General features: G+C 39.1%; 3 protein-coding genes across 4 annotated transcripts; 2 read left to right on the forward strand and 1 right to left on the reverse strand.

Moving 5' to 3' along the window:
• Positions 1–3,563: 3,563 nt before the first annotated feature.
• Positions 3,564–8,455, forward strand: LOC104066509 (tubulin polymerization-promoting protein family member 2-like). Its single transcript, XM_054055493.1, is given in 5 exon segments — positions 3,564–3,654; positions 6,453–7,573; positions 7,575–7,787; positions 7,932–8,085; positions 8,244–8,455. Coding segments are annotated over 4 exon segments (630 nt in total). The 5' UTR covers positions 3,564–3,654; positions 6,453–7,493; the 3' UTR covers positions 8,427–8,455.
• Positions 8,456–8,732: 277 nt separating this feature from the next.
• On the reverse strand, positions 8,733–64,371 carry SYK (spleen associated tyrosine kinase). Of its 2 annotated transcripts, XM_054055488.1 has the most exons (14): positions 64,233–64,371; positions 42,541–42,993; positions 40,973–41,133; positions 32,493–32,631; positions 30,964–31,045; positions 29,943–29,992; positions 23,503–23,571; positions 16,965–17,055; positions 16,111–16,288; positions 14,627–14,836; positions 14,038–14,227; positions 12,929–13,069; positions 12,579–12,691; positions 8,733–11,005 (listed from the first exon to the last, which is right to left on the reverse strand). In XM_054055488.1, the coding sequence occupies exons 2-14, from the start codon at positions 42,952–42,954 to the stop codon at positions 10,933–10,935; spliced, it is 1,911 nt and encodes a 636-aa protein (XP_053911463.1). In that variant the 5' UTR covers positions 42,955–42,993; positions 64,233–64,371; the 3' UTR covers positions 8,733–10,932. The 2 variants fall into 2 exon arrangements, with proteins under 2 accessions (XP_053911463.1, XP_053911464.1); XM_054055489.1 differs by lacking the exon at positions 23,503–23,571.
• Positions 64,372–111,705: 47,334 nt separating this feature from the next.
• On the forward strand, positions 111,706–124,283 carry DIRAS2 (DIRAS family GTPase 2). Its single transcript, XM_009566358.2, has 2 exons — positions 111,706–112,039; positions 119,920–124,283. The coding sequence occupies exon 2, from the start codon at positions 119,959–119,961 to the stop codon at positions 120,556–120,558; it is 600 nt and encodes a 199-aa protein (XP_009564653.1). The 5' UTR covers positions 111,706–112,039; positions 119,920–119,958; the 3' UTR covers positions 120,559–124,283.
• Positions 124,284–144,179: the final 19,896 nt, after the last annotated feature.

Below are 144,179 nucleotides of genomic sequence, written 5' to 3' on the forward strand. Positions count from 1 at the left end.
AAAATAGCTTCAAAAGACAGATATAGTGTCTCTATAATTTAGTTCTGTGTTCTGGTCAGATTAAGTTGAGGCTTAGTGTTTCATTTCTTTCTGTGACTGATTTTTTTAAAGGCCTTTCTCTTTTTTTTTTTTTGTTTATTTTTTGTGATTGAGATGACTCTTGAAATAAACTGTACCAATAGTGTGGAAAAAAAAATGCTTACAAATTTTGATGAAAATTAGTGACTACTGTGTAAAACTGCTCAATCTAAAGCAATGTATTTCTTCTGAGGTCAAGACCATGAGGTGCATCTAAACCATCAGAAGATTTCACACTGATTTTGTTATCTGAAGAGAAAAATAGTAGTATGAAGTGTATGAAGGCCAATAGCCAAGACAGAGGGCTACGCCAGAGCCCTCATGTGGGAATGGTATTTGAGACCAAAGCATCTTTAACTCTCTGGCTAAAATTAGTTCCAGTCCTCACTGTGACCAAAAGGCACCCACGGTGAGAAGAAAGTGGTTGATGGAACTTGCTAAGGGAACTGGCCTAACCATTAGTTTATGTGTTTATGTACCTTTTTCAGTTCACGTCCTCCCACACACGGCTTGAGGGGGACATTGAAGTTAAGCTATAGGATAATAGTTGTATAATATCAAGAACTGTACAAAGCTCTGAAGAGCAGTGGCGACATAGGTTATATTTACGATAAGCCTGTACCAAGACCTGAGAACGGTCTTGCTTAGTGCCTTCATGAGGTGTCAGACCCTGCAGTATGACTACTAGGCAGACCAATCGCAGCACTGAGAAAGAAAAAGAAAGTTAAGTACTCAGAATTTGGAAGGAGGGTAGTGAAAACTGATTATTGTTACATTTCTGCCTCATGCCCCTCAAAACACATAAATGTGACAGTGTGTGTGGGGGGTTTCTTAATAGAAAATAATGGAGATAATAATGGATGTAAAGTGTAGAAGAAATGCAGTCTGATGCTGCTTTGCCCTCACTGTAATCACCCTCCCTACCTGCATGGCTGCTTCATGCAGCCGAACCTGTGGGCTCAGTTTACCTCCTCTTCAGCCTTGCCATGGTCAAAGTGGCCACAGGAGCTGTGGAGTGGCACACCTGGGGCATCCAAGGGAGGCACAGTCAGCTGCCACATCAACATGTGGTTCTCTGTACAGGACAGTCACAGCAACCTGTGGTTCCTGGGCACTGATGCTGAGCTTCAGTGCCTGTCCTTTATCATCCACCCCATCACTGCTGGGGGACATCTCAACTCCTCTCGCAGCAGTAAAGCCAACCATGCAGACAGCCTGGCTCAGACAGAACCAGGCATATCCCATTGCAAAGACCACACAATGTCAGCCACTGTAGGCAAATTATCATAAGAAAGACCATCCCATTTCACAGACAGAGAGGGAATCTGGTTTGTGGTTTTGTTTCTTTTTTTTAGTTATCTCTTTTTACTAGGGGGATATGCTTAGTAAGGTCAGTAGTTCAGCACAGAGATAAAGACGGATAATTTCTTGATTTATTTTTGTGAGTCACTGTGGTGTTTGTGGCTCAGCAGAGACTCCAAGGCAATGCAGAAGCACAGTTTTTCACATGTTGGTTTTCAAGTAAATGACAAGACCCTTGAGTTCCTTTGGGCTAGATGGAGGCATACGGAATCAAATAATCATAGAGTTGTTTGGTTGGAAAAGACTTTTGAGATCACCAAGTCCAAATGTATCTGTCCACTGTTAAACTGTATCCCTGAGTACCGCATCTACCTGTCTTTTAAGTATCTCCAGGGATGATGACTCAATCACTTCCCTGGGCAGCCTGTTCCAGTGCCTGATAACACTTTCGGTGAAAAAATTTTTCCTGATCTCTAACCTGAATCTCCCTCGGTGCAATTTGAGGCCACTGCCTTTCATCCTATTGCTTATCATGTGGGAGAAGAGACCAAGACCCACTTCCAGGTAGTTGTAGACAGTAATAAGGTCTCCCCTCAGCCTTGTTTTCTCCAGGCTAAATAATCCCAGTTCCCTCAGCCACACCTCATAAAGCTTATTTTCCACCCCCTTCACCAGCTTTGTTGCCCTTCTCTGGATGCGCTTCAGCCCCTCAATGTCTTTCTTGTAGTGAGGGGCCCAAAACTGAACACAGTATTCGAAGTGCAGGCTCACCAGTGCTGAGTACAGGGGTGCAAACTGTTCCCTGGTCCTGCTGACCACACTGTTTCTGATACAGGCCAAGATGCCATTGACCTTCCTGGCTACTTTGGGCACATGGCTGACTCATATTCAGGTGGCCATTGACCACCACTCCCAGGTCCTTCTCTGCCAGGCAGCTTTCCAGCCAATCTTCCCCAGGCCTGTAGTGCTGCACAGGGTTGTTGTGTCCCAAGTGCAGGACTCAGCACTTGGCCTTGTTGAACAGCATACCGTTGGTCTCAGCCCATGGATCCAGACTGTTCAGATCCCTTTGCAGAGCCTTCCCACCCTCAAGCAGATCGACACTTCCTCCCAGCTTTGTGCTGTCCACAAACTTGCTAAGGGCGCATTCAATCCCCACATCCAGATCATTGATAAAAATATTGAACAGAACAGGACCCAGCACCGAGCCCTGGGGATCACCACTTGTGACCACCACTCTTATAGTGAAGAAATTCCCCCTTACAGCTAGTCTAAATCTGCCACTCTCCAGTTTATACCCATTGTCCCTAATTCTATCACTCCACACCTTTGTAAAGTCCCTCCCCAGCTTTCTTGTACTTCAAGTACTGGAAGATCGCTATAAGGTCTCCTCGGAGCCTTCTCTTCTCCATGCTGAACAGCCCCAACTCTCTCAGCCTGTCCTTGTAGCAGAGGTGCTCCATCCTTCTGATCATCCTTGAAGCATTCCTCTGGACTCAACAGATGTTTCAACAGCTCCATATCCTTCTTATGTTAGGATTCCAGAACTGGAACAATACTCCAGGTGGCATTTCACAGCAAGACAGCTTAAGTCACTGCCTTTCAAACTTGTGCTACCTATTATGTTCTCCTACCTGAGTCTCATTTTCAGTAAAACTTTGTTCTTTGTCTACTTTCTGCCCAGGAAAGGGACAATTTGGCTTGCAAAAGGACATGCTCTGGGATCAAACAGGGGAGCTTGGAGAATAGGCAGAGCTCCACATCTGAGTTTTGATTGACCTTCATCCTCCATTGTTTGGGGTCTTCTGGGTCTAGCAGTAATCCAAGCAGTTCATTTTGACCCATTTAGAGTGTTTCACACAATAATTGGAATCTCACTGCTTCAATGTCTTCATACAAACAGTTTCTCTGATCATGACTCTGAAAGGCAAGTCCTGAGCTATACATATCTTTATGTGAAAAAACGGCATTTATGTGATTATGGTAATAGTTCATAAAATCTAGCAGACAAAGAATAATTTAGAATTCATTTATTCATAGCAGCAGAAGTTAATATTCTTCTTGCCTACAAAGGAGTTTAAGACATTAATCTTTTCTCCTGGATTTCTGCTGTTCTACAGAGCTAGTTTGGATTGCTTCACTATTAGAGATGCCTTAACTTCCTTTTTTTTTGTCCTTTTTAGTCTCTTGAAAATCCTGTTTTTCCTTAAATAAATAATGCTGGTTCCATGAAGATTGTATCAAAGTTGTCTTCCAGCTTTCCTGCAGATTTATGTAAGTATTTGAAAAGAACACTGAATTCCGGTCTCTGTTTTGCAGCTAAGCATTTTACTGACACAGAATAAATCACTTCTCTACAACTGAAGATTTAAGATTTAAGCAACCTAGCATATCCTTTCATATTCTGCAAGTTTCTTGTTAATGGTGTGTTTGCTTTGGGAACAGAGGAATAGTGTGTGTGCATGTCTGTTTATGTAAGTTATTTATATTATTTCAGTAGGATATTGCTTTTCTCCTTTCTCCCTTTTTTTGGATTCTCTTTATTTTGCTGATGATCCTCCTCTGTTTCTTCAGTGTCCGTCTTATCTAAGATCCTTCAAACCTCCCTAAATATAATTTTAAACTGAGCTCATAAAAGGCTGGCAACAGCTTCAAATACTTCAGTAGTTACTTGGGACTAAATTGTATACTCCCTTGGCCTGACTTTGTTGAAAGTCTTGCAGTTGAAAGCAGGAAAAATTTGGCGTGCAGCCATAAGAGAATCGAAAACCAAAGACCATGATTCAGATTAATCTCTGTATTAACTTCAGTGAAGCAATACATCTGGAACATATTAAAACAATTTTGCTGTGTGATTTGTCACTTATATGTTATTATTCTAGACAGCAGCTCTTTAAAGCTCTGTCCTCCAGGTTAAATGAATTTAGGGAAGGCGAACTGACAGATCACAGAAGATGTTTTTTCCTAACAGTGTCTGTCAGGGGAATCTGCAACTTTTGTTTTTATGTCCAATGCCTTTTCATGTTTTTATCATGGAGTTGAAAATTCAGGAAAAAATGCTGTTAATAAAATTTGCAGATAACAATAGGGATGCAGATATACTAGGGAAAAACTAACATAGAGAAGTTAGGAAATTTCAGAGGAACAGCAATCTGGCCATTTGCCTATTTCTTAATAAGGCATTTTGGGTTATAAGAATCCCTGCCTATATGTGCTTCCCTGTGTGTGTATGGCATTTTTCAGTTTTTTCCCTTCAAGGATGGAAATAACATAGTTCTCTTTTTTTTTTTTGTTAAACGTTGGTGTCATCTGTTGAGCTTCTTGCATGCTCACTCTCCCTGAGAGGTACATAGCTGTCAAGGGGGCATTCTCCTTTAGGTCAGGTGGGGGTTGGATGACACCACCTGTTGCTGCCATCCAGATCCACTAGTGTGCGCCCCACCTTCCCTGGCAATCTTTGAAATTTTGGAAACTTCCTTGGTTTGAACTGGTTTTGTTTACAGCTTAGTTGAGTTTATGTCTGGGGAGCATTGCTCCAGAGCTTTAAGGGAAGTGACCTCTTGGTTTATTCATTGTCATGTATAGACTTTGAGGAGCGGGAACAGGCTGTTGGCATCACAGAACAGGTATGAAGTGGTTTTGAGTTACAGACCAAAGAAACCCAGATGAACTCCTGACCTTGAAGTTTATGGGTACTGAACTACTCACTCTAGGAGAGTATTGCCTTCTTTTAGGGTCCTCAGATACACTTAATCACCTAAAGCCAGATATAGGTTTTCAGTTAAAGGAAAAAAAAAGTCATACATTTTGACCAAAAAGGGGGGAAAAAAGTTCAGTTCCAAAACCACACTCTGCCATAGAAAAGAGACACAATAAAAGACATGTCCAGAATATAAGAAAAATCCTCACAACCAACATGCACATCTGCCCCACACTTCATCATTCCTGTGATGACATCTAGTGCCTCATTTCCTCCCTGCTTTCCTTGCACACATAGGGAGACTGGAATCCCCGTTGGAGCAGCCCCAAAAGAGGCTGCATGCAACAAGGAAAGTGGAAATAATTCATTGGGGTGATCAGCATTTGTCCAAGAGTCAGAAGCAGCACCGTTACCAACCATTTGTCTGAGGTGTACACTGGCATCCTTAGTTTCTGCCCCTGATTCAGGCACAAAAAGAGGTACTGCAGAACCAGTATTCGTGCATGACTGTGCCAGGGCTGTGTCTTTGTTGTCACCACAGCAGGGCAGGATGCCAGGCTGTTTTCCCCAGCAGCAGAGGGAGGTTGTAGTAGGTGCTTTCTGGCCATTTCACCCATCCCTGAACCATCCTCCCTCCAGATTTTCAAGGCTGACAGCTGTCCACTGCCCTTCCTGTGACCCACCTAGGAGCAAAGGAGTCTCTCTCTCCGAGTGGCAGTGTAATCGGTGAAGAATTACATGTACTCAGGGTGGCTGTGCTCAGCAGTGCACCTTTGGTGCATCATATCCTGTTGATCTTGAGATGGTCCTGCAATAGTGTGGCTGAGAGGCTGCAGGGCTGTATGATGAAGCCTGAAACCTAGACAGAGCTCCTTAACTGTTTTCTGTGCTATAGTGTGTAAGTCATAATCCCTTGGTCTTCCTAGAATGAAGGACTGATTGATTTCTTCCCCACAACAATGCACTCTCACAGCGCCCCTACAAACAGTGTGACTGTCAGCATGCGAGCTGACCCGGTTACCAGCTGCTTCAACTTTGTTAGTTTATGAGTGGAAAAGTCTGTGGCTTTGTTTTTTTTCACAAGTGATAACTGTTTTGTCTCTCCCCCTTCCCGCCTCACCCTACCTTCTGGAGTTATGGTTGTCCTGATGAACCCCAAAAGCACGTGGGCACATCCCCTGCCAGGGCACAAGCACACTGGCAGCAGGTCAGCTTCTCGAGGATGGAGGAAGAAGCACTGGCTGCATTTACTGGTTATAGGGATAAATGTACTATCCATTGAGAACACATGTCCCACTGCGGATGACATATCCGATGTCTAGTGTCTATGATAGCTGACAAGTGTGTTGTTATTTGGTTTTTTGTTCCACAGCGGGCTGAAGGTCCCATAGCCCTTCCCTGCCTGCCCCGGGCCAAGGCTGTTGGACCACACCATCTCTCTGGTGGCAAAGGGTTATCCTCCACCTCTTCTCCTACACTCCCCCCCCCACCTGCTCTGTGGTGGGCCATCGTAACTTTGTGACACGTGTGGTTGCTGAGGTAACCAAGAGCCAGTAAGGAGTCGCTCCAAGTGGCCACTGCCTCCAGAGCAGTGGGAAGGTGCCAGTGCCATCGCTGTCAGCATCTCCATCGCCTCCCACAGGTGAGCTGGGTCCACTCCTCACCCAGAGGGAGTGAAGGGTCCTGGGAAGCCCCGGTGAGGCCAACCAGAGCCCCTACCACCTCCTTCATGCTGGCAGCACACAGCCTCCCCCGTACAAGCTTGCCTGACTCTTGCCCTGGAGACGTGCAGACCCACACAAGATTTGGGTTGACAGCCTGCAAACAACCTTGAAACCCAGAGCCCCTGGGGGAAGCACGAGGCTGTAGGAGAGGCTGGTATTGCAAAAGAGCTCAAGGGTGTCTCACAAGCAGCATGAATTGGCCACTCAAGACGTGGTAGAGTGACCTGCAATCCAAGCAGTGGCTTTTTTTTGCACTCAGAGATCTGTGGTACCTGATCGCAGTGGTCTAAGTTGATCAGTAGATGAAAATGTACTGGTGTCCAGAGGAGGACACCCTAATTGAGGGAGGAGTTCAGGGGATGAAGTGAGATGGGGCCCCCTCTTTGGACACTACTTGCAAGAAGATAGGTGAGATTTGAACACCTCTGTAAGGTCTGGATGAAAAACTCACCCAGTTCATCCTCAAAGAACAGGCAAAGTGTAAATCAGCTTACAAATTTGTTACTGAGAGAGTCTAAGTGAAACCTGAATTTCAAAAAAGCTCAGAAGCTTTGACTACCTCATTCCTTCCCACGCAGCAGTCATTGATTCTCTTGAGAGTCCCCCCCCCCCACTTCCTTTGCCTTGCCTAGGGTCCCATCCTCTCCCTGCCTCAATCCCGCCAGGATCCCAGTTGTCATAGTTGCCACATGGTGGAGAGATACCTGTGGGTGGCACCCCTTGCAGTGCTGGAGGTGAGGCGCGTGGGCCACGAGTGTCTCCAGACGGCCCTCGGCTCCTTCCCTGCCAACCTCTTTGCTCCACAGCAGCATTATGGAGGGAGTAGAAAACGCTTTCCGTAAGTTTGCGGTATACGGTGACCCATCTGGCAGTGGCAATGACATGACTGGGAAGAACTTCTCCAAGATGTGCAAAGAGTGTGGCGTGATGGATGGGAAAGCCGTGACCAGCACCGATGTCGACATTGTCTTCAGCAAAGTCAAGTGAGTGTGGCGGGACGGCACGGTGGGCAGCACGGGAACGGCAGAAGACTGAGGGGCTGTCATGCGAGGGGCAGCCTGGGGATTCCCCATCCTGCCACTTCTCAGCGGTAAGGTAACTTTCCTGTTGGTTCCCTCTCGCCCTAGGGCCAAGGGTGCCCGGACCATCACCTTTGCTGAGTTCCAGCAGGCCATGAAGGAGATCTGCGGCAAGCGCTTCAAGGGCAAATCACCGGAGGAAGCGCTGCAGGCTGTGTATAGCCTCATTGAGGGGAAGGAGCCTGGCAGTGTGGGCACCACTGTGAGTATGAGTTGCCTCACCCGCTCTGCACCTTGAGCTGCTGTGGGATGATTTATGCCTGCTGCAGGGATGCGTGCTGTCTTTAGATGTAGGGAAGAAGCTGTCTGTGAGCCATCTCCTAATGCTGGCTGCCTCTTGCTGGCCTTCATCTCTTACAGAAAGCCACCAAGGCTGGTGGGGTCGAGAGGCTGACGGACACTAGCAAATACACAGGCAGCCACAAGGAGCGCTTTGATGAAAGTGGCAAAGGGAAGGGTCTCGCTGGTCGCCAGGAACTGACGGACAACAGCGGCTATGTTGGAGGCTACAAGGGAGCTGGCACATACGACCAGACGCACTAGGACTGAAGCTGCTTAAGGAAACAAGGACTTTCCCCCTGTACCATAGAAGAGGAGGCAAATAAACATCTCATGCAAACAGCCATCTGTGTCTGTGTGTCTCAACTCCAGCAGGGTGGGAATACACGGGGTGGACCCTGAGGGGTGGTGAAGGATACTGCAGGTTCCCCATCTGATCATGCCTTGATTGCTGTGCAGTGGGGTTAAATCCAAGCACAATTCAGCAAACACACATAGTCCGCACACCATCAGCTTTTAGTTAGAAAGCACTTAAATATCAAAGGGTTCATGTGAAAACAACTTGTTTTGTAAAAGTGTCTTTAATTTCAATTTTAAAACCTAATCCACTTATTTCACAATACATTACATTCTCATTGTAAACTTTACGTAATAGTGAATTTAAAAATAATCAAGTAAGACCAGAAACTGTCATTCATTAAGAATGAAGTGGAAGAAATATTCCTCCATTTTTTTTGTATCAGATAACATTTGAAATAAAGAGATAGGCAAATATATGTCTCAGGAACATTGAGTACTGTCAGTAGCTGGCTAGTAGAGATTTGTGCAATTTGTTTATAACTAATATCCCCATGAATATACTAAATTCACATACAGAGTGAATGATTTCTCTGCAACAGGATTAAAGCGACAAAACACCCACATATAAATACTTCTAATTTCTAGACAAGCTGTTATTGTAGAAAAATGTTTATTAAAACAACAAAAAAAAAAGTTCAATAATTTTCAATAAAAGTAATGTTTGGTCACATTTGAAACATGGTCTATTGCACTCAATATCCTTCAGTAGCACGTACTTTCTGAAGGGTCTCGAACTGGACATCCAAGATTAAACTACCAAAAATCACCAGGTATTTTTTTAAAAAAATAGACCACAAACTTAGGAAAAAGAAAAAAAATACAGTAACTCCTACATTTGTTTATAGTCACGTATTCTATGAAAATTATTTCACACTTTCTCACTGTAATTGACCACAGTTTCCTGGCTAGAGAAAAAAATATCACTGCATCTCTAAGAATAGCCTATTCACAAAAACACGAAACATGTATGTTCTAACCAGCCATATGCAATAAATATATCCAACTCTAAATCTTATTCTTCATAGTCTTCTACAATCTCTGTATCTAGTGGATGCAATGCTGGAAGACTCCTGAGATATATGTAAATACCAGTAAAGTAGCTGCTTGTGAGGAATAAGTGATAAAAATGTTGATACCTATAATATTTAAAATGAGATTAAACAAACAAAGCATAAGGGTAAAAACAGAATAAGAATTTGATTACCTTATTTGCTATTACCATTGCTATACTTGCACATTAATGGAGATGCATGGTACATTGCAAAAGAGTGATAAGACCAACAGCTTTTCCTGAGATGCTCACAGGGATTAAAAACAGGACAAATGCCAACACTTCGGGGTGGACAAAAGTAAACTCAATGTCCGTAAGCCTGTTTTAAAATATTTGAGCTAGTGGTGAAATTTAGCTTTAGAGGTGGTAATGAAGTCTTGGTAATGAGAGGTGTGCTGAAGTCTTGCAAATACTTCTCAATAAAGATTGGAAAAAAGGTAGAAATGATTGCTGCTCCAAACACAACACGAGGAGCCTTGCTATACCCAAATAGATACATATCACTGGAGAAGACTCAAAGCACACAGAGAAAGGAAGGTGCTGCTCCATTACCTTTCACTGTGCAGCTGTCTTTTAAGGAATACAGTGATGAGTCCCAGAATCATTGTCTTAGGTGATGATATATTTTATTGCAAAACGAGACCAAGCCCCTGAGTTCCCAGGCTTTACCAGGAAAAAAATAACTCCCTGAGGGACAGCTGGGCTTCCACGTGATGTAAGGAACAAGAGAAGTTGGTCACATTTAAAGATGATGATGTTAGAAATTAATACCTGTCGGTACCCCTCTGCTTACATTACTAATGAGAAGAATCCAGTTTGGTTTTAAAGGGGCTTGGGGACAAAATCAAACATCCTGTCAGTCAAAGCAACTGACACAATTTGACAGTGAATCTCCTTCACAGTGAGAAATATTTATACTATTCTTGAGGAGGGTAAAGGCTGGACAACTCTAAATGCACTTGAGAGCTAGAAATATTAATAACAGGAATGTAAATCCCAATCTGCATTCAAAAACAAGAGAGGAAAACAGCAGAAAGACATTAAATAGATTTTACATGACCACAAAAAGTAATGCAAATAAAACCGTAAATAAAATCAAATGGAATGTAGCAACAGTATAAGCATCTGCTCTGACATCTTTGCTACTCATTTTGGGACCACTCCACTTTCAACACTCTATTTTGGAGCTGTTTTTTGTACAAAAGGCAAGAATAAGCAACCCTATAGACACAGGGCTTAGCTCTGAGCTTTGCAGTGTGAAAGCGGCAGTACAAAAATCCAAGTTGCTTGGTTTTGGAAACGAAACTGCTTCTCAGAGAGTGCTGGCTGGAGACAAGGAAGGTGGTGTTCTTCATGCTGTTAATGGGAAATGTCGTAATAGTAGTTACGTAATCTCATTTCGACCGCGACAAATCCTGGTCGGTCATCAACACTGTGGAAAAACAACAAGTATCACTGTGTAGGAAGGAGAAGGCTGCAAAGGTTTGTGAGCCTTGTAATGCTTAGGACTTTAAGTCACTGATAGCTCATTTAAAGCCGCTTGTGATTTTTTATGGTTACCAAAATTATGCTGTAAAACCGAATACCAAGTGGCAAACATCAGTACAGAATATCCAGTCAGTGGATTTTCTACTATGACTGTTACTTTGTGGTTGGTGAAGGTACTACAAGAAATAAATCATAAATCAGCTCCATTTCATTTTCTACTTCATTTACTTTAGTAATAATCTAGAGAAAAGAATATTTACAGAGCAATGTCTGCCTTATAATGGTTACTACAGTCATACAGAGTGGCTTAGCACCACTGAGAGAAGCCTATGCATAGATTATATGGCTCTTACTGTATTTTTTTCCTCTATATCTCTACATCTTTGTTGATTTGGGAGAACACAAAATGACAAGACCATTACACACTGAGACAGTCAGGCTGCCTGATGAGCCTTTTTATGTATCCCCAATATTAAAGATATTTGAGTACGAACAAATAAAAAGCAGCATGCTTTATGATATGCTTATTAATCACAACAAAAAAATGATCCCTTTCACTCTAATACTATTAATAGCATTTTTTGCATCAAATCAAAGGGCAAAAGTTATTTTATGGTTCCACATGCTTTCTAGAGTACTAGGTGTAATAAAAATAACAAAGAAGCATGGCACACAGAAGTGAAGTACCACAGCTTCTTAAATGGAATCCAGAGACCTTTGTGGGAGACATAAATTCTCCAGACGATGAATTGGAAGAATAAGTGACATTACAGTAAAATTTGGGTGCTTATGGAGACCTTCCTACAGCTAAAAGTTAACTTTAACAAAATAGTTTAAAATGATAAATCTTAAAACATTTTTACTAAAAATTCACAGTATAGCAATTAAAAATAATATCAGGTAGACTTTCTTATTTTTCTTCTATTTATTTCATAACTCTAGCTTCTGAATTGTTATCCATTATGAAAAATGTTTCTGACATATTAGTTGTGACGTGAAAAGAAATTTTGCCTCTAAAAGGAAGTCAAAGTAAGATCCAACCTGAATATTTTCAGAAATGAGACAAGATAAAAATAGTTCAAAACTATTAATTATTAAGAAATGGAATGAATAATTTGGCGACAGGACTTTGAAATGTCAGTAGAGAAAGAGTCATGGAAGTTAAAGTAAAATATAATCCAAGATTAAACAAATATTTGCTTAACCTCAAACTTTCTCTTCAAAATAAATCAGACTGACCTTTTTGTGGAAATACTTGGTTTTTATAACAGCCTGTCTTTTCTGTAAATAATTGTTCCACCAAAATCAGCTGTGCAAGGTCAGCTTCTTGTAGTGCACTCAATAGCGCAAAATAATTTTCACTTCAAAATCCAACTGACTTCTTAGTTTGGAGGTGGGTTGTAAGCTAAACACCAGCTGAAGACATGCACTTTGGAATACCTCCTCCCCACCCCATTTCTAGCTATTAAGCAGATTAAAATACTCTGTGAAAAGAAAGAGCATCACTTCACACTCACTCATACGTCCAACACAATTTCATTAGCTCATAGATTTCTGTTGGACAGACTTCAGGACGTTCCATTCGTTCTCCTCTTTCGATCATCTGCGCAACTTCACCACCTTTCATTCCCTGGAACAGAATAACCAGAAGTCATCTGAGTTGCAAATGATTACAGAACACATTTGAATATAAAATAAACAGGCCCAGAGTTCATTTTTGGGCTATCCTTTGACTCATTAGTTACAACAGACAGGGTGCTAAGGCCTGCTTTGGCCTCCAATAACCCTTCTGAGGCAAAAAAAGGCATTCGTTCAAATTTGCTTTGAATTTTTACAGAAAAAAAAATTGCCAGGTAGAAGTACTCACCTTATACGGTTTTTGCCCGTAAGAGAAAGCTTCCCACATTAAAACTCCAAAACTCCAGACATCACTTTTGCTAGAAAATTTGTAGAAATTCATGCATTCTGGAGCATACCACTTGACTGGCCATTTTCCATGACTTTGTGCCTAAAATAAGTTACAGATAGGAAAAAAATCAGGCTAGAGACAGCGGTAAGTAGACAACATCAGAATCCCTATAAGCCCAGTTAACTTAAGATCTGCATACATTTGCTCTAAGTACCATAACATTTCTGATGCAGCTGGCACTAGAAAGAATGGGTAGCAGCTTCTTCAAAAGTGCTCCAGCTAGGCTAGTGGCAGTGATTAAAGATGTTACTGCCTTTTCTGGCAGCAGTTATTTTTCCCATAGGAAGGTCATCAGAATGGAGTATGCACTTGCTCCTCCTCTGCAAAATTTCATAGTCTGTCTTATTAAACAGCTGATGAAAGGAAATAGCCAGAAGAAATAAATAATTTGAACTGTAAGAGCAACATATCAGAAAAAAAATGTAGACAAGACTGAAGCCTTTTTCTTTTGTGAATGTTTTTACCTTATTAAATGTGACAGTTATTTCAGTCCCTGTTGCTGTACAGAGAACCAGTGAATTTAAAACCAAGCTAAATATATTCTGCTTATATCAAATGATTATTTATCAATGATATTCTTTCAAAAAACCTTGCCAAAATAAGTTCTACGAGTCAATAATACAGTGTGCCAGCCTAAATTTTCCTTGGATGTAGTGAAAACTTAAGTGCCCCAAAGTTCTTTTCTGCAGCAAAGATATTTTCCCCATTTTACATAAGGAGGTAACTGTTTCCATCATAAAGTTCAACCTTCCAATAACAAGTTTAACAAAAGTAAATTAAAGAAGTAATCAATTAAAAGAAGGGACTGGCTTTTTCTTCCTTAAACATCTCTTAATGTTGATGATGCATTTTGAAAATCAGTGACTTAACTTACTATCGTGCTATAAAATAATGGATGATACATATTATTTCTAATTTTCAACTCTTAACAACCACTGCACTTCAACTGAAAGTAACCTTATCAAGCTATGCTATTATACAGCTTTCATGTCTTGAGCAAAGCTTACCTTATAATAATTTTCATCAGCACTGAGAGCTTTAGACAGTCCGAAGTCACTAATTTTGGCATAATGTTGGGTGACTAATAGCACGTTCCTTGCAGCCAGATCCCTATGAACAAAATTATTCTCCTCCAAGTATTTCATCCCCATGGAAACCTGATGTACCAGCTCTGTTATATTCTTCTCCGTGACATGTCTGAAAATCATAACTCAATTTTTAAGAGGTCAGCAGCTCATTTTCATGACTTTTCAAGGAGTTCAAATATAAATCTTTACTAAGAACTTCCCCACACCATACTAGGAACCATACTGATCCACTTATGTTTAGGAAACATAATGCCCTGAGCAAGATGATGTGTGATCATATCAACAAAAGAATGATTGAAGGACATATGAAAATTCTTTAATTTATTCAAAATGCACTACTTTACCAGAAATATTTGACAATTAGGAGACATCTACAAGATAATCATGTCACAGTGAAAACTAACTACAATCATTAATTATTACATTAACAACATATCGATTAAAAGGACTTAAATCCTTTTTTTCCTCTCTGGGAAAATCCTATGAAATGAAATCAAAGTTTACATACCTATTTTTTTGCAAAAATTTGTTCAATGGCCCAAGTTCAGCCATTTCCATTACTAACATCCAGGCCTCAGCTTCACATATGCCTATCATTCGGACAATATATGGGTTATCCAGTTGCTGCATTACATTTGCTTCTCTCAGCAATTCATCCTTTATGGCTGGATCATTACTCTCATTCTTAAGAATTTTTACAGCCACTGGCTTGGCACCCCTACAAAAAAAGGAAAACAGTTTAAATTAGTTGCTGAATAATCTGTGTGCAAATGGACACATTCTTCATCTGATGTTTCGGTGCACGAAGCACAAACTGTGACAAAAGACAGCACTGACATTCGGCGACAAAAAAACCTGACTGCAACAGGAATATCTCATTATCAAATGCTCAGAAGACAGCTAAGCAAGAGACAGAGAATGGAAGGAACCTGAGAAAACTAAGAATAGCCACAAAAAGTCTTAACAAAGCTGAAAACAAATGTACGGGACAAAATTTTCTTGCCTATTCTGACCAGAATTTCCATAACATTTTCCAGTTTGAAAAGCTTTAAAGGCCTTTTTAAATACTGAGGTATTTTTGGGGTGACACTAGAACATGCAGCATTGCAAGGGCCCAAGGCAGTGCTCTGAAATCCTGAGAAACTTAGCTTACTCCTGCAACCTTCAGCTCATACAACTAAGTGAAAGAGTGACTGATTGGATCTGCAGAACTCAAATGTGAAACAAGATTAGCAAATACACAGCCTGGGACCAGAGCCCTCCAAATTCCCTCTGACTGTACTGGAAAAAGAAAAAGCCTTCCTGGCTCTGAAAACCTTGGTTAAAGAAATGCCTTCTGCTTCAAGTGGTGAAAGACTATTTATAATCAATCAATGCACTTAAAGAACATACTGATAACATTTTACTATGAAAACACATGAATAGTCAGGTGCTCCCACTTCTGCCAGTATAAACACGGTCTGCTCTTACTGCAATTACAGGACAAAAGAGGTCACAGCATGTTCTGCCTTCTTGAAAATCAACATTCCAGCTTCATGAAACAGGTACTTATTACTCTTATTTTAGGTGAAAATCTCTTTGCTACAGGAAAGCTGTCCACTCTACACTGTTTCTCAAAGAGAGGCTGTGGAGATGGGAAATACTGAGTAGCACGACTGCCCATTTCAACTATGGAGGAAGGCAGCAGGCTTCCCACTTTACTATGCCTGACAGGAGAGAAAATAGTCATAAAGGACACTTCTTCACTTTACAGACATAACTGATGGCTGAGATGTGACTATGCTGCAGACAGAGAGGTGTCTGCAAACAGAGGAAAAGAAAATGAATGTATAGAAAATGAGTGTATATCTACACAGAGAAACCAATGACTGTTAGCTGAAATTAGTTAGGCACAGACCGTCACCCCAGAAGACAAAGATTACTATCGTTGTGAAAAAAAAAGGCTAGAGCTTTTACATATTAGAATCCATGAAAATAGAAGGAAACAATTACTTTTTCATCTTGTAGAACCCTTTCTTTACAGTACCAAAGTTGCCAGAGCCAAGTTCTCCTTCCTCCAAGGTTAACAATTTCCTGTCAAGAGTGACATTTTTTGGTTTCATTTCATCTGGATCAGCATATGGACTTTCATAAACCTCAGTATCCATGGGTAAGGCCTCTCTCTGATCACCTGCAGTTCAATCAATGAAAAAATCAGATTTTATGTGAGACATTTTTGCTGCCGCAGCTACTATATTCACCATTTCTGTGGTCAGGATTGTCACTGTGTTTGACTTCAGGACATTAGGAAAAAAACACACAAGCACTCCAGCTACAGGCAGATTAGAACACTCCAAAAGAAAGTGACATGTGCCTGGTGACACGCTCTAACTACTGATTATCTGTGTAACATGAAATTAGGAGATTCCTTGGCAGAAGGAGGGTTAAAGACTGGCCCTTCTCTTTAGTACCACCTATTAGATACCTCAACAATTCTTCATTCAGAATGCTGCCTCACATACAGTTTATTCCTAGGCACTCATATTTAACTGCATTTTACAGAAAGCCTGGGCACTAGCTTGGCACTGCGTATGCAATAAAGCACAATTCTTTTTTTAAGTGCAAGGATGCGGCTTTTACAGACAAGGAAGTAATAATCTTTCACTTCAACACAGTAAAAGGGATTCATGACTTTTATTACAGATGGTGACAACTGGCAGTTTCAGCTCCCAGACTTGAGCTATGATAGTGGCTATAACAATACACCACATTCTGTGAAATATATGCATGAAAAAAGAATTATGCATTGAGGGGAGATCTCTGGCATAAAGAAAGAAATTGTATTATTGACAAATGACTCTGCCTACCTTTTTCTGCTCCTGCAAGACCTCTTTTCCTTTGCAGCACGTAAGGATTAAAAGTTGCTTCATCAGTGGGGTGGCCAATAGTTGGCTGAAACTGTAGCACACAAATAGAGTTTTTATGTTTAATGAAAAGGTAAGCTAAAAGCATCTCCTTCCCTGAGGATTATGGCATAATGTTTGCAACAGACGCATAGGTGAGAATCGGAAAGCAAGAAAAGGATCCAACAAAGTGTATTTCTTGAGGTTATTGCTTGAGTAAATATGCAGGCCAAATGAAACATATATTGCTAAAGCAGAAAAAAGTATTAAAAACATTTCAGAGCATTTGATCTGGGAGAAGTAACTGGAATGGTTCATGCACAAATCTTATTCTGCAAAATTTTGGAACTTGCCTTTTAACACAAGTAGTTATAAGGATTTCTCTTCAATCTGTCCTCCCACCATCTCCAAGTTATCCCTCTCCATCTCTAAGCCACAGAGAAATTCCTATCACAGTGAAAACAGAAAACACTTCCCTCTTTCTCTTGTGGATGCTAAAGAACTCCACTTGGAAGAAAATGGGGCAAAATGTAATTATTTTAGTAAGCTTGTGCAAAATCATGGACAAACATCACAGACCAGATACTAGGCCAGTCTGTCTGCTCTAAGGAGGGAGAAAATGACCAAATTCTTACTGTACTTGAACCTCTGGTTCAAATACAACCCCTCTGCCTCTACTCGCTGTCAGAGGAATAGTATGGAGCACACAAACCACCTCAAAATAAACCGAATGTCTTCTGGAGCTCCTTGTCTGAAAGGTGAGTCTGGCACAATAAAGTACAGATGAAAGAAATTTATAATGTGATCTGTCTGTGAACTCTTGAGAAAAGAGAATTACAGAACTTATTCCTGTAGTTTGGTCCCTTGTCTTTCTTAAAGAAGAAGTTTTATTTTACCCATGAGTGACCTTATACTCCTAAGAGAGTGTTCTAAAATCAAAAATTTAAATATCAACACAAGTTTTCTCAGCTGAACTAGGAAACAAAGGTATGTTGTAGTTGCAAAACATTGGATAGAGCTGCTTTGTAAATATTTGTGCATGTAACTCTTCTTTTTAGTAACTGAAGCTTTCAGTGGTCTAAGTTCCTGCCTGAAACAGTTGTGGTTTTCAAATAAAGACAAACAGAACTTAAGAGATACCCACAAGTGAGTACATCAGAAGTTTTATCCCTTGAAAACCATGCTTCGTACAGAAAATGCCTGACCCTGGTGGTAGGTAAAATGAAGCAGCCTGCCCAGTTGAGTGAAGCAGAAAAAGCTTCACTACATAAATTTTACAGCAATTTTGAATAGGTGGCCAACACTTGTCAAGATTCCGGCCCAGTAAGACGAACCTAGTGGCATCAGGGATGATACGGGTAAAGTTCCTGACTTGAATCACTCAATCTTGTGTAATAGTATTGAAAGGCCATTTGCTATCAGGGCAAGCCACAAGAGCCCTGAGACAATCCTGAGATGGGTCAGGGACCAAACTGACCAGACAATTCCAAGGAAGCAAATCAATGCTATAAACCAAGATGACCAGCTCTAGTTTCGTTTTTCTAGACGTGTACATCTTGCCAGCTCTGCATTTCCTAGACTTATTTTCACACGCTGGCCATTCACTAACCTAATAAATACCATCAAGACTGGAACTCAATCCTAAACCTCTCAAGTAATGGGCTTGCAGCTTCACTGTGGACACTTAAGACTGTCTTTCCCTACTCTAAGTCAAGATGTATAGAAAAATACCTGTGTTCAGTCAAAAGTATTAATCATCTTTTGCAAAGCAAAACCAAGTCAGATGGAATTACACTTACTGAGATCACAGTGATTTTGTTTATTTCATATATCCTCTATTGCTTAAAAACACACCAAAACTTGTTAGGCTTTTTATCTTATTGCTAATTACTATAACCCATTCAGTATTACTACTATGAAGTGATTATATTTCCAGTGGACAGCTTTCTAGATGTATTCTTGCTTCCCATGTTAACTATGCTTATACTTAAAAAAAAAAGACATAATTTGACATTCCAAATAGTTAATCAATTAATTCAATCAATTAATTCAGTGCGTACCAAGCAATACAGACTGACATTAATACCTGTTGCTAGACAGACACCAGTACAATGGAAGCAGGTGCAAACTGCCACATTGCATGGATTTTATGGAAGCCTCTGGTTAAGACTTCTTGGCCATGGGGAACAAAAGTAGAGTAGAACAAAAAAGGATAAAAATATGGTGACTACCTAAGAAAAGAACTGAGATGCCAAGTGTTCAGTCACAGTTTCCAGGATACTAGAAGGAAAGTTCTCGGACACTTACAAGTGATAGAATCACAGTCTCAGAGGATACTTTTTGCATACTTTACCCTTAAAATAATCTTTCTGATAGAAATGCATAGCGTTCAGAAAACGACATCTAGAAGAAACTGCAACAGCTTAAGACTCCTCTACTTTTTGAAAGCTTTGATATCAATTGTCTATCAATTGTCCTCTCTTTACTGTGGGGAGTACCTCAACTGTGTATCAAAAAGTATGATGGGAATATCTGAATCCAAGCCTTGAAAAGCCCCACAGCACACTCATTTAAAACACTGAAACCTTTTCTGTAGTCACAATTAGGTAAAATCACACAGGTGTAGCTGTAGCTCTGAGCTAACCAATGACACGCAGTAGCTCTGTTTTCTTTCTTTCCCTAGTCAAGTACAGGATAGGGTTGCTGTTACATAATGAGGAATATAAATTCAGTCCACAGAAGTATACAACTTCAGTAAAAAGACTATACCATCTTGCTTCATCGTAACCCAAACTTAAGAGATATGAGATACAAGGACTTTGAAAAAGGCCTTTGGAAATGATAAGCTCAAGATTTCAAACGGACTTGAGCTTATTGTTTGAAGAAGTAATGCATTCCTGGTGGCAATATAACCCTAAAAGCTGAATCATAATGATGGAAATTATCAATTCCACTGCAACACCTTGTACAGGTCTGATAAGTAATCTTCATCTGATTACTGCTGAACAACAGGGCAGACACACTTAAGGAGTACTCAGCCAGTACTGGATAACCCCACAAATTTTAAAAAAAAATAAAAATGGAGAGCACAGTATCTTATGTAAATAGTATTAGCTGCATACTAGAGAGGTAGTTAAATATCCCTGACCCTAGGTCTCAGTATATTGCTGTACTTTGGACCGGCCAGAAAGAATTCACGTACTCCAAACCCAGATATCCCAAGAACCCATTCACCAGTGCAGAACAGCTGTTCAAAATACAGTTCTGGCCATGATCCTGCTATATCCTCAAATGGGACATTCAGAGGTGTTCCTGCTTTTTGTGAATCAAAACCAAAATGAAAAGATTGGAAAGGACTGGATGCTTTTGTTTGGAAACTGCTTTTTAAAAAAGAGCATATCCTGTGCTTGTGAATAAAACTCTGCAGCTATCACTTGGAAATGACAGTGACCCCAAATCTAACAATGCAGGTTTTCTTTCTCATTTTTAAGATGAGTGATAATGTCATCCATGTAATTAGTTTTAGCTTAGTTAACTAATACGTATGTATGTGTGGAATGATATTCCTCATTGTTGCAGATTGATTAAGCAGCTTAACATTGCATTCTTCATTAATATTTCTGGCTGAACTACAAATTAATGCTTCACAGACACCTTTTCACCTCCTATTAGTAACTTGGGAATATTGTGCAGCACTCAGAAAACCTTAAACATTTTTCTTTAGTTCTGCCAGTTACGTATTCACAGCACACAGCATCCTGCACAACTTTGAATAGAATTTTCTAGAAGAGAGGTTGGAATTTTGCTCTTGGAGTCAAGTGAGGCTTACTAGAAATGGTGCAAGAAGTATGCATCACTGCATGCACAGGGGTCTGGGTCATAGTGCAATAAAATTTCCTTTTTATTTAACTACTATTTAAATGTAAAGTCCTTTCTGCCCTACACTTAAAAACCAGCAAGTTTAATTCCACAGACCTTTTTCTGACAAAGGGAGCTTTGTCTTAGAACAACCATGGTAGGAGGTAGGAGATTGCTCCTTGTATTCTTTCAAGAGCAGAGAATGGGCAAAATGACCACGGATTTGCTCATCCAGTAAAAATGAATACAGGAAATGAGTTGACTACAGGATCCTGTTAAAAATGGCACATACTATGTAACATCTTGTGGTATGCACACTTGTAAAATATGTGACAGGCTGTTATTTTGTGCTCTTATACTAAAAAGCTATTGTAGGCCTGTCCTGCTTTCACATAAACAATATTTTTTCTCTTACTCTATGGTTTAATTTTTGTTGGTTAAATTTCTCAGGTACCCATAGTTAAGCTAATCTAAATGTGCTCTTCTTCTCTTACTAGAGACTGGCTATACTAGTGTGGCACTATTATACTAATATAGCCACATAGAAAATGAGAGGAAAAGAGAGTTTGCATTGACTCAAATATATTTTTCTAGCAAAGAAATACTGCTTTCTGTGCACGGGTAACACCTTAGTAGGATCACCCCTATGCAGGTTTGATAGCATCTATCTCATAAAACAAGAACAAGATCACTTATTGTTTGCTTTAAAGTTTGAATGAAATTCAACTATTCTAAGTCTGATTTTTGTAGTAAAGATTACCATTTTATAGCAAATAATATTCTTGTTAAGGCAATCTGTACAGCAAATGCCATTTCTGTTCAAGTTAACAATTCTGATTTGCAAAATCCGAACATATATGTAGATCTAGAAAGTTGACTTATTCCGCTAAACCAAACTGAGTAGCAAAATACTGCATGGCAGACCTTAAACTCCATGAACTTTGGCTAAGATGTCATCGTCACCACTAGGTGGCACAAATTCATTTAAATTGTGTCTAAATTGCCAGCCTTACAGCAGTGAGTAAAACAGCTTGAAAAATTTTGATCTGAGTGCTAAAATTAGATCTGAAAAACGGCCTGTGAAATTAAAAAAACCAAACCCATGACTTCCAAGGCTAAACAAACACAGCAGCATACATTTTTAATATTACTGTTTCAAAGTTTTTGACATAAGACAGGTGGCTGCCTAATTAACAAAGTCTGAAGTAAATTCTGCATGTTGGGAACTTTGGAAATGTTCAGAACAGGAATTTTGTTTTGATACACTCCAAATTTCAGAACACTTGGCAGTATGATGAAATTTGTGGTTGAGTATTCAGGGGCAAATACATGTAAATAGTGTCAAATTTCTGAAATTATTTTCTTAAAATCCCAGTCGTTCATTGCCAGCGTGCTTCTGTCTGTACTTCTATATGTTTCCAAGAAGGCAAGAAATACAGATTTGACTGCAGAAAACAACCATAAGGAAGAATAGGTTTTACCAGGCTAAGTGAAAGTAGAGTGACCAAAAACACATCTAGAGAATTCAGATCCCATGCTCACCTTTCTCAAAAAACCCAAAATAATTCTGTCTAATGAGTGATGGCATAGCATTTTTTTTTTCTGATGGGATTAGACCATGACCTGACACTATATATGCATTTGTACAAGATGACAGCATTTAAAAACGACACATGGATCCTGTAAGGGTATACAGATGACAACAGCTATTAGTACTTGTGTATAAAAGTGAACCGAAGTTATGAAAAATAATTATTATTGTTTACCAGAATTATCAAATATAGTATATGTCAAATAGGGTTTTCCATTCTGAACAGGAGTGTACCTCTAGGGCTTTTTGTGCTTGTTCATATTTGTTGAAGAGCAATTGGAAATAAATAAATACATAAATAAATAAATAAATAAAAGAGACTCATGGGTGGAACAAGTACACACACGTTATTCTCAGCATGCAAACAAAGCTCGTAACTACATGCTTCAGAACTACATCAACTACTGGACAGCATAATTTTCTGGCCATGCAGCAGCATCTTCATAAGTACAAAGCTGGGTTTCCCGTGACTCCCTGATATCTTCTCACCTTTCCCATCCTGCCTGGTCTTGTGGCATCTTGCACTTGGCTAAATCTAATTAATGTCAATGCATAACAAGATTTGTGCACATAGGTTATGAGAGAATATATTTTGTGGTTGTTATTAACAAATTGTCCCTAAGTGTGCTCAGTAATAGCACTGTGTAGGCAAGCCAATTTTCTCATTAGGAAGGATAGTTCAGAGAAGAAATATAGTTTTTTCTCCTCTAAGTGACTGTCGTTTGGAAAACATTCTGTCACTTACATTTTATTTGCAGATATATTGAGATCTGCACTAATATTTTGGGATGTTAGAAATGACTTGAAACAGTCCCTCGATCTTTCAAACTTCTTTAAAACCATTGGTTTAGTTATAAAATAAAGACCACAGTTATGCAGATCATTAGGAAAGAAGCAGAAAGCTTACAAGATCTCCACAATCTAATTGTTAGTAGCCGATGCACACTTTTAGTAACAGCAAGCCAAACAGAGGGTGTGGCAGGGGAAGAGTGAAATTAGTGAAGTGTAAGTCCTTTTAACTCAGTCAAAAACCTAGAAGACTATATGAGGCACCTTTTTGCTGCCAGCCTTTGGAAAGGTGTACGATTTGAGTCTTGAGATAATTCCACCTCCTGCCCAACTCTAGAAACCATAATGTCAAAGAGGAACAGTAAACGTGTCAGGAAAATAGCTAAAGGTATTTTACAAAACAGACATAGTATATGAGAAAAAAACATTCCCAACCTTTCTCTTGTGTGTGCCTGCAAGTACACACATAATGCACCAAACAAATATAGAACAGAAAATCTTAGTAATAAATTTTCTTTCAATAGCATTACTCTCAAACCACCGTTAATCTGTATATACATGAGGTCCAACAGAAAAAAAACAGAGACTGTGCCTCTAACACATTTTATTTAACAAATTAGGAGAATAACTACAATCCCCTTCATAATAGTTCCCTTCTGAGCTGACACACAGCTGCATACGATGCTGCCAATGCTCAATGCAACTCCACAGATCATTTTCTGAAAGGCTGTTGAGAATCCCCGTCGTTTTTGCCTTCACATCTTCTGCAGACAAAAAATGGGTTCCTTTGAGTACTGACTTAATCTTTGGGAAGAGGGAACCAGGTATGGAAAAAAGAGTGGGGACTCATGCACAGTAATACTGTTATTAGTTAAAATTTGCTTCACAGACACAGAGTTGTGGGCTGGTACATTGTCTTCGTGCAAAATCCACTTGTTTCTCCACAATTCCGATTGTTTCCTTTTCATCTGTTTTTGCAATTTTGTGAAGACTTCAATGTCATACTGTTGATTTACTGTCTAGCTGCTGGGGATGTGCTCTGCATCACAATAGCCTGGATATCAAAGAAAACAATCACCATGGCCTTTCAATGACTCATGTTTGGATTTTTTTTTGTCTTGGGAGATGTTGCTGACTTTCACTACACTGACTGTCTCTTGATTTCTGGACCATATGTAAATATCCAAGTTTTGTCACAAATAATTACCAAATTCAACAAATCAGGTTCATCCTCAATGCACTGCTAAAGGTACAAACACAATTCCTTCCAATGTTCTTTTCATCCATCTCACAGCATTTTTTGAAATGTTTTTGCACAAACCTTTTTAATCTTTAGTTCTTCCATTAGAATGCATCAAATGAACTTGCTCAGCTACTACTCCAACACTCCATCTTCTGTCTTTTCAAGTCAAATCTTGCACTTTCTCAATGTTGTCATCAGCAACTGCTGTGTATGGGCAGCCTGGGTGATCACCATCCTTCATGTTTTCTCTGCCTTCCAAAAGCCATTTGTGCCATTCAAAAACTCATGCATGACACAGGAACTCTTCACTGTAAGCCTCAGTCAATAACTGAAAAGTTTCCATTGCAGATTTCTTCAGTTTCACCAGAAAATTGATGCTAACTCAGTGCTCACTCTTGCAAACTGACATTTTCCAACCAAGGGTAAGAAAACATCTATATAAGAACACGTGTCCACTTGTACTGAGTGAAGCGATGAAGTTGAGCCTTGTCTCACTGTGACACATTAGACCATGTTCTGTAACCATTTCTTTACCTCTCCCCTTCCACTCTTGGTTCCCAAGATATAGGGATAATCTCAGACTTTTTTCTGTTGGACCTTGTACCTTAAGGCAGTTTTAAAATTCAAGCATATTGCCCTTTTCCCAGATTTTTTACAAGTATGTTTCTCCTGTCTCTGTTACAGAACTTCAGCCATCTCACATCATACTGAACAATGTAAATCACTTGAAAACTTTTTGAAGTGAACACGTTTTGAAGTGTGACTAATAAATCAAGCAAGATTTGAAGCACACCTTGATCTTATATCAAACAATATAGTTGTTGAAGCAAAAAGCACAGAAACCCATATTAATTCCAAACAAAAATGAATACGTTCTAGATTTTACAGGTGCATTTACATTCTCTATAATGATACTTTCAAGAAATACAAATATGTTTTATAATACATTATTTAAATTAAATTAATTAAATTAATTAAATGTGACTAATCATCATTTCTAGAGCTCACTGAGAATTCATACCTGCCTAATTAAGATTGTAATGCAGTACTTATTGAGCACTTCTTATCTGTAGTTTCACAACAGATAAATTCTCTTAGGAGTTTAAGTGCTCTTTTGTACATGGTGACCATGGTTCATGACATTTTTCTGACAAGCATAGCTCCCAGCACTTGATGAAGAAGCCACCTGTTTGTATTGATGGTAGTAACTGCTTAACTCAAACGCATGCTAAGAGGAATACTTAATCACGGAGAGCAACAGTACTAGTCTAAAGTTAGGCTGTATTCATAAGGTTTAGGTCAATTGTTACTGTCCGATAAACTGTGGCTAAACAAATAAAATACTAAAAAAAGTGGAGAATTCGGGAGGTGGCCAGAAGTTTGCAGCTTCACTGTAATATTAACAATTGATTTCAGGCTCATATCAAAAGTACCGCTGTACGTACATACTGGGATGATGTCCAGGGAGAAAAAAAAGTAATTTGCAAAGTGAAAGGGCATAAAAATAATTTTAAATCTAGTTATGGAGCCTCTGGAGAAAGGCAGGAAAAGTCCTAGTCCATATATGTGCTGAGATGTAAGGTGTAATCCTCCATATTCTGCATGGAGAAATCTTCAATACAGACTTTTGCCAGACAAAGCACATCAGTCTTACTAAGAAGGAGGTTTCCAGATAATAGAAAAGGGGACAAGAAACAGTGACGCTTTGTCACTAAGTGTGTTCTTGGAGTATTAGTACATACTACACAAATAACTTCCCTGATGCTGCAAATTTTACTCCAAGCCCTTATGCACCTACAATCTGCAATTAAATTAGTTGGAGTTTGCATATCATCAGTCATCTTGCAGAGGTCATATACTCTCTTAGCTTCAAAGCAAATTCAGATTTGAGCATGCTCCCCGACAAGGCTCTGTAATCTCACCAATGTATTTCTGGCACTAATATATTAAAAAAAAAAACCAACCGAAAAATTGGTCTGGATAGGACCACCAGTATTATATTGTTCCTCAGAACAGCCATTCCATTTCTTTCTTCAGCTAGTAATCATGTTCTATTCCTCTACTCTCTCTCTATTAGCTTCTTTATTCTAATCTGTCTTTTCTTACAAGTTACAATAATTTGTGTTGCCTTGCTCTGGATTATCTTGTTCCACAACATCCTTCAGTGCAGTGTCAAAAGCTGGTGAAAGTATTCCAGCTGAGACTTAAATAGTTCTGAACAAGCTGGAAACACTCTAGATGTTTCTCTTTCTTCTACGTGTATGATAGTCGCTAGTCCTTGTTCTGATCCATTAGAGGCATCACATCCTCTAAAAAACTCTTGTTGCTGCCCATCTTGTGTCTACAGCTGACAATTAGAGATACAGTATCTTGCACTAGTTGCTACTGAACTACACTCTGTTTTTTCCAGGACGTTTCTCAAATTCATCACAATCACTTTGAGTCCCAACTCAAACGTTCACAGTCACAAATCACATATTTTGGCAATACATGTTGTAAAACTAAATAAAAGAAAAAAAAAGATGCAGTACTTCAGAAATGTCAGAAACTCTTAAACTTAAATATTAATTATGACAGTGTAAAGGTAAAGATAGATTGCACATCCTCTACATAAGACTTAGCATTTGTATTCTTTGCAAGATGCAGATTTGATTTTGCAATTTGAATTCATTGCATTTCAGGCTCTTGATATAAAACAGCTACGTAAGTGGCTTTTAGTGAATTCCTCCTTTGCACAAAGATATTAATGCATGAGAACCTGTCAATTTCAACTGAAGCCTTTGAACTCCACAAATAGTAATATTAATCTTATATTTCAGACTTTCTATTTTTATGTTTATACTACAGGAATGTAATTTAGCAGGTTTGTTTTATAAAACTCCTAAAGAAAATACGGAATTCAGATTTCAGATTTAAGAAATGACAAAATTTCAAACATACTGCAGCTTTAAAGACTATCTTAGAGAATATTTGCAAAATATGCACTCAACACATCTCATATCTTCGTTGCTTTTCTGTCTATCCATCATGATGAGTCTTTCATGTAAACACTACTGATCAATCCTAAGAACATTAACGGTTGTATGCAAAATGTGCAAGTTACCAAGCATACTTAAGCCAGCTACTTGCTAAAGAAGTACGTGCTGAAGGGTGGAATTAATCTCACCTAACTATGGTTATGTAAAACCAAGGCATATAGTCTTGACTAATCAGCTAGGCCCCTTCTGAGGTGAAAGACATAGGCACGTATCAGTGGAAATTCACTCCACCACTTTTAGGCTGAAGTGACATGTGGACAGGTATGTGTCTCTCTTGCTGCAAAATCCCTCAAATGTGAGCCTGTGTGATTTGCTGAATGACAGGCTCTTTATTTGAGTTCACTGGTGTTAGGCAAGATTAATCATACCCTGTTTGCATGACCAAGTCTTTCACCTGTAAAGCACCGTGGACAACTGGGGCAGTACTACTGCAATGTATTTATGGAAACAGAAGAGCTTGACCCATTTACCTTCATTCCACAATCCTAACCACCAGACAATGTAGTCAGATACACATTTTTTTTTAATACTTGAAGTAAGATTTCTTGAAAGTTACATACACGTGCACTTAAACTGCAAAATTTTCTACAGATAATCTAAAACCTGCATAGTACTCCCCCACTGAATGTCCTTGTTCCATCACTGTAGCTGTGTGAACCCTAGTTCTAGTGTCATAGAATGGTTTGGGTTGGAAGGGACCTTAAAGACTACTGAGCTCCAACCCTGCTGCCTTGGGCTGGGACAACATCCACCAGACCAGGCTGCTCTAAGGCCCACCAAATCTGGCTTTGAACCACCAAATCTGGATGCTCCAAGGATGGAGCATCCACAACTTCTCTAGGCAACCTGTTTCTGTGCCTCACAACCCCTAGGGTTAAGAAGTTCTTCCTTCTATCTGACCTATATCTACATTCTTTCCGTTTAAAGCCATTGCACCTTGTCTTGTAACTATATGCCCCTGTAGAGAGTCTCTCTCTAGCTTTAAGTTCTCCTTTAGGTACTGGAAGGCTGCTACAAGGTCTCCTTGGAGTCCTTTCTTCTCTAGGCTGAACAACCCCAACTCTCTCAGCCCGTCTTCATAGGAGAGGTGCTCCAACCTTCTGACTATCTTTGTGGCCTTTCTCTGGACTCCCTCCAACAGATTCATGCCCTTCTTATGTTAGCAGCCCCAGAGCCAGATGCAATATTCCAGATGGGGTCTCATGAAAGCAGAGTAGAGGGGCAAAATTGACCTCCTTGTCATTCTTCTCGAGACAACTCAGGATACAGTTGGCTTTCTGGGCTGCAAGTGCATACTGATGTGCAATATTGAATTTCTGTGTTATCAGCACTCCCATGTCCTTTTCCTCATGGCTCCTCTCAATTTGTTCTCCACACAGCCTGTATTTGTGATTGGGATTGCCCAATCATGATTGCATGCACAGAACCTTGCTCTTGGCCTTGTTGAACTTCATGAGATACACATGGCCCCACCTCACAAGTCTGTCAGGGTCTTTCTGGATGGCTACTAGATGATATATACATGGTCTTATCTGCTTAAACTTCACAGTCATCTTTGTAAATGCCATAGATTCAAATCTGAGGACAACATTTAAAAAAAATGGCACCAATTTTGGTTGTATAATTTCCAATGGTTTAAAAGGGTATTTGATATTCAGAAAGTGTGGGCATGAGAATGGTTGTTCACGGATCCACGGGGACTCAAAAGTACTAAAATAAATGTAATTGCCTATTTGAATAAAAATATTTTTTCTATAATGTGGGACTGCATCAAGGTAATGACCTAGATGATTAGGGTCTCCAGGGAGTGGTGAAACAATTAAATTAAACTCCATATTTCAGATGAGATCAATTAAAGGTGAATGAGTTGCTGTTATGTATCACACTTCAGGTGGCTTCTCTAATCAATAGAATCTACAAACTTAGGCAATTATAATCACAGATGGGCTTGCTCACTTTCCATGGAGCTGATGAAAGAACTTCCCCTGCACAAGGAATGCAAAGTCTGATGTTAATTGCATATACCAAATACGAAAATAAATCAAACCCCCACTTCAGCTCCAGCCAGCAGATTCACAAAATGGACAATGTAAACAAAGCAGTATCTCTCCTGCTAGTGTTGATGCAATCATTATAGAACATGACCATCAATGAGGCATTCTGCATACAAAAAATACTGATTTTCACATAATTATATGTACAAAGATCACAAAATTAAATGATTAATAGCTCATGCAAAACATTGATGAAAGCAATAACCATCCCAGAATAGGTTAAGCTTACTTTTTTCAACTTACTGCTTATATCCCTAGAAAAACAACCTCAGTGCTGCAATAATAACCAAGCATTAGGATTCCTAGAGCATTATATGACTGTAAGCCTTCTCAAATAAATGCCAGTATTATATTGCCACCTATTTTTACCTTAGGAGGGGTCCCAGGAAGAGGAGGACGAGTGTTAAAAATTACATTATCTGTAAAAGAATCAAATAAAGAAGGAAACTGAGCAAGGCGAGAAATGTACTGTAAGAACACAACATTTTACAGAAGGGATTAACTTCCTAGTTTTTAAATTGTACTACAGTCTTTCTCTTGGACAATCTTCTTTGTTTTTGTCTCTAATGCACAGCAGGCTCTGGTAAGTGCTGTGCCTGAATGATTCAAAGGAGTGTAAAAACCACAGGTACATCCTCTCAACATGGCACTACTATCCAGTCAGAATAACAGAAGACGTCCTTAGAGAGAGAAAGTCACTTCTGGAATAGCATCTTTTTTTCCCCAGCAGTCAGGGCAAGAGGAAGGACAAGTTCTCACTGGTATTTAACATGACATTAAAGAAGAAACAGGCCAAGTTATACTGACAACAAGACACCCCCTCAACACCTTTCCCTGTCTTTTCCTGAGTTATCAAAGAATGCCTTTCTGACCCCCATTTACAGCATCAGGTGCAGGCAATCCCTTGTTCTGCCCTGCCCTCTCCAACATGGGAAGTATCTCCTAATCTATCAGCAAATAACCTGTTCGGTGCACCTCTCACTGCACCCAGCCCAAATGCCTACAGTAGTGCCACTGATGTGCTGGCTTTGGCTTGGAATAAGGACCGTTGGAGGACTGCTGGGATGACCACCTTGTTAGTGTGGGTGGGCCAAGTAACACAAACTGCCACTTCGAACAGCAAAGCACATTTTGGATCTGACGTTAATTTAGAGCAAGCCATAATAGGAGTTGATAGCCTCCCTTAACAGAGGATCTGTCCCCATCCTCCATGATCTGTCAGATCTTAACTAATTGAAAAGTTGGAAATCTGATATTTAACTATTTTTTTAATACTATTTTAATCTACCATAATCTCCAACCACCTAGATCGCAAGTGGAAAAAATGCACACATCTTTATCATCATTAGCAAGGCCATTCACATATATCAAAATAATAGGAATAACTCACCATTTTCTGAGCCAAGTTGTGGACAGGGAATGGTGAGAACCCTTAACAATCCATCTGGTTTGTATGAGTAATGCTCAACTAACTACCAGAATGAGACAGGGAAAAAAAGAAAGAGAAAAAAAAGATTAAAAAAAGATATTAAAAGTAAGGCAAGCAAAATTAAGTATCTCGTGTCTTTAAAGTTGTGCATATGTACAATAATTGGTATATATTACAGCAAATGAACTGGGCATTCAGCAGACCTTTACTACACATATTCTTACCTCATCTTTACCTCTCTTTACCAGGTATGTATGTTTCTGAAGAAACTTCATGGACAAATCTGGAACCTGATCCAGGAGCTGGATGTGTATGCTTCAGCATTCCACACCTGGTTCTGCTACTAACCACTCTGTAAGTCTGAGCAAATCACTTCTTTCTGCCCTCTTTTTAAAAAAAACCCACAATTTTAAAATTTTTTTTAATTTTTTTCCTCCTCAAGATAGGTATAACTGCAGTGCAGGAGCTGTCCTCATATGCAATGCTATTTTTTGGACCTCGAAGTTGCAATGGGATGTAAGCAGTTAATAAATGTATAGCAACAGTAGTTGTGGCCATCTGTGTTTCTGGATTGTCCTCTCCATGCTATTTTATTACAGGCTCATTACTGTTATTTTGGTACATTTGGGTAGAATGGAAGGGGGTCTGTAAGTAAAAGAGTTGCAGACTTATTCAAAGAATTTGTAAAATAGTATAGCTGCTTTATAATTTCAAGTGACTCCAGGAGAGAAATATGCAGAACATTTACTGGAAAGACTAAGAATTAATATATGCAGGTAAAGACTAATATTTTAGATTTGTGACTCACATTACTTTTTTTAACAGAATTTTAAACAAGAAGACCTAAGACTTTTCTGCAGGGGTTTCAACTCCCTTAGCATTTTCATAGCTCCCGTATTCAGTTTTATTACCAACTATGCATTACTTAATTGCTTAATTTTTACCAGGGTTTAAAACATATTGTGGTGGTGACTCTCAGCGCTTTTTCAGCCTTGAAGGTAGAACATTTCAAAGCTAAAGAATACAGTCTGTATACATCCTAAACAATCCCCTTTGTGCTTCTTAGAATTCTGTTTATTGCCGTTGTAGAGGACATTAGCAGAAGACTTTACCTAACATATTTGTTAGGTAAATAACCTATTATTGTCATAACCTATTATTGAACACGATCACTTGCAAATGCTAACAGTCTTCCATTCTAGAGAGAGTTCAGCTGACTGCATAATACTTACAGTGATTTTGAACTTCGCCAAGCTGCAACATCATATTTAAAAATTACTAAACTCTCTACAGTTACATAGCTTTCTACATTAACATGTATTTCCGTCATGTACCGATACCACATAAAGTTGGAAACGTCACGAATAACCTGCAAAACATGTTGCTGTTTAGCTAGAAACTGTTGTTGCACAGCAAAGTGAAACAAGATGCCTTAGTCAGTTATATGGAAATATAATGACAGATATCCAAGAAATTAAAATTTAAGAGACCTGCCAGAGGGTGTCAAATCTTTTTCCATCCGGTATGGAGAGCTTTCCTGTCTTATCTCTGTCAATACGGTAATGCAGTACTTTTCCATCGTTCAGCAGACACAGGGCATAGGAACCATTGCTGTCCCTTTCTCGGATACTGTAGGAATACAAGAGACTTTGAGGGTTATTTTTTACTAGAAATGAGCATCCGGGTTGAAATTATTTCTTAAAATCACCCTTTCCTTTAAGCTTTTGAATTAATAACAAAGCAAAATGAGCACTGCAACTTCTGAAGACTTTTGATAAGACTGTAATTTATTTCTTAGTGTCATTTGTTTTATGATAGAAATCTCTCAAGTTTCTTTTTATTTTCCCCTCTCAAAAGGCAACAGATGACAACAGAAAATTCACAATGTGGAGCTCTTCACTAGGCAGCTACAGGACACTGTGCAGTGCAAAAATGCTCTCTAAGTGAGAAAGCATTTGAAGGCTTGAGCACTGCAGGCACTCAAAGCCCATGGAAGCCTGAGGCCAGGATCCAGCAGCTACACTTCAATGTTCTCTACAGCTGACCTAAAATTAACAACAACAGATAAGTGCCTTCATTAAAGCAATATTTCTCTCTTGTATGTTTTGTTTTGAAATAAAGAGACAACTGTAAAGGCAGAATATAAAATACTAAGACAACATAATGTGAAATACAAATGAAGGGTTAATCTTTGTGCACTGAAACAGCTTGTTCTTTCACTGGGAATATAAAGTAAATCCCACATTTCTGTAATCATCAATTCTTATAATTTCTTTAAAGACAATACTGTTTTGTTGTAGATTTCACATGAAATTTCACATGATACTGAGTTATACATCTAGTTGAAACTTCACCAGTGTGAGATCACAGTATGTAATAGGAAAACATTGTCTAAAATTCCTATGTTGCTGGGATGACGTCCTTGCTCCAGGAGATCTGCAAACAACATCTGAGATGCCTACAAAGTGTTGCAGAGTTGTTTTACATATACTCAAGCCCAGCTCACATGGAGATCAGTGTCTTCTGGTGACTGGACCCAGAGCAGACAAGAACTTGCTATGAGCTCCATCATAGTTTGCATAGCATTTTCTGAGTTCAGAAAGTAGGTTTCTTCTTTTAGTTTAGGTTGCCCACGTTCATTTGCTGGGAACAGTGAGCCAGAAATAGTGTTGGATTAAAATTTTCTGGAATAAAGGGGTTTTCTTATTTAAAAACACAGGCTCAGCAGCATCAAAACATTTCTTGTTCCAGTGTCCACAGAAACCTTCTCACTCTACTTGAATTTTTCAAAGGCCCTGAAAAGAAATATAGCAGGATATACTCATGAAGGTGTTAGGAAGTTCTGCTGGTGCAACACTACTACTTGCTATCACATCTCAGAAGATTGCATGGGCAAGCATTAAATTCTGCTTTTCAGCTAACTCACTCAAGGCTGAACTAAACCAGTTTTGTCTGGACAACACACAACTATTTTTTCAAGTAGAGTGATTCCTGCTGCCTAAGATATGAACAGGACACTGGCTAAAGGAAAAGGTAAATGAGGCCATTTTTTTTTCTGAAACCAAAGTGATTGGCCTAGCGCCTCTAGAGCAATTTGAAACATTGTGGTTTTTCATCACATGTAAGTATTTTCTCAGCATGCTGATTTCCTGTGCTAACTGACCAGTGGAGAATAACAAGTTCTGATAAAATGAAGAACTAGTTTTATTTTGTCTTCCTCCGACTTGCTCTTAGCAAATAAGGCTTGGAAAAAATTTTCAGAATAGAGGCCATTGTTTCTATAACACAAAAGAATGGCATTTCATTGCATTCAGACTTCTGTTCAGAATACAGCACAAGCAAGATTACAGAAATGCAACAGATTTTTTCCCAGAAACAAATGCTTTTCATATGTCACATAAGGAAATGGTGGCTCCAATACAATCAGCTTTACTCAAACCTATCCTCATTTGCAAGTGTTGCTAATATCACAAGAGGCATCATAAACATGCACAGGAATCAACAAGAGAAGAGAGGTCTGATTTCTAAGGACCATGGCACAGATCCAAACAGTCCGTATCAGTATCCAGTTCAGGATTTAGTAGAGTTCAGATTTATAAGGTTGGAGTTGTGTTTCTGAGCTCTTCCTTCTCCAACCCAACAGCTACCTAATCGTGAAGACATCTGCAGTTCACAGTCATGACAACTTCTGTCAGACGGCTCTATCACTGCACATGCAAAAAAAATCCATTCTAACACTTAGGATTGACTAGAATCCAGAGGCAGCTTCATTCTCTTGGGACTATGGTCCAGGTTTTTCAAACTGTAGGCAGCCATCTCCAGCACAATCTGGATCCCTACAGAACACAACATAGGAGGTACTACTGTCTTCAAGAACATGTGTGAAGAGTATCAAAAGCAATGAAGCAACAGCCAAATGATGGCCTAAGTCTTAATTTTGGCAACCAGATCCCTCACTGGTCCAACAAGCACTATCATTTTGGTGAATGTAACCCAAATAGCAACGAATAACTACCCAAAGTATCACTATAAACCCTGTAAAGAGCTATCCATGCTCTCCTTTAAGTCTGTATTTTTGATTGTTAGCAAAAAGAACAATGTCCAAATTTTTTTCTGCTTCCAAGTGAAAAGCCAAATGATCCCTTTCTAAAGGAAAAAAATCCCTGAGGATGAAAAAAATAAACTGCAATTACCACATGCTTCATTGACACAGCATTCTACAGTGGAGGACAGTGAAGGAAACAAACTAGCAGAATGCTTGCTATAAGAATGGTGTGAAATTATTGTTGCTCCTGAATCCAAGGGCATGTCAAAGTTTATTCTCAGTCTTGCTTTGCTTTCTCAGTGATAACACCTTCCTTGATGTCACAGATACTGACAATTCCCAACGCTCATCAAGCTCCAGCCATTCCTGACTTGTCTGCCCTTACAGCCATCTTTCTTGTAATGTTATTAACAACATGGCTATTCATTATCACTTCAAATATTTGCAGTACATTGCACATGTTCCAGGTTTGAGGTAATAGGAATGAACTTGCTGTCATCTGTAAAAGGATCATACAAAGCAAAAAGTGGATTTACTGCAGTCTTCATTTACATGATTTCTTCTCCTCTGTTTAGTAACACATTCACAGCTGTTTCAGAAATGTCAGCACACTACAGAATTTAGGAACTAGCTCAGCCACACACTATTGCTGTCTCCAATGGAACCTAAAGCTTCATCTCCTGATAAGGCTATTGTGGTGTGCTGCACAGTGACGAAACAACTTTGCAAGAAGGATTGCATCACTGTAGTCTATTTTGCTGGCGTTGCCCTGCCAGCAAAATACAGTATGCTCCATGAAAACCCTAACAAATAGCTTTGCTGTCTAACCACACCCGCAGCAGGGGATCTTCTCAGTGCAGCTGTCTGAGCCAGGAATCACACATTTTCTTCACACCTCTGACCCTCTCTGCTGCTGAAGCAAACAGCCACGATGAGTACAGCTGAGTCATTCTAATAGTCTAAACTAGTTTTGCCTCCTTTAGTATATCTTGTTGCATATTAAAGACATTCTTAGCAACATTACTTTTTACTTTCCTTGTACACAACTGTTTGCATTTTACATAAACTGCATATGGCTATGAACCCATACAAAAGGGTTATCGAGGAAACTGCTAATCATGCTATGCCTTCACTCAGACTTTCCTTAACGTTGATTTTTTAAGATTAACAGTATTTCTGAATACTGTTTGTCTCCCTTCAGCTTCAGAATTCCTGATTGTTATGCAAGATCACATAATCATATAACTGAAGTGGTCGATTACGAAGAAAGATGTGCCAAGAGCCACCACACAGTTACCAGAGTTCTTTCCTATGTGAAATTGCAGAGAAAACTAATGACTTTTATACTGCTAGTCTGCAAATGTTAGCAAATTTTTCATTTATTTTTTCAGCTGGCAACGCATGCATTTACACAAACAACATAAAAAAATATTATAAATAACATCATTATTTGTTAGGGATGGATGCCCTATCCCATATAAGGACAGGCTGAGAGAGTTGGACTTGTTCAGCCTAGACAAGAGAAGGCTCTAAGGACATCTTACAGCGACCTTCCAAAACCTGAAGGGGCTACAGGAAAGCCAGGGAGGGGCTGTTCACAAGGGCTTGTAGTGATAGGATGAGGGGCAATGGGTATAAAGTGGAGAGGGGCAGTTTTAGACTGGACATTAGGAAGAATTTCTTCACAGTGAGAGTGGTGAGGCACTGCAAAAGGTGGAAGCTGTGGATGCCCCATCCCTGGAGGTGTTCAAGGCCAGGCTGGGTGGGGCCTTGGGCAGCCTGATCTAGGGGAGCCATCCCTGCCCATGGCAGAGTGATTTGTAACCAGATCACCTTTAAGGTCCCTTGCAACCCAAACTATTCTATGATTCTATTATTCTATTATTATCACAATATTAATAACAGTATTAATAATATAAATAGTATTATCTATGATCACCTAGACATTTTTGATTATCATATTCTACAATCATGCCCCCTACGAGGCGAAGTATAATGAAAAATCAGAAGTCTGGTTAGAACCAGCATCTAATACAGTATATAAAGCAGTGTAAATTAAACTAACAGGGGTGTAAGACTTAAATCAAGTTCTCTATTTTCAGTTGCTCTTCAGATAATTTTTGAGATATATTTTCCTTCTATTCCACTGCTATAGTTTTTCTTCAAATTTTGTAGTTAGATTGGCAACCTTTCATGAGCATTCTTCCCAGAAGTGTGTACTGCTTCCTATTTTGCATGATTTCATGACATTATTTCTGTACTTAGCTTTGTCAACAAACTCTATAGCACCCACATACTTATTTCACTGACTTTTCAGTCATGACAAAAGTTGTAAAAAACGCTTTGAAAAAAGCCTAGCAAAAGACCCACATTTAGCTCAGAACTTTTCCAGCAGCTTGGATGAGTCGTTGTGTTAGATTTCTGATGCTATGTGTGACGTTTTGAACTGTAGTTAGGAAGCTTTTCAACTATTTCCATATTTATTAAATACATAGAAAAAAATCAGATTGGGTAATCTTGTAGTGCTGCAGAGCAGCACTAAAGAAATCTAGGCATTAGATCTGTTGTCACAGAAAGCACTGTACTGGATTCTGTTCCAAGGCAAGTAGGTCAGAAAGTTAACAGATTTCTTGTGTAAGGAATTGACCCTTGTAAAAGAATATGCAGAAATGTTCTAGCCTTATAACATTTTTTTCCTTAATAAACAATATTATTTTTATCATATACCAGCACCTGCTTGTAGACCTGTTGAATAACCTCAGAATACCTCATCTCATTGAAAATCTAGCTTCCCTCTAATGTTCCCAGGCTCCAATTCCTACCTCAACAAATGAACTTCTTAGACATTGAATGTTCTAAATTCTATCTTTCAGTCAGCTACCAGGCTTACATGTCTTGACCAGAGTGAGAAAAGTAGTCCCTAGCGGCTACATTCACAAACACAAATTCACAGTCCTCAGTTCACAGACATACAGAAGATTCTGATGTGCTGCTTCTGGGCAAGGAAAAAACATGTGATGCCTGCACCTGAAATGTAAAACAAGGCACCTCTCTAGCACTCAACAATTTTGCTGCTGCTGCTTCAGTCAGCTATCAAATGAATAGTTTATTCCTCCACATCTGCCAAGCAAGCCCATGTTCGGCAAACCACTGCACAAACCAGAAAACCTCTCTGAATTATACAGTTCTTTTGCTACTTGTCATGAACCTCTAGTCCTCTGATCTCAGAGCTGCAAGAGCTCTACATTATTGATACAAATGCACAACACATTATTTCTCACGCTGCTCTGGCTGCTGAATTATGGGGCAGATGAAGTTCTCACCTTGTTTCTTTCTTGGGAGCACAAGGGTAAATGGCAGCTAAGTGGTTACTGAGCACTAAGCCTGCCAGATAGGCAGTCCATGCAAGAACAATAACAGCATCGGAAAGCACGTTAAAGATGCAGAAGTAAATTGTGTTGTCTTTAATAAGAGGGACACAAGCTCAACATACTATATGCTATATTTTTATATTATTTAAGCTCCAGTGGCACTTCTAATGGTTTAAACAGAGCCTCAAAGTTATCATTTTCCCCTCTATGCGTTTATCAGTTGCCTGTATATAAGATACGTACCCACCGATAAAACCAGTCCGCAGGAGAAGGTCTGACTGCTCCCTACACAGCTCATTGAGCATATCACTGCAAACAGCACCAGAAATGCCTCCTAGTCTATCTCTAAGGGAACCAGAAAAATGCTGGGGAAGTATTTCTATTTAAAGCTCTAGGAATGCTTACAGAAGATTAAAAAGAGACCAGAGTATGTAATGAAGAATGAAGATGTTTTGCTAAAACATGACACACCTTACTCCAAGGTGGGCATCAATTTTTATTACAAATATAAAAATAAAATAGTAACCTTTTTTTTGTTATGAGTGACAACAAAAGCAACCTGGTAAAATGACCTTCTAGATGTGATTCCAAGAAACAGGGGGTATGAGGCCAAAAATGTGAAGGCTCATAGCAACTTGGGTGAGAGTGACTGTGAAACAGGAAAAAATCCAAGGACTGAGGGAAGGAATGAGATTTCAAACAATGAGATGACAGTACACTCAAAATATTCATAGGTAAGACCTCAGAGATACTAACTCTACTGGAAATAAACAGAGGAGTGACCAGTTCCTGAAAATAAAGATTGAAACATAGAAAGATATGAAGGTTCCACCTACATAAGGAATTAGTGTGGCACAGTTACAGCAAATCAGTAAAGTGTAAGAGTTGGTACTGAAGACACATATTAATCCCAGACTCACTCCTGCGCGTTTACTTGGGACTAGCTTTAAAGAGATAGTTGAGGGCTGAATGAGACTACATAGGTAGTCAATGGAATTTCTCTCAGGAATTATACAGCTCTAAGTGATCCTTTTTTGGCTATCACCTTTAAGCTCCATTCTCAATCATTACATAAATACCTCTGCTTTGGAGAGGGGAACGAAAAATGGCTCAGTGAAAATATGAATTTTTTTGAAATGAGGATTTTCCAAAAGAAAAACTTTTTTGTTAGAAGATTTTGATTGGCTCTAATTCTCACGAGATGTTGAATATTAGTCACTATCCTAAACAACACATATGCACTTGGAAAACAAAAGATTGTGAGGTCGATAAACACAAACATCAGCAGACACAAAATAGTGTTACCACAGTAAAAGCAATTCCTTCTGTTACTTAACTGCAAAGAAAAGCACCACCACAGCCAACCCCCAAAGAAAACTGACAGTTATGAATCAAAACAAGCAGTTTGTTTGTATTTTTATCACTTTGGTAAGTCAGTGTATTGGGTGCAGGTGACCAGGCCTTGGCTGGAGGTGTTCTGTGAGGACTGTAGGTTCCAGCTGGCTCAAATGGACACACCTGCAGGACACCTTCAAGCCCCTCAGCTGCACATGTGGTGCCTCCACCTTTGTGAAGAAAACATCCTTTTAAAAGGGCAGAAAAATGCCTGGTAGGTGGTGGTCGGAAGGAAAAAAAACAAACATAAAACTCAATCAGCAAGACAGACACCAGGGACAGAGAAAGAGGTGGGGAGGAGGCACTTCAAGTGCTGAAGCAGGGTACTCTGGAGCCCATGGGAGAGGCCACAGCAGAGCAGGTGTCCATACTGCAGCCCTCCATGCTGGTGGGTATTTCCATTGGAGATACCTCCTTTGAAGAGTCCACACTGCAGCAGGGAACAGAGTGAAGGATGCAGCAAAGCAGCAGAGAGAAACATACCACAGCCCCTGTCCCTCACTTGCTGTCCCCTGAGATGCTTGGTGGGGAGAAGAGTTGGGTGTGGAGGAGTGTAGTTCATTCTATGAAAACCAGGTGTGTGGGATGTGAGAGGAAGGTGGTTTTTTAATACTTTCATCTCTGTTTCTTACTGTCCAATTCAATTTGAACTAAACTGTTTTTCCCTAAGTGGAGTCTGTTTTGCCTGTAAGAGTTAGCAGTACATGATCTCCCTGTCTTCATCTCCCATGAGCTTTTCCATCTGTTTTCTCGCTCTGTTCTGTTGAGGAGGGAGAATCAGACAGTGGCTGGGTGGACCAAGGTTAACCTACCACGGTGTCTCACTACTGCTTAACAGTTATGAAACATTGAGTTTCTCTGATGTTCCCTTTAGAATTAAACCTAGTAAATTAAATTAATCAAAAAAATTAATTTTTCAAAATTTTTCAAAAACATGACCCATGTTTTTGCTAGTTTCCCATCTTTAGCTAAGTGGAAACCTAATCTTGGAGATACTTGCTTAGTACAGGAATGGTTATGTCATGTATACCATGCTGGACTTGGCTCTCTCACTGTGAATAATCCACCTTTTAGACCATGTTCTTGTTTGAGATTCATTCAAGGGAACTGTGTAGTAACACTGGTGGCAAACAGCAATATCCCAGAAAAAAGCACTCACAGAAATTTTCCATTGTTTCTTGACCCTATGAGGATACGGTGTTCTGACTCTTCCCGAGATATCCTCCCGTGGAACCATGGCATCTTCTCATGGGCTGTAGTGGCAATCAGCTTCTCCAGCTGAGGCTTTTGACTAATGATAGCTTGTTCAAGAGCATAGCCCTAGAGAGTGGCAAAAACAGAGCACAACAGTCAAACTGTCTTCTGCAATAAAAACATGACAGGCAGACTCCCAGTACTGGACTGCTTTTGGAGCACCCAAAATCTGCACGTTTGTTTTATGTGAAGAAAAGATCTGGTTGGTATAAAGACATTAAACCAGAGACTAATGTACAGTAAGCTAAACATCACAAAGCTGGGATTTTTACTTTACCTCTGAAAAAGAGAAGGAAAAATAAGAAGTAAATTAAGCCCTTCATATATCAGTATTTGAACTGAAAATTATGTCATTTTTCTTTTGCTAATGAGACATAGCTACATATACTTTGTGTCACTCTGTAATCACATATCTCATGACAGTTACCGAAATAAATTGAACATACCTTGCCTTGCAGCACGTCTATGTTGAAGACATCAATGTAAATTTCCCAAAACCAGACGGGACAGTCACAACTTTAGAGTGAACTGTGTCAATATTTTAGCGATAACCCAGACACTTCTGAACTCATCTAAAACCTATCACTTCTAAATGTGGCCCAAATTCTGAAGGCAAAACCCCTGAGTTTCATTAGTTTTCAACTTGAGTTCATCAACTTCCTTCTACGCTGGGCTCAGTTCAATAGAAACAACTGTAAGCTTCAGAACTTGTAGGAAATATAGAGTAAGTTTCAGACATTTCCATTTAGGATATTGCTCCACATATTTTACAGAGCAGAACACATAGGGTTACTTGTTGATACCAAAAGAGATGAAAAACCTAGTGTAACTCCATGAGTTCACAATGGTAACTCACAGCATCCAAGGTGAAATAATATTCCTGTTGCAGCCTCTCCTACACTAGTGTTTCCATGATAAGACCGGCTTCTTCACAGTCATTCTAAGGGAAAATCCAGCCTGTCTTCCTCAGCACAAAAGATTCCTGCTTGCTTGCAGTTAAGAAACCAAGTCCCACTGTGTACATAATCCAAACAAGCCAGACAGAAACAAGGCCAGCTAAGAGTGGAGGATTAAAACAAGTTACCATGTCACCAAGCAAGTCTGCGCATCAGCCAATAAAAATTCAAATGAAAAGCAATCAAACCAACCATTTCTGTATCTTGTTCATTACATCTATTAATTTTTGATGCGTATAGAAATCTGATGACACAGCTTAGTGCAAAGGCAGATGAAGCTATACTAGCCCAAGACACCATAAAATCTGTAAGTCTTGGAAAACTTCAGGGAAACTACATTTATGGCTAAGTTACTTCATGTATCGGGGAGAACCAACACCCCACCCTGTTCAAAACCCAAAAAGCTATGATTCCATTACAAAATAATACTACATAGCAGCAGCAACAGCTGGAAACCAACAATCTGTTTTTCTCCTAACTCAATGACCACTTTATGGCAAAATCAGCTTTGATTTACCTGCAAATTCCAAGTTTGTTTGACATACTCTCTGATGAGGTTCTCTTTTAAATCTTCAAAGGGTCCTGTTTTGGGTTCAACACCTGGTGGTCGGTTGAAAGGTTTTCTCAGTAGACAGACAAGGCCATCTGCTTCCTCTGAGTGATAGTTAATGAGATCAGCAGGACTGGCATGAGACTTGCCTCCTGCAATAGCATATGAGCCACTCAGCTCTCTCTCAATTGTATAATGATGAACCTTCCTTCCATGGGCCAAAGATAAGGCAAAGCCCCCTAGGTAATTCCGGCTTTGACGGAGCAAGTACAGTCCATCACTCACTCCTCCCTGCATCAGATACTCCTCAGCTTCTTCACGTGTAATATTGCCAAAGAAATATGGCAAATGGTTAGCGGGGTTTGCTGTGTTGGAAGCCATGGTTTTTCTTTTCCAAGTAGCAAACTTAATACCCTGTACCTGAAAAACAAAGACAGAGACATGAACATCAGCTGAAAAAAAGAGGATAAACCACTAATACAGCAGTTCACATGAGGCATATCAGTAATACATTTTTTAAAAGATCTGGGGATGAAGATCACATTTTTATTTTCATTTTTATCTTGTTGGAAGTTGTCTTCCTAAATCCCAAAAGAAAGCTTTTTCCTGTTATATAGTGGCATTTAAGGTTCCGGTTCCTATAACTGCAGATATTTCTTTTAACCCTTTCTCTCCCTGCTCCACTGCCTAGCTATATAGAGGTCTTGAAGTTTTCACTTGCCTGAATGTCTCAATCCATCCTTTCACAGTGGCCTTGAGGTGTTTCTCAGTAAAAGGATATAACTAGGTAAGAAATACCGAGTGAGAATGTTTTTTTCATTCTAGTTTTGTGCCATTACAATTTTGCTTATCAAAGTAACTTATGCTAGTAGGTGGGCCGAGTATTGACAGAAGTCCTATATTAAAGTAGTTAATATTCCTCTCCATAGAAATTTACCTATGTTTTTTTTTATTGGGGGGGAAGTGACAGTGTCTTTTTGTGTAGTTTCCATTCCAATCAGCTTTTATTGAAGTAATACAAAGGCCTACTACCAAGAAAAATACAGAAGAGAATAAAATTTAGCATCTCTGAAAAATAATATTGAATATAAGATAAATGGCTTCAATTATTTTATTCTTAATTTAACAAAAAAACCCCCCACTTATGTATGCTAACATACATCATATATAAGAGGTTCTATTATTATATACTAATATCAGATATACTTTAAAAAAATATATGCACAAGGACTCAAACGCTAGCTACAGGAATACTTTTATCTTGTGTCCTGTCTTCCTTGACTTATGCCAGCCTCTAGCCCACATTGTCAGTGGAGGAATTTGTTTTCATTAAAACTCATGGCAGATTTACACTGCCTAGACAGCTACATATTGTGCTTGAACCACTTTTTTCTCTGTTACTGAAGAGGAAACATCAGAATGCAAATGTTGAATTTGGTTATTTTTTATATTAGTAACATTTAAATGACGACCTAATGGATACTGGGAAGAACAACCTGGCTACCTCCTGATGACATTTAAGTGGATAGGAAGCTAATAAATTGACATCAATGAGACCTTGCATGAGACCTTGCAATGTATTCTTGCAAAAGTATGTGCAAGCTCTTTTTTGTAAGATGAAGTGATCCACAACTGCAGTAACTTAGGTAACTGAAAGTTCACCAATCAAGTGATTGTTTCCTGTAACATCATGAATTTTTCATATACTTTCTCCTCCAAATGCTTTCCCAGTCCAAACACTTTTTTATTAGGACTGGCCACAGACTCATACATCTATAGTTTATGGGACATAAGAAGGAAGGAAATCCATTTAGGAGTCCAAATCTTTCAGTCTAGAAAGAAAAATCCCACCAAGTACTACTGCCTACACATCTGTAAAATAACTTCATCACCTGAAAAATTATTCAGAGAATGCATGGAATGCTGAATAAAGCTAGCAATATGTGCTTGGTTTTATATTATTTGCATTTATTAAACATTTCCTTAGGAAGTATCTCACAAATTCATTGCCAAAATTTTTACTTCCTTGTCTTTTAAGTTCAGTTGTGACAACCTGAGGTTGAAATACTCTCAAGTATAGAAAACAAGTGATAGCCACTGCTATTTGTAGTGTACTACACAAAATTAAGGCTAAGAAGGCAACGCTGCAAGTACATATATGGAAAGCCCTGTTCTTTCTTTGTATTTACAACATTGCACATCTTGTATTCTTTTTTCTAATGGATATACACTAAGTGAAATATACATACACATACTGAACACGAAACCCATGAGCATTAATCTCCGAAATACTGTTATCTGTGTTTTACTTAAGTCTACTGCAGCCCTCTTTTCCTACATTCCATTACCTTTACTAGATGTGGACAAAAACATCAGAAATTCAGTTCTTGTTTCTATTGCTGTGCAGAATACTCAGCAGTAAAGACAATGTGGCCTTCACAGTTAAACAAAGCCCACGATTTTCAGGAAGCCATGCAGCAACCTGTGGAATCAGCATTAAATAATTCTGGATGTATGTGAATGGGGTTAGTAGACCTCTCTGCTTGTAGCTGTCCAAAATGTGGAAATGCCTTCATGGAAGACCATGTACTAAGGGAAGGTCCATTGAGCAAAGCTGCAGCTGAGGAACAGATGTCTTTAATGCAAGGCCTTTGGCACGTGGTACTTCAGGCTGACATCTGTCCTGGCAGCTCTGCAGCAGGCAGAGCTGTGGTATGCCTAGTGGTTAGTTCAGATACATCCAATCAGTGGACCACAGATGATTTGCTGTCTCTTGTGCTTGGGTCAAGCAACAGCAGCAAAAACACCCATGCTGCTCCGTGAATATGTGAAAAAAACATGTTAAGGAGGCAGTAGTGGAGAACACAGAAGTCAAATGAATAAGGCTCACACAGTACAGAAAACTAACAGGGCATAGTCAGGACAAACCACATATTGTGCAGATCTTCTGGTCTTCTCCCACCTTCCCAAAGGAGGAGGACATCACACTGCAGAGCTACAGCAGCTCTACAAAACACAGATGTGTGCAGCATGTTATTTATTATTCTTACGTGTCTGCAACCAAAGATCACTGGTTTAAGATCACGTACTATGCTCAAGTTAATCTTTCTGAAATTTTGTTAACAAAATTTCCCTCTACTTTCCCATTTAAATGTCTCAGTTATGAGAACTCATGTACTTAACCCATATTATCTACTAATATAGCTTTTGTTTACTAATTGCAAAAGAAAGCTGTAACTGAGGAGACAGAAGAAGGCAGTCCTTAGTAAGTCACAATCAAACACTGATTCTGCATAAAATACTATGCAAAATTAGAATTTAGACTGCACCAGACAAAGACAAAGATAGGTTTCCACAAACAGAATGCATTATTTCAGTAAGATAATGCAGGGTAAAAGGACCATAATCAGTAGTTGAAAAAGGTCCAATTGGAGGTCAGTTAATAGTGTTACAACAGTGCCAGTATTGGGGCTAATACCATTTAAGATCTTCATTAATTAAATGGACAATAGGGAGAGTACATCCTTAGCAGGTTCACAGACACTACAAAATAGGGAGTAGTGGCAGAAATACTATAGGATTGTGATGCCATTCAAAGGGACCTGGAAAGGCTGATGAGTTGAGATGAATTTACTGGAGTTCCACATGGGAAAACATCCTACGAAGAAGGCTTTCCTCCTTTGGGCATCTGTGTTCCCAGCTGGGTGGCAGCTGGAAGCAGCCCTCTACACCCCTGTAATGTTCCTGGAAGCCCCCTACCTTACTGCTTTTAAGCAGCCATAAGCCTCTGCCTGCACATTTTGTCTGCAGCTCCTGTGGGTGCACATACAAGGTGTACGGGCTCCTTCAATACCTTTGGCCTGCTCTTACCAGCTTTGGCATGGAGAAAAGAAGCAGGTCTGAGTGCTGTGCAAAGGCATCCTCTTCCAGAGTTCCTTTTCCCTCTGCCCAGCTGCATGGTGCTGCCTGTCCTGTAGGTGCCTGTCCTGGGACTGTGGGTATTACAAGAGTGCCAGAGAAGACTCCTGCAGAGTTCCACTGCCTTCCCGGACCGCCCACTGCAAGTTTCCTGTGATAAACTGGTGGTGTCTGGGGGAGATCATGGGGGCTTGAGGGTCTTGGGTGTCTATCAGCTTGCTCCCCTGACAGCTTGCCAGAGTCTGCCACAGGCGTCTTGGCATCTCACCCAAATGGGCTTGAGCAGTGGGGAGGTGCAGAGGAGGCTGGGACTTCTCCTCCTGCTATTCGTCCCATCATACCTCCCACCTCCCTGCACCCCACCTCCAAGGAGAGACCGAGACGGGGGCACAGCCCAGCCCTACACCTCTCTGCCCTGTCCCAGGGCTGCAGCTGCTCCTTTCCAAGTGATGAGGAGAGCCCTCAGAAGGCCCTTGCCTATGCTCTACCACAGCCTTCTGGGGCTTATTCAGTTTTTCTGCTCCTAGCACCAAACAAGCTCCAGCACTTTGCACATCTCTTTCAGAAGGACATGGTGTCAGGTACCACGAAAGCCATAGGGGAGGCATTTCTGCAGCAGCACAAGCCAGCTGCCACAGGCTGGGCTGGTGTTTGTCTCGAATTTCCGAGAGTGACAGGATGAGAGGAAATGGCCTCAGCTGCACCAAGGGACATTTATGTTGGATATCAGGAAAAAGTTCTCCATCGAAAGGGTTATCGAATACTGGAACTGGGTGCCCAGGGAAGTGGTTGAGCCACCATACCTGGAAGTATTTAAGACCTGTAGACATGGGAGTTAGGGACATGGTTTCATGCAGACTTGGTAGTGTCAGGTTTATGGTTCGACTTGACCTTAAGGATCTTTTCACATAAATATGGAGGCTTTCAACTCTCTGCTTCCTGTTTCCTTCATTCCTGTTCAGTTGTTTCCTTCAGACATTCCCATTTCACCACGTCTTTTTTTTTTTTCCTCCGCTTTGCTCTATAGATACTGCTGGTTAGGAGATGAACGTACAACAACCCACCTCTGCCGAAGCACTCCTTAAAGGCAGGCTCCAACTCTTCAATCTCATTTTCAGCAAAGGTGGAAGAAAACAGATGTCCTGCTAAGTTCTCAGTAAGAAAAGGGCTTAAATCATGTTCTACCACAATTAAAACAAAAGAACAATTGCAGTAAGTTCTATTCTATGTGAATTTTTGTTGTCCTCAACAGCAGAGGCAGCTGGGACACAGCTACCAAAAGTTACTCCTGTGACTGTAGGGAATTTTCACTGACATGTTGGTAGGGAGGTTAGCCTCCATACACACACACTGTATGTATGGATATATGAATGAAATGGCTCTGCACCAGCACTGTACAGCTAATTTGGAGAAAGCATCAAAAGAATCCCAAACAATTCTCATCCCAAGAATGGTACTGCACCGCAGCACTTGTTCAAAACATCCCAGCAATGTTGGAATGACAGAAAAATGCCACCATACTCTTTATCTGTCATAATTTATTTTCATGAAAAAATTTAATGGACATTCCTTTTCTCCATACCTTGGTTTCAGACTTAAAAATATGTTAGGACTTTCATGTATAAAAAGGATAAAAAATTCTACAATGAAATTAAGAGCTAATAAAAGTGGGTTGGGAGGGGAAGCTTGCATTCCCTGCTAGAAAAGATCCTGATACAAAGGCTACTGAAATTAAAATTCACTTTGATTTTAATGTGTTTCAGATCAGGCTGCTCCTCAGAGTACTCCTTAGTTTCAGATTAGTCTCAGTATTTACTCTTCAGGATGAGTTGCTCAGACACAAGTTCTCTTTGTTGGTCTGCTTTTTGGTGTAATTTCTAATGCCAAGTTTTTCCACCACTTACAGTTCAGCATATTTATAAGTATTAAAATAAATGTTGAAAAAACAACATCTATGCATTAAGAAGTCACAGCACACACACAAAACAGAATTGATATGTATACACAGCAATAGGACCAAAAGCCTATGAGTAAAATTTCTCTGCTCTTTCTAAAAGATGTTCCAAACTACCCTCTGAAGGGGAAGCATTGTATAGGAATACCAAATTAAATTGAACTACTAATCTCAAAACACAGAAAGCAGAGAAGGTGATACATCAGGACATCATTGAGGCTTAAATATTGACCTGGAAATCTAATTAAATCCTCAAAAAATTAAGACAGTTGAGCCTCATGCTGCTCTTCTAGCAGTGCTATTGTTCCCAAACTATTAGACTTGAAAAGAGTTATAATTACAAAAGGTGTAGCCACATCTTTGAGGTCACCTGTTGATAGGTGGCAGTCAGGTTTAAGCTGAAATTTGCCCAATCAGAACTAAGATACAGTGTGTTGCTGGAGCCTCCTAGACTGCACACTCATGATTCAGACCGGACCTTGCTACTTCTTGCTGGAGCTTGAATTTTAGTGATCCTTAACTGTCTGACCTTCTAACGTATCATGACATTGGCCTGGAAGTTTGCTACTATCCACTGACTGCAGTTCTTCAATTTTCTTTAAAGCTCATTAATGATACATTTTATGCTAGAAGGGAGTAACCTGTTATCCTGAACAGTTAGGTTCAACTCTGCAGGTGAAAGGGCATTGGGTTTGACAAACTCAGTTTTGTATGTTCCTTTCTATCAGATGAGTTACGAATATTATGCCTAGATTCAACAGTTAGCTTTATTAACGCAATTAGAACTTGTGGACTTGAGTCAACACTTCACTTAACTATAGCAAGGCCCTCAGAAATGCCACTTTTGTACACTGCTAATATAAACCACACAAATTTAACCGCTGCTAAAGAGCTTTCTTTTAAGGGCTGCTTGCTTCTTATTGAGCAATGTCTAGAATCATGCAATCATAGAATCATTAGGTGGGAAAAGACCTTTGAGATCAAGTCCAACCACACCTGTCAACTACTAAGCAGAGGGTGCGCCTGTCCAGGCTAATGGCAACCAGTTTCTCAAGCACAATACTGTGAGAAAGGGTGTCAAAGGCTTTGCTGAAGTCCAGGTAGACTACATCCACAGCCTTTCCCTCACCCATTAAGCAGGTTACCTTGTCATAGAGGCCGATCACGTTAGTTTGGCTGGATCTGCCTTTCATAAACCTATGCTGAGTGGGCCTGGTCACCCGTTCGTCATGTATGTGCTGTGAGATAGCAATCAAGATGACCTGCTCCATGATCTTCCCTGACACTGGGGTCAGACTGACAGGTTTCTAGTCTCCTGGATCCTCTCTCTAGCCCTTCTTGTAAATGGGCATAACATCTGCCAGCCTCCAGTTCAATGCTCCTTCCTCAGTCAGCCAGGATTGCAGGTATATGACGGAAGGGGGTTTGGCAAGCACCTCCACTGGCTCTCTTAATACCCTTGGGTGGATCCCATCCGGCCTCACAGACTTATGATTATCTAATTTGCCTATCAGGTCTCCAACCATTCCCTCTTGTATCAAGGGAGCTTTGTTCTGCTTTTCCTCCCTGTCTACTGGCTCATGAGGCTGAGTACCAGGGAACATCTTACCTTACTGTCAAAGACTGAGGCAAAGAAGGCATTAAGCTCCTCAGCCGTATCCTCATCCTTTGTCACTGATGTCCCCCCCTGCGTCCAGTAAAGGATGGAGATTCTCCTTGGCCCTTCTTCTGTTATTGATACATTTGTGGAAGGATTTTTTAGTATCTTTCACAGAATGGGTTAATCTAAGTTCTAACTGGCCTTTAGCACTTCTGATTTCCTCTCTACATGATCTCACTTCATCCCTGTAGCCCTCCTGAGATGCCAGCTCCTTCTTCCAAAGTTCATTGGTTTTCCTCTTTTATCTGATTTCCAACCAGAGCTCTCTGCTCAGCCAGGCTGTTTTAATTCCCCACCAGCTCACTTTCTGGCACAAGCAGACAGGTTGCTCTGGTGCCACCATGAGTTCCTTCTTAAAGAGCATCCAGTCCTCGTGGGCTCCTTTGCCCTTAAGGACTGTGTCCTATGGAACTTTATTGACCAGCCTCCTGAACAGACCAAAGTCTGCCCTCTGGAAGTCCAAAGTGGTTGTTCTATTGACCCTCCTCCCTACCTTCCCCTAGAACTGAGAAGTTCATAGTGAACTCGTGTTCAGGCATCCTCCAGCTGTCACATCTCCTACAAGTCCTTCTCTGTTCACAAACCTTCCCTAGTCAGCTTGCTCACCAATTGTGTCAGGAAGTTGTCTTCCACACACTCCAGAAATGTCCTAGACTGTTTCCTCTCTGCTGTATTATACTTCCAGCAGGCCTTTGGTAAGTTGAAGCTTCCTACAAGGACAAGGGCTAGTGATCATGAGACTTCTCCCAGTGGCTTGTAGAATAACTCCTCAGCCTCCTCATCCTGGCTAGGTGGTCTATAGCAGGCTGTCATCATGATATCTGCCTTATTAGGTGCACCTCTGATTTTCACCCATAAACATTCAAACCTATCACCACCATCAATGAGTTTGAGGCTGTTGAAACTCTCTCTCTAACATACAGGGCTACTCCACTGCCTCTCCTTCCTCGCCTATCGCATCTGAAGAGTCTGTAGCCTTCCATAGCAGTATTCCAGTTATGTGAGTCATCCCACCACGTTTCCGTGATGGCAATTATATCATAGTCTTCCTGCCCTACTATAACTTCTAGTTCCCCTTGTTTATTGCCCGTGCTGTGCACATTGGTGTAGATACATTTCAGTTGGGCTGCTGATCCTGCTACGCTCCTAAGGGGAAACCGTCTTAATTCCTAAATGACTACACACTGAATTACCTAACCCTTCTGTGGTGCCATTTGAAGTGCTATTCCTCACTTCCTGTGAAGTGGCAGACCAAGGGTCCTTGCTAGCTTTACCATCCCTCAGAAACTGAAGTTCCATTTCCAGGCCCTGAAGACCCTTTTAATTGCTCTGAAATTTCTCATTGCGATTTCTACCTAATTGGAAAAGCAACAGAGGATAATAATCCATGGGCCTGACCAGAGTTGGTAGTTTTCTCTCTACATCTCTAACCAAGGCCCCAGGAAGGTAGCAAACTTCCCTGTGTAATGGGTCTGGTCTGCAGACTGGTCCTTCTGTTCCCTTTAGAAGGGAGTCCCCTATGAATATAATCCGCCTCTTCTTCTTAAAAGAGACTATTTCAATGGAAGGTTTAGTGTGTCTTAACCTAGTGAGCATTTCTAGGCTGTGGGACCCATGATCCTCATTGAGGTTTGGTTCCACTTGCAGAGCTTCGTATCTGTGGTGCAAGGGAGCCTGGGAGGCTGAGGTTGACAAGTTTTCTTTTTTTTTTTTTAATGTTGTATTTAAACATGGCAAAGGAATAAAAATAAAAAGATTTTTAAAAAGGTTTAATGAAAATTCCCCAAAGATAGTATTTAAAAACCATCCTCCTCTCCATACTCTTTGACATAAAAACAAACTCCTCCATTCTGAAAACCTATCAGGCCTGTTGGCAAATATGCAAAGCACAGTGAGTGACTCAGTACTGTGTCAAGATAGGGGCAGAGACTTCGGGCAAGTGGTTCAACCATTCTTCACTGATCACTTATACTGCTTCATTAGACCCAATTTTTAGAAGCAGACATTGTCTAGAAGCTAGCTTCTTTAGAAAACCAGGCAAGTGTAGTTGAAATGTGACCTAGCAGTTCACAGCAAATTCAGAAATGTCTCAAATGTGAAAATATCACAAAATCCAAAGCAGACTCTGTCTCCAGCATGACAAAGGCACAGATGGGCAGACAAAACAGCTTAAAAAAACGTAGACATAGTGAAATCTTGAACGGTGAAAAGCAGGTGTCTGACAGGTCTGTACTTAGACATCTTGGATTCCTTACTGACGCTATGACCTCTGTTAGCAGCAGTTATGGGCAATACACTCCACAATTTCCAGTTTGTGAAGAGACGTCATTCCAGTGCAGATAACAACTTGGCTGCAGCAACTTACATAGTCGCAGGACCAAATTGCCTATATCCCAAAATTGCCCAGAATGTTTGCTCAAGAAGTCATCATCCTTTGCTAAACTTCAGCCACAACAGAACATTAAAATACCTCCTCTTTAAAGTGCTGGATGGTCTGAGCTAAGGGCATCATAAAAACTTCTTAGAATTCTGAGATGAAGACTGTGGGCAATAATGGCAGAACGGACACCTCTGTAAGGAGCCTCAGGTTCTCCTGATGGAAGCTTTGACCAACATATTCAATTAGAGGGCAGCAGAATGGCTGTTCCAGGTGCAAGACCTCCCAAGAGGCAACAACAAATTTAGGCAACAACAATTCTAGAAGCCTATTGACATTTCTACGTGCTTCTCAGTTGGGACAAAATGTGAGAGAAAAATTAACACTTTCTACGTTTAGTCATGCTGCCTATGCCCTAGAGTTATTCACATTTCATTGTAATGAGAAAAACGTGACAGAGATTAAATCCCCAAAGGGTTGAATGTAAGGTTTTACCCTTGAGGGGGCTGAAGGAGGTGCTGCTGGTTACCTGAGAGATGCATTTGAGTGTAACAGTAAAAGAAGGTCTAAAGTGCAACTCTCTCTCCCCATTAAATTTGCCTTTTACGGAAGCTACAAATGCAAGCAAATATCATGTTTCACTTACGTGAAAGAAGAAAATATTATGCAAATACGTAGGAAAACTAGGTACCCACTTCCCCTCAGGTATCTTCCTCATCAGTGTTGCAGACAGTGGGTGCTCCAAACATAACAGAAGAATTTAGTACCTCACACATCTCATGCATGCAGGAAAGCGGAACATTCTTACATTCTTAGAAGAGCAAAACTCATAAAAACTCACCTGGCAAGCATCAGAAAAAATTTGTACTTGCCATATTACTCTCAGCTTGCTTCTCTTTTATCTGTTACAGTTAAACAAAGGTAGAGGTAGAAGTTTTATCGAAAGGTTTGCATAGATAGCAGTGAGCATAGAGTTACTTACCCACACTCTAACAAAAAGAATGACAAATAGGAGTACAAATCTTTCTATGAAGACCAAACAGGAAGGTAGATGGCAACTTAGGACAGCTGATTGATTAATTTAATCATCCAACTATTTAATGAGTAAAAGAACTGAAGTGTGACAGAAGATCAAAAGCCACGTGTAGCAGTGTTATGAATATCTTTACCTGAACAGAGTTATTTTTTCCCTTCCCTTGTTTTTCAAAGTAGTTCTCTGTGAGCAGTGTACAAAAGTAAAGAAGTAAAGCTTAGAGCAAGTATCTCTTGCATGCAAAAGACATAAGAAAGACACACCAAAGACCACAGAATGATGCAAATACACTGTCTGGAATAATTTGTTCTAGAACAGGATGATATCTTAAGCACCCAACTTGTAACTTCAACAGGTCTCTCATCATATACATTAAAAATAAATAATAATATTAGAACAATGTGAATATGTATATTTTCCTAAAAACATTGGTTAATTAGGATTCTTGTAATCAAGACATGTGCCTCTGTGAGCAGTACTACAATTTTTCATTCTAAGATTCTTCTCTATGTTTCCACCTTATGAAATGCACCTAAAAGCTCAAAGGAATTAAGCATGCATAGAATTGGATGCTTTCATGGTTTAGTATAATCTTAATGGTATACTCCAAACTGATGTAAATCCTGACATAATTACCCTGAAGACATTATAAATCCATTGTTATTGCCTCACATTTGAAGCAGATTTTTACATTTTTATAGTATTTTAACAAATGAAATAGATTTAAACAATTGTTCTATTCTTGTTTCTTCACCTTTAAAATCACCTTCCAGTATGTCTAGGCAGCTGAATGGTGTTCTTAATTTGATTAATCAGACTACCTTTAAATGACTTCTACCTTCCTGCATAAACACGAAGATTTAATTTCTATCCAAGCCTTAGGAGAGGCTTTTTAATGAGAAAATTATGCAGAAATAAAGGAAGAACACAGTAAATGTTTAAAAGTAAGTCATTAGGGAAGGAAATAAAGCAGAATACAATTTTCTAAAGTCATTCAAACAAACTAGAGTTTGACTGGGACACTTTTGTTTGATCAGTGACATTTCTGACCTCCTGAAAATAATCTGAAATCTTCCTTAACTAAACTGGTAACAGTGATGATTTTTACAACTTTTACAGACAGTGACATCTCCAATGTCCCATTCATCATACCAAGGCAGATGTGTGTAGTACTGCTTCAAAAGGCAAAGTGACATTCATGGGATGACCATTTTCCTTCCGGTATGCTGACCTTTGTTGGGGAAGTGCCTTGGCTCTCTACTGCTCCCTAAGGCGGTGTGTCTCAGTCTTCATCTACTGCATCTCTAACTAGTTTACACTCTACAGCAATCTTTCCATCACTCATACTTGGGTCTCCTTCTTCAGGTATTTTGTGCAGCTTCTCCTTGAGAAGTTTTCCTCTGATCTCTGCACCTTTTTACAGATGATCTAAGCATTGTGCTGCACTGGGTTTTTTTTCTGCACTTCAGACCCTAAAACATGCCCTCCTTCTCCAAAGCCTTTCCTGTTGTTCCGCACACACTCTTGGGGCAATGCTGACAAATACACAAAGCATATCTGTTAGTGTTTAAGCAAATTTCACTTTTACTATTGTTTCAACACTGGACTCTCTCTTTAGTGCTTTTATCAGACAAACCTGTCTTGGGTGCCAGGTTACATATATTAATTTACAGTGGTTCAGTTTAAGAAGCATTTCCTTTCTGTCAGATATTTCTGACTTCTTGCAATGCTCTTAGGATAACTATAATGCTCCTGCTAAGGGCTTTAAACACTGAGACATATTCTTTAATAGAACAGTAGCTTAATTTAAGTCTGTCTGGGAGCAAATAGGGAATGTAGTAGCTTTGGGCCTAGAAGACCTCTGCTAGGGAGTTCACAGTCTGGATCTAGTAACACAATCAGTGGCCAGTGTGATTGTTCAGTCTGTGGCAGGTTTTGTTTGTTCTCATGATTCTGAAAGTTAGTAGCCTTGCTACCATCTTTCTCAGATTAAGAGAAAACAATGCTTGCCCTTGTTCACGTAAATCCTCAGCATTTTGGCCACATTAGAACAAAAATCTGCCAGCTACACAAGTGGTATTGGTATTTAATCTACCAGATTTAATAAAACACCATTTATCTCCCCCCTTGTATCACAAGTTATTCATCCACAGCACTGAAAAAAACCCACAAACATAACTAAAATTATAATTTGCTTAAAAAAAAAAGTGATTTTAGAAATATTTCTCATTAGATTTGCTTTTCCATAGTAATTTTTATCTACACCGAAGACAGTCAGATATATGTTTTTATTTCCACCGAAACACACCAGAAATGCCCTCATTTATTCTAAATTGCATCTGACATTCTGATATCATCAGAATACTTCAGGCACTCTAGCTATTGAGACACTTCCTGAGGAAATATTACTTGAATTGGCAACACTATTACTTGTCCTATTATAAGGCAAACACGCTCAGAAAAAGTACCATAGCTTTCCTATGTTATTCAGGGGGTTCCATTGATCACTAAGAAAAAAATTCTTCACTGATGCTAGGAATCTATTATCTTACTTTCACACCACCTTCCTTTTGGGACTCTCCTGTCTTTGGTAAGATTTTCATATGTCATAGCCTGGTATTTATGGATTAGAAATATTCTTTCCCTAGCATTAGAAACTCTGTCACTTTCACATATATTTAAGAAAAAAATAAAATTTAAAAAAAAAAAAGGAAAGAAAAAAAGGTTGGGGCATTCCTCCCCCCCCTTCAGAAAAATATCAACACTTCCTTCCACACCCTTGCCATCCTATACTAGTCATTCCTTTGCCTCCTTTTCAGGGAACTGTCACAAATGCAACCATTGCCGCTAGCTAAGGATGTCTCTCGTCAAAGAAAGCGTTTCTACCTTAAAATACATGGTATCATTTGCATGGAAGCCTGCTCCCTTCTGCGCAAAGTACTTTATTGTGATCTGTACCCTTTAAAGCACCACACAAAACATGGATCCACTGGGGATGAGCTAACATCTGAAGGAACATATTCAAGTTACTCTAGCCAGACCATTTCTAATCTCCTGTTTTCTCACTGTGACAAGGTATGAATAACCTTCTTTGGCCACAGATAGACATTCAGCAACAACAACTGTGGGCTCTGCAGCGACTACGAAGAGTACAGGGATAACTGTTTCTTCCCAATGCTAATTAAAAGAAAGTGTGGGTTGGGGTGCAATTATAAAAGTATTTCTCATGGAGCCCAAAACAAACTCTGCATATTTCAGGAACTATGGACCTGCGTTACATAACATATAATGTTCTTCTCTGGTTTTAAGTTTAGTGCCTTTCCAGAAATAACAGTAAAAACTAAAATTCCTCTAGGTACCAAGAAGCTACTTTAGTTTCACAGCGTGAGCTGCAAAATAAATTTATAAACCCTGTGAAAACACATAAGAGAAAAGCAAAAACACTATCAGCCTACTTGCAAGGAGAATCACTAAAAATACATAGAACTGCCTACCCAGTGGCCTGGATATTTTCAGGTTCAAAGATACAGTGATATGAAGTATGTCAGCGTAGCCCATTTACAGGTAGAACATATTCTTGATTTTACGAAAGACTGTTTATCGAGATAGCGATGACAGAACTGTTATGGAGAAGATAACACAATAAAATAGACACACATCAAACTATTGCTAAACTTTCATGTAGAATTAATTCAAATTCTTTTTTTCAAGGTCCATTACTGTCAATTGTTTTTCACAACTCAGAAAGAAGCTGCTAGCAGAAGCAGACCTACCAGAACATTGTACCAACAATAACGTGAACCAAGATGTTCCTCTTTTCCCAGAAAGACAAAACCTGGAATATCCATTCAATTTCTAAACGCACACAAAAAAGAGAAAACTGCAGCCCTTAGCATATAGCTGTTGATATTATGGATTATTGCCATGAGAACTGAGAAAGACTGGCTTCATTAGAAGGATCAGGCCCCAAGTAGGGATACATTCACAATCCATAACCTTGGGGTTTATTTCTTGTGGAAATTTTAGCAAAATTTCTTGTAAACATGGCAGAACTAAAGCAACACCAGTTCCATAAGGAATTAAAATGGAAGAAAAGTAATACCTTCACCTGGAAAATAAAAGATATCCCAGCAAAACCTGAACATTATTACAGCAATCTTGAAGATTGAAAGCAATCACAGGACTAAACCAAACTGGCACATTTCATTCAAAATTTGGGATAACCACACTGTTTTTTACCCATGGGCAGACCTCAAACATATGCTTGCTTTTTGGTTCCAATAATTATCTTCCTTCAGCTTTTTTTTTTTTTAAACAGTTGTTTAGTTGCTGCAGACTGACATTTCCGAAGCTGTTATGAGAGTATGGACTCTTCTTTGTGCAGCTTTGTCTGTCTCTTCGTAGTTCCTGTTCTAGAGACTACAAATGTAGATAACTTTATCAGTTTCTCAGCCATGACCATGAGCAATAACATAGTATTAAGTTAACAACAAACCAAGAACACCTGGATCCCGTTATACTTCACTTGTTTCTCTGAAATGTATTGCTCTGTCTCTAGGATCACTAAAACCTGTTGCTGAATGGAAGCCTCAATGGACTGGCCTCACTGTGAGTTAGAATGTCAAAATTAGGCATGTTCCTCTTAGACCAAGGTTATCCGTCACCTGAAACAGTCTGCAGTATCCTGCTTTATATAAAAAGTAGAGAAATTATTTCAGGACAAAAATAACTTGCTTTTCAAACTCCTGGAATACCCAAGTTTTTAAAAAACTGATGAAGGTTTCTCAGTGCCACTTTATCCTAGAGTCTATAGAATCACTATGAAGTACCATGTTACTTTGTTCTTAGAAAAGCTCCTGGAAGGAGGATATGGCAAGATTAATGTTTTATTTTACAGAGGCACTGTATATGACAAAGTCTCCTCTCTTGTTGGCAAGTACACTCAGAAATAATTCACACACACAGAGATATGGAAGTAAGGACAAGCATTTTTTTTTTTTTTTTTGAAAGGAAGATGTGATACCAGCTCACAGTCAGACTGCCAACATTAAGGAAACGTTTCTTAAAATCTGTGCAAGTTTTCTAATTAGGAACCAGATCATAGGAAGGTTTCTTTCAAAAAACAGTATCAGCTTTTCCTCAGTATCTTTTGTGACGGCATGTACACCAAAGGCAGACTGTGTAGCAGAAAACTCCGCATACCGAGCAGCACATCAGTGAAACAGCTGTCCAGAAAAGACTAAGTCTGCCTCCTCTCCTCATACCCCTCTGTATCCTCAGAACAACCAGTACAATATAAGCTCACAGCTCATTAATATAAAGACTGGATCAAACAGTCTTTTAGCAATCAGAAATTCCTCTTAGACAGAAATGACAACTTGGACTAGCTGTAACCTCACCTCTCAGATAAAACATGAGAATATTCCAGAAATGCAATACATATTGAGGCATGAGCCTTCTCCTCTCCCTCCCATGGAAGAAGCTTATTTTCAGCACCTCTATCAGTGAAATATTCTTGACAAGGCCCATCTATCAATTTGAACATAGAGAGGATGCACCTGGGCTCTGAACGTTCTGGGACAACAGGCAGTAAGTACTTCCCTAGCTCTTGCGTGACAAACTACCAGGCTGGAAAAAGATAGCTCGCAGTCTCACTATTTTCCCCACTTTGTGCTGTTCTCTGCACAGCATCATCAATGATTACATTGCTAAATTGTCCAGTGGCAAATATTCCTACACCATTTGATGTCCTACACCAGGACATCAAAAAGCTGCCTTTATTTGATGAAACTTGTCCCTTGGGAGTCAGAGGCAACTTGATTTTACACTGGCAACACTACTCTCTCAACACACCACTGCTTCCCAGTAAATACTGCTCTGTGTCCTTTACAGAAAGCAGACTCCAGTGGGTTTGAGTTCACTCTTCTGTAACTCAATTTTTTTCCTGCCCTTCTGTGTGTGGGAGTACATGCAGACTAGATCTTTGTAACATCTGCTGGATGAAGACCGTCAAACAGTTGTTCAACTCACCTGAGGTAGCACAAGATTTCTCACCAACTGCACATGATAATTGAGGAGAGAATAGTCATACAAAACCTGCCTCAATCTCAGGTGTCCTTCTGTGTGCAATGACCAGAACAGTTCAAAGCACCATTTTCATCTTGATACTCATCTAAAGTCATCATTCTCAGAAACTTGCAAGATGGTCCACGGATTCAAAAGATATCTAATACCATTATCTGATTTACAAAAATAAGTATTCTTTGAAATGCAGCAGTAAATTCTAATACTTCATGTCGACGATTACTACATTAATGCTGCTTCTTTCACTGACTTTCCCCATATTTCAGATATCGGAGTCGATCTTGCCAAAATCTTACTTTTGGGTTTGGTTTTTTTTTTTGCATACAGTGAAAACGTTATCTTGCTTCAAGTTATCAAATCTAGGCTGAGCTTCAGAGTAGGAACTCATCTGCAAACAACTGCTTAGTACACTTTTAGCTTAATTTTCTTTGTTCTCTCCAAACAAAATGACAACAAAGTTTTTTCAATTCAAGTTTCTGTAATGTATTTTAAAAGAGTTGGAAAGTATGTGTGTAATTCTGTTTATAGAAGGTTTCTAACCTCAGTTTTACAATCTAGTTACAAAATCAACTTCTCAAGCAATCCTATAAAAAACTCAAGAAAACTAGTTTGTAAAAAAAAAATTAAGACACTGTTTTAAACCGAGGTTAAGTCCTCTGAAATTTGTAGAGCCCATTTTGAAATTAACAGTAGAATTGTTGAAAGCAGAACTACACACTCAGTGGTCAACAGCAGCGCACATTTTAACATTTCAGTTCTACGTCACAGATTCTGTCAGAATCTAGTTTTAACTGAGAGAACTGTCTTCTACATGTTCTAGAGGTGGTAGTCTCAAAAATTTTGTGTCTTTTTCCTTTTCTCACTTACGTCATTATTTTACACAAGCAGTGGTAAAAAAAAAAAAAAGGCAAGCAAAAGAAAAATGACTATCCAGGAGGGTGGCGGTATGCTGTGGCTGATGTATTTGATCATATCCCAGCTCTTCTAATTCATTTTACAGAATAGATTAGCCTAAGATAACAATACAAAAGTATCTTTAAAAAAAAAAAACCAAACAAAAAAAATGCTCTTTTCTTTTACTTTACTTTATTAAAATATTTAGGCAATTGTATGCTCATTTCTTTGGTATATATTCTATTCTAACACTTCCTGCCTGTATTTTCTCTAGCTACCAGGAATTGTGATTCTTGCCAATTTCAACTCCATCCCCAGCCTAGGAGTTGCCTCCTGGGTTTATATGGCTGGATTTATATACTACAGCACCACAAGTCCTACTTCTTTACAGAAGTTTTTTGTACCACACATCTTACCTCTCCTGAACATCAGTTGTTAAAGATCCCTTGCATTGTCTCCACGTACTTTGAAAGGAAGATAAGTTGTTGGACATATTATTGTCCACACAGAACACCCGGCACCCCTTATCTGTTCTGAAGAACACTGCCCTGAAGCACTACGACAAAGCTGGAGAAATGACAGGGTAGTCCTAGCTGGTCAAACTAACAGATTCTAACATCAGCTAGTTACAAACTGAGTGATAATGAAACTGCACAAACGATCTGTATCGTACTTCTGTACCCTGGTTATCTGGGTGCTAATACTTGTTAGTTTTTTATTAGTTTCTTTGGTACCTGGTACAAAGGGAAGGTTTGTGGCACTTTGCATATACTGAAGTCTCCTCAGAACATTAGGATCTCCACAAGTCTCAAAAATTTTCTTCCTCTTCTTTCCTTTCTACAAGAACCACATCTAAAGAAATGCCCGTTTTTTCATCAGATGTACGGCAATAGGAAGTTATGATGTAACTTTGGAATGTAAAGACGAACTACAAAATTTAATTTATTTCTCTAAGGTGGGCACTATTTTGTGTCAAGCTTTATGAATATTTATCAATTATCCCTTCCTATAGCAAATCTTGGAATAATTTCTTTTGAGTTAGGAGCACACAGGTTCTTTCACACTGCTTGCACTTGCGACGCTGATGTTTCCCCACAACCCCAACAAGCAATGCAGAAGTCAGTGGCAAAAGGTTTTCATCTGCTTAATTGTACGCCTCCACGTTACCCTGTATCATGCAATTAAAAGCTAGACAACATCAACTACATAACCTTGCTACTGAAATCTTAACTCAAAGGAGAAAAATGCAAATGCTAACCAAAAACTTTGTGATCAAATTATCTTTACCATGCCCCAAATAAATATTTATAAATGTGTACTGTACTATACTGTACACAAGAACAGGGAACAATCCAGCAAAGCCAAGGGACTCTTTTTCTCACAAGAGTGATCAAAGGACTTAAATTAAACTGGACAAATTAATAATATCTCTCAGTAAAAGTGCTGCAAATATTGGGAATGTTTCTCTGTAAAAGCATTTCTAGAAATGGCAGCCAAGACACAAAGTAAACTACCACCACCTCCTCCCACAAGCTTTTCTTCTTTTGTCAAATACAACAAACTCACTGCTGAACTAGATTATGAAACTATTTTCCTGTAATAAAATGCTATTTTTTTCCTAAATTAGGAACTAAGAAGCTGACCCTACAAATCCTTGCAAGGCAAGAAGTTTTCGTTCTCATGACAGAATCTTACTATTCATGCTCACAAATGCCTGCAAAACCATCTTCAGCTTTTAAACAGCACAGGTAAAAGTACTCTCACTCCAGTGGACTAACTCACTTAAGCATATTTACTGCTAAGTAAAAAAGAAGTAGCTCATTGGAATGCTCTTTCTGTAACTGTTACTGACACTTTAAGACAAGGATAGTATTCCTTGTAATTATGATAGAAAACCAGCCGAGTTCCCCTTTTCAGACGTGTTATTCTGGAACTAAACACATGTAACTGAAAGCAGATTCTGGCACAGCCTGACTAATGTGCACACAATCAACGATGAGGCACGGATCCAAAAGTCTGTAAAGCTGGAAAAAGAATGACACTATCAGTCTTCAGTGGATTCAGATGTAAACACAATTTCTTAAGAGTCACGATATTCAAACCAGCAATGACAGCACACTTACTGTTTTCAGCTATATACTGCTATGGGAAAAGCATTAGGAAGTAAAAAAGAAGTGTAATTCGCCAAAAAAAAATTAAGGAAATGACCCTACATAAATATTTCTTTTTGTCACCTGTACCTTCAAATGTCCTTAAGTTAATCTTATAATTTTACCATCAGTTTTTTAAACTCTTATTTTGTGCCTCAAAATAAGCTGCTAGCTGCTTCTAAAAATAATTTTCAGGTTTTGTCTTCCTGTGACTTCAGATGAGATTCTGCTTTTGTATCAGCACCACAGCACCATGCAAATGGGAAGAGCTGCACAGCTCACCTCTGCTTTGACAGATTGTGAAAATTTTTTAACAGAAAAAAACCCAGAACATTTCAATCGTATTTCTTTCGGAATTTTCTTGTTATTTCAAGTGAATCTGAAAACCAAAGCAGTTCTTTATCTATTTCAGCCATTTTTGAGCATCCTAACTGATGCCAAACTCTTTAGTTCAAATTGTGTTGTCTCCACCACGATAACCTTTCTCCACCACAGGATAACTGTCACAATGAAAAGAACATTCAAACTTCCTTATTTGTCTGTTTATCGCTAAATGCTTAACAGAAGAATGAAGATTAAAAAAAAAAAGAAGTTACAGTTCCTCTAAGAGGACTGCCTCAATGTACTCTACACTGCTACAGTTTATGGCCTCCAAGACTGTAAAAATACACAGCTTTGTGAGCTGATACTAGCTCTACACCGGATGGCTGTGACCATGGATTAGGCTGCAGATTCAACCCAAGGGTGGAGGAGATCTAAGCTCCTGTGGATAAAAAGAGCATGAAAGAAGCCTCAGAGAAAAGAGCACTGAAACAAGCAAAAAAACAAGCAAACAAAACCTGAACAGTTATTACTCTTAAAAGGAATAATTTTGTTTTAAAATTGAAGTATTTTACAATGCCTATTGGGACGTGTCCCCCATTGCAGGGGGGTTGTAACTAGATGATCGTTAAGGTCCCTTCCAACCCAGAGTACTCCCTCCACGATTCTACATCACGTAATTTGGCCAGACCGAAGCGGACACTTGCTACGCTTCTACTGGAGTCAGCGACATATAACAAATGTATTGCTTGTCTTTGTCGAAAACGGGATCACTTCAGACTGATCTGGCCAACACAAAGTTTATGGAGTACAGCGCTAAGGAAAAAACCCGAATAGCACTGGCGGAAAACATTAAATGGAGAGCAACTACCCAGACTGTAGTATTCACCTACTCTTCTAATAATAGACTACAGTTATTTTCTTGGAAACAAAATAGGGAAGTTTAATAAGACAGACAAGACATTTTCTCAGGCATCAAACCTCTGACATACCCCGCACTATTCCAACAGAAGCCCTGCTTTTGGGTACACTTTGTTTAAAATCTAACACCACCGTAACATACTAAGATATAAATCTATTTTTTGTGTGTTTAAAGTCTAGATTTACGCTCCTCAAACGCTAGCCTAGCGGTCTGTATCTTCGGAAGCAGTACGACGCAGGGAGGTTTCACGCCCGCTACCTGGGGACCGGCATGCTGCCTGTCTGCCATAGCGCCTTAGGACGCTTCCACCCCGCCGCCCGCGGAGACGGGAAGGGCCGCTACTCACCGCGCGCCAGGACGGAGCGGGAAGGGACGCTCGGCACAGGGGCTGCGCCGCCGCTTCCTCGTTTTCTCTCGCAGCCACGGCCACTTCCTCAACTCCGACTCGCCGAGCGCTCCCTCCGCCCCGCCGGGCGTCCGCGGCAGCGCAGGGCCGGACAGAGCAGGGCAGGGCGGGGCGGGGCAGGGCAGGGCAAGGCGTGGCAGGCACAGCGCGGAGTGTCGCAGCTTTCCGGCCTCCCGAGCGTCGCTTCTCCCAGGGCGGGGAGACATCTGTCTGCTCTGGAGCCCTGCCGGGGCATGGGGCTGCTCGGTCCCTTGGGTGCTGCGTGGCGTGTTCGACCCTGGGGCTCCGTGGTGGGACCCTGCGGTTTGGGTCCTTTAGTCAGGTGTAAGACGGCCGTGCAGCTGCTCAGCACTGTGCTTGAGACACAGGATCAAACTGCCAGATCAAACTGCCAGATCTCAACTTTCTCTTAAGAGAAAAAGGACTATGCACCATGTTTTGGTGAATATGGTTTTGCTGTGCCTTTCAGTACTTCTGTGTAATTCTGTAAGAAAAAGACATTTATAGGGTTTCCTTTTGGACAAACGCAGAGGCCTTACAGAGCACAGTATCTCCCTTTTCTCTCAAAACCCTCTCATATCAAAAATAGTGGCAACTCCAAATCTGGGGGCAACTCCAGTGTACCCAGACACTGAAGGAAAATCCCCCTTCAGGGCCATCTCAGCACCCTGTGTTACAGGGAATTAATGTCCTCTGCAGGTGATCCCAAATAGCCAAAACGTGGCGATGTATCATTTGCCAGGGACTGTCAAGGAATGACATGCTCCCGTTGTGGGTCATACAGGGATGATGAGAGGCACAAGGGGTCTCGGCTGAGGCCCTTGTGGGCAGGTCTCCTTCAGCTGTGACTGTGCTGCATGACAGGACATCATGTCTCATATTGGGCATTGCTAGTGTGAGGTGAAGTCTGCTTCCTTCTTCCCTGTAATAAAGCAGTCCTAGCACTGATGTGGAATACAGTTGTTATTTTTGAAGGAAAACGCTGCTCTGATTCCTCACTGCAAAATAGACCACGCTCCTCTTAGAGTCAATAGAGCCATCAAAGTACAAAAGTTTTATATTTCATGCCAGTTAGAAATGTCTCTAATTTGCGTATGTTTCAAGGAGACTTTTGATAATTGTTGTAGTGATAATGTATTACTTATTGTTACTGGCAAATGTTAGGAAAAAAAGAGGAGAACTTAAAAAATCAAATTCTTGGGTGTGTTTTTGATGGCACATTTCCTATCAACATGCATGTAGAAACAGAAGATAATCTGCAGTAAATACCTTTTAGAAAATGATTGTTGGACTATGATCTGTTTTTTTAAGGAGAAGTCTTAACTTGGTGAAAAAATCATCGAAGCTGTATGGCTTTATATTGTGCGTGAGCAATTGTACTGGATCTGGCTGGGATGGAATTGACTTTCTTCATAGCAGGCAATATGGTACTGTGTCTTGGATTTTGGCTAAAACAATATTGATAAAACACTAATAGTTTGGCTGTTCCTGGACACTGCCTAACACTGAGACTTCGTCTATTTTCCATTCCGGCCCTGTCGCCAGTGTTAAAGCTAGAGGTGGACAAGGAATTGGAAACAGACAGAGCAGACACAGCTGCTCCCAACTCACCAAAGTGATATCCCATGCCTTACTCACCAATCAAAGCTGGGGATAACTGAAGAAGAGTGGGTGGGTGGGGGTGTCTTCCAAGGTGGCCACTGCTCAGAGACATGCTGGACACCACTGTGCCCACCACTGGGAGTTGGTGAGTGACCACCTATGTGTTGCTTTGTTTTGGTCTGCTTGTTTGTTTATTTTTCCTTTCCTTCACCTATTAAATGGTCTTTACATTGACATATGACTTCTCTTGCTTTTGATCTTCCTATTCTGTCCTCCTTCACTCTGGGCAGGGGGAATTGAGTAACTGTCTGCATGAGTGCTTGGCTGCCTGCCTGGGTCAGCCCATAACAGTAGTAGAGGGGAAATCCAGTAAGGGAAGTAAAGATATTTGCATGTTGTCTGCATTTCCTTTTTCTTTCAGTTCATGTGAAATTTATAACAAATAATGGTGTTATGGAGTTCTGCTATACTGAGTTTTGGTAAGGGACTAACAACAGTGGGATATATTATTTGACGTGTTACATGTAATGTTAAGTATTGTATCTTAACATACATGTTATCACTTTGAAGCCTTTCTGTGATGTCTGACTCAAAAGGAGGCCAGTAATTTTAAAGTAAAATAATTTCTCTTTTTGTCTGTCAAAATTTGATCAGAGTCTATCTGGGGTTTCTGGAAAGATTCAGTACATTTGTGGAATGTCTTACCTGATATATATACATACAGTAGAAACCAATAGTTCATGTATAACCTCCCACAAGTTGTGCTGTATATAACTACAATAATAAACTTTGGAATCCTCTGTACTTCTGAGGAGCATCTGAGGGAGTTTCAATGCTTTCATTATCGCAATATGTTTTGAAAGACCTCTGCTTCCAGGAAGTATGTCAGTTTAATTAAGGCTGGGGTGTAGCAAGTAGAAGAAGAAAGTGATGGAGCTTGGGTGAAATGCCGTGTTGCTTTCTGATAAAACTTCAACCCTTGAGGTGGATTTCACTTTACTGTAGACAAAGTCTCCCAGTATAAAAAATCCTGAATAATTTCTCACATACAATGACATTATTACTGTCATCAACTGCTCTGGTGTTTCCGCATGTGATCAGCCATTTTATTCTGCATAGTGAAAACAATTTGGATGACCTCTTGAACTCACAGGACCTAATATGTGGAAACGGAGAGGCGTTGTTGGTAGTGATGAAATTTACACCACTGGTTTGTTTCAAATCTATTTTTTATCCTACCATGAATCACAGTAGAGTTGATTTGGACCGATATAATTTATAAAAAGTAATTATGTAACTGTGCCTCTCTAAACTTCAGAACTGTGGAGTTATGAGGTATCTGTTCTATTGTTTTCATTGTTACAGGGAATAGATGTGTTACAGAAAATACAAGTAGTTATGTTGAAATAGACCTTTCTTCAGCTAAGCTACCATACTGAAGCATTATTAAATAGTTCATTCTCCAAAGGGATTGTTGGTTTAGGTTGGGTTGTGGCTTACACATGTAGTGGAATTTGCAGATGTACTTTTGCAGATGTAGTTTGTACTGGTGGAGTTCTAGTCCAATGCAAAGCTTCTGCAGCTTACTCTCAAGATGCTCTCTTTGTTTCTGTAGTAGGGAATGCTGTAAGCTAAGCTGATACTTTGTAGTCTGATTGAATGTTAAGTTCTCCGAAATAAATAGCAACAAAATATACAACATCATGGACAGACCTCTTTGAGGTTCAAATTCTTGATACTTGACTATACCTACAGGTGGAAGTCAAGGATGTAAGCGATTAGTGGCAGTAACATGGGACTGTACATTTATACAAAGAGAAGAATGCAGAAGTGACTCATTTTGCCTAAGGAATATAAAATTTCTGCACAGTTAATTGAATTCAGTCATGGTCTGATAAAAATACATGCTATTTGGGATTTATTTTTTATGTACTTCATTTTAATTTTGGCAGAAGCAATGTTTCAGTGTTAGCACAATAGTAGTAAACAACACTTAGAGAAAGCCAATAGCCTGAAAGCAATGTTGCAACACAAAAGCAAATGTCCTGTATTACAGTCAGAAAAAACTGGGCTGGATTAGAAGCTTCAAAAACTAAGGACCATAATCTCATACACTTTAGCCTCTATGTTTTCCAAGGAGTAGCAAAGACCCCTATTTCAAATAAGAACAGGCCTGAAGATATTTCATACCTTGTAAATACCAGCTATTTGTGTTTCTATAAGGGCTTCACTTACTTATAGCTGAGTTTAAGTGGAAAATAGTAGTGTCAATCCCGAAGGGTAAGTGGAGTATAATTACACAGAAATAAACTGGGGAAGTTGTGTAGCAAATTAATTACTCATGTGAGAATCTATAAATAATGACTATTTTGTTTATATTCTGATTTATTGCTTTGACTAGAAATGTCAGTAGCAATATACTTTATGAAGTTAAGAGTAAGAATTAGAAAATTCAGGGACATTAAGATATTTTATTAGCTCACACTATGTGTGATCTCTGCATTATTTTATGTGCATAATTTTGCATGCAACAGCCACAATTCTTGCCTTTCTCCTATTTTTACCTTAAACCAAGAAATGGATCACACTCATGTATGTAACTTATAAAATTGATGGTTTTGCTCACTAGTGTTTAAAGTAGTCTCAGGCTGTATACATTGCACATGAAAGATCATGGTAAGAAGAGGTATGGTATGTACATTTTTAAATTTACATGGGATAATGCAGGCTGAGATTGTAGATTAGCTGAGAAAAGGTGTTTTTTGAATTTACATGTCTTTACAAAATATCTAGTTATGTTAAAGTGGAGATGTAAGCTTGGGTCACTCTGGTCTTTATGACTTCATATGCCAAACACCCATGGCTAGTTATCAGTTCTAGGTTTTGTTTTTAGCAGTGATGTGTTTGTTTAAACTAATATTAAAGAATGGTGAATTGTTTGAGAAAAACAGCTGAAAGAAGCAAAAGCGTATACAATAGCAAGTTATGATTGGACAAGAAGCAGGGCTTTTTTTAAAGTAAATTGTTCTGTGAAACAACTGCATAATTGTAGCACTGAAAATGACCAAGACAGTGGGTAACAAGGAGATGATAATCAGAAGTTTTAGAAGTCTGGAGCAAAACCCTTCGGAAGAGAACTAGTCTAAAGGTTAAAAATTTAAAAAAAAAAGAGAGCAAGAGAGTACATAATCAACTTTTAACTGTCAGAAGATTGAGTAACTATGGGTGAAGATTCTGTTCAGCACTATTTCCTGAAGCATTTCACTCTGTAAAATGCTGGATCTGTAACCTTCTGCAGCCATCTTGGATTGTGTTAATCAGCAAACAAAAAAGGTGTTGGTAGCAAATATGTCAGAGCTGTGGATTGCGTTGGCATAAAGCCATACCATCTATGGAAGCCTTTTATTCATCATTTATTGTGTACTGACACACTAGAGCATGGACAGCATGTTTTCTTGACCCTGTTTTGTTTGGGATTTGCCCTGGTTGGAGGATCAATTAATAGATGGGGGTAAGCCACATTTCTGCCTCTTGTGTTCTGTAATGATTAGTGCTTAGATAGGCATTCCTGCACCATTGTCTGAGGAATATACGAGCAGAGCACTACTGGATGGAAACATACTCTTAATGGCGACTGCATTGCATGAGACATGGAGTATTATTAGCTGTCATGCCTCCTGGTCACATGCATATTTCATTCTAAGACATATTCGTGTGGATAATAAAAACAGCCACACTTATGCTGAACCTAGGACATAAACAGAGACAAAAACTACAGATCCTTCAGAGTGCGTAGAAATGGAAATAGAATAAAATATTCTGGCTGTAATCCTACTAGTGGCACACAAAACTCCTAGATTCCATGCTCCAGAGAGACTTTTATTAGTTGAGTGCCTCATATCATGTCTTTGTTAATGAGTCCTCTAATCTCAAGGACTGCAGAGTAGACATGAAAGAGAGTCCCTGCAGGAGTCAGCTTTGGTCCAGCTGTGGTTTTATTCTGTCTGTAACGTTTGTCAGGTATTTCCTCCAGAGCCATTCTCTAACTTTGCACTGTGGTCTAGGACCTCTTATTTGCTTAGATGCAGTACAGTCTGCATCAGTGCATTTATGCTTAATCTGTTAAACTCCTCTAGAAACTGAACTGTCATCCGTACTGCTCAAAGCTGATAATCTAAAATGGACCCACGCCGCTCCCCAAGGAAACAGGAAGAGTGTTCCCAATAGGAAAAAGTGCTCTTCTTTGTGAAAACAGGTGGTGGACACATTTAGTCTGTCTCTCCGTGAAGCCAGTTTATAAGTGTCACAGATTCTGATTGATGCACAGAATCAGTTGTACTATTTCTGGGTTAGTGCTAGCCCTGGAAGAAGCATGATGCATTTCCACCTCACTGAATCAGAACTACAAGTCCTGTCAGTTCTGAGCTGACCCAGGCTATAAAATATTCTAAAATATTTTTTGTAATAGAAAATATTAGCCATCCATTCTCAGAAACTGCTTTTCTGCCTTTACAGTCAGAATAAACGCATCCTTAATGAGTTCTCACCTATGATTTAGTTTTAGCTTGTTTGTTGCTGCAAGGTGGCTGAGGCCTTCATGCTAAAGCAATGTACTTGAGATGTTGTAATCCAAGGAATACGGTAAAGTTGCACAAGCAGCACTTTTCAGTTTTCCATCATATTTTATTTTCTGAGACTTGATTTAATACTGACTTAACTTTTCCACAGCTTGTCTCTGAATAAAAACTACACTAAGGATTTAAAAAAAATAACTTAAATTGTTCTGAATGCTTCGAACATCACTGTCTTTTCTGCAGAATTGATTTGGGAATCCCTCCCTCATTGGATTGTGAGAATGGTAAAATGCCTTCCAGCCTTTAGGAGGAGCAGAAGTATGGCTGTTCAAATGAATATGGCATTTCTACTGGTACTTACTTCCTAATTCTGGATATAGAATAGAATTTTACCAGAAAGAAACTGTCTTTCTAACAGCTATAAAAATGTGTGTCACCAAGAAGACAGTAAAAAAAAAAAAAAAAAAAAAAAAAAGCAGAAGGATTTCACAATCAGAGGTTACTAAGACTGAAATTTTAGACTTGTTTTCTTTTTTTTCTTTACTCCATACTGTGAGAAGGATACAAAATAACCTCAAAATCTGGTAGGGTCTAATAATGTGGTTTTATCTGTATGTGTACATGTATACACATGCGTATTTTAAATGTCTTTAAAACAATCCTTAATGATCTATATTGAACTAAAACAGTCTGAACTCAAACATGCCTTTAAAAACACAATTGCCTTTAGGATTTTGCAAAGCCAGAAGTAAGAATTAAATCAGCATGGTAACAGGAATTTTTCCCTTTGTGACACTGCAAATGAAGTCCAGCTGATCTGCATAGGAATGAAAGCATCACATGACCGTACAAAACCTCCAGAGCTCTAGGGGACAACCCAGAAGCAACATCCACTTTAAGTTAAAAATGAGGCTCCAGAAGGCAAAACAATTACAAAATGTTCAGAATGAATCATGAATACAGAAAGGCTTAAAGATTTCTTTTATCTTCCCTTCAGAATATGAATATGGGAAAAATTGTCACAACTAAGTTTCTGTCAAAGACAGCGCTAATGCACACATAAAAACATTTGTAACTTCTTGAGAACTGAAACTGCTGGGGATCTCACAATTTTCAAACACAATGTAGAAGTTAGCTTGATTTTAATCTCATTTAAATTGATTTTATACAACAATGACTGTGTCTAGTAGACATCTTGATTAATGCTGTGAAAATTATGCTTTATGCTTATAATATGTTTCTAGCCATGTTCGCAGTGAAACAAAACTCTTAAGAAGCTGCACTGAGACCCTGAATGAAAAGGAAATTTGTCTAGATTATTTTTAAAATGTAGACATAATGCTTGAGTCAAAAAGAAAAAACAATAGTTTAAGAGTAACACTGGGGGTGGTCTTAGACACTGTACTGCAGGCAGCCCTCATTAAGGATGGAAGTGAAAGCACTTAAGTATGTCCGGCAACCTTAACCATGCATGAGTAATGTCCTTTCAGAAGTGTCAGGACCACAGCACTTCTAATAGTTTGTGAGTGATAAAAACTAAGGCATACTATCTTTGAGTTATTGAAAGTTTTTTCTTTTGTCGTTAGTCTCCTCTGTTTCTTTAAAAAAACCCAAAACAACACTAAAATGTTTGATTCATCAGGCACGAAAAAATAAATGTTTTGAAATTTGGAGTTATTTAAAAGGACCAGATATCTTCAGCTTCTCTTGTGAAGCAAGACAGAGTGGTTTTGATGGGGTGTTTAGCAAAACCCATGTTTCTATATTAAGCATTTTTCAAGTGCAGACCTTGAAGGATGATGCATGAGTGCTGTACCTAGTACCTTTGTGTTATGAAGAGGCAAACCAAACTTTGAGACTGGAGACAGCTATGTAACAGAAAAAGTTTGAAAAGTTTGACAGTACAAGTGGGTCTAGATAGCCAAATAGGGTCTAGATAGCCAAATAACGCTCAAATCTGGACTGAGGTGTTGTAGTCTTACTGAAACATCTGGAGAGCTGATGCTTGGTCCTTAATCTGATTTATCTCTTGCAAGTCATACAGTAGTGTTGGGCCCAGGTTATCAAAGTCTGTATCCAACGTCTAAATTACATGGTTTGAGGGTGGAAGACATGGACCACGGAAACCAGAAATCATTAAATTCCACCAGATTTTTACAAAAACACTATAAACTTATACTGTTGCCTTAGATTGTATGCAGTTATTTTTCCATCTTGCAGGTTTTCAAAGAAGTCAAAGGCAGCTCCATCCTGGTTGCATGTTTTATCAATCTCATCAGCCAAACAAGAAGAGGTTTATAAAAAATGCTGATGGATGAAGGAGACCGTGATTGTAAGACACAAGTGGACATTTGGAGTTCCCAGCATTGTTCTCTTTCTTCTGCTCTCTCCCTTTCTACATAGCCACAATATACATATTATTCATTTGTCATACGTGTAACTCTTGTAAGATGAATAAATGGACCTTCATCATTTCCAGTAGAGTAAATGTCTGTGAAAGAACAGCATGGGTTTTTCAACAACTATGCACTACATTAGTACCTGCTAGTATTGCACATGCAGTGTTAGTACTTTTGAACTCCCGTCTCTGCAGTAGCATGATGTGCTGCATTAAACCAACTTAGGTAATGAATTTCTTTTGTATTGAATAAAATAAAGCAGAAAAAAGTGTTATGACTGAGCATAAAATCTATTTTTTTATTGTATGCAATCAATAAACACCTCATTCAGAGGTTCTGCAATGCATCATAGTGTGAGTGCACAAAATTTGCTCATTTTGATATATAACACCATAGAGATATATGCTATCTCAGGGATTTATGAGGCAAATCGCCAGCCCTGTGGTTGCAAAATCAAACACAACAAATAATAATGTTGAGGTGTGTGTATAAGGACAAGGTGAACATAAAAACTAAAAAGGAGGTGGCAAGAAGCTTTACCTAAGGAAATGGTATGTAAGAAAGTGTATCTTGTATGCATTGACACACATATAAATATAATACAATAATTGACCATTGAGGTCACAAAGTTAATTAACTGGTGTTAAGAAATGCTCAAATTTAAGGACATGCAGAGTTTTAAGTCATCCTTCTTGACTCTATCTGTCTTCTGAAATTATATGGTCCATAAACCAACTTTTCCAGGAACCTTGACTTATGGCATAAACAGGGTAGACTTGCTCTGCAGTGAATTGAGTTGGATAGAGATAAGTTCTGCTGATGGGATTTCTGTGTTATGTTTAGCTGGACTGGACATTGTTTGATGACTGAGGGTTTGCCTGTGAAAGTAGTGCAATACCTTATATACATGTAGATGTAGAGAACAGTGGTTACACACTGAGCTTGCTCTATGGATACTCTCGACTACAGCTGAGAGTACTGTTCTGTGTGTCAGCTTACCATACTTTTAGAAAGGAAGGTCCTTCCTCCCATCTCCCACTCCTCCTCCTTCCCTGTACTAGGGAAGTATCTGTGAGTGCCTGCACCAGGAGGCTGGGAGTGCCCTGCTAGCCCCAATTATAGCTTACCACACTGCACATTTTGATTATAGATGGGAATAAAGAGAAAATGAAATATTGATGAGCCACTTATTAAGTGATTGCCAGCACCGTTATGAACTGAATGAAGCAGGGGTGTTGTGGAATATTAATTTGTATATAATTATATATTATATATATATATAATTATATAATTAGCAATTGTCTACCGCATACACACAGTGGACTGTATTATGGTCACACATATGACTTCAGTCCTGACTTTTTAAGTTTTGCAGGCCTAACTTTGCAACAGTCATAGCTTTGCCAGACTAAGACAAGAAAACGAATCTCTCTTCCACAAAATACACCATGCCATGTATCAAATCCTTGTTTTACTATATACAGGTAGTAGAATTCATAACCAAATGGTTTAAAATCATTTTTAACATAGGCAAAATATACATTTATTCTTGCATTTTCAGGGAAAAAGACAAGGTGTTTTTGATAAAATTTAAATATGAAATTATGAAAGGTTCAATTTTAGTCAGACAATGGAGCATGCAAAAAAATCACTCTTGGAGGTCATGGTGTGATGAAGTTGTAAGTAACTGACAGCACAGCCTTCTGGAAAGGTCATGAACCCCAACTCTATCTGCCTCCAGGGAGGTATTCTGGTGTCCTTAGATTAATCTCTGTAAAGAGGAGAGGTTTGAAAGGTGAAGTTAAGCTATAGCCTGACATTGTTCACAGTATCACCTAATACTTTCATTTTGGCCTAGTTTATTCGTTAGGATGTTTCATCTAAAAAGAAATGAAAGGCTACAGGTAATGGAGTTTGGTCGTCAATTTTCATTAAATGTTACAATACTAAGGTATTTTTAAAACTATGGAGAAAAATAAGACTGGTGGAGCTTAAGGACTGACTAATCAGTTTAAAGGAATTCTGGGAGAGTCCACATATACATTAGCTGAGGGGGATTTTAAGGGTAATGTACTGTGTGGCTCTTTGACTCAAACTGTCTCTCGTGGGTTTGCCTTCCTCATCAAGCTAGCACAGCCTTTGCTCTCACAGCCAGAGTTTTTGACTCCCTGGTCACTACTATCATTAATATTTTTTGCTTTGAATACTTCCCAGTTACCCGATTTAGTAGTCCATAGGCAATGGCTCATGCATGGCTTGTTTGGCCAACATAGATTTAAATGTGAATTCTACCCAGAGTTTCAACAGTATGTTCAGGAGACTATGGAAAGGAAAACAGGATTACCTTGTTGCCTAACAGCATTCACTTCTTGGCCATTCTGGAGGCATTAGTATTGCTTGATGTGAGAAAAAGTAAAACACTTCAGACATTTGCCCATTGACAGTCAGATTGAAAACACCTCCTCATTTCACACAAATCATTGATAAGTCAGTAGCATCTCACTCTTTCTGTCTTTAGACTGTGAAGGCAGTTTAGGCTAGGTGTCTAACTTCTGAATGGCTGAAGTAATGTGAGATGCCATCTGAGAGCTGTGATTCATTCTTCATTGCAACTGGCTAGATGAAAGCTTAACTGAAGGCTGACATGTGGAGTCATTCCAGTTAGCAACCTATACCCATAGATCACACTGTTAGAAGAATACCAAGTCAATTATTGGACATAAATTTTGACATGTGGGTTTCTGTTTCATAGGTTTCTAAAATCATATTCTAAATTACTTAGATTTTTATATATAAATGGTTACAGGAGGAGACTAAAATAGAGGAACAGAAAATAAAAACTATTTTCTTGCTCTTGGAATAACATACTGCAGATAAATATTTGCTCTGATAAAATAAAATTTGTAATAACTCAGAAATTATTTTTTTGAATAATCAAGAGATTTCTCCTTAATTGTTGTTTGAGAAGGACTGTGATTAAGAAGACTGTAGCTTACTTGAATTGCTGAGCTCAACTGACATTAAAAATTCTTTCAGTGAAGTGTGGGAACATTCACCAATAATTAAATAGAACTGCATGTTGCGTTTTCTACATGGATTCTTATGCATGAGTAGGGACATTTATATATTTAGTTAAAGTTAAGGACTATCACACTATCAATGTACCTATAAAGTAAGAATAGATATTAATTATTTTAACATGCATTTTCCTTTATATTGCTGTAGATTTGAAGACAAGCATTCAGCCTCTTTTTTTGAAAAAAAAATGTACTAATCTCTTCAATACCCAAATGAGTTTGTATTGTCTAAAAAAAAAAATACTAACTTCTGCTTTGTGCTACATATTTTGCAATCCAAATGAAGGTCAATGGAATTATATGTAAAGTCAGATTGGTTTTATGGGTTTTATTTTGACACTACATCTGCTGTCTTGATGTCTTAGCTGAGAGGTGTGTCAACAGCAATTGCAGGTTCAGAAGATTTTGCAAATATCAGGATGACAAGCCTCTATTCTGTCCTCTTCTTTTTAGTTTGTTCTAATTTTTAACATGAATGGGAAGATCAGTCTAGAATACTGCCTTCTAAAATATTTGGAAAGAAAGATATCAGTATGTTTTAATTAGCTGTTGATTAAAACAGATCATAATGAATAAAAAACTTTGCTGTTAAACATCAGTACCTGAACTACCACTGACCTCAAAGGACAGAGGAACTGATAAAGAGAAGGGACAGGTACATCAAATGTTGTTGATACAGACCTAGATTTAGTCAAAATATATTTGCAGAGATGCTTTAACTCAGTGTCGTGGTTTGGGCTGAGATAGTTAATTTTCTTCACAGAAGCCAGTATGGGGCTATGTTTTGGGTTTGTGCTGGAAACAGTGTTGATAACACGGGGATGTTTTAGTTACTGCTGAGCAGTGCTTACACAGAGTCAGCCCTCTTTCTGCTCCCCATATAGCCCCACCAGTGAATTGGCTTAGGTGCACAAAAATTTGGGAGGAGACAGAGCTGGAACAACCAACCCCATGTGACCAAAGGGATATTCCATACTATGAGTCATCATGCTCAGTAGTAAAACTTGGGGAGAGGTTGGTAAAGGGGCCATTGCTCAGGGACTGGCTGGGCATCTGTCTGTTGGTGGTGAGCAGCTGTTTTCTTTTGCATAATTTGCCTTTCTTGGGTTTTACTTCTCTCTATTTTTGTTATTTTCATTTTCATTACAATTTATTATTATTACTATTTTCATTATTAATCGTATTTTCATTATTATATTTTATTTATAGTATTAAAGTATTTTTGTCCCAACCTGTGAGTTTTTTCACTTTTACTCTTCTGATTCTCTTGCCCTATCTCACTGTTGGGGGAAGTAGGTGAGCAGCTGAGGTGCTTAGTTGCCAGCTTAGGTTAAGCCACAGCACTGAGTATTCCTTTTTCTGGTTTAAAGGTGAAGATTCCTATTCGGAGTATCATCATACACTGCAGAGTAGTCAAGGATATTTCAAATAATGAGCAGAGTGCCGGGTAAGTGGTAAGATCTAAAGCAGCACGGTAAAGTGCTCCAGTAGGATGTTGGTGAGTTTGTAGCAAATATTTGCACAAACTATCTGTGAAGGAGAACAGGGTAAACAGTCAAAACGTCCTTGATCTTGAGTTCCCAAAAATGACCTAACTTCCTCCTGATTTACAACTTCTTTCATGATTCTCAAAACTGCAAATTTATTTTTATTCAGTTTATCTTTCTACTGTTACATGCTACAGCTGCTACTGAGGCTATTAATTTACTTTGGGAACTACTGTGTTTGGTGCAATATCTTAGCTAACATTTCCCTCTTTTTAGAATCTAGAATGCAGCTTTTACAGATACAAGACCACGGTTGTTTCTCAAAGCTTGTATTAGCCCACTGCTACCTGTACTCCGTAATTGTCGATCTCTGTAAGACTAAAGCATGTTCTGCCATGTCCATTAGGACACATCCTTCATGTAACATCCCTTCAGAGAGGTAACGTGATGGCTAGTATTCTGAAAAAGACCTGAAGTGAGAAGTAAAAATTCACCAGTTCTAAGGGTTATTTCTTTTTTTCAGCTGGCTTGTAAGGTGCTTTCACACTCAGATATCTGTAATAGTTTCATATGTACCATAGGATTATATAATGCTATCATGACTGAAGTAGCAGTTAATGGGCTTCATGGAGTTTCCATCTTTCCTCACTATCAGTGGGAAAACACCTGCCTGAACTAATTTGGATTGATTCCTTTGTATAATTTGGAGGCAAGCATGAGCTAGAATGTTTTTTAAAGGCCCCTTCCATCCCAAACTATTCCATGATTCTATGATCCAATCAGGAGATGTCATACCGAAATATCTGTGGAAAAACTTAGATGTATGACTTGCAGTATTTTTACCCAGTTCCAACATGTTATAATAATTTGATAACAGTATTGCTATAAAGTATGATCACTGAAAATACAGTCCATTTGCTTAATCAATATCTTACCACTCTAGGCTGGTCAAAAGATAAGATACTTGGCTATTGAGAGCTGTATCCAGAATGTCATAATGTAGGCAATAATGTCTGGAAACCATAAGTAACCCTTTTAAAATGAAAAACGCTTCGTAGCACATCGTATTTCAATACCAAGTAAAACTTAGTGAGGGCAGGCCTTTTGTAAGCTTTAACAGGAAGGAGATGTCATATTGAATACCAATAAGGAAGTTCTCACCTTAAAGGCACAAGAGTCCACTGAAAGCTCTTTCCTTTTTCTTCTCCATTTGTCTGCACTTTCTTGAGCAGTGTCACAGAAGCGGATTTTTCCTTTGTGCCCTGTGTACCTATTTGATGTCATTTATGTTGTGTCAAATCCTCTGATTTTCAGGATGGTTACAGAATTCATTACTACATTTGACATATTGCAGGAAACACATTTCCTTTGATGCCTCAGAGGAATTGTCAGATATCTCAGTAAGGTGCTGTTAGCATACAACTGTGGTGCAATAAATGTTAGGTACCCGATTATTTAGTCCCATTTGTCTAATCTGCCAGGCCAAAGGCATGCACTGGGAGACAGTTTACATGCCAGGTTCACGGGGCTACAGCATTGAGCACTCTTCAGTGGTGCTGGAGCTCAGTTCCTCACTTAGAACTAGATAAATTCAGCGTTAGAGGAAAGGCAATTACTTTGCAATCTCACTGTAAAAAAAGAGAAGACAGGCTGTGCTCCACATCTCACTGCCTTCAAATTGTTCCTGGTGCTATAGGGCTCAACAGCATATTTGGAAGTTTCTATTCTTTCCTCTTCCTCCAATTAATTGCCCATTCTAGATAGAAATTTTTATTTCATGCTTTCTGTGTCTTGTATTATACAATTTATATTCCATATCTAGTCTACAATACAATATTTAAAAGAACTCTAGGGAAAACTATGCATTATATTTTTCCTTTCGCACTTTGAAGTCATTCTCATTTTTTATAGGCTTTTTTTTGTAGAGTCCTTAGACTCTTGGTTTTGCTTTTCTTTGTATTGACCTAAACTAAGGCATGTTTGCAAGTTGATGCCTACATATGAGCACACCGTCTACTTTTTGGTTACATTTCTTGATTTTCATTTGCCAAATGGAACATGTCTTTGGAGATTTTGTTTTATTCACATCACAGAGCAAATTTATGTTCCACATCAAGGGGGAATATTTTTTGAGAAAATGGTCTATTGACCAGACAGTCAGTCACAAAATATGTTGTTGTTAAAAAGTAATCTAGTATGACCATGAACTTCCATGTATTTAGAGGAAAAATTTTAAGACCCTTTTTTCTGCCTCAAATGCAGAGAAAGTATTGGTCAGTGCTTAATGAGAACAAGTGTGTTATGTGTGATGTCTGTGTATGTGGGAGGCAGCATTGTATCCTAAATCAGTTGCCCAGGTGTAATGGTGAAGGACATCATGCAAAAAACTGCAAGAAATGTCGTGCTTGTTATATTCTATAGCTGGAGTTCAGGGGAATCTCATGCTAAAAAATCATAAGGTAAAATAGAAAGAGGCATGAAAAGCAGATTCTGAGGTGAAAATATTATGACATTTTTTTATGGTTAAGTAGGTCAAGTAGAGGGGCAAATGCAGACCTTATGATTTTGTTTATGCACTGCTATATCGCTTAAGGGGAGAAAAAGCTTTGGCTGAGAATAGCCTGGTCTCATATGACTGTTGTAGAAAAACCTTCTGTATAGCTGCTTTACTGCTTTATTCAGGGTCAATACCTTTGAATTGAATTCCTACTTTAAATTCAGCTGTTTATGCTGTGATAGCAGCTACAATGAGGGATTCTCTTTTGAGAACAATAACCAAGACAGAGAGGAAAACACTAAAACTCTTCAACCTAGGAAACAGTCAAGCAGGGAAAATTTGATAAAGGTCTATAAAAGAATAAGTTTTATAGAGTGACTGGGCAAAAGTACTCATTAAAACTGAAAGGACAGGTTCAAAGTGAAGGCACAGCTCTTCACACAGTGTCTAGCTAAGCTGTGGGAGGCCTTACTACACATTGCTTCAAAATCTCAGTACTGGATTAGGAAGCAAGTGGTCATGCTTATAAAAGAGAAAACCTCTGATGGGTGTTCAATACAAAGTTCTTTCGATTTGAAGATACCATGTCCAGATCAGGAGGTCCCCCAGACTGAAGTAGCTGACAGACAGGAAAATATTCAGCAAGTTTACTCTTTTAAAAAAGTCTTCTCTCATCATTTGCTTTTGTTCAGTGTTGGAAACAGGATTTTGATGTAGTTTCTGTAAACTGCCATCAGAGAGACTTGGACGAGCTGGGGAAGTGGGCCTGTGCAGACTTCACGAGGTTCAATAAGTGCAAGGTCCTGCGCCTGAGTCAGGGCAATTCATGGTTTCAATACAGGCTGAGGAACGATGTGATTGAGAGCAGCCCTATAGAGAAGGACTTTGAGGGAATTAAGGACAAAAAACTGGATATGAGCCAGCAATGTGCACTTGCAGCCCAGAAGGTGATCTGTATTCTAGGCTGCATCGAAAGAAGCGTGGCCAGCAGTTTGAATGAGGTGACTCTGCCCCCTCTACTCTGCTTTCATGAGACCCGACTTGGGGTATTGTATCCAGCTCTGGAGCCATCAGCGCAATAAGGACGTGGAGCTGTTGGAATGGGTCCAGAGGAGGGCCGCAAAAATGATCAGAGGGCTGGACCACCTCACTTATGAGGACAGGCTGAGAGAGTTGGGGTTGTTCAGCCTGGAGAAGAAAAGGCTCTGGGAAGACCTTATAGCGACCTTCCAGAACCTGAAGGGGGACTACAGGAAAGATGAGAACAGACATTTTGGTGAGGCCTGTTGTGACAAGACAAGGAATAATGGTTTTAAACTAAGGAGGGTGTATTGAAACTGGATATAAGGAAGGAATTTTTTAAAATTAGGGTGGTGAAACACTGGAACAGGTTGCCCAGGGAGGCAGTGGAGGCTCCACCCCTGGAAACATTCAAGTTAAGCTTGGATGAGACTCTAAGCAACCACATCTAGTTCAAGATGTACCCTTCTCCTGCAGGATGGTTGGACTAGATGAGCTTTAGAGGTCTCTTCCAAACCGAAGCATTCTATGATTCTATGATTCTATGATCTAAAGTATTGGTTTTTAATAGCAGAGGGAAGCCTAACGGTACCTGAATAATTTTCTGCTATCAGCAGAAGTTGTGAATGAATAAGAGAGCTTGTGAGTGAATTTATACAACCTGATTCTCTTTGAAAACAGAGCACAAATATTGCTTTTACATCATATGAAAAAAATCTAAAAGAAATAGATGTAGAGAGTTCAGATACATCTTGATAGCTAGGTTAAGATGGTCTGTCACAGACGTGTGTTACTTCAAGTAGGATGGGAACATAAAACTAGATGTGCAGATGCTGTCACTGGTGTCCTAATTGAAAATATAACCACAAAGTTCAGAAGGCCTCTTCAAACTAAGTAAAGAATGGAAATAACAAATAAATTGCCACTGATATTAAGGAGTCATTTTGCTTTATTAGACACGGAAAGCATTCTTAAAAGCTTAATTAGGTTAAAGTATCTTTCCAGCTTGCCTTCTGAAATCTTCATTTGCAACAGTAGACGTGAAGTGCATTTATATTTTGAAACAAGTATTCATAAACCATCTGTCAGCAAATGAATTGCCTGGTGCATCATGCACACTGTGACAGAAAATGTGATATAGCATCCTGTTAATAACTTAGATTTATAACTTTCCTTCATAAACTATATGTTCTCTCAAGTCTTGCAAGTGTTACTGTGTTAGTTTTAGGGCTTCCCTTTTTGACCATCCTGCTGATGGTATTAAATTTCCTCTAGTGCCTTGAGATTTGCTACATACTTCCCGAAACACCAGCTGATAGCAAAAATCTTACAATATGTGTAACATAGTATAACAAAAGGGTAAAAAACTAAAAAAAGGTGTGGAAGGAGAAAAATGTAAAAAAAATTAAAAATGTTAGGCATTCACAGTTAGATATACCTGGATTTTATGTGGAAGAAATGGGTTTGTTTCACTTTTTGAGGTGTTGGGATTTTTTACTGAAGCCGTATTTTATTTCTGTTGTCATTATAGAAGGGGTTGCAGGGAATGAGAGAGACTTGAGCTTGCCTCTGCAGAGTTTCTTCCGCACAGATTGTCAGGGAGAAGTAGTAATGTTAACAGGAAAAGCTAATTAATCATGCATCAAGAAGAACATAGTAACAGGAGGAAAATTTGCGAACAAAGCATATACTCCAAGAGTAAGGCCTAAGCATTAGTCTGGGGTTCCTTCTCGGTTGTTTCTGTGTACAGTTCCTTTCCAATGGGGATACATGCAAGATAGTTACACAATGAGGACAGAAGGAAGCACATCATGTAATGTCTTGAAGCTGATGTTAGCATTTGACGTGGTGAAAAGTGGATGAAAACATAGTGATGACTGGATTTTATATGGTAGGGTATATTCACACACACTGTGAAGACTTAAGTTGCCAATTATTTATAGGTCACGAATTAAAAGACGTGCTTGTTTCTTCCTAGGATATTTTTGGTTTAGTTTTGGTATTTCATTTTATTTTGTCTTTTGTTGAGTTTTGTCTACATTACATGCTCCTCTAATGATGCACCACGGTGGATTTTTCAGCTCAAAAATCTCAAACTATGAAGAAGGAATGTATCATGTGTACCTTTAAGTAGTTGTGCTAGGATATGTTTGCAATTTTTGTGTATCAGCTTAGTCTTTGACTGAAATCAATAATTTTAGTATTATTTTCCTGAACCTGTAGATAAGATAGTCTTATCTTATCTGTAGATAAGATAGTCTTATCTACAAGACAGAAAAAAAAGATTTCGTCTGAATTATGATACAAAAAGAGAAAATGAATTACTAAAGTTTTACGTTAAGGAAATCTATCAATAAATTTAGTTATTTTTTTACCAGCTGCACATTCGTTTTGCCCTGGAAGCATTCACTGGAAACTTCTGATATTTCTCTTGTTTATTGACTTTTTTCATTTACTGTAAATTATAAAACTGTTATTATAAATTATGGAACAAAGAACTATTTATCTTTTTTTTTCTTTCTTTTTTTTTTTTCCTACAGTTTCAAATTGCTGTTTTCTCATCTCATACTCTACCAACAGTGTCCAGCTACTACTTGTAGTCTGTGAGGCTATTCAAAGTAGTCTTCAGCTAGTCCCCAGACTAGATTAAACTGCAAAACCTGCACTGCAGGTTTTGGGTTTTTTTTTCTTTTTTGGGGTGAGGGGTGTAGTACAGAAGAAATTTGGCACCTCAAAATCAGTACATAGCACTACATACTCAGACATTAGAGCACACATAGTCATTAAGCAATGCATTGTGAAGAAGTGAAAGGTTATATTGGATTCTTACCTGTGCTGTGCTGCTGGGTTTGAATTTCTTTCTTATTTTAATTTTCTCTGTACACAGGCCTAAATGATATTGTCTCTAATTCTGAGGATCTACCATGCTATCATTTGCCACCACTAAGATAATACGTAATCTGTTTGACACCGATGTAAAACTCTTGCTTCTCAAATAATTGAGAAGAGGTGCTTTCAAGCTGTGGAGGAAATGACTCATCAGAGCTTTGATTATTATTGATTTGGAAAAAAGCATGGACATGAAGGAACTCAGGGTGGTTCAGGAGGAATGATTGGGGGATGTCATTCATATTTCTACATTATGAAATGATGGACAAATTACTAGTGTTTATCATTGACAGCAATTTCGAGGCGTTATTAAACCATCAGCCTGACACTGCATACAAATCTAATTTGTTGATGTCAATCTAAGGGGACGAGAGAGATAGCAATGCTAAGCCTTCTGCAATTTCCTAATGAAGGAAATTCATGTCTCTCTTGTGTAGCTCCACGATTATTTGAGAACTACAGATCATCTGATGGCTGCTGGAGATGTGTCTTTCACTGACGCTCACAGCCCTAAAGATTCCCTCTGTAATTAGGTGGAGAAGCAAAGAAGCACAAAGTAGTCATCCTGCAATATCTTAATATGACATCATTCTTTACACTGCATAGCTGTGCTGAAGTATTCTGCTATGGTTGTATAACAATTCATATATTACTGCTGTTTGCCTGTCCACATGATTTCCTCTTCTGATCAATGACTCAGGGTGGGGTTATGATGCAAAGTAGCTTTCACAGTTTGGAAATTTCTTGGTTTCCTTGTGAGAAAGGAGGAACTAAGTTCCAGGGGGAGCCTGCATGCACCAGCAGCTTCTGCCACTTCTGCTGCTCTTGGCCTTTGGCTGCCTATCTTCAAGGCCAGCCCTGATATCATGTGCCCCTGCATCATGCTCCTGGGAAAGAGCCATGTGAGAAAGATCTGGGAGATGTCTCAGGAGGCCCTCTGTGCCTTGGCTCACAAGCCACAGCGGAGCTCAGGCCCTTGCCAGGACTGCACCACAGCCATGCCTGTGCTCTGCCACCCACTTCCCTGGTCCTGGATGCCAGACCTGACATCTCTGCTTGGCCTTGGATCTGCTTTGACACTGTGACTTGCCAAGCCTCCACCGGCCTCTTGGCTGGCCCTGATTACTGTCACTGCCCTGCTCTGACAGTGCCATGGGAGGCCACTACCTGACCTGCCCCCATCACCCCAGCTCTGGACGTCCCTTCCTGTGCAGAACAGCTGCCCCTCACTGCTCCCTGACACTACAGCCTTGATTTTCAAGAATTGCTTATGCAAAATAGTGCATATCAAATACTAACCTTTTTAACAGAGTTATCTGAAACTTCACTGGATGCAATCTTCTGTCAAAAAGAGCATTCTTTTCAAAGGCCAAGTCCGCTGCCAAGAACTGTCAATAAAAAAAAGAAAATAGTAAGGGAATAAGCCAAGCTCCTTGCTTCATCAATGCCAATTTCCTTGTCTTCTAGCAGGTATTGTAGTAAGAGACATACCTGGTATAGACCTATTACAGAAACCATGACATAAGTATTCCAATATCAGTTTCCATGGGTGTTTTGAGCAAGCGAAAGAAGTTGCTGGAATCTAAATCTCTAGCTTCTGCTTTGGTAGCACTGAGCACATAAAATAATTTTATTGTTCAAAACACATAATGTAAAAAGAAATGTAATTTTAAAATAACAAAGTTTTGTATTTTGTGGTGATTTTTTTTTTAAGGGGAAAAATTCAGAGGTGAACTACTAACCTACTGTAGTTGATAGCAAAAGCCAGAAAGTTTATTGATTCAGTGGTGTGAGAAGAGTCAAGATGGACATGCACATCAGACTCCTCTCTGCTTCTACCTCCACCCCTAGAACTCTTCCCAGGACAGAGTTTGTTTTGGTATGAGAGCAAAGATGTGAAGTGCATATATTTTCAGTGTCCTGGCATGAAAATGTAGGAAGAGAAAAAAAAGAGATAAAAGTCTTGGAAGTATTTGGTCATCAGTGACCATGAAAGTCTATCAAAGCATGTTGGGATCATCTGTTCTGCTGTGGAGCAAGAAGGACAGTTGGAGAAGAATCAGTGCCAAGACTGCTATACCAAGGGCTAACAAGAAGGCTTAATCAAAAGCTAAAGGTGGATGATGCCAGAGCCCAAAAAAGGACTTAATTCACATGTTGCTGCAAGGGGAAAAAAAAAAGACCATGCCGATGACTAGCTGGAGGAGCTGTTTGCCTGCACAACGTGGAAAAAACGCTCAATAAGCTTTGGTAATAAATAAGTCTTGAAAATTATTAGATGAGTTCTCAAGAAATAAGTTACCATTGTGGTTCTGGAATTCAATAACAAAACCATTTTTAACGAAGCTCAGCATTAAAACTCTTTAGCTATCTGTCATAGGGTCAGATAACAATAATTTCCTCAACCTCCTTCAGACTCTGCTACAAATCTGTGTGATTAGAAGTAGACTATACTAAACTGTGGCCAATCCCGTGCTTTTTAGCTAATGCACTTTAACTTTCATGGAGCAAATGCTGATTAATTCTGTTAAATTCTCAGGCTTTGGACAAGAGTTCTTCAGAAGAGGGAGCTTTGACACTAGAGAAACATTAAGTGGGGTAAAAAAGGAGTAGATCCTGAATTATTTTCTGCACATACACAGAAACAGAGATACATACACATACACATACACATGCACATGCACATGCACATACACATACACGTTCATCAGTATTTAAATAAAGAGCAGACTACAGTAAGGATGCAAAAGATTTCTTCTGAAGAATGTGATGGAGGAAGCAGCAGACTATCTCGGGCTTAGGGCAATGAGGGCTCAGTATTATTCATACCACACATTGCTCAAGTGGTTTGTTGACAGAAATATGACTTCTGAGAATCACTTCACTGTCTCTTAGATATAACATTTGCTGGGAAGAAAATTTGAGGACTGCAAATATTATTTAATATGGGTCTGGCAAAAGACTCCCTCTAATACTTCCAGGATGTCATGGATGGCCATGTCACATTATAATCAGGAAGGTAATGGTGACTCGTGCCAAACTATCTTAATATGAAGTGGTTTAGCTCTTTATCTAGTGTCCTGAGATGCTATCATAGCCGTTTTAAGGGAGAAACACGTGTAAGAGAAACAGGAATATTTTCACAATCTGCAGTGACACACACACATAGTCACAGACCAAGAGTCAGAAATGCAAGAGTGTCTTTATCATGGAGGCACTTTACACACAGTTACTGATCCCAGATGAAGCAAAGGATTCTTTATCATTTCCTTTCTCTGCTGGAAATCAGAAGTGGAAGTGAAAGTTCGAAAGGGTCAGAAATTGCGTAAAGAATATGTTGAGAATTAGTAACAGGCTTATGTGCTTGGAAATGGGCAGGAATTCACACCTGCAGGACTTGTCCCTCACTCTTCTGTTTCTCTTCCATGAACATAACAAGGCCTTGAATCAATGCATGTAACCATAACAGAGTTATTAAATTATTAATTATTGGTTAATTTGTAAATTAATTATTTTTAAGTTATGAAATAAATTTTTGTTAAGCAAGCAATACCCTCGTGATACATGGAAGTAACCCTTAGTGAGTTAAGAAGCTGTTACTTTGGCTATTTCCCTTTCGTTGGCTTTCCTCTTTAGTGCTGACTCAGAAACAGGTGAGCCAAGGATGGATTTGTTCCACCACATATTAACGACTCCTCCCTTGTATTTTCCTTAGAACCAAAAGACTGATTTCTTTCTTCACCATCTTGAGCTATAGTTGACCTTCTTGCATGAAAAGAAAAAACTCTTTCAAAACTGCCACTAGTTCATAAGCAGCACATTGGCAACTTAATGTCTTGAGTAAAGAGAACTCTTGCAGAAGTGATAATTTTTCATTTCTTGATCTTTTTTTTTGTTTTGTTTTTGTTGTTATTTGAGGGGATTGTGTCACTTTGCACATCTTACAGCTGTCTAAGTTCTTTTATGTAGAGGACATAGATGTTTCGTCACAGGTCAATATGAACTATGTTTCATTAAGAGATGACAGGACTGTTTGGAAATACAAGGTATATCAAGCCATACAAATAATTACTTCTTTTTATTTTGTCAGAGTTAACCATTTTTCATTTTCCATGCACTTAATCCTTTCCTTATACCGTAAAATAACAGCAGGACTACCATGACTAGCTTAATTATAGTCGGTTGGATGGAACTGAATTGATATGGGATGAGAAATATATCCAAACCCTCACACCACTTAAATTAATTGATGTTTGCAATTTATATGTTATAGAATCCAAAGGTTCTTTGATTCTTTTTATAATCATTTCTAATGCTTACTCTGACCCAGTCACACAAGACTAATGGCTATAAACAGAGACATGCAAAACAATGGAGTTCATCTGAAGCATGCCTGTTGCACCTTTTGGTTGTATTTCCCCACTGATTCTTGTTATGTACATTTTTCTCTGATCAGAATATTTCAAATACAGACTGCAACTGAAGGGAGGTGAGTACCATTAGGCGCTTTACAGGACCCTAAGAATATGTTTAGTAACTGCAGCTGCAGGTGTGTAAAAGGCATAGTTTCTCAGAATTTTCACAGTTAATTGGAGGGAAATGAACTTTACACTGGGACTGAGGCACTTTAAGAGTACTTTAACTTTTGAGTTCAGAAACCCAAGTATTTGCCTGCAGTAACCTCAGGGGATGAGGTGAAAGCTGAAAAGCACAATTTGGGCTCCTGACTCTTATCTGACTTTTCAAGATGACTGAAGGAGAATAAACTAAATGTTTTCAGCCAAAATAGGTGAATGTCACTGAAAGGCACAAATATGTGTTAATAGACTTATTTTTTGTTCATATAATTTTACTTTAAACAAACAGTGACGCATATTGTGGAGATCTGACACACAATAAGTAGCTATTTCATGAGAAAATATCCCATGCGAAGTTGAACATTTTGTCACCGTCATCAGAATTAATTCTGAAACCTCTTCCTTCTCCAAAGTTTTCTGATGTTCAATTCTCATAGGTAGATTTTGTATAAGAAGGATATGGTGCTAGTCTTTGGTACCCTCTAATCCTGAAAGCAGTACAATCTTTAATCTCATATATCCCACACTTCTCCAATTTACATGGTAGGCTTTATTGTTAGGGTTTGGGTTTTTTTGGTCTGGGTTTTATTTGCTGAGCAAATTTCCAGACCTTCAGGAAATGTTAACTTATGTGTATTTCAGTTCCTAAAATTGTTCACATGTGATTGGTTTTCAGAAGCACATGATTGGCAGCAGCCCACTGGTTTCAAATTCAATTACGTCAGTCATACTGCACTGCTTTAAGTAGAAAAATACTAACATTGTGTTTTCTTACTTTGTTGTCATCTTCAGAGGATAAATAAACTGCAAGATCTATGCTGATAACATTTTCTTGATACATTTTTAAAAATACAAGAAACATCCTTTCAAAGTGTTGGATTTTTTTATTAGTTGACCCGGAGAAATTAAATACATAAATCCACAGTACACACATAAGAGCAAGCACTGTGATGTGATCAGTAATCAGCACAAGTTTAGCGATCATTGCAGTTGAGATTCTAAATAAATCAGGCAGTGGCAAGTTTTTAAAGAATAAACAAAGCATTGGGAATTTTTGCAAGATCCTTTAATTTAAATATCTCTATTTGCCCTGGATTTTGAAGTGGAGATAGAAAACTGACAAAGTAGTTATGAAAACAAAGAAGTGAAGGGAGGTGGTTGCATAGTATTTTGAGCATAATTAGAAATATTGGATTATTATCTCACAGACACATTAAGTTATGTTATAGTTACTGTTAACAATAAATAATATTTCTTATTTTTCAAGCTTTAGGTGTATATATAAAAATGTATTTATGTGTGTGCATACAGAAAAAAATATACACAGAGAGCAAGAAATATGTAATTTTAAAATGCAGTTTAAGTAAACCCACAAAATTGCACAGGTATGGGGAAATTATTATTACTGGTCTTAAGCTGTCTAACCATTACGATACATGGATTAAAAACTCAAGTCTGTTCTGAAAAACAACAAAATCAATGGAATATGCAGTACAATTCCTCTTGGTGACACACTGTGGTCATCTAAAAACGTGTAGTAGACAATTCCAGAAGAATCTCTAGCTATAGAAAATTGCCCACTATTTCAGCCTGCATGCTTCAATGCAGAGTAAGAAACAGGGCAGCTTTTGTAAAATTTTTAGTTATTTTTTCTATATAATCTGTTAAAACTGTGGTCATCTCTGATTTTCTGCGCCTCTTCCACAGTGTGTTAGATGCAGAATGCCTTTTACCACAGCATTAGATAAAGATGTTATTTTGTCTTCCTGTATTCATCCTGCAAAGGGCTAAAGTCACAGTATTTTTCAGTTTTCAATTGCTTTTTCTGCTCCATCTTTTAATTGACCTTTACTGCAGGTCCTGTTTAGTACATTAGGCTGATCTTTCTGGGAACTGGACCCTGACACTCTTACTGTGTTTGAAGCAATTCAATCTGTCCAGTAGCCCACTTCATTTTTCCTGTTATGCAGAAATCTGGTTGCATTTAATAGGCTCTTGTCTACATATTTCTGTTCATATGCACTTCTAATCCTTACACATGGAAACAAAGTGGATGAAGAATTGTAAAAGATAATTTTTATGACTCACATGGAAATATTTTATAATTAAGCTTTATCCACCAAATTCAGTAACAGATGCGATGAATATCTACAGAAAACTTATTTTGGAAGCTGAGTTTTAGGGCAACTGTTTTGACATTAGTAAGTAATAATTTAAATTATAAATTCAGTAATGTTTCTATACATTTTATTTAATAAATGTAGTTATATAAATTATAATCTATAACTATAAAATACTAAATTATAAATTATTTATTCTCTTTTTTATCACCAACTATTCTTTTCTGGTTTTGATTTGCATTACTGGTGAAAGTGCAGAACAGAGAACTGAATACAGTTCGTTTAAATTTCTAGTGTTGCTTAAAGTGTAATCCAACATTGGATTGAGTCACATCTATTGGACTTGACACAGGATTTCAATTTTACACAGGCTGTTACTTAAAAAGGCTGGAAAAAAGCAATATATTCTGTATAGTTCTTTCCAACACAAAAATGAATATATGTTGCACCAAAAATGGACATGTCACACTACTTCTTAATCCATTACGGGCAAATTTTCTGGAAGCTGACATAAAGACATGGAATTAATCTAGAATATTCCAATCCTTAGTTCGAACAAATGAAAAATAAATCTAAATGCTTACCCCAGTGAAAAGTTAAAAATGTCTTTTTCGTATACCACATTTTCACTGGATGGAAGTGATTGCCCTAGTACTGGACAAAATGGAAGATGGAAGCTAGATAATAACTAGATAAGGAATATTTTTTTAAAAATAATAAAAAGTGTCATTGGAGTCTCAGAGTTGTATATTTGGCTTTGGTCCACCTCTTATGTGATCATGTGGTGGGAAGAGAAGTTCATAGTGCCAGTTTAGTCTCTTATAGGCCTGGTGATAAAAACATCCCAGTGACAGTTAAAAGCTGGGCAGCAAAATTCGCAGTGTCCCATTTGAAGCCCCAGAGATCCAGCAAAGGCACCATAAAGGACCTAATGCAGGAAAATTGGTAAGAAGGGTTGGTTAGAAATGACGCATAACATCAGCAAGTGTAACATTGGGATTGTCTATTCTAATCACAGAATCGTAGAATCATTAGGTTAAAAAGACCTTTGAGATCGTCAGCTCCAACTGTACCTATCTACTGCTAAATCATGTGTCAAATCATCTCAACTACCCACCTTTTAAACACCTCCAGGGATGGTAACTCAACCACCTCCCTGGGCAGCCTCTGCCAGCACTTGATAGCCATTCTGTGAAGAAATTTTTCCTTAATGTCCAATCTAAACTTCCCCTGATACAGCTTGGCACCATTCCCTCTTGTCCTACCACCTATCACCTACAGAGAGAAGAGACGAACACCCACCTCACTACAACCTCCTTTTATGTAGTTGTAGAGAGCAATAAGGTCTCCCCTCAGCCTCCTCTTCTCCAGCTAAACAACCCCAGTTCCCTCAGCTGTTCCTTGTAAAACTTCTCCAGCCCCTTCACCAGCTTCATCGCTCTTCTCTGGACACGCTCCAGGACTTCAATACCTTTATTGTAGTGAGGGGCCCAGAACTGAACACAGGATTCGAGATGTGTCCTCACCAGTGCAGAGTACAGGAGAGAATCCCTTCTCTGGTCCTGCTGGCCACACCGTTTCTGATACACCCAAGATGCTCTTGGCCTTCTTGACCACTTTAACACACTGCTGACTCATGTTCAGTCGGCTGTTGACCAACATCCCCAGGTCTTTCTCTGACAGACAGCTTTCCAGCCATTCTTCCCCAAGCCTGTAGCACTGCATGGGGTTGTTGTGACCGAAGTGTAGGACTTTGCACTTGGCCTTGTTGAACCTCATCCCATTGACCTCAGCCCATCGATCCAGCCTTTTCAGATACCTCTGTAGAGCCTTCCTACCCTCAAGCAGATCAACACTTCCTCCCAGCTTAGTGTCGTCTGCAAACTTGCTAAGGGTGCATTTGATCCCCTCAGACAGACCATTGATAAAGATGTTGAAGAGGACTGAACCCAGCACTGAGCCCTGGGGAACACCACTGTTCCTGGCCTCCAGCTGGATTTAACTCCATTCACCACCACTGCTTTGGCCCAGCCATTAGCCAGTTTTTAACCCAGCAGGAGGTGTGCCTGTCCAGCCCAGTGATAGCCAGTTTCTCAAGCAGAATACTGTGACATAGTGTGTCAAAGGCTTTACTAAAGTCCAGGTACACAACATCCACAGTCTTTCCCTCACCCATCAAGGGGGTCACCTTGTCATAGAAAGTGATCAGGTTAGTTTGGCAGGACTTGCCTTTCATAAATCTATGCTGAGTGGGCTTGATTCCGGTTGTCCTGTGTGTACTGTGAGATAGCACCCAAGACGACCTGCTCTATAATCTTCCCTGGCACTGAGGTCAGACTGACAGGTGTGCAGTTTCCTGGATCCTCTCTCTGGACCTTCTTGTAAATGGGTGTAACATCTGCCACCTTCCAGTCCAGTGAAACTTCCCCAGTCAGACAGGACTGCTAGAAAGAGCAAAGCACCTCTGCCAGCTCCCTTAATACCCTTGGATGAATCTCATCGTGCCCCATAGGTTCATGAATGTCTAATTTGCCTAGCAGGTCTCCAACCATTTCCTCTTGTATCAAGGGAGATTTGTTCAGCTCTTCCTCCCCGTCTACTGGCTTGTGAGGTTAAGTACCCAGGGAACATCTTACCTTAAAGTTAAACATTGAGGCAAAGAAGGCATTAAGCTCCTCAACTTTATCCTCATCCTTTGTCACTGATGTCCCCCGCTGTGTCCAGTAAAGGATAGAGATTCTCCTTGGCCCTTCTTCTGTTATTGATATATTTGTGGAAGGATTTTTTATCTTTCACAGAATGGGCCAATCTAAGTTCTAATTTGTCTTTAGCACTTCTGATTTTCTCTCTACAACATCTCAGTTCATCTTTGTAGTCCTCATGAGTTGCCTGCCCCTTCTTCCAAAATTCATTTATTTTCCTCTTTTATCTGATTTCCACCCAGAGCTCTCTGCTCAGCCAGGCTTTTTTGTTTCCCACCAGCTCATTTTCTGGCACATGGGGACAGGTTGCTCTTGTGCCACCAGGAATTCCTTTTTACAGAGCATCCAGCCCTTGTGAGGTCCTTTGCCCTTAAGGACTGTGTCCTATGGAACTTTATTGACCAGCCTCCTGAACAGACCAAAGTCTGCCCTCCAGAAGTCCAAGGTGGTTGTTCTATTGACCCTCCTCCTTACTTCCCCCAGAACTGAGAATTCTATCATCTCGTGTTCACTATGCCGCAGGCATCCTCCAGCTGTCACATCTCCTACAAGTCCTTCTCTGTTCACGAACAGCAGGTCCAGTGGGGCACCTTTCCTAGTCAGCTTGCTCACCAATTGTGTCAGGAAGTTGTCTTCCACACACTCCAGAAATGTCCTAGACTGTTTCCTCTCTGCTGTATTATACTTCCAGCAGATATCTGGTAAGTTGAAGTCTCCCACAAGGACAAGCACTAGTGATCGTGAGACTTCTCCCAGTTGCTCGTAGAGTAACTTGTCAACCTCCTCATCCTGGCTGGGTTGTAATGATCCTTCCCCAGGTTCACCTATGTAAACCTTATTATGACTTTTACTTCTTCTAGATAGTCAAATCTGAGGACCTCACTAAAATATCCAATTGGTGGTAGTGACAGGCAGTGTGTTCAAAGGGCAAGGACTTAATCAACACAAGCGTATGTCAGTGGAAGGTAGGCATAAGCTGAGCTGAGCCAGTCAGTGTAGCACCCCAGACGTTTAAGGGCACCACAGACCTGTTCTTGCTCAATCTCAGGTGGCTGAATACCACTTGTCCCTCTAAGAAGTTGGACGCCAACCACTCAGGGGTCTTGTGGCTATTAGCATGCCAGAGTCTCGCTTGTTACCACAAATAACGAGATAAATCACTCCACCAACTAAGAACAGCCATGCATCACTACCCATGGAATTGAGAAAGAGCTCTCAGTCTGTCAACCCTGTCTGTGTCTGGGCTGTGTGAGGTTGCCTAAGGTGAGGCACCAATAGCAATTTTTTTATGTGACTTCTAAAGTCTGCATAGACTCCAGGTACAGTCATTTTACTCCCATACCTCCTTCAGAGCCACATCCTGCTTCTGCAGTGTGCTTTAGTTAGCACTGACCTGATACCACCAGCAGCCATGAAATGTATTTTCCTCATTTTTGAATCACATGTTGCAAATAATGTGATCCAAACCAAAGACAGCCTTGACCTTCTAAACACCAGGCAAATGGAATCTCTTCTCACATTTTAGCTGTATGCATGATAGACCTATTATGAGATTTCTTACCCTTGAGCTTTATACTCAGGGTGTTCAGCTGTGTCAAACAGAAATTTGCATAATCAGGTCCTATATGGCTATATTGACTTGAAAGGAGGTGTTTGTGAGATGAAGTTAAAATGGATTACTGCAATGTGAAAATCTCTACATGAATGCCAAGAAACTCTGAGCTAGAGAAGAACGCTAGTGATATGTTGCACAAGGACTTCTGCCTGTTTTCATTTTTTTAGTTTTGTTTCTCTTCAGTCAGACTGTTATTATTGCAGAATGTGCAGGTTAGTTTATACAACAATTAAAAGGCAGAACAAAAGGAGAAAAAATCCGGTACTGACAAAATGAAGGCATGTTTACGCAGCACAAGCCCTGGTGATAGTATTGTGGCCTGATGTCTAGAAATACCACCTTGAGGAACGATTGAAGGAACTATCCCCTTAAGCATTTTCTATATCTCATTTAACCTGCCTCACAAATACATTTTTTAAGCATCTCTTAGTTATTTTACTTTGCATCTTTTTATTTTATAATTTCTACAAACTATTAAAATTCTTCTTCTTGAACTTCTACATTCACCAGCAATTGGTGTAGTACATTATTACTATGACTTTGCACAGTACTGGAATTTCTACTAAACTAACAGAGACTTTAAGGTCATCAAGAAGTAGTAGGAAAATGTTTATCCTAATAACAACTGTTTGGTACACTGTTATATCACATAACACAGACCAAGGAGATATTAAAAATATATGTAATTTCCAGCTATGTTTCTGTGATTTTTTGGTTCAAACTAATTTCCTTCAGTGTTCTCCCAGTTAGACATTTATTTGTCTGATATAAAATGGCATAATGGCATATAAAAGAATTATTTATACAATATAACCTGCAGGATAAATTAATTGCTGAAGTAAATAATTTTAATGCTACTGCAACTGGACTGCTCTGTACATTGCCTTTTTAATCCTTCTTTGGGGATTTAGAAGAAAAATAAATGTCTTCTCACATATAATTTTGCAGTTAAAAAAATATTCCTGCCTAAGCTTATTCTGTTTCAGGGTGGGATTTTTTAAATTTTTTTTTTTCAGAGTTGCGGCAACAGGGGACATTGTTGTAGGTTGTAGGTTGCTTATTATTGACTATTCAGATGCTGAAGAACTGCAGAATATGAAACAGATAGCCAGTTTTCACTCCTATGAAGGTGTTGTGTAAAATAGTATAAACCCTCTGGTAGAGCTTTCTTTGTGGACTGATAAGAGGGGAATCTATTCTGGTGACTGTAGCCTTTCTCATTTCTCATTTCTGTTAAGAAGCTCTTTCTGATTCCTGAGATAAATGCCTGGACACTATTTCTGAAAAGTCCTTTAAAAGAAAAGTTAAAGTAACTCATGTTGAACCATGTAGTTCAGCAAAACCTGTCTACGAGATTCCATTAGAGGTAGGCTAAACCATCATGTTGAAAGTAGCTCTCCTGGAAGGAGCAGGACTTCAGTCAGTTGCTGGGGTCAGTTTTCCCTTCTGTGAAAAGACAGATATTTTTACATAACATTAGGGATCATGCAGGCCATTCATAGTGTAACATTCCTATCCTGAAGCAAACCATCAGGCTGGGAGGGAAAGCCTTCAGTCTGCTGAGCTCATGTTACTCTTGTACTGAGGGTACAAGAGGTTTAGTGGATTTAGTTGTAGAGCCTGAATCTTAGATCCTTGTTTAGTTACTGAAGACAGCTGTGAAGAGCACAGGTCATTTGTAGTGAAGCTTATTTCCTTTGTAGTGGAATGATGGTGACTGCCAATCTCATCAGAATATTAGATCATGGAAAGACTTCACAGAAGTACTGATTGATGCAGAACTTTTGGAAACTGTACATGAAATGTGCATGTCTTTTTCAGACTTATTCATTCTTATGAGGTCAGGGAAATGCTATGGGATGTACAGACCTATTCAAAAGTGAGCAATGAGTGCAAGAGTAGTGAGCACAGGGTAACCCACAACTAGTAATGTAACATGAATATAGAGAAGACGTACATAGAGAGTGAAAGATGCAGGCTGGCTAAAGGCTGGAATGTAATTTTTAACTTGTTTCATCCATGTAAACTGTTTATTTGGTTAATGTAACCTCTAATTTTTGTCGCTTTATAAAATGATAGGAAAAAAAATCTATCTTTGTACTAACCCAGGAAATGGGTATTTGTTTTGATGCTTTCCAGGGTTATAACCTCATCAAATTGAGGATTTGAGGATGGGAGTCCTGTGCCTTGCTGACAAGAAATCAAATGTGCTTTTCTGAGATGAACTCTAGCTGTGTGGACTAAGAACAACGTCAGCACCTCCTGCTGTGGCATTGTGACAAGGTCTCCAAATCTGACCCTACTGGGCTAATATTTTTTGTAAAAAAACAATTGTGTAAGATTACTGAAATCCTTAGGAAGGGAGTGCCCAATATCCAGATAATCCTTTCTTGTTGATGGACTCAACTGTTGTACTTGGGGTTATTTTGTAGTGAGTGAAGATCAGAAGATCACGCTGATGTTTCGCAAAGTAATAGTAATACACACCAGACCAACAGAAAAATGTTCTGAGGTACTACATTTAGTCAAATTCCCTGAAGGAAACAAGCATAGAGATGCAAAATTTTGAGTTGAAGTAATAAATTTTACGGTATACAGTCTACCATAATGATTGTTCTGTTGTGCACTTACATGGTCTACACAAATGAACCTCCAGCCTTAAACTGGACTTCGCACCTCAGCTTGGGACCTTCTGGTAATGGGAAGCATTGGCCTTTGTCATGGGTGTCATGTTCATTGATAATGCTTGTAAAGTTTACTGAAATCAAGATCTTCTTAAAGAAGCAGATGAATCTGAACACAAGGGCATCTTCCAATGAAATACAAACTATGGAAAAGATCAAACAGCTTCTATCTTGCTTAGGCATAGGTAAAGGAAATCTTTTGAACTATTTCTCTCTTGCTTCCTCTGGTAGCTTTTTACCCTAACGAGAATCCTTTGCAGTTAACCAGAGGACATTAGCAAATGATCTCTAAACAAATCTTTTCTATCCAGTATATTTGCATCCAAAATTTCATTCAATAAACTGTTTGCCTATTTCCAATTTTGCATAAACAAGGTTCCCCTTGAAGCTACAGTGAGAGTATTTTATAAAATGGAATGTTTAATGTCCACACAGCAATGAATTAGAATGATCGAGTTTATTTGTGAAATGTCAGCAAATTTAGCAGGGAAAGAACATTTGCTCGATTTAGTGAGATTGCATTACTTACAGAATAATGAAATGGCAGCAGTTAATACAAGTGTATTCTCTTTGTCTATGCCAGCAAAATTGAGGCAGAATATACCATCCTTGTTCCAGGACTGCAGCAGCGTTAAAGAATGGAAATTGCTCATTTATTTACATCCCACTTATATTGAAAGGTCCCAGTTCTAAGCTCTATAAACTAGCATAGCTTGAAGTCTAATTTCAAAGAATCTAGTCTTTCAGTCACTGAGTATTTGGCTTATTAGGGCTGTTTGTGTCTTGAAAATAAAAAAAAAAAAAAAAACTGACCTAGAAAGGGCAACAGCAACAGCAGTATTCTTTGAGTTAGTTCAGGGATATTTTATAAAACTGCTAAGAGATTAGGCACACATGATTTGCTATTCTACATAAGAATATTCTATATAAAATTTCCACTTATTCTGAGAAATCTCATTTCTTCAGCAGATGCTTTTACAAAAAATAAAACCAATGAGAATCTGACTCCAAAACAATGCTATAGAACCAATGAGACTCTGACTCCAAAAGAAATATTATTATTATTATTATTATTATTATTATTGTAACGTCATAACTGTCCAATAGTTAGGTGGGTTCTCAGAAAAATTACGTTCTTAGGTATGCCATTTATGTACCTGAATTACTCCCTTAGCACAGACATGGTAGCATTAGCAATTGCATTGCTGCACAGTAAGTAAAACTCTTTGAAGTGTTACCTGTGCCAATGTAAACTTTTAATCTTCCCACCACAATATAAGCTGTGGGTTCTTTGGACATGTCTACATGCAGCATATATCTGTGCAGCACAGGATCCAGGTCTTAGCAGAGTTCCCAGGTGTACAATCATGACTCCACTGAAGGCATTACACTGCAGTTTTCAGTAGAACAAATTACTTTGAGAGAACTGCTGAGCCAAGATGGTTGTGCTGTTTCCAATTTTGGAGCTATCTTATCTGCTGCAGGCTCAGACACCCCTGCTCGGTCCACAATGCATTCTTTACACATAGTATAAATGACCCAGAGCCTATAAACAAAAGTTTTATATCTTGTATCCAATTCTGGCCCCTTTCCTCAAAAGAAATGTTTGGAAGAGTCAGGTTTTAATTCAGCAGGTGCCTAGCTATTTGCCTGCACAAAGAGTCTCATGATCATAATGACTGTCCAGGTCTTCTGAGGTTTGTAATACTCCAAACAAAGCCATGTTTTTGCATATTAATGACCTATGGTACAGTAACAGTGGCAGAGAAAATGGTAGAATTTGCTTGTATAAACAGTATAATTTTAAAGTTTTTTCCTCATTTTAAGCACTATTTTTTTAAAATAAACATAATTATGTTATTCTGAAAATGTTCTAGGTTAGTATTCTCTATTTCTTTCAGAGAAAGCAAACACTATATATTCATTTTTTGTTACATAGTATATTAGCAGACAGTCCACACAGTGGGTAATGTAATGAACCGCAGGCATTCAAATTACACTGGAAGGACTGTTATATTTCAAACAGGGAACATTTTTATTACAGTATCATTCCTGATGTCCTACAGGATGCATACACTTTTTTTTTTCATCTTTCTCGATCTCAGACCAACAGGCAACAACTGGGTTAAGTGAGCATGGCTAAGATACCCGTGAAAATTTTACGAATACAGGTACCTCACATTTTTTATGCTGGAATATTGTGTAGTGAGGGAAAACTGTATTTTGTACTCAGGAACTGTAGCATGAATTGCATGTGGAAGCCTTATCTCATAGAATCAGTGATCCATAGTTTCATTCAGAGTAGACCGCTCCTAATGGCATTATCCAGCCCAGCAAACAGGGATCTGCTTAACATGGCTTCCCAAAAGTATTCATGCAGCAGTGAAGGGAGGTAGCAGCTCAATATTTTCTGTTTGTGTTGGATCTTGATTTTATCATGCTTTGGCCCTTGATACAGCCTTCACTGTTTCCTTCTTGTTCTGAAACAAACTTGGCCTTTTTTCCTGTAGCTATCCTAGGTCTCCACCTGATGGCAGTCCTACCCCATATCTTTAATTTGTGATTGCTTTCTGACCTCATTAGCTTCCTCCTTTCTCATTCTCTCTGTCTCTTCCAATTTCAAGGCTACAGAAACCCTAATTCATTATAATGAACTGTAGTTCGTTAATAGTGCTCTCCGAACCATGGAAATTCCTTACCAGTGAGCAACCAAATAAAGTGAGCTAAAAAACTCAGAACATTGCAGTTATCAAATGAAAGTTTTGAAATATCCCTATCACTTAAAAAGGAACACAAGCACATCTGGAGATTCATTAAAATACATACATCTTATTGCTGCTAAACACAAGGGATTGTAGATGGCTAGATGGGAACTTAAACGTTTGTTTTTTATCTTTCTATATGACTTACATTGTGTCTTTATTGCCCACTGATGTGCAGCATGCAGATATCCAAGAGTGTTATCCATAACCTGCTGTAATTCAGGAAACTGTCTAAATAAGAAGGGACTCACAATTCAGTGCAGGTAAATTTATCCTTAGCCATGCAGCCACAGTGAGACTGCTTCTATCCCTTTGTCTAGCAGTGAAGATGTATCATCAGAATCCAGTGAAAATCAGTGAAATCTATGCCTGTAAGAGATCCAAGTACTTTTAAATACCTTGATCCATGAGCCTACAGCCACATTCTCTTAGTGAACACAAGGAACTAGCAGGAAGGGCTAGTGGCCTGAAAGCTCTGCTGTGACTCAGCAGAATCTATCCTCCGCCCCGTTACTGGTAGACTAGGTGACCTTGGACATGTCAATTCACTGCTGCAGACCTCAGCTCTTCCCACAGGTGTGCAGTGATAACTATCTTCTGTTTGTTTGTATCTGACATGCACTTGGGAAAGGTTTAATAATTCTTAAGTTATTTATGTTTAAGGGTAAGAGAAGAACAGGAAAATTCTGCCTGTAATCTATTCAAGTATGAGCTGTATTCTAGGAACTGAAGGTCTATAAGTTTGATTATCTGGAATAATCTTCAGAAGAAAAGTAATTTCTGTCTTCCTCCAAATGAATAGAATTTTTGCTGAGAAACTTTGCTTATTCAAAATTGTGCTTTGGAATATTGTTTCTGATACCTTTGCTAACATAGTTTCCAAAGTAGCTTTGAATTTTCTAATGTGCACTATGCAACTTCACATTGCATTAACTATTTAACAGCAAATGAAGAAAATAAGTAAAGATTTCATTTATTTGTTTGCCTGAAAAGGCTTTTTAATAGGATAGTTTAGATGAAAGAAACTAGGTCTGTTGTGTTGTTCTTTTCTACTGTGGCTATTGCAGCTTTTGTGTGGCTGACAAGTTTCATTCAAGATCATGTGTTTTTAAGGATATGCAGAGCCACTGGGAAGAGAAGCTGTCCTTATAAGGAGGATAAATATGTCTGACCTACTGGCTTCTGCAGTGAGTCCACAATAACAGGATGAACATGAGCCAAGGACAAGGGTAGGAAGTTTCAAGTGTCATTGGTGCCGTGACACTTTATATAGGTCTGCAGAAAAGTGCGTAGATGCTAGCAAAGACCTAAAAATGTAAAAACATTAAATAGAAGAATGTGTAGGAAGAATCACATAGGTAACTAAAAAGCCACCAAAAAGTAAAGAGCAGATAGAAATATTTCCATTGTTTACATGGAACCCTAACAAAAATTTGGCAAAGTGGTGACGAGGGAGAATGACAGCAGTATTATGAACAGGCTTTCTTATTCCCATTATTTACTCAATTTTCATATCTGAAAATGAATGCAACATTTCTGCCTGAATCTGGCTGTTCAAAATAGGGTATCTTAGAGGAAAGAAGACAGATCCCTGTAACATGGGGTGTCACTACGCTGCTGCCAATGCAGGTACAAGCCTTCCTGATCAATGCTAGGAAGAGAATGTGTGGAAAGGGTAGTCTACTCAGGTTTCACTCCAACAAGCCATATCGGCTAAGCAAGCTGCCTGACAGAAATGGAGGAGAACACAATCTGATTTCTGTGCAAGGTTCTCAGAGCTGCCATCCAAGCCTGCATGTCCTGTTCACCCTGGGGGAATTTTAGCAGACTCAGCCAGCCTTGCTGGAACACAGGCAGGCAGCTGAGGCCTGCTCCTCCTTTAACATTGACGGGCAAAGATGAATTTTACTGTTAATCAGGTAAAAGATAATGTTTCTCCCTGCTGAATGGGAGAAATCTGTTTAATCTTCTGCTATTCTTGGCAAGGAGATGAAACACTGCTTGTTAAAACACACAAGACATAGAAGATGTCTGTAATGATAGAAATGCTGATGAAAGTATTGAATCAATGGGCTAAAGGGTTGATGCAGTGGAACAGGGGAAGTGAAGCAGATCAGTTTATCAGTCTACTATCATTACAATAAAAAAGTAATAGAAGTTCTTAAACTTGCTTAGCACTAGATGTCTTATTCAGGAATTGATTGATATTGATGTCAGAAAGTTTGTACTGCTGTAGTATTTAACATTTCAGGACAGGGTCAGGCACTTAGAGACCATAGTCCTCAATGTAGCAGATACCATAGATACCAATGTAGCAGATACTTAGCTTTCCTCTGCACTATGAACATCCTGAAGAAAGAACAGAATAACAGCAATGCACACCTGTGGATACAACAGCTACTTGGTGAGTAACGGAAAGGATACTTGCTACACAAACTCTTTGCTTAAAATCTGGTTGCTGGAAGTGAAACATAATAATAGACTAAGTCCAGGCTAAAAGCATGAGAAAGTCCTGTTGATATTCTTTGTATGCTGCAGAATCTAGAGAACTGTAAACTGCAAATTTTGTGCGCTTACACCACAGAGTTTCTAAGACAAACTCCATTCTTGTCCTTGAACGTTTTCCTGAAGGTGTGAGATTAAACCGCTGACACTAAGAAAAGTTTCACATTAGTAGAATGCAAGTCAAATTAGCAATTGTCTATTGTTTCTTGTACTGTTACCTTGCTTCTACAGCTTATACAGAAAAAGTTCAATAGCAGTTGACAGCAGCAATCTAGCAAGTGATAGAGGGCTCTTTCCTCCACACTCAGATCTGGCTATTGTTGCAATTGAGGGATTTGAGTACCAGTTGGATCTGTAATGTCAAGGCACCCTGTGATGAAAGATTCCACTTCAAATAGGCAAAAATAAGATCTGAAGAGAAGACTGGAAATTGTAAATGCAGAAATAAAATTGATGTCATTTGCAAAGGTTGTAATAAACTGTTTATTACTAAAAAAGCAAGACTTTTATTGAAATGTTTGATGTAATACAGATGTTTGATACAGAACACTTAGAGCAAACTCTTCAACTGCTTAGCCTTAAACACAGCAAATAATATCAAATTTTGAACTCTTGTTTATCAACGAATGTGCAGCTCATGAATGAGGATTTTATGTACTATTGAAAGTGCAAAAGTAATATGATGAGCATATGGAATCATAGAATAATTTAGGTTGGAAGACACCCTTAAGATCGAGTATAGACGTTAACTTAAAACTACCAAGTCTGCCACTAAACTGTGTCACTAAGTGACACACCTACAATTCTTTTAAATACCTCCAGGGATGGGGACTCAACAACTTCCCTGTGCGGCTTTCCAGTGCTTGACGACCCTTTCAGGGAATAAATTTTTCCTAATATCTAATCTAAACCTTCCCTGGCACAACTTGAGGCCATTTCCTCTCTTCCTATCTCTTATTAATTGGGAGAAGAGACCAACAACTGCCTCACTACAACCTCCTTTCAGGTAGTTGTAGAGAGATATATGGTCTCCCTCCAGCTTTCTTTTCTCCAGACTAAGTAGCCCTGGTTCTCTCAGCTGTTCCTCATAAAACTTGTGCTCCAGACACTTCATCAGTTTCATTGCTCTTCTTTGCACATGCCCTAGCAGCTCAATGTCTCTCTTGTAGTGAGAGTCCCAAAACTGAACACAGTATTAGAAGAACAGCATCACCAGCACGGACTATGGGGGTACAATCACTCCCCTAGTCCTGTTGGTCCCACTATTTTCAATAGATGTCAGGATGCCACTGGTCTTCTTGGCCACCTGGGCACACCTCTGGCTTGTATTCAGCTGGCTGTTGACCAACAACTGCAGGTCCTTTTCCAGTGGGCAGCTTTCTAGCCACTCTTCCCCAAGCCTGTAATGTTCATGGGGTTGTTGTGACCCAGGTGCAGGACCCAGAACTTAGCTTTGTTGAGTCTCATAAAATTGGCCTCAGCCCATTGATTGAGCCTGTATACATCTTCTGTTATAACTGATATGAATAATAACAGATAGTTTTTATATTTTTTGTACATGCTGTGTACATTTATAATGCTGGGAAATTAGTTAATGTATTAAAAGTAAATAATAGTATTTTCTCATAAAGCATGACATAGTTTCTTTCTCATAATAGTAAATGAAGCATGTTTTTTGGATGATGCTAAGTAAAGAAGTTATAACTCTTTCACCAATCACCCCATCTTTGTGAGCTCTGTAACAGTTTACTGCTAAGAGCTGTTGGAAAGTCTGAGTGGAGTTGTCCTTCTTTTAAGGAGTACAAGATAAATGGACACATTAAAAAAATTAAGCACTGCACAGTTACAGGATTTTCCTCGTTTCTTAAAATTTTGCTTTCAGGAGAATGAAAATAGCTCATGTAATGTTTGAATTTTAAGGCACTATGCTCATAGGAATTTAAATCTTTGACTACCTAAAATATCATTTGTCCTCTGGTGAGCTGTAGTTACATTTGTAATAGCTGGGCTGTCTTAACTGATTCTCATTTACATGTTAATGCTGAAGAAAAGAGTAATCTCAGTTCTGAAATTGTGCTTCTTTGTTTTCACTGGTGTCTAAATGCTTGGTACAAAAAACATGTGTGCATGGTAATAGTCTGGAACCCCTGTTCAGCAGATCAGTGAAAGACTCTTCTAGTTCTTGTCATTCATCTACATTTATCAAGTCACAAGTTTCTTAACCTTTCTTTCTTTCCGTATGCTTGGAGAGACCACTGATGAAGCCTTCTTCCTCCAGCTACAGGAGGCTTCTCACTCACAAGCTCTCATCCTACTCAGGGACTTCAACCATCCAGATGTATGCTGGAGAAGTAGCATGGCAAGCTGTCGATCCAGGAGACTCCTGCATTGAAGATCTCTTAGTCTAGCTGACAGAGACCCCCATCCAAGGAGAAGCAATACTGGACCTTACAGTCACCAATACAAGCAGATTTATCAGTGGCGTTAGTATCAGTGGCAGCCTGGGCTGCAGTGATCATGCGCTGGTGGAGTTCCATGTCCAGAGGGATGTGGGACAGGTGAGGATTATAGTCAGGACACTACATTTCAGGAAAGCAGACTTCCAGCTCTTCAAGGAATTATTCGGTAGGACCCCCTTGGGCATGGTCCTCCAAGACAAGGGAGCGAAACAGAGCTGGAAAATATTTACAGAAGCTTTCCACAGGGTGCAAGAATGCTTGGTCCCCATATGTACAAAATCAGGCAGGAAAGGGAAGAGACTGGCATGGCTGAGTTGAAACCTGCTGGTTAAACTAAAAAAAGAAGAAGGAACTGCGCAAGCAGTGCAAGCAGGGACAGAGAAAGGACGTGTATAGAGACGCTGCGCGGTTGTGTAGGGATGAAGTCAGGAAGGCCAAGGCACAGCCGGAGCTGAACTTGGCAAGGGAAGTAAAGACTAACAAGAAGGGGTTCTACAGATACCTCACTCAAAAGATCAAAGGGAACATACCCCATGATGACTGGAAGTGGGGATCTCGTATCAACATATGAGGAGAAGGCTTAGGTACTTAACAACTTTTTTGCCTCAGTCTTCACCGATAACTGCTCTCATCACCCCTTCTGGTCAACGGACAGCAAGATGGTGACCAGGGGGATAGACCCCTCCCACAGTAGAGGAGGATCAGGTTCGTGAACACCTGAGGAACCTGAACATATATAAGTCCATGGGACTTGATGAGATGCATCGCAGAGTCCTGAGGGAATTGGCAGATGTGGTTGCCAAGCCACTCTCCATAATATTTGAAAAGTTATGGCAATCAGGAAAAATCCCTGGTGACTGGAAGAAAGGTAACATTGTGCCCGTTTTTAAAAAGGGTAGAAAAGACGACCCTGAGAACTACGGACCTGTCAGCCTCACCTCTGTGCCTGAGAAGATCATGGAACAGATCCTCCTAGAAGCCATGCTAAATCACATGGAGGGCAGGGAGGTGATTAATGGCAGCCAGCATGGCTTCACCAGGGGCAAGTCCTGTCTGACCAACTTGGTGGCTTTTTATGATGGGGTAACCACAGCAGTGGACACAGGTAAACCGATGGATGTGATCTACCTGGACTTCTGTAAAGCCTTTGACACAGTCCCACAGAACACCCTTCTCTCTCAATTGGAGAGATATGGATTTGGTGGGTGAATGGTAAAGTGGATAAGAAACTGGTTGGATGGTCGTATTCAGAGAGTAGTGGTCAGTGGCTCAAAGTCCAGATGGAGATCCGTGACAAGTGGTGTCTCTCAGGGGTCCATACTGAGACCAGTGCGGTTTAATATCTTTATCAATGATATTGACAGTGAGATTGAGTGCACCCTCAGCAAGTTTGCAGATGACACCAAGCTGAGTGGTGTAGTAGCCACACCGGAAGGGTGGGATGTCATCCAGAGTAACCTGAATGGACTGGAGAAATGGGCCTCTGAGAACCTCATGAGGTTCAACAAGGCCTCGTGTAAGGTCCTGCACCTGAGTCGGGGCAATCTCCGTTTTCAGTACACGATGGGGGATGATGTGCTTGAGAGCAGCCCTGCAGAGAAGGACTTGGGGATACTGGTAGATGATAAACTTGACATGAGCCGGCAATGTGCGCTCACAGCCCAGAAGGCCAACTGTATCCTGGGCTGCATCAAAAGAAGTGTGGCCAGCAGGTCGAGGGAGGTGATTCTGCCCCTCCATTCTTCTCTTGTGAGACCTCATCTAGAATACTGTATCCAGTTCTGGAATCCTCAACCTAAGAAGGATATGGAGCTGTTGGAATGGGTCCAGAAGAGGGCTACAAAGATGATCAGAGGGCTGGAGCACCTTCCCTATGAGGACAGGCTGAGAGAGTTGGGCCTATTCAGCCTGGAGAAGAGAAGGTTGAGAGGAGATCTTGTAGTGACCTTCCAGTACCTGAAGAGGGCCTACAGGAAAGCTGGGGAGGGGCTATTCATAAAGGCTTGTGGGGACAGGGCCAGGGGGAACGGGTATAAACTGGAGAGGGGCAGATTTAGACTGGACATTAGGAAGATTTTCTTCACCATGAGAGTGGTGACACTGGCACAGGTTGCCCAGGGAGGTTGAGGATGCCCCATCCCTGGTTGGATGGGCCTCGGGCAGCCTGATCTAGTGGGATGTCCCTGCCCGTGGCAGGGAGGTTGGAACAAGATGATCTTTCAGGTCCCTTCCAACCCAAACTATACTATGATACTATGATCACCATTGGTCAAACACAAATGAGGGTTTTATTATGGATATAGATCAGCAAAAGAAAAGTCTCTCTTTGCCTTTCACAGAGAATCATATTAATTGCAGTTAAGTCACAGATTTTCAGTGACAATAATCCTATTCACTTCGTACCTGTATAGATGTTAGAGAATGGAGTCAATAGCCTATCTCCTTCAGTCACCTTTATGGTATCTGAAATCCCAGAAACTAGTTAGGATTAAGTCCTGTCTTTCTTTCCCTGTAAATCATTTGCAAACCTCTGCTTGTTCTTAAGTGTTCAGAAATAAACTCTGGAGTTGCAAACTCCACAGAGACAACAAGACAAAAATGTCTTCTTGTGCCATTTGCTTCACCAGAAATCAGGTAAAAACTTAGAAACCCTTGGTTTCCAGACCAGTGATAAAGCCAGTAATGGAAGTTGCAAGTCAAGAAGGTGTCTAAAGCCAACTGCATTCATTGTGTTGCAGGTCTAAATGAGAAAGCCTAGGCTAAAATCCACTGAAATCTGAAGGAGAAGAAATTTGAGCTCCACGGGATCTGACAATACTTTCTGTAAACTAACAATTCCATCTACAGCTTCTAGGAGTGACTTGCAGTTTTGCTGGAGTAGCTGCTTTCTTTTACTGCAAGCTAAGAACTAGGCAGGATTTTATTACAACAATTATTTATTTATTTATTTATTTTTAACTTTTATGTGCCACACAAATGTTACCTTGCAAAACGACGAACTAAAAGACCACAGTCAACAATACCTGTATTTCACCTATCTACACACAGGGTCTGAAAATATTACAGCATAAGACACCCCTATCTGGAAGAATTGTGGTTTGACCTTTTTCCGTAACATTCCACAGAGCAACTCTGGGTGTCAGATGAGGCTGTGGTGTTAAAACACATTAGTTAAGGATCAACCTTTCTAAATCCAATCAAATCGAGATAATCTGGAGTCACTTCAACATAAATGATAACCTGAATTACAGCCAGGCATCACCTTTACCTCATGACATTGGTGTAGACTGCTAACTGCCTAATACTCTAGATATGAGTTTTAATAACATTTGCTTTATACATAATATCTATTTCTACCAGAATGCTCCAATTGTAATGGACTATGATGCACACCAACCAAATTGTAAAAGTACAATAAATGATTTGATTACTATATTTTCAAAATTATATGCAGTAGTGACTTGCTAGTTGTCTACTTTTTTGAGTTCACAGTTTCAAAGCAGTTTTTAGACACTAAAAAGACTATTAAAATGGTATGCTTTGTTTATAAAATAGTGGAATATTTTTATGATTCAAATACAGTGCACAAATACATAACACAGCCTTTGTGATAATCTGTCCTGTAGCTGCAATCATATCATATTCACAGAGTAGGTGTCTAATTACTGCACCAAGTACAGGTCATTAAGAGATCCACTGCTGATGATCAGCTGTCCTGGAAAAACACACTTAATACATGGGGCATGGATTGGATATTGGCTCAGAACCTGTACTTTCAGTGCACATGCAGGTTTTTGGTAAACATGCATTCAAGTTTTAGGCAGCTCGTATTTTGCTAACTAAGGAGAACTATTGGTTCCTAAACACCCTCACTAGCTTGGGATGCAACACAGAAACCTAACAATCATGTAGCTTGCCTAGATCTTCATGAGGGAAACTTGTGATAGAAATAATCTTGCAGGATTTTGCAGTCTTGCACTCTGCACTTTCCCTTCCACTCAGTAACATGTGAGATATACTAGTACATATTTTGGAGTGGCAGATCAGAGGTCCTTGTGCCTCTGGGAGAAGGGTGATTCTTCACTGTGAACAGACCTCGTACACCCTGCTGCATATTAACATCAGCAATCAGAGCAAAGCAATCTTCCTGCAGTTTAAGGCAGGAAAATCTTTACCCTGCTGTGCTGCTGCTGTCCTGCATGGGACTGATCTTGATTTCAATCTGTGAGATCCACTTCTGGGACCATATGTGAATAATTCATATTTATGATGAGGTGAGACACACCTGGAATTTTGGAATTCTGCCTTTTCTGTCATACTTGAACAACAGCATTGAAAGCAGCTTTACAAAAGCATTTCAGAGGGTAGAAACTGCCACTCTAGTTTTCAGCAGAGGTAGTGAGGGAAATCTCATGTAAGTATCCTTTACAGTGTGTTATGGTGTGGTGATCCAGTACTGTGCTTCTGCTCAGAAAAATCTCATGGTGATTTCAGTAGGAAAGAGCCCATATGACAGCTGTAGAACTGGGCCTTGTGTGTGTCAGTGCAAGCACGCATCTGTGACCTCCAATTAAAAATTTCAGTTCTTTGGGCACATAATGAAAAAATTGCAATGAGCTATACTGATACTTGTTACTGAAGTAAATTCAATTTTGGAAAGAATCAGGATTTTGAAAAGGTATGTTCTTAAAAGTTTGAACATCTGTCCTGTTAGAAAAATATTCAAGAACTGAAAACTCCCAGGCTTGTATTGAGTGAGTTCAAATCAAAACTCTAAAGCTCTTCCAGGTACTTCTACAATTTTTAAGGAAAATTAAAAGACACATTCACAATAAAGACACACTCAGTGTGTGGGGTGAGAACTGTTATACTTGGAAAATTATCAAGAAAACACATTGTTTGTAACCACAGAAGCACTTTGTATACTCTGTGAAGAAGCAGGGCTTGATTCTGCATGCATGCTACTGTGGGGCAGTACCAGGAAAAAGCACAGGCTAAATCCCTGTGTAATATTATGAACCTATAGATTAGACTATGCTGTGTTGCAGTCATTATAACAACTTGACTTTTGGGATACTAATTAACCAGTTCTCCAAGCATGAATGATTAAGTTATTGTTGAGAATTAGTGACAAAACCATAGGCAGAACTTTGCTGGTACGCTGTAGGAGAAGACCTGCAACTGGGAGAGGCACACGGTTTGATCAGCAGCTTGCTGTCCAGGAGAAGATAGACACAGGGGTCAGTATTAATCTGTACTGGAACTGCACAATAGTGCAAATTTCTTCCTCAGAGCATAATGCCCAGTTCATGATCTATCCTAATACACTTACACTTCTCTGAGATGGACATATGCAGTAGAGGCATTTTAATTTCCGTGTTCAGCAAAAGTGTTAATAGGATGAATGAACCTTTCATAAAAACAAGAAAACAAAGCCATCTTTTACTGACTGTGATATTTAAAAAGATATACCTGTTGTTGAGAGCTAGTTGCTCAACCTGTGCTTCTCTCAGCAATCACTGAACACTTTTCATGGTATTGTTTCAGGTGCTAAATGCCATCTGTTCTTTGCTGGGCAGCGCTCCTCAGAGGAATTTTTACATTCCATACAGAGAGCCCTTTTATATCAGGATTCAACTCAGCTACATGTTGCAAACTTAGAGAAACCATGGTGCTACTCACCGTTGTTATGGGGTTATGAAGGGATTCCCACACCTTCCCTGGGCATTCACAGAGACACCCAGCTCTTAGACATCCTTTGTGCAGCAGGAGTTCAAATATTGCAGTGGACCCCAATTCTAGTCTGCAAAAAAAGAGTATTTATAGGAGATGCTTCAGAAAAATCACCTGAAGGAGATATTAGATCTTTCCTTTGTATGTAAAAAACCCAACAACCCACTGATAAAAGGTGGACAAAACAATGTACTTTCTTAACTTATGTTTGCCTATAAAGCTCAGGAATCTGTCTTACACTGCTGTCAGAAAAAAAAGAAAATCTTATCTGTTTAAAAGATAAATGGAATTTTGAGGGGCTGTGTCAGAAAAGAGCTATTTTTTTATGGAATGATTTTGTACTTGATAACTACTGTATTTTTGCAAATAAATATTAGAACTAAGGGATTCATTTCTCAGCTAGTATAAATCAGCACAGCTCCATTGATTTGAATAGGGCTATAGTGGTTTATGCCCACAGTGGATTAGCTTACCTAAAGCCTTGTAAGCTTTTTAAGTTAAAGGAACAGGCTTGTTCCCTGTTTAGGTGCTGCAAGAAAGTGAGAATTATGAGCACAGCTTTAAATTATAAACTATAAAATACTTGGAGACCTGAAAGACTGATAGCGGGAATCTACTACATTTGCTGAGAAAGCCAGAAAACTACAGCCCAGGTACGTACACATATTTATGTATTCCACAATTATTCAGTAGGTGGCAGTTAAAAGCCTGGATGAGCTTTGCAGTCGCCATTTAGGCATTAGCACCAGCAAAGGCTAGAGTCAGTCCATCCGTAAAAGCAGATAGAGGCTGCTCTCAAGCCAACAAAGGCACTGAGGAGAAAGCGGGAGAGGAGCAGAGCTGCCAAAACACAGCCTCCGAGCACAGAGCAGGCAGCAGCCACCACAGGGTGCAAGGCAAAGCAGCAGGAGACCGAGCTGCAGCCCGCCTGATTAAGGCAGGGAATCCCTTCTGCTGGAGGAAACCCAGGACAAGACGGGGAGAACAGCTGGTGCAATGACAGGCAGAAACTGAAGAGCATTTGGAGATTTCTGTTCCTATACAGGTAATTTTTTTTCCATTATTTTTCTATATCACCTAGTATAATAACCGTAGCTTTGCCTTAGGCTTATAGGTCTTTCTTTCCTTTGGCCAAAATCTGCAGTCCTCACTCAGACAAAATTTCCACTGAAGTCTGTAGCGTCTTGTGTGAGTTACGCCTGTAAGATTTAATCTAAGCATGTATCTCATGTAGAGAACATGGCATGCTATAAGCTGGGGCTGACAAGGAAGCCAGAAGCTGGTCATATGCATACTGACCAGTTAAACACAACATTTTGTCTGTGTGCTGGGATGCCAGTAACAGCTTCAGTGCCTTTTTTTTTTTTTTTTTAAACTCTTTCATTTACGCTCACTGTGCTGAATTTTGCCCTAGTTTATACCTCAGCCACTGCAGAGGTTTAAGTAGAATTTAATTTTATTTTTTTTAATGAAACCTACATTTTAACTTGTGTGGTGAAAGAATACAAAAATGTTGAGTTTGAATAAAATAGACAGACAGGCAGTATTTTGCTTGTTCAGTAAATTGTGCCTCTCAATTGAATGAAGGAAAATAAATCACAAAAAGCCGTTCTCAAGTGTCTGTGAGTGACTGAATTCAGATTTGATAATACTTCCCTACTTGCTATCTTTCCTGTGAAATGTGGGATGCTCTGTGTGCTGCAGCACTCAGTCACAGCTGGCTGACCCCAGAATGGAGCCGTGACATTTGATACATTTTATTTTTAAAGCCTTTTTTGAATGTCTTGTTTTCATGAGCACCTACCTGTACATGAATACATATATGCCTGTTTATAAATGCACACATGTATAGGCACATATTGTGTGCATCCCCATACCTTTCCATGTAAATGACTCTGTTGCAACTGATTGCTATTATACCTTTGACAGGATTTACAGTTTACCGTATCTAGAATATTTGCAGGTTTCACAAATTTTAATTCTGTGTCAGAAGGCTATTATGGCTGCCCCCCCTTTACTTTTCTGACTGATGGACTTCACTCATGTTTAGCGGCTGATCCCTTGGGTCCAGCTGTGCTTACTAAATGTGGCAGTGGCCAATTCTTGTACAATGGCGTCTGTTCCATCATTCAGGGACTATGAAAAGTGGTATCCCTCCAGGTTTCATGTTCTCTCTCACATTGCACACTACGTTTCTGAGGCTCTGCATGAAGAACTGTCCAAACATGGAAGAGGTTCAAATACACAGCTGCAAATCAATGGCCTCATAGAACTGAGGGAATGATTGTGATGTACAGATGATTATCTTCATCCCTGGGGAAAGGGAGAAGAAATAATGGGTATAAATGGGCTGTGAATAAACTTAAGTGGTAAGCTTTCAAACCATTAAACCAGCGAGGTTCTGATATAATCTTCTCATTGAAGTAACAGAAACAAAAGGCTCTAAATTGTTCTCAGTTGGAACTTGGTGGAAGGGATTATGTGAAATGATTGCTTGCAACAGCAAAAAAAAAAAAAAAAAAAAAAGGATTTGATTATCCAGAAGGTCTCGAACAGTATTAAATACTGTTCTTAATGGCATTCCTAACTGGAAGTTACCTGCATTAAAAAGTCTCTTTGCAAGTTGGTCAAGATCTTTGGAAACACACTTTTCCACACATCTCACATCAGAACCAGATGAAAGCATATTTGTCTTCAAAGTTGTGCTTCACTGTTGTTTACATCAGCAGACATGTAAGCCTGGATGGTGATGAGGCTGAGTAATATCCCCTTCTCACAAGGCAGAACAAAGCTCTTTGAATGATGATTGTAGTTCAGAGGCATGGCTCCTTCTGGCCAAGTGGTCAAGATTATATTACAGCAGCAGTGCAGTCTCTGTAGTACTGGCTAAAATAGTGGATAATATATAAACTGATAATGCTGCTGCTCCTGAGATTGCTGATAGTGCTTTTTCTAGTTTCCTTTGGGGTTCACCTGACAACTATCTTTTGCGCTGACCAACACGCTCACATAAAGATCCCACCATAATTTGTGAAAAAGTGAAGACTCACACTTTTGCATGACAAAGTGTGTTCAACTGCCTCAAACTTAGTTTCTTTTAAAAAGCTACAATAAACAGTATTCTGGAAAACATGCTCCTACAGAATATCTGCATTCGATTCCATATTCCCTTTTCCTCTACTTCCTTCTCTTTAAAACGTGAACATTTTCTTCCTTTTCTTAATAGTTTCAATTTACATACTGCATTGGACTGCTTTAAATTTGCAGTGTATCTCACTAACTGTTTTGTAATATATAATAGCTTGCATTTGAATGTTCCAGCTCCCATGCTGTGTGAGCATCAAGCTGTTTGTACTCTCAAACTGAAACAGTATTCGCTGTGGGAGATTTAGTTTGGTACGTAGGGCTAATTCCAAATGTTTGTTACTCTCCTCTTAACACTTCACATTACTAGCTCTAATTGAGCAGTTATCAGTATTACGTAGAGGAAGAAAGATGGCAATTTTATGAAACATGGATACATGCTAACAACCTTACTTTCCCTTTTAAAGGAACAATTTTCTTAAATGCACCAGGAAAAAAAATTATTGGAATTTTTTTTCTGTATGTTACTTTTTACTTTCCACCCAAACAAAGGTTTCTCAGCATCAATGAACAGATACTGTCAGTTCATTCTTATTGTTGCTCTAGGATTAAAATGTGTATCAAATTATCTTATCTTACTGCTGGAAAGACAGTGGAAAAGACCCACTGAGTGGCAATGCAACTGTAAGTGTGAATTGAAATGGAACATACTTGCTTTTGCATTTTTTGAGAAAACAAATGTTGTTTGTTTACAATCACAAAATATTGATTACTGTACAATTCCTGAAATGGGTATCAAAGGAAGACAAGAGTAAATGTCAAAAAGGGTGTGTCAAGTCTGTGATAAATGCACTTTTCCACTCACACCAAGGTCAGGACCATGTCTTCTCAGGCAAATAAATTTGGATACGATGTTTGACTGCTGTATCTGTGATGAAAAACAGTCTCTAATTTCTCTGGCTCTGTGGGGCTGCAATACACTATGGCAGCAAAATGCAGTCACCCTCATCCTGACTTCAGATAATGGAATTGGTTTTAGTTGAATCTGAGCAAGTGGCAGTGAAGTTATGACAGCCTTTTAGCGTCCTCATTTAAAATATGAATATAGTAAAGGAGCCATTCCTGGACTGCAGATGTTTCCATCCCAAAATGTCAGATAGTTCTGACTTACAATAATTAATGTGAAGCCAAGAAAAGGACACCTAGCCTCCTTTATTTATTTTAATTTATTTTAATTTATTTAAATGTATTTTTTTACATTTTTCCCTGAAAATCTAGACTGACACTTTTCCTCTCTTCTGAAAAAGGTATTAATCTAAATAATCAAATACTAGCTACCACTAATAGCTAAAATATTGCTGTAATCCCAACTACAAAACATTAGTTTTCCCAATTTGCTCACTCAAACATTAAAATGTTACTAGGTGTTACTGAGAAAGTATTTTTTAATCTTTACAATGCAGTTTTTATAATTTTATCTACTCTTACAAAGGAGAGAAACATGATTTGAGAATAAACTACTGTAAAACTGAACAATAAATTGCACGTCGTAGATGGCAAGTAGCTGATTTACCAAAGTGCTTGAATAGATAAATAAATACAAAAGTAGCTTCATTTAAGTTAATGAAGTGTCTAACACGCCTAAAGCAAAGCCTGAATTTAAACAGGAGCTGAGTCATTAAATTGTCCTTATTTAAGCAATTTTTTAAACTAAATGCATTGCTTGTACTCTGTTGGATTTTAATCATAACAATGACAATATAAACTAGAGATGTCTCCTTAAATTTAAAAAAAAAATAAAATCGCTGACAGACATGAGAAGATTTTACCTGAAGAAAAAGTGCATTCAGGAAATTATTACATAGCATCTGACAAGTGTACTTCATATGAGACTGACATAGTAGAATATCATAAAACCCCAAGAACCAGATCAGTTAAGATGCAATCAGACCCTCTGACTCCAAATAGCAAAGGTAGTATCAGATAGTTTCAGAAAATGAGTGCTACACAAAAAGATACCATCTAGCCAAATAATTTCAAAGAAATTTGTAGCCTGTGACATTTCATGTAAGTCTAACAATGTGAATAATGTGAAAATGTTTTGCAACAAAGCCAAAACCATTGAAAGATATTCAAGTAGATTTTGAGGAAGTTATTTTTCAGCCTCTCTATACCTTTTGCCAATTATTGCCTGTTGTTCATGGCATAAATACAAACAAAAGAGGCAAGTCATAAATACAATTAACAGAAAATTTAGACTATAAGAAAATTATTAAAGGTAGGGGATAACTATGGAGATCCAGTGGCTAAATACAGGATTGGTGACATGAATTTAGTAAATGCTAACACACCCACACGTAATTAGTCACCTAAAGAACACAAGGAGTTTGAACTATCATGTGCATACTTGGTAATATGAGGTACTTTGTTTAACATACTTAAATGTATATTTTTGCTATCACTGTATAACAAAATAACTGATTCTAAAGCGTACAAAGCAACTGCTGCTTTCTGTGTGCAGATTATGAAACAGATAGGTTCTTGATGCATGAATCAGAGGGAGTATCAGTCAGAATTCTTTTGAGTGATTTTTTCCATAAACACATTGTAATATTAAAAGATGATGAAACAAGCATTTTATTTTTTTTTGCTGTTGTGTGTTTAATGTGTGTTAAGACAAAGAAAAATCAATGCACTGATAGGGCAGTCTGAAAAGCATGAACAGATGCACAATTGGATGAAAGTGCACCACAGTCACACAGGCAGATTTTCACTCCAGGAGAATCTCTGACCAGACTCACGTGGAGAATACAACCACAGGGTAAAAGTTGCTTGTAGAAAACTTTCTCCAGTGGGGTAAAATAAGTCTTGCATGAGCTTTTTGTTTTGTTGGCTCCTGAATCCTGAGTAGGACAAAAAAAAAAAAAATCTGTATTGTTTATCTTGATAAAGCTGAGGATCTTTTGGACTAACAGATCTGCATGTCGGAGGGAAGAAATAGTAACTAAGGTGGATGATCCTTTGTAGTCACCTGGGATGGGGAGCAGCTCTGTGGAGAATGCTCTGAAGCCATGCTGGGCAGTGAGATGGGCATGGCCAGCAGTGTCCCTTGCTGCGAGGAAGACCCATCGTGTCCTGGGTTCTATGAACCGAAGATGGCCAGTCAGTCAAGGGAGGTGATAATCCCCCTTTTCTCTACACTAATAAGACCATACCTATTTAATTTGTCTGGGTTTGGCAACCTCGGTAGAGGAAATGTCAACAAACCTGACCGACTTCAGATGATGGCACTAAGGGCAGAAGGAGTCCAGGGCTGCAGCGCTTTCCTGCCCTGCAGGTGGAGGTCCAAGGGTTGGTTCAGGCTGGGGAAGGTGCATTTCAGGGAACACCAAACACAGCCCCCACTAAACCTACAGGAAAACCATCAAGAAGACAGAGTCGAACTCTTTGTGGTAATGGATGGTGGGAGAAGTAGAGACAACAAGTATGAGTTGAAACATGAGCAGTTCAGCCTAGTTATAACAGGAGAAAAAACACACTGTGGGTAATTTAGCAGTGGAGCATTTTGCTTAGAAAGGCTGAGCTGTGCTTTGGAGGTTTTCAGATCCTGACGGGTCAGAACAATCTTGTCCGGTCTTGTGACTGACCCTGCTGTGACTATCAGGCTGGATGAGACACCTCCTCAGATCCCTTCCAGTTTGAATTATCCCGTGATTCTATGGTCATTTCTAAAGACAGTCTGCAAAATCTCCCTAAGCAACAGGTGTTCACTGCTTAGCACTGTAAAGTTTTCCTATTGTCTAACATTAATTTCTTCTACAATATAAGCTGATTAATTCAGGGCTTTTTCCACTACCAATATGCACTCTTTCTTGTGACAACTTAGTATTTATTCGAAAACTGTTACCACGCTATTTCGGGTTCCCTTAGAAGTTTTATGATGCTTAATACTTCATTTAATTAAGTGCCAATTTTCAATTTATTCCAGCTTTTGATCAACCATATGTATCAGTTTTCTTGGAGATCTCTGAGTATGCTTAAGCATAAGGTTTAATATTGCAGGAGTACACGCAGCTAGCTTTTACAATTTTTGTTTCTTTACTCTGTATTTCACTGATCTTCATAGTAAAAATTTTCATATTGCATTTTTTCTCACCAATCCATAGTTCCTAGGCTACATATTTTCTGATTATGCAACACTAATGCTGCTTCTAAGGTGAAAAAGCCATGTTTTTCTCTCTTGCCTTTCTGCTCACAAAAATTATTAAGCTACAATTCTTACAATACATCATTCTGTGCAGTCACCCATGACATGGAGCTCTACCACTGTCCTGAATTTGCATGTTTGCAGCTCTTCGGTACAGGTTTATTCTCAGTGGAACGCCATCCTGCTGGTTTCCCCTATTCTCATTTCTTGTTAGCTACTTTACTTTTGTTTATTTTCTCCATGGCATGAGCTGCTCACCCATTTTCCTTGTTCCTTATAGTGTTTTCCCTCTTATATAAGCACATACACCACAGCTTTCTGAGAGTACTCTTCTTTCCATTTCTTAAATACTTCTGTCGGAGAAAAAAGAATTGTTCTTTAGTGCCTCAGGATGAATGCTTACTTACCAATCTTTCCCATATTTAAAGAGATGCCTGAGAGTGACAGTAACTGCAGTATAGAAAAGGCAGAAGGGACAAAACTGCCTTCTGCCTGAAGCCAGGCTGAGTGGGCAGGGCTGTGACAGCTCTCCACTTTGCCTCAGAATCAACATGCCCAGTTCTACGTTTAATCTGCCTACAGTGTGGCAGATGAGGAAGTAAAACTCCTTCATCCAACACATTATGCAAAGACAGATGTTTTCAGTTTACTCAGTCATTAAAAGTAGGACAGAATAGGATGCCCTGGACAAGAAGGCTAATAAAATCAGGGTGTGCTTGAACACCAAAATGAAGACAGTAGTCCAACATGGGTAGCCATAGCTTTAATCTAACTGGCACAGGCAGCAACAGCATCAAAGGGACAGAATAAAAAAATTCAGTGTGGACTGGCAGCTGGGATGAGGTCATGGGGGCTCCGCTTACACCTTTACCTCTACAGCATCACTGCTATTCTCCTCATGTTAGACAGGGAAAGAGTAACTTAATATCCTGCCTCATAATGCAATCACTCCTTATGCTGCAGTGAAGAAATAGCTTGAAGGCTTTCCTTATTCAGTCAGAAATCCCCTTGGGATATTCTAGATTAGCTGCTACCCAGGCAACATTGCAACAGGCAATTTCAATCACCTGACACCATTGTGGGCACTTGGACAAGGTGCCCTATTAAATTAGCCCATTTTCCTAAGAACAAATGTAAGCACAGCAAATTCTGCGGTTTGTTCCACATATGCTTTCTACATATCTAGCTATGGTCTAAAAAGCAGCAATATCCTGGATGTTCTTCAACTTTTAGGGTTCAATGTTTTGATGCTTATTTGCTTAAATCTCACTAGATATAAAAGAGAATTGTACATTCTGTGTACCTAATGAGCTGCTACTGATGGTAGGACAAATTAATCCTCCCGTCTTTTTGTTTCTGGGGATATTAGTCCACCAGGAAGAATACTGAAACCCACAATGTTAATTTAAAATATGTCCAAAGTGATGGTCTTTTGTTACCATCCCAGGCTGGATTGTGAATCCTAGATTTACTACTGGAATCGATCATTATGTAACCCACAGCAACTCATCTTAAATTATCACAACTAGTATGCCACCACATTTGCTTCTCTTATCAGGAAAGATAACACAAAGTGCATTCTCCACGTGTATCTATGTAAATGTCTGTCTTATTTTTGTCATTTTCTTTCCCAGGTTTTTCCCTCTAGTTGAGCAACAGACACACTGAGAAACATGCCCGAGCAAAGCAATGATTACAGGGTTGTTGTGTTTGGAGCTGGAGGAGTTGGCAAAAGCTCCTTGGTCTTGAGATTTGTGAAGGGCACTTTCAGAGAGAGCTACATCCCTACCATTGAAGACACCTATCGACAAGTGATCAGCTGTGATAAAAGCATATGCACTTTGCAGATAACTGATACTACAGGGAGCCATCAATTTCCAGCCATGCAACGTCTTTCTATTTCTAAAGGACATGCTTTCATTTTGGTTTATTCTATTACCAGCCGTCAGTCCTTGGAGGAACTCAAACCAATCTATGAACAAATATGCCAGATTAAAGGAGACATAGAAAGCATTCCAATAATGCTGGTGGGGAACAAGAATGATGAGAACCAAAATCGAGAGGTGGATAGCAGTGAAGGAGAGGCCATGGCTAAGAAGTGGAAATGTGCCTTCATGGAGACCTCTGCCAAGATGAATCACAATGTGAAAGAGTTATTCCAAGAACTGCTAAACCTAGAGAAACGCAGGACTGTGAGTTTACAAATCGATGGCAAAAAAAGCAAGCAGCAGAAGAGGAAAGAGAAGCTGAAAGGCAAATGTGTGGTAATGTGAAATTACACTGTCAGAAGTCAGTCATGCAGTCTTACTTGTCTGATAATACCCATTTGAAACCTATGGACAGCAAACAACCATGCAAGACCCTATTTATTAGTATCTGTTTTAAAAGAAATACTTGGAATTTGAAAAGATGGATTACTATGGTTACTATGAAAAAAAATCCTGCATTTAAAAAATTGTGTATTCTAGCTATCAGATAAAAAAAATATCAGGAAGTAAAAGAAAGAAGGGTCAGGATATCTACTTTTGTAATTTACAGAAGAAAAGAAATTTCAACCTTATCATCAAGTGAAAGATTTGGAAAGTTAACTTCATATTACTTATATTTGCATATAACTACAAGAAAAGGCAACATACAATATTAGAAGAAAAACAAAGAGATGACTATGAAGAAAGAACATATAAATGCATGCTAGGTGGTGTTACATTCTTAAGAATGCTGTGGACAAACAGTTCTGTGCAATTTTCTTTACTGACTGGTGGGGCAGAGTGCATCAGTTTTAGATCTGCCAAATAAGTGAACTGTATCACATTAAAGGAAGTGCGTGGGTATCACAGTTAAATGGGACAGTTATTCTCTCCATACCCCAGCATGAAATACTTTTCTAGTATGACGTGGTGCTTGAACTGAAGCATGAGAAAAAGCCAGTCCCTGTAGGAGAGATGAAGATCACCTTTTCTGGACCCATCACTTCAAGAACGAGCTGTGTTTCTGGCCCCAATATATTTCAGAAGAGCAGATGTTTGCCTGTAGAGAATGTCTAATTATATGAAAATAGTGTACATATACAAACAGAGAGCTTCCCCAGGGAGGATGGAATGAGGAGTGCCCTACAAAACCTCTGTGGGAAAGGCTCACTTTAAATGCTGCTGATTGTTAAATAAACATATGGTATGATTAGTGAATGAACAGAAAGTCTACTGAAGTGGTAGTACTCTTGGAGAGAGGTCAGTGTAGTATAAAAAATTTTTCTTCAAATTACCAGATTAGCTGAGTAAAATTTCTGTACATTACTGTATTGCAATTAGAATGGGTTTGCATTCGTGCACTGCTAGTTGTACTGCCTTTATATTGTCTAAATGATTTTGTATATACTATTTAAACTCACGATTTGAACTGCTGTGACTATTTATAGAACCAAATCCTATATCTGGAGTTAAGGCCCACAACAGTATCTGAAAGAAGATTTACTGGGATAGGTACTATGGGATTTGGCATATTAAGAGTTACAGTCAGTACTGCATTATAATGCAATATAAAGTTCAGAATAGAAAAAAATGGTTTAAACCACTATGTCAGGGAAACTACTCTTCTCAAAACCTTTGAAAGGGGAAAATACGTACAAAATGTGAGCTTTTCTCGATCTCCCTCCAAAGCTTTTTTAAATACTATATGAATGATTAAAGTATGTATCCTAGCGATAATAAAGATCATCTACAATGAAAGAAGCACACACATTTTTTATAGGACACATCAAAACTGTATAAGCTACAATTTGCACCTTAGGAACTGCTTTGAAATAATGAAAACAAACTACCATATTTTTGGTGTTTATGTCAAAATCATACTATAGGAAAATGCAGTAAAGTAGTATTATTAGCATGCATGCTGTTGCTTTACAAATACTTTCTAGGAACTGTTCAAATGCAGCATTCATATCAAAAAATGTTATATTGTTTGTCTCAGACTTATTGCTTGTTTACCTTCCACCTTCCAAACAAAAGGGTAAACATTTCACAGGCCGTGTGATAATTTCTTTGAGCAGGAATTGTTATTAGCGCTGCCTAGAAAGGAGGAGAAGTTTTATCATTCACTCAGAAGAAATTCTGACAGTGTTAAACTCAAGTGTAAAACTCCTACTGATTTCAAGGATGACAGAATTTTGTGTGATTGCTCCATTGCATTAGAAGAAAATATTGGAGAAAGCATGAAAAAAAGCTAAGGCTCTCCTCAACAATTAATTCCTGGCTCCTATCTAACACTTTTTCTCCATAGATCTTAAAGCACGTCACAAAAAGGGTGGATAGTGTCATTATCTTAACATCTCAGGTGGTAAAACTGAGGCATGAAAAGAGGAAGCAACTGCACATAGGTTACCCAGAAGGCTAGCGGCAGACTCAGGAACTAAAGCAGATCTCTTTAGTCCCAGTGCAGTACTTGCTCTTTTTTTGGTCAGACTAGCTCTTCACGTTCTTAAGTAGTTTCTAAAACACATACAGGAAACCCTTTATGGCTTGTACAGCTATCTGCATCTTTTTCTTGTCATTCTCTCAATAGATCAAACAGTATTTCTGGATTGGGGATGCAAAACATTTCAAAGCACTACATTTAATAAGACTTTTATAAATGTTTATACATCATCTTTGTTTGTAAGCAAATGGCTGACTATACTCAACTTTTACAGCTTTGAATTCCACTAGCAAAGCTGGGAAAATCAAATGAATGATGACAGTTAGGGAGTAATGGGTCACATATGGAAATCAGCAGTACAGAGGCATTCCTCTGATGCTAACATGTCAGTGCATCATGCATGGCACACGTCTAAGCAGCCAGCATGGAATAATGATAGAAACTCAAAAGAAGAAAGGCCACATAGAGACAAAGATTGTTTTAATGTTACTACTTTTGCTGGAGGAAATATTTACATAGTAAAGAATCTTGTAGAAGTAGAATATAGGGGATCTGAATTACTCAAAAGACTGTGACTGCAAGGTTATTCCAGGCTGAAATTTGGCCCTGGACCTTTTTCGAATGTGCCTCATAGCAAGAAAAAATAATTGTGTTGCAAAGTGGAAATAAAACAAGTAGCTGTTAGTTTTTAGGTTTCAGGACCATTTCCTTTAATTCATAGTTGATTCCTGACCTGCTACACTATAAGCCATGAATTATTTCATGGACTTGCATGTATAAAAGCAAGGCCAGTACAGAAGCAATATTAGACATGGACTACAGACTCAAAAGAGTACATATTTTATAACTTAACATCGTCATCTTAGTTCATACTACTAGAATTTACATATTTTACATATTTGTGAGCTGATTTAAAACATTTTCTTTGCTATTACTTATGCAATTATTTTTTTTAATACAGGGAAAATATTTTAAGGTAAATAAAGAAAATACACAGCTTTATTCTATTTTATGTTTTAATTAGGAATGTGATATCACTATAATAAACTCTTTAAAATGTGAAGAAAAATACAAGATATTTAAAACAAGTAAGATCTACAGTGAATTTTAACACGTAGAAAACATGATCTATACAAAATATCTCTTTAAAACACATTAATTTTAATGTATATATGAAATGTTAAGTTATATAGTTACCATGAATATGTGTTGTTGAGATTTCATTAGCAAATATTTTATTCAAAACCTCTGGATATGAAGTCATTTGTGCCTACAGGTTTCTATGTTTATGGTGATGTTCTGGACATACAAAATAAAGTTTTAAATGGAACCGCAGTTTTGGAGGAACCCTTTTTGGTGACTTGATTGTGTTTGTTTCATAAGTATGTTAAGTATATGGTTTTGAAAAGTTGTAAAGGTAATTCTCTAGATCAAAATAGATTCCTGAATATTAGGCAGTGTCCTGAAGTCTTCAGCTGTACAAATCAGAATCCCAAGGAGTCCTAAAAGAAAGTATTATCTAATATTTACCTTTCTTTTATTATACTGTGGCAAACACCCACACTTTCAAAGCAATCTACCTTCATAAAACACAGAATATTAGTGGGTGTTTCTTTTGGCCATCAAAAAGTAAAACAGTTCTGGAAGGTAGTCTGTATTTTATTATTTTCTTTAAAAAATTACAGAAAAAACTTGATGCTTGTGAAAACTTGAAACTGACTACATGGGTCCAGTTGTTCCTTTTCATTTCTACTAAATTCCTGCTGTTTCTGCAAAAATTCTCTACTACATTACCACTGGTTGCAAAAAAATATCACATTTGATAGTGGTTGTTTAGTTAAATAATCACTTTCTATGTAAGCAATAATTCATACTCAACAGCGGAAAGGATCAACAAACAAGCTTGAGTACTTAGGCACATTGGTAGGCAGTTGAACCAGTGGTGAAATATTGACTACTGAAATGCAGATTTCGTGTCATTGTGAAGTAATTGGACATGGTAACCCACAAAACTTTTTATCATAGAGTCATTAGGTTGGAAATACCTTTGAGATCATCAAGCCAGCCATACCTGTCCACTATTAAGTAGCATCCTTGAGCACTTCATCTACCCGTCTTTTAAATACTTCCAGGGAAAGTGACTCAGTCACTTCCCTGGGCAGCCTGCTCCAGTGCCTTACAACCCTTTCTGTGAAGAAATTTTTCCTAATGTTTAATTGGAACCTCCTGTGACTCAACTTGCTGTCATTTCCTCTCGTTCTATCACCTGTCACTTGGGAGAAGAGACCGACACCAACCTCACTACACCTCATTTCTGATAGTTGTAAACAGTGACAAAGTCTCCCCTCAGCCTCCTCTCCATGCTAAACAGCCTTGTTACCTCAGCCATCTCACATACAGATTGTTCTCCAGCCCTTTCACCAGCTTTGTTGCCCTTCTCTGGATACACTCCAGCATCTCAATATCTTTCTTGTAGTGAGGGGCCCAAAACTGAACACAATATTCGAGGTGTAGCCTCACCAATGCCAAGTACAGGGGCAAAACCAGCTCCCTGGTCCTGGTTTGTATGGTGTTTCTGGTACAGGCAAAGGTGACATTGGCCTTCTTGACGCCTGAGCACACTGCTGGCTCATGTTTAGTCGGCCATTGACCAACATCCCCAGGTCTTTCTGTGCCAGGCAGCTTTCCAGCCAGTCTTTCCCAAGCTGTAGCATTGCATGGAGTTGTTGCAGTACAAGAACTCAGCACCTGGCCTTCTTGAATCTCACACTGTTGGTTAGATTCCATGGATCCAGTCTGTTCAGATCCCTCTGTAGACCCTCCCTACCCTCAAGCAAATCAACATTTGCACCCAGCTTAGTCTCATCTGTGAAATTACTAAGGGTACATTCAATCTCTTCACCAGTTCGTTGATAAAGATGTTGAACAGTACTGAACCCAACACTGAGACCTGGGGAAGACCACTTGTGACCAGCCTAGATTTAACTTCATTTATGACTACTTTTTGAGCCCTGCCATCCAGTCAGTTCTTTACTCAGAGAGTATGCCTGTCCAGGCCAATGGCAGCCAGTTTCTCGAGCATGATAGAATCATAGAATCATAGAGTCAAAGGTTGGAAAAGACCTCTTGGATCATTGAGTCCAACCATTCCTGTCTGTCACTAAACCATGTCCCTGAGTACCTTGTCTACTTATCTTTTAAATACCTGCAGGCATGGTGACTCCACCACCTACCTGGGCCCCCTGTTCCGTTGTCCGATGACTCTTTCTGTGAAAATTTTTTCCCTGATATCCAGTCTGAACCTTCCCTGGTGCAGCTTGAGGCCATTTCCCCTTGTCCGGTCACTTGTCACTTGGGAGAAGAGGCCAGCTCCCTCCTCTCCACAACCTCCTTTCAGGTAGTCGTAGAGAGTGATAAGGTCTCCCCTCAGCCTCCTCTTCTCCAGGCTAAACAACCCCAGTCCCCTCTGCCACTCCTTATAAGACTTGTTCTCCAGGCCCCTCACCAACTTTGTTGCTCTTCTCTGGACACATTCCAGAGCCTCAACATCCTTCTGTGGGTGAGGGGCTCAGAACTGAACACAGTATTCGAGGTGTGGTCTCACCAGTGCCGAGTATAGGGGCAGAATAACCTCCCTGGACCTGCTGGTCACGCCGTTTCGGATACCAGTCAAGATGCCATTGGCCTTCTTGGCCACCTGGGCACACTGCTGGCTCATCTTCAGTCGGCTGTCAACCAACACCCCCAGGTCTTTCTCCTCTAGGCAGTTTTCTAGCCAGACTTCTCCTAGTCTGTAGCACTGCATAGGGTTGTTGTGCCCCAAGTGCAGGACCCGGCATTTGGCCTTGTTAAACCTCATGCCATTGGCCTCAGCCCAGCCGTCCAGCCTGTTCAGATCCCTCTGTAGAGCCTTCCCACTCTCAAGAAGATTGACACTTCCTCCCAGCTTAATGTCATCTGCAAACTTACTTAGGGTGCATTCGATCCCCTCACCCAGGTCATTGACAAAGACGTTGAACAGCGCTGGGCCCAGCACTGAGCGCTGGGGGACACCACTTGTAACCGGCTTCCAGCTGGAGTTAACTCCATTTACCACAACTCTTTGGGCCTGGCCATTCCACCAGTTTTTCACCCAGGAGAGTGTGCGCCTGTCCAGGACAGAGGCTGACAGTGGGATACTGTAAGAAACTTTGTTAAAGGCTTTACTGAGATCCAGCTAAACCACATGCACAATCTTATACCAATGAACAGTGAAGGACTGTGTTAGAAGAAAGAGGCAAGATTATGGGTAGTGACTTGTCTGGGCATGCAAAATATACAGGAAAAGTAAATATGAATAATTTCAGTGGTACTATTTAGGAATGATGAAATGAAAGAGGAAAAAGTCAACTGAGTATACTTGATATTATCTTAATAACTAAAATACATTAGGTTACAGAACAATTACTCAGAGCCAGTGAGCAAGTTGCAGTTAATATGAACATTAAAGAACAAGCTGGGGGAAAAGAAGCGATCCTTGGGAGGTAAAAGAATCAGTCCTCTGTCCTCCCTTTTTCTGCCAAAACCATATTTGTACATGGTTACTCTCCTGTTACTCTTTGAACTCAAGTTGGATTTTAAAATTGGCCTTGTTCTGAAAATTTGAGCAACATATTTTACATTTCACTGTCTTGTGCCTAGTTAGTGGCCAAAGCTGAACGTCACTTTACAAAAGCCACCAAGTAATCCCACTATGGCAGAGGACCATTTAAATTGTTTAATTACTTAGTAACAATTAGTTCAAAATAATTTGAGTCCAGTAATCAGAGGAATAGAGTAACTCTGTTAAATCATTCCCATGAAAAAATAATAATTAAAAAAATCCTGTCAGTTATGTAACAGCACTTAAAGTGCGCCCAGATTGCAGAACTGGAAAATACCATCAAGGCCAGATGGATGTAAACACAAAATGATGTTACTGAGAGGGTGGGAAAAAGAAGCAGCAGCACATCTGTTTGTCTGCTTTCCCTGCCTCTTCTCTCCCTGGAAAGAGCAGATAGCCAGGCTACATCCGAAGCACTCCCTTGTCTGCCAGAAAAAGATTATAGAGCAGAGAGAAAAAAGAAGCGCACCACTTGGGCAGAAACATTGATGTGTTTTCACACCATCTCTAGAAGCAGATACTGCTACATGGTCAGCCTTATCTAAGAAAGGGGTAAAAAGCCAACCCTGGGGCCTCCAGCAGGGCTCGGAATTCCTTCCTGTGCAGTAGGTAGGAATAGGGACAGGAAGCACACACAATTTTTTCTGCCTTGGCAGTCACTGCCTATGCTTCGATGGTCATAGCAGAGGTGGTAACACTGAAAGCCTCTGGTTAACATCAGTGGCACAGCAACAAATTCATAGAAACATTGTTCAGTAGGTAGCTCAACAATGGGTGCAGATGCAAATGCCTCACACAGAAGTAATGTAGCAGCTACTAAATAGGACAAAAACTATATGGGCAACAATTAACAGGTAAAGAACATATGTACACCTGAATGTCTCCTGAATACAAAAAGTAATTCTAGTATTCACTGATCAAATAGCGGATACACAGCTCCACTGTTTTGCTGCTGCTAAGTCTAAAGCAGACCAGGTAAAAATCTGTACTCGATGGCATGGAGTAGGTATTCATGGTATGGCAGTCCAGAGGAATAAATACAGAAAATGTGTGTTTTGTAAGGTAGTATGCTGATGTGAGGAGACTCAGAAAGGATATGACTCAAAAGTAGCACAATTTATCATATGGGTCAGTTGGCTGAGTTTTTAGCTACTTGTCTTGAAGTTTACCTGCACGTCCGGAAGTTAACACAACCTAAACATTCTTGGGTCACTTCACTTATATAGGACCACTTTAACCTTGTTATGGATGTTAGGTTATTTAATTAAAGAAATCAGTGTTCATAGCAGTTAAGAAATAATATTATTCTCTACAAACGTATTAAGGTAAGGCATTTTTAAATGCAAGCTAGTAACTATAACTGTGTTCTTATTATGATTTCTTTAGTCTGTCAGTTTTTTTCCTCAGAAACTTGAAATTAATGCTCTTGTACTGGATCTTTTAATTAGAGTTAGTTTAGGTAAAGAAACTTTAAAGATAATTTTTCACAAAACTATAAAGGACTCTTTCAGCAAGAGATTTTTACTGCTTGTTCAATGGCAATTAGAATTTGAAGATCAAGAGAAAAATTTAACCTTCATTTGTAGAGCAAGTATTAGTCATTTATTTCCTACACAAATTTGTTTTATGGTTTGAAATGTTACGAAAATGAATATTTTAGAACACAAAGCAGAAACTTGAACAGGAATGGCATTAGCTTCTTGTATTTTAACTTACAAATGCATGGAACTATCTGCAAGTTCAACTGTTTTCTGAATGTCAGAGACTAAATTTATTCTTGGCTTAGTCTGCAATACATGGTCTCTCTGTTTTCCACTGTTTTTTTCAAGAACAGCATATTTGGTGTGATTACAATGGACTTTGTGTGGTACAAAACAAACACCAGGTTTTGGGACTCTATGGTCATATATTGTTGACTTATTTTCTCGGATGCATCAGAATCTACCATCTTGGGTCTCACACTGTCATTTCAAAATGCCCCAATGTCAAAATAAAATAATTCTCTCTCTCTAACTTTATTTGCTAAATCCCTCAGCTATTGCTAGCGACTGCAGCTCCACTACAGTGATGATGCCACCACAAAGAAACCCACATGAGATGCACAGGGAGTATAGAAGGACTGTACTCTGCACTTGCTTGAAGAAATCTGCAGTACTTCCTCAGTTCCTGTAAAGTCACATATGCGAGTTCCTGCTTTAAGGTAACACGTGCTGTGCTTCAGCACAGACCCCTGCGGAGCTATAGGCAGTTACTTGGAAGCTTGCCCTTGAGCAATCCAGGCACTGTTATGTGCTTCAGAGCTGGCAGGGAAACCATTCTCACCACAGCCAGCAGATGCCTCTCAATGCTGTCTTCACCCTAACATCCTTCACATGTCCCACTGCTGTTTCGAAGACTGTAGGCGACAGTCCTTTTCTAAGGAAATGGGATGCATCATCATGTGTTCCAGTCTAGACACTGACCAGAGGTTCGACATATTATTTTTAGCCATGGATGTGAAGCTTTGTTTAGTCTGTAAGTTAAGATGTAATTTATGTGATCTTTGCAGGATATCTTCAGAAAAAAAAAAAAAGCTCTCTGGTGGTTGTTATTGTCTTTCAAATTTAAAGAAGATAGGCCATGTTAAATGAAAGATTTCTTAGACATTCATTTAAAACCAGCTTTCCTGTGAAATAAATCTGGAGTTCTGATCTCTGTCTTGAAAGGAACAATAAATCAGTACATAAAACAATTGACTTTTGCTTTCACTGATATGCTCATCTTTGCTTACTGGGCGTAAGACTGAAATGACAAAAGGTCTTAATTGCGTCGTGGTGTGAGAAAGGGAACAAGAAATTGAAGAGTAATAGTTACCCACAGGGGATTATAATATTCTGTTGATTCTACTTTTGACCTCTGGTCTGTTGGAAAAAAGGCAATATTCCCATTAGTATCTTTGAATCATAAATAATAGATGGCTATTCCTTGAGGTATAGGAGGGTGGGAGTAGAACAGATTAAGTTCAGAAGGCTCTGGCTTAGATTTGCTGATTGAATGGACATGTGCACTGAGTGACCAGTAGTTCATTTGGTCTCTGATGTAGACTGGCTAGTTTGTAATAAATGCTTAGGCACTGCTCCACTTCTCACATGCTATGACTTCGGCCAGGATTAGAAATAAAAATCCCTCAAATTAGTGGGAATAAATCAGTTTGTCTGATTTTTGGAACAGAATCATAGAATCATAGAATAGTTTGGCTTGGAAAGGACCTTAAAGATCATCCAGTTCCAAACCCCTGCCAGGGTCAGGGACACGTCCCACAAAACCAGGCTGCCTTGAACGCCTCCAGGTTAAGTCTAGGCTAAATCTGCCCCTCATCTCTAACTAGCAAAAATAGAATTTCCCAGACCTACAAGGAAAGATTTCAGTGATTTTTGACACATGCAGACAGGTTTTGAAGAGGGATGGTGAATGAATCTGAAGGGGTGATCTTCCCGAGAATAACAGTGATCAATGGCCTTCAATGCAAATTGTATTCTGAACCTCTTCATTTTTTATTTTATTATTTCTGAATAGTAAGACAAACGGATATAAGAAATTTCTATTAGTATAGTTGAATGAGATATGTACAACATAGTACTCTTACATGACTTACATCAACAGGCTAACAAGCAACTGTGCTATTTAGCACACAGGAAAAACCCCACGCAAAATCTTAGTTAGGCATTACAAACCAGTAAATGATCAGATACAGTTCAGGTTTTCTGTTCCTGCCTGTGGGGATTCCTGAGACACATTATTTGTTCCCTATTTACACTGCTCACATTCTAAGCAACATTTTTTTTTTGAGACTAGTTGTTATATATTTCTTTTTAACTATTTGTTTTAAAGAACATTACTTGTATGAGAAAGAAGATAAGTTGGCAGACTGAACGTAAAGAAAATATTGCTCTTCATTATTCCCAAATAAAGGGAGTTTCTGAAACCCGTTGCTGCCTGCATGGATTATATGAATGCCAGAAGGAATGCGCCATTCATGGTTCCAGCACCAAAAGCTTGGCATCCTGCTTGTCCCTCTTAGGTTAAAAGCAAGAAGTGCATGCATATGGAATACTATCATGAGATAACATTATTCTTAAAGAGCATATTTGAGTACTTTAAAGAATGCTGGCAAGAGAAAGGCATAGTGCACCATGCGGTGAATCGATTTACATAGTCAGGAAGAACACTAACATGCAGGGATTAACAACACAGGAATTCACAGGTCAGTTGGAGAGATAGAGGAAATGCATCTGTTCTTCCTTGAATCAGTAACATATTGGATTTGCACAGGCTAAACTAGAACAAAATATATGACTTAGGACCTAGGAAGTAACACTAGTGGAAATGTATTTAATGTCAAGTGAAATTTTTCTTATTTGATGGAAATTTGGGGAAAAGATTTAAACACCTTGTGAATTTGTGGAATGTGAATTAAGGCAGAGACATTTCTGAATATGACATTTTAAAATGAACCTTCTGCAATGGAATGCTGGCTGAGGTGACTGGATTTCAAATGTAGAGAACTTTACCTCATAATCATCTGGATTCGAAGGCTGGAGGTACATAATATCTTCTAGTCATTAGTATTTTATATGTATCGAGTCAAAGATCCCAGCCTAGTTCAAACAGCGGATGTCCACATTTCAAAAACTATGTTGTTCTCACTGACTTTTTGACCAGCACAAATTCTCTTCACCAATTAATGCAGTTTTTTAAAATCCTGGAGAACTATTTTCCTCTTAAAAGTACTGCCTGTACAGCCCTAGTGATTTTGTGTATACTAATTTCTTTCTCCAGTATTCATATTCTTTCAGTTTCTCTTTAGTAATAATTAAAAAAAATATAATCGGAGTTTTCCCTGATGTTTTTGCAGATGGGATGCTAAATAAAGATTCGGTTCAGGAAAAAAAAAAGAACAAAATTAGAATTTATATTTTGTTAAATCTTTTCTCTTTGCAACCAAATATCTTACTTCAAAATAAAAAAATACATCTAAAATATGTCACACAAACTTTGAGATATGCTGCCCAATAGTGCTCTTTCCATATTAAAGAATTTTGTAATTGTTATGTATGTGTTTTTTAGTTTGTTTTTTAATTTAGATGTGAGTGATTTAATTTAGATGTGAGTGATTTAATTTAGATGTGAGTGATTAATAATTTGTTAAGCACATTTTAATTTATTGAGAATGTCTTTTAACATATATTACATTAAAAAAAAACCTTCTATTTAGTTGCTTTCAGTGATTTTAGGCCTTTTCAGCTTAAGAATGAGGTGGGAGAGTAAGGAGAAATTTGAATTTAAATCTTAAAATATAACAGGATTGCCTACTGCAAATGTAGAAGACCTTAGCCATCCAAAGGCTGGCTGAGGAAAAAATAACAGCAAAATACTTCAGTCCAGCGAGGCTTGGAAAGGATTGTTGGCAAATCCTCTTTCATTTTATAAAGTAGAATGTAGAGAAAATTACAGAAAAGGTAACATTGCCAACTGTCATTACTGTCAATCAATAGGGAAGAAGTGATGGAGAGTAGGATAGCAGAAAACAGTATGGGTGAAAGTGATTGTGAAATACAAAGAAAAGAGATCAGCGAAATGAAAACAATGAGAAAAAAAACAAAGAAGCAAAAAGACTTCAATCAACCAGCAAAACCTCCAAGTATTACCTCCGTCTTTGAGTCCAGATTGATAGTGCAGACCACTCAAAGAGATATGGAAAAGAACAATGGGAGAAAGAGGACATCTAGGAAGTCTGATCTAGCCTGAATAGATGAAAAAATACTTCAGGTTAGAATAGTGCCATTTATTAAGAACCATGATAGACTTCAATTATGTTAGCAAGAGAAGAAGATAACTTCTGTTGCACTTTCACTTTTGAGAATTTTTCAGTAGTCCAAGGAGGAAAGGACCCAAAGGGACACTGAGTATGAAGACTTACTGAGGGACCTGTATTCTTTTAACCTTATTGTAGGTGGCTGGTGTGGGAAAACACCCAGTGATGGGAGAGACATGCATGCTAATGACATTGCTGATACAGCCCTCAGACACCGTCTGAAAGTTCTCACCAGTCTGATTTTCTGTTGCTTCAGTGATCCAGCACAGTCACTGAAGGTAGCTCCTAGTCATCCTGACACAGATACAAACTAACACTGTCCCATCAATGCATTACTTTACAACAGGAATATCACAGTAGCTGAAGGAAAAAAAAGCTGGCAATGGAAAGCATTCAGGATGCTAATACATGATATACATTCTTTGCAATAGGACATGGTAGCAGATGTGTGCAGCAGCAGAAAACACCACCAGGAGGATCAGAGGACTTTAAACAATGTGGTGTAACTACTAGAAAGTACATTAACACCAAGCATTGTGGTCATTTGTTATGTTTTAGAATATATTTCTGAAAAGACATATTTTTTTCTATTACAGATTGTTACCTTCACATGTTTTCTATGGTATTTTGATTCATTACAAAGAGCAGTGTCACAAGTACTGAGCTTAAGATATACACTGAGTATTTTAGCTCCTTTCATTCTTTATAAAATGCTCAGCTGAACTGCTGAGGTACGTTCTTTCCCAGTAGAATTTAGACATTATTAAAGATAAACCAGAAAACAACAGAAAGGCAACACTGACACGAGTATTTTTAATGCTCTTTTTTCTCTAAAATAGTTTACATGTTGTTTGGGTTTTGTATTCCCCTCAACTGAAGAGATGACTATTTTTTTCAATGGAGATCCTCAGTTCTTAATATTTTTCATCTTTATTCACACATTCTTATAGCTAAACTTCCTGTGAAAAGATAATACAAACAAGGAGGCTTTTTAATGGCATTATAGTTTCTCTATTACTATTGCTTCATATTGCAGAAAAAACCTCATTGTCTGCCATTTTCTCAAGGATTTTTGTGTTGTATCAAATAAGAGTAACACTTTAAATATTAATTCTTGTACTTAGCCTGCTAAAAATATGTCATCCAACAAGAAAAATTACAACCACCATATAATCATTAATTATAATGATTATTAATTCTAATTATTAATTAGAAAATTTTTTCCAAAGGTGACAAAAAACATATTCCAGAAACTCAAAATATTATCATTTGTATGTTATAATATTAGGGTTTCTTTGTTGTTTACTGTGAGTTCTACTTTAAAAAAAATAAAAGAAACAAATCAGCCCATTCTAAGTGTTAGGATATTTCAGTTCAGACTGATTGAAGACTTCTTCTGGTATTTGCACTTAATTTGAAGAAGAAAAATCTTCACCTAGCAATGGATGTTGCCACACATACAGCACTGTGGGCAGGAAGAATCATGCTTCACTATGCTTTTTATCTTTTAATTCATCATCAGCACAAAGATTCTGGGATTGATGACATAGGATTACTTTTTAAGATTTTTTTTTTGGTTATCCTTTACATTTCCAGATATGAGGAAAACCAGGGTGGCTTTAGTAATATGATGAAACACAAGTATGCTTGTCAGCAAAAATCACGGCAGATGTGTTTTATGAAAAATCTGAAGCATAGCTGGGTAAGAATTTTAGTTACATTACTGCCATATCAATAATAAGATATGGCAGTATCTCAAATGATATGGCATATCTCAAAAAGATATGGCAAGGAATCTCAAATGTAGCTTAATCATGGTAGATCCATCAAATAACCTAACCCAGAAAAAACAACAAAACACCCTGTCTAGTGAGCTGATCTTGACCATCAAGATGGTCGAAAACTGCTTGGCTTAGATATTCCTCGAAGTATTTTTCCTTTGTAATTTTTTACCCTTCTATCTTTAAAACATTCTGGGAAAGGAAATTATGACTATGTGGAAGATCCCTATGGAATTTGAAGACATTGATAATTATTTTGTTTTGGTTTGGTTTGGTTTTTTTTTTAAACTGTTTTATTTCTGACAACTGGAAAAATTAAGGTTTGATTTAACTGGCTGGTTTTACATTGGTTCTTTTTTTCTGTCCTTTAAAGAAAAATTCTTGGTGAACTTGAAAAGTGAGACTCTTAAATGCGATGTTATTAGTTCAGCACTATACATGCCTTCCATATTTGAATTAACATGCGCATATAGTGTGATACTTTAAGATGTATACTACTACACTGGAAACTACATTAAACAATGCAGCATATAATGTTGCAGATTAAAGACTGCCAAATTTGTGAACAGGTTTTTTTTCTTTCAAGAGAGTGATAAAAGCTATAGTACATAAATTCATTATCCATTCCTATTAAAATTCATTTTCTGTGACCTATATTTAATTACAGTTGGCTATTAAATATAACTATGTAGCATCTTTGAGAGTGACTTTGCTAGGGAAAAGGATTTTTTTTCTGTTAAAATGACAATTTTTATGTACAGATTAAATGTGCTGTCTAAGACTTTAGAAGAAAGCAAGAGCTGTAGCATCATTCCTTCAACAAAAATGAAACACAGGCAACCCGCTACATAGTTTACATTCTTTCCTGTAGTTGTCATGGGATACTATTGGTACCTAGAGAGGAAGAAGACAATTTATTTCAAAGTTTTGTTTCATTTCTGTGTGATTTCTTTTTGGAAGAGTTATGACTGTTTTATAGCATCCACAGGGTTCTTTTGCCTATCTGCAAGATAGACAGTCAGATAGTGTTCTAGATATGTAACTACAAAGCTGAGCAGATTTGCAGAACTCAGGGTCAGGAAGATGAACATGCAGAACCTTCTCTGAGAATTAAAAAAGTTCTTTTTTTGTCATTTGTTGTGACTTGGATATACTGTCATTATGACTTGGAGGAAAAAGGAAATTGCTTTTCCAAGTTTGGTAATATCTGATTTCAGTGAAATAACTACTGCTTGAGATGTCAACTTCAAGTATAAATCAAATCTATCATTTAATTCAGACTTGGTCAATGATTCAGACTGCAAACCATAACATTCAGATACAACTCTTCTAAAAGCAGTATTTTTTGAGTATTTGGTGAAAAGATACTTGTAGAATATTTTAAAATGAATAGAGGAATTATTTCATAAATATTTTTCTAACCATCCTTAACTGATAACCAAGAAGAACATTGACAATTTAAGTGGCAATGTTATGACTAGGTTAATCTGGATTTGATGTTCTGGTGCTCATGCAGCATAGTGCTACTGCCAGAACTATTCTTAAGATAATACATGGAAAAAATCTTCCACAAAATAAGAAAAAAACTGTAAAATTTATGACAACATGAAATGAGATTTTTGCACTGATTAACTGGCAACAGGTTGTAGATAAGATAATTGTATCTGATTAGGTATACTGTCTTCCCAAATGTAGATTCTTTCTGCCCAGCTTGGCATGTACTTGTTGTGTCCTACCACACAGAAGCATGTCATTTGCATATACGTTGCAATACAACCCAGATCAGCATTATAATCTGCCGGGATTATTCTCAGTGACAAAATACACATTGCTAAAACCAGTCACTGTTGTTGGAAGAATGTTATATTGAGATCATTTAAAATATTAGTTTTAACACAGGTTCTCACACAAATGCCAATTTCATGTTGGGAATACAGCGCACAGTATTTCATCAATCTAGCCTTGGTAAGAAAGAAGTAAGTATTTGTGTTGTTTAGCAGCCTGCCTGCACTGGTCAGTGGTGTTACTTTACATTAGCTACTTGGCAGATTTCTTCCACGGTCTGAGACAAAGACACTTTTCCTCTTGTAGGGGCTCCTGCTCGAGCTGCTTCATATTTCATGAGGATGTATCGAATAGGAAGTCAAGGCATTGCACAGTGCATGTTGGGTTTTGCTTCAGGGCCCAATAGCTTCTCTACAGAAGGGAAAACTCCTCTTCAAAACTGAAGAAAAATACCTAGTCCATGAGCTGATTGCTATGCAGAAGTCCTTGATGAGATACAGCTGATATTGAGAACACAGCCAAAGGAAGGTGGGAAGCTGAGGAATGCCTGCAGCAATTCCAAGGACAGCAAGTATTTTCTGGAATGGCAAAGTAGCCATGGCTATGGTATAAGAGGGTTTACAGAGACTTCAGCTGGGAAACCATCACACAGCCTCAGCTAGTGATGGTGATGTCTTCAGGAGAGGAGGAGAAAAGACATAGCTGCACCAGAAATAAGACTTAAGGTATGTGAAAACTTCTAATTTAGTTATTTTCTATGAGCCCATTTACTGACAGATGAATAAATACATTTATAAAACCTTTGGCTGAAAAACATTGCCACTTCAAGTCGTGTCCTATTCAATTACGTGCCATCAAATCAAGTGGAGAGCTGGCAGCATCTGACATGTGCATAATGCTAAATGTCAAGAAAAAGATGCAATAGATCTGAAATCTGTTGTATCACACAGAAAGGCAGTATTAACTCACTCCCAGTTAGTTACTCGAGAATCTTTGGGAAATATATTGTGTGAAAATAACTACTGTCACCCACCTAATTTTATCTTCATAGATTTACTTTTATCCAACTATTTTTAGTTGGTGTAGGTGATGCAAGAGAATAGAATAATTACTAATTTCTCCTGCAAGCTCAGGAGTGATATGTCTCAATAAAAACAAAGTCAAGAAAAAATACCACGAGGCCTGCATGGATGAACCCCCCCACAAACTGAAACTCGAAAAAAAATAACCTTGCAGAGGGTGGAAGCAAGGGCAGATAGTCTGGGACGAATACAGAGAATTGCTGAAGCAGCCAAGCATCAGGTTAGGAAAGGTAAAGCCCTGATAGAATTAAATCTGGCCAAGGACATCAAAGGCAACAAGAAAAGCTTCTATAGATATATCAGTGATAAAAGGAAGACTTGAGACAATGTGAGCCTGTGCCAGAAGGAAATGGGAGGCCTGGTTACCCAGGATATGGAGAAGACTGAGGTACTCAATGACATTTTTGCTTCAGTCTCCACTGGCAAGGGCTCAAACCACACCACCCAAGACACAGAAGACAAAGGCAGGAAGTGGGAGAACGGTGAACTACCCACTGCAGGCGATTAGGTGTGATATCATCTAAGGAACCTGAAAGTGCACGAGTCCATGGGACATGATGAGTTGCATCCATGGGTCCTGAGGGAACTGACAGATTAAGTTGCTAAGCCACCACTCATCATAGTTGACTGGCATGGCAGTCTGGTGAAGATCCCTCTGACTGGAAAAGGAAAAATACAACCACCATTTTTAAAAAAGGTAAAAAGGAAAAAAAGGAAAAAAGGAAAAAAGGAAAAAAAGAAGACCCCGTTAACTACAGGCTGGTCAGTCTCACCCCTGTGCCTGGCAAGATCATGGAGCAGATCTTGCTGGAAACTGTGCTGAGGCATATGTAAAACAAGGAGGTGATGGTGACAGCCAACATTGCTTCACTAAGGGCCAATCATGCATGACAAATATGGTGGCTTTCTATGCTGGGGCTACAGTGTTAGTGGATAAGGAAAGAGTAACTGATGTCATCTACCTGGACTTGTGCAAAGCATTTGATGCTGCCCCATACAACATCCATGTCTCTAGACAGATGGACCACTCTGTGGATAAAGAATTGTCTGGATGGTTGCACTTGAAGAGTTGTTTTCAATAAATCAGTGTCCAGGTGGGGACCGGTGATGAGTGGTATTCTGCAGGGATCAGTACTGGGACCCATGCTACTTAAGGTGTTTGTCAGAGACATAGTCAGTGGAATTGGGTGCACCTGCAATAAATCTGCAGACAACACTGATCTGTGTGTGATGATTGACACACTGGAGGGAATGAATGCCATCCAGAAGGACCTTGACAGGCTTGAGAGGCGGGCCTGTATGAAACTCATGAAGTTCAGCAAGGCCAAATACAAGGTCCTGCATCTGGGTCAGGGCAATCCCAAGCATGATTAGAAGTTAGGTGGAGTGTGGACTGAGACTAGCCCTGAAGAAAAGGACTTAGGGGTGCTGGTGGATGAGAAGCTCAACATGAGCTGGCAATGTGTGCTTACAGCCCAGAAAGCCAACTGTATCCTGGACTGCATGAGAAGAACTGAAACCAGGAGGTTGAAGAATGTGATTCTGGCCCTCTACTCTGTTCTAGAGAGACTTCACCTGGAGTAATGCATTCAGTTCTATAGTCCTCAACACAGGAAAACATGGATTTGTTAGAGCCAGTCTAGAGGCAGGTGATGAAGATGATCAGAGATCTAGAGTACTTCCCATACAAGAACAGGCAGAGAGATCAGGGCTTGTTTAGAGAAGAGAAGGCTTTGGGAAGACCTTATGGCAGCCTTCCAGAATGTAAAGGGGGCCTACAGGAAAGCTGGGGAGGGGCTTTTTATCACAGAGTGCAGTGATAGGATGAGGGGTAATGGTTTTAAGCTGAATGAGGGTAGATTTAAGTTGGATACTAGGAAGAAATTGTTTAGTGTGAGTGTGGTAGAGCACTGGGACAGGTTGTCCAGAGAAGTCAAGGATGTCCCATCTCTGGAGTGTTCAAAGCCAGGTTGGATGAGGCTTTGAGTCATGTGATCTAGTGGAGGGTGCAGGGAGTTGGAACTAGATGATCTTTGAAGTCCCCTCCAGCCCAAACCATTCCATTATTCCCTTTAACTCGTGTCCAATTTCTGTGTCTCGGGAAAACCAGCGTTTCTTACTGTTCTTTAAAGGTAGCAGCAGACATTGCTGTGTTGCAGAGCAGGAAGGCAGTTAAAATATTTTCTTTGCCATAAACAATATGACTAGTTGATAGTGGTGATTACATGAAACATGGGAAACTGTAACGCAAAATCTGTTAAATTTCACTGTTCCCTTATTAAATCACTTAAGGATGCAACACTTGGTCTTCCATCAATGGGCTTGCACACTTAAATTGTCAGGGATATAAATTTTTGTGATTAATTCCAGAAACAACACCATATATGAAATTGTGTGTAGAAATCTCAGCACAAATAGAGAAAGCAAATGTTGAAGGCAAATATTGGATATATTTGTTGTTGGTATATGTAAGATGTTTTCACTTATGATGGGGAACATAATTGTTATCTTTCATTCTCACTGTGAATATTCCTAATTTTTTTGACTTTGTCTGAGTAGCAATTTTTAAGTATCACAAAAAAAATCAGTTGATTTTCTCCATATGGATTATACTGCTGTATTGCTTTTCGGCTAACATCTTGATAAGGTTTTCTATTAACTACACACTTTAAAATCAAAAGCAAATTAACAATGTGAAGAAATGCAAATGGAATATTTCTTTTCAACAGTATTGCAAAATGTTCACTTTACTATGACTAAATTTGTATATAATCGAGATAATTAAATTGAATAAGGGCATACTAGAGCTCAACGGCTGTCCTAAAATCAGACATGTTTGTATCTGAAAATCTGAAAACAAGCCAACTCATTAAAAGTACACTTAGGTGTATAGTATTCTTGCATGCTTAAAGGAGCCACCTAATTTTTTTCAATCCTTAAACATGTGTTTTCAGTAAAAGACAAGTTTAATTTCTATTTCCATAGTGATACTAACTAATTTTTTTTGGTCTACACAACAACTTCATTGTAAATGACACATAAGAATCTAATAGAAAAATTAATTTTCATACCTGATTAGGCTGTTGGATAATTCAGCATAGGTTTATTCCCACATTACTGATGCTTGCAGACTGAAGGATTTTACATTAAGGAAAAAAAAGGGGGGATATTTTTTATTGATCATACCACTGTGTATGGGCCAATATATAAGTTTAAAAGTTGTTACGACAGAGAAACTTAAAAGATTTTAGTTTTAATATCTTTGCTTTTACTACTGTTTCAAGAGAGCCTCATAAACTACTCCTATACTTGAAGTGGATGATTTACTGCCTTACTTCACAGATTGCTTTTATATTATACTATAAAAACTGCAGCAACAAATCACAACATAATCATCTTAGTTTAGATTTTCCCCATTTTTCAGAATAACTTGTTACTATATCCGTAATAGAAATGTTAAGTTTTCATTTTTGAAACCAATTAAGTCAGACACATCTTTAATAAAAATCACTTCTTTTTATGTATTTCAGATTAATTTTTTCCTCCTAGAGGTCTTTGAGGTTAAAATATGTTAGCCTATGTCACAGTACAAGTTGTTCATACTGTTTACTGTCCAGGGACAGCCTTAAAGCTACAATAATGTAGGTAAGAATTTTGGCACAGAATTTGGAAGTGTGTAGTGAATATTGCCAAAATACACCCAGTATAGAATCACAAGACCATAAGATTTGTGCTGGAGTTATCAACTAAAATAAAATAAAAGAAAAAACCCAAGCAGACTAACAAGATAAGAAAACACTTTAGAAATATTGTGCTTTTCAGATAAAAACTATTGCTATATGGGGCAACATTTTGTGTGTGTACAGTGTTAAATATTTTTCCTACATTTCTGTTTAGTTTTTCATTCTGTATATAGTCTTTCTAATTAAATGTCTAGGATAATGATCAGAGAACTGCTCTGTAGTGAAATAAATCAGGCTTTTGATGCAATTCAGAGAAAAGAAAATAAAGACTCTAAAATAGAACTTGGCATACTTGTACAAAAAACACTTAGCAAGCATCTGTTAGTAAGATGTGAGGGCATATATACCAGGAGCATATATATTTCATGTTACCACTTTATCCCACTCATATTTAGCACTTCTTCCTGCATGTAAACAGAATACAGAAGTCCTTTTATCTTTCCTCGCAAGCCGTTATGAAGGCCAGATGACTAGATGACAGAAGATCTGTAACAGAGAAAGGACTTTTGTTGACATAACATAGCTACTATGGTAGTGCTCTGAGCACTGAACTTGATTTTACCGGGCTTTAGGAAAAAATAGAAGAAAATGACAATTTATCTCCAAAAAATGTGACAGTTGGAGGAAGACCGCTTTGAGCTGTGTTTCTGAGATGCACCTGTAAACTTAAGTAGCCAGCAACGTCAGAGTATGACAATACTGTGCAAGCTGCCTGGGTCATGCCCAAACTGTCCTGTAGCTCTTGACACTCAAGGGAAGTTAGAAGGCCCAAAAAATTGTTTAAGTTTAATAGAAAAGAGCAGTTAAACTGCAAGTGCTTCGAAGTACAATTTAGAGGTAAATGAAGACTTCTGTTTTCAGGGCTTTTTATTTTTAAGCCTCAAAAGTTACATAGTTGCATGAGTGTCTACGAGGAAATGTCTGTCCTCTACTGAGTGGAAAAGAAGGATGATATGTTGGGCAGATATGGCTTCAGCTACATATGGAATCTGTCAAAGGGTGAAAGAACATTACTTATGGTCCTGTCTGTATTTAACATCCAGATCTTGGGAGGTAGGAACAGCTGATTGCAGTTGCAATGCTGAAGAAGGCGGCAACATGCACCCTGTACCTGCAGATGGGCTGTGAAAGGTGGAGATGGTGGATAGAGAGAGGGATATTTTGCTGATAGTAGCAAAATATTGGTCCATCCACACAGGCACTGGCTGTAACATACAGAGTGTTCTTTGAGAGTTTTGTCATTCAAAGTCACAAAACCCACAGCTTAGAACACACTTCTGGAGATCATCCACACCTACTTCCTGCTAAAAGCAAGGAAAAATTTAAAGATGTATCAAGTTTCTTAAAACTTTTCCGGTCAAATTTTCCACATCTTTTAAATGATAAGTTCCCCAGTGGCAGCTGCCACAGCGGATAATTTTGGTGTTTTTCTAGTAAATGACTGGAAATTCCCTTGCTGCAACTTGAATCTGCTACCTTTCATCCTGTTGCTGTCTTCTGTTTCTTCCTGGCGAGTCTGGCTCTATGATCCTCCATACAGTAGTTGAAAACAGAAAGATCATCCCATTAACTTTCTCTTCATAAGACTGAACAAACCCAGTTCTCTCAGCCTCTCCTAGTAACTCTTTTGCTTTAGATCCCCAGCCTTCTTGGTGGTCATCTTAGAGTTTCTCAACATCTGTTTATCCTGGCAGACCCGAAACTCAGCATAATAGACCAGTTGAGGGCGTATGAATTGTAGAATCATAGCATCATAGAATAGTTTGCATTGGAAAGGACCTGAAAGATCATCTAATTCCAACCTCACTGCCATAGGCAGCAAGACCTCCCACTAGACCAGGTTGCTCAAAGCCTTATCCAACCTGGTCTCAGACACCTGCAAGGATGGGGGCACCCACAGCTTCTCTGGACAATCTGCTCCAGTGCCTCACCACCCTCACAGTAAAAGATGTCTTCCTAAAATCTGACCTAAATCTACCCTCTTTCAAATCAGAAAGATTTGAGGTTATCAGAGGTAAAACTATTACCTCTCATATGGTTACTACAATGCCTGATAAGGAGTACTGAATAAAGGATAATAATGACTTCCTTACACTAGCTTTCTATGCTTTGCCAGTGCAGCTCAGTACGCAATTAACCTTCATTACTGCAAGAATACACTGCTGACCCATATTAAAATTGTTGTCCTTTAGGACCCTTAAGATATTCTCTTATAAGTGCCTTTCTGGCAGTCAGCGTGGAAAAACAGTTTGTCCACCCATGAGCATGACTCCACATGTCCCTTTATTGAATTTCATGAGATTCTTGTTTGCCCATTTCTTCAAATTATTGAGGTCTCTTTGACCTCAGGTGGTCCCTTTTAACAGCTCTCCAGCTTATCAACCATTCCCCACAACTTGGTCTCCCTTGTGAACTTGTGAAGGAACTGCATTTCATCATGTGAATTGTTAAAGATATTAAGTTGTTTCAGTTTCAGGACCAGCCTGTGAGGAATGCCACTAGTAACTAGACTTCCAGTTCTTGACACTACACTTTGAGCATGACAATTTAGCCATTTTTTAGCCCACCCAGTAGTCCACTCATCCTGTCTGTACCCC

The sequence above is a fragment of the Cuculus canorus genome, chromosome Z (assembly GCF_017976375.1).
Source record: "Cuculus canorus isolate bCucCan1 chromosome Z, bCucCan1.pri, whole genome shotgun sequence".
NCBI lineage: Eukaryota > Metazoa > Chordata > Aves > Cuculiformes > Cuculidae > Cuculus > Cuculus canorus.

What these genes read in the sequence shown, in the direction of transcription:
- DIRAS2 (XM_009566358.2), top strand. Translation starts at nt 119,959, where the DNA reads ATGCCCGAGCAAAGCAATGATTACAGGGTTGTTGTGTTTGGAGCTGGA.
- SYK (XM_054055488.1), bottom strand. Translation starts at nt 42,954, where the DNA reads ATGGCTTCCAACACAGCAAACCCCGCTAACCATTTGCCATATTTCTTT. An exon ending in CAAAGGCTGGCAGCAAAAAG is followed by an intron (nt 17,056 to 23,502) that starts GTGCCTCATATA and finishes TGTGTGCTACAG; the next exon opens with TTTCAGCCAACTATTGGCCA. An exon ending in AAATTTTTGCAAAAAAATAG is followed by an intron (nt 14,228 to 14,626) that starts GTATGTAAACTT and finishes TATGATTTTCAG; the next exon opens with ACATGTCACGGAGAAGAATA.